General features: G+C 38.8%; 12 protein-coding genes across 12 annotated transcripts in view; 4 read left to right on the top strand and 8 right to left on the bottom strand.

The window, feature by feature from the left end:
- Positions 1–6,271: 6,271 nt before the first annotated feature.
- LOC136283185 (uridylate-specific endoribonuclease B-like) lies at positions 6,272–10,173 on the top strand. Its single transcript, XM_066171608.1, has 6 exons — positions 6,272–6,330; positions 6,483–6,658; positions 7,273–7,421; positions 8,093–8,171; positions 9,095–9,237; positions 9,843–10,173. The coding sequence occupies exons 1-6, from the start codon at positions 6,272–6,274 to the stop codon at positions 10,146–10,148; spliced, it is 912 nt and encodes a 303-aa protein (XP_066027705.1). The 3' UTR covers positions 10,149–10,173.
- A 5,937-nt stretch (positions 10,174–16,110) lies between these two features.
- Positions 16,111–20,565, top strand: LOC136283186 (uridylate-specific endoribonuclease C-like). Its single transcript, XM_066171609.1, has 6 exons — positions 16,111–16,212; positions 16,366–16,541; positions 17,153–17,301; positions 18,492–18,570; positions 19,507–19,652; positions 20,260–20,565. The coding sequence occupies exons 1-6, from the start codon at positions 16,154–16,156 to the stop codon at positions 20,563–20,565; spliced, it is 915 nt and encodes a 304-aa protein (XP_066027706.1). The 5' UTR covers positions 16,111–16,153.
- A 5,964-nt stretch (positions 20,566–26,529) lies between these two features.
- LOC131799713 (uridylate-specific endoribonuclease B-like) lies at positions 26,530–30,471 on the top strand. The gene is made up of 6 exons (XM_059117416.2): positions 26,530–26,632; positions 26,786–26,961; positions 27,577–27,725; positions 28,401–28,479; positions 29,413–29,558; positions 30,166–30,471. Exons 1-6 carry the CDS (start codon positions 26,574–26,576, stop codon positions 30,469–30,471), a joined length of 915 nt encoding a protein of 304 aa, XP_058973399.2. The 5' UTR covers positions 26,530–26,573.
- Positions 30,472–34,062: 3,591 nt separating this feature from the next.
- Positions 34,063–38,482, bottom strand: LOC131799689 (endoribonuclease endu-1-like). Its single transcript, XM_066171612.1, has 6 exons — positions 38,341–38,482; positions 38,015–38,187; positions 36,863–37,008; positions 36,165–36,243; positions 35,821–35,960; positions 34,063–34,795 (listed from the first exon to the last, which is right to left on the bottom strand). Exons 1-6 carry the CDS (start codon positions 38,397–38,399, stop codon positions 34,520–34,522), a joined length of 873 nt encoding a protein of 290 aa, XP_066027709.1. The 5' UTR covers positions 38,400–38,482; the 3' UTR covers positions 34,063–34,519.
- A 3,502-nt stretch (positions 38,483–41,984) lies between these two features.
- On the bottom strand, positions 41,985–50,496 carry LOC131799716 (poly(U)-specific endoribonuclease-A-like). The gene is made up of 7 exons (XM_066171607.1): positions 50,387–50,496; positions 48,103–48,278; positions 44,648–44,796; positions 43,868–43,946; positions 43,508–43,650; positions 42,525–42,820; positions 41,985–42,268 (listed from the first exon to the last, which is right to left on the bottom strand). Exons 1-6 carry the CDS (start codon positions 50,437–50,439, stop codon positions 42,527–42,529), a joined length of 894 nt encoding a protein of 297 aa, XP_066027704.1. The 5' UTR covers positions 50,440–50,496; the 3' UTR covers positions 41,985–42,268; positions 42,525–42,526.
- Positions 50,497–52,274: 1,778 nt separating this feature from the next.
- On the bottom strand, positions 52,275–55,589 carry LOC131799688 (uridylate-specific endoribonuclease C-like). The gene is made up of 6 exons (XM_066171613.1): positions 55,497–55,589; positions 54,911–55,086; positions 54,460–54,608; positions 53,750–53,828; positions 53,361–53,491; positions 52,275–52,881 (listed from the first exon to the last, which is right to left on the bottom strand). The coding sequence occupies exons 2-6, from the start codon at positions 55,053–55,055 to the stop codon at positions 52,585–52,587; spliced, it is 801 nt and encodes a 266-aa protein (XP_066027710.1). The 5' UTR covers positions 55,056–55,086; positions 55,497–55,589; the 3' UTR covers positions 52,275–52,584.
- A 3,794-nt stretch (positions 55,590–59,383) lies between these two features.
- Positions 59,384–62,867, bottom strand: LOC131799687 (endoribonuclease endu-1-like). The gene is made up of 6 exons (XM_066171610.1): positions 62,763–62,867; positions 62,429–62,598; positions 61,329–61,474; positions 60,618–60,696; positions 60,265–60,401; positions 59,384–59,656 (listed from the first exon to the last, which is right to left on the bottom strand). Exons 1-6 carry the CDS (start codon positions 62,819–62,821, stop codon positions 59,384–59,386), a joined length of 864 nt encoding a protein of 287 aa, XP_066027707.1. The 5' UTR covers positions 62,822–62,867.
- Positions 62,868–65,459: 2,592 nt separating this feature from the next.
- On the bottom strand, positions 65,460–92,271 carry LOC131799706 (3'-5' exoribonuclease HELZ2). The gene is made up of 36 exons (XM_066171603.1): positions 92,261–92,271; positions 92,040–92,173; positions 90,725–90,781; positions 90,275–90,314; positions 88,979–89,173; positions 88,653–88,689; positions 88,310–88,434; positions 87,651–87,713; positions 86,939–87,115; positions 86,539–86,575; positions 86,293–86,420; positions 85,754–85,846; positions 85,534–85,617; positions 85,201–85,251; positions 84,978–85,049; positions 84,819–84,876; positions 84,334–84,408; positions 83,220–83,651; positions 82,683–82,830; positions 82,335–82,557; positions 82,119–82,253; positions 80,951–81,540; positions 80,182–80,623; positions 79,006–79,581; positions 78,359–78,778; positions 78,049–78,124; positions 73,242–77,763; positions 72,777–72,868; positions 71,827–71,979; positions 71,242–71,370; positions 70,370–70,656; positions 69,678–70,004; positions 69,070–69,321; positions 68,311–68,494; positions 67,726–67,893; positions 65,460–67,259 (listed from the first exon to the last, which is right to left on the bottom strand). Exons 3-36 carry the CDS (start codon positions 90,736–90,738, stop codon positions 67,162–67,164), a joined length of 10,503 nt encoding a protein of 3,500 aa, XP_066027700.1. The 5' UTR covers positions 90,739–90,781; positions 92,040–92,173; positions 92,261–92,271; the 3' UTR covers positions 65,460–67,161.
- Positions 92,272–93,907: 1,636 nt separating this feature from the next.
- Positions 93,908–113,453, bottom strand: LOC131778344 (regulatory-associated protein of mTOR). The gene is made up of 33 exons (XM_066171615.1): positions 113,172–113,453; positions 112,974–113,076; positions 111,741–111,823; positions 111,306–111,383; positions 110,578–110,658; positions 110,307–110,453; positions 109,810–109,973; positions 109,641–109,700; positions 109,229–109,329; positions 108,835–108,979; positions 108,612–108,687; positions 108,218–108,403; positions 107,832–107,942; positions 106,900–106,974; positions 106,751–106,807; positions 105,266–105,457; positions 104,537–104,677; positions 103,892–104,174; positions 102,928–103,085; positions 102,245–102,325; positions 101,946–102,052; positions 101,167–101,332; positions 100,282–100,419; positions 99,862–99,970; positions 99,618–99,732; positions 98,923–99,047; positions 98,659–98,772; positions 97,947–98,059; positions 97,541–97,671; positions 97,206–97,292; positions 96,863–96,979; positions 96,220–96,349; positions 93,908–95,919 (listed from the first exon to the last, which is right to left on the bottom strand). The coding sequence occupies exons 1-33, from the start codon at positions 113,328–113,330 to the stop codon at positions 95,845–95,847; spliced, it is 4,008 nt and encodes a 1,335-aa protein (XP_066027712.1). The 5' UTR covers positions 113,331–113,453; the 3' UTR covers positions 93,908–95,844.
- Positions 113,454–114,495: 1,042 nt separating this feature from the next.
- Positions 114,496–119,715, bottom strand: LOC131778345 (IQ domain-containing protein K-like). Its single transcript, XM_059094762.2, has 7 exons — positions 119,295–119,715; positions 117,468–117,565; positions 117,258–117,310; positions 116,547–116,624; positions 116,146–116,230; positions 115,516–115,572; positions 114,496–115,013 (listed from the first exon to the last, which is right to left on the bottom strand). The coding sequence occupies exons 1-7, from the start codon at positions 119,647–119,649 to the stop codon at positions 114,924–114,926; spliced, it is 816 nt and encodes a 271-aa protein (XP_058950745.1). The 5' UTR covers positions 119,650–119,715; the 3' UTR covers positions 114,496–114,923.
- Positions 119,716–121,159: 1,444 nt separating this feature from the next.
- Positions 121,160–130,847, top strand: LOC131778305 (polycomb protein suz12). Its single transcript, XM_059094714.2, has 14 exons — positions 121,160–121,339; positions 121,456–121,502; positions 121,709–121,779; positions 123,619–123,693; positions 124,694–124,752; positions 125,331–125,431; positions 125,862–126,126; positions 126,262–126,551; positions 126,776–127,138; positions 127,796–127,953; positions 128,706–128,798; positions 128,955–129,060; positions 129,623–129,702; positions 130,375–130,847. Exons 1-14 carry the CDS (start codon positions 121,240–121,242, stop codon positions 130,589–130,591), a joined length of 2,025 nt encoding a protein of 674 aa, XP_058950697.2. The 5' UTR covers positions 121,160–121,239; the 3' UTR covers positions 130,592–130,847.
- An 8,790-nt stretch (positions 130,848–139,637) lies between these two features.
- LOC131778302 (ubiquitin carboxyl-terminal hydrolase 22) overlaps positions 139,638–140,922 on the bottom strand; it is a 10,550-nt gene continuing 9,265 nt past the window's right edge. Inside the window, exons 15-16 of the mRNA XM_059094712.2 lie at positions 140,894–140,922; positions 139,638–140,468 (exon numbers count right to left, since the gene is read on the bottom strand). The exon at positions 140,894–140,922 is cut by the window's right edge and continues 36 nt beyond it. Of these exons, the coding sequence (XP_058950695.1) occupies positions 140,426–140,468; positions 140,894–140,922 (72 nt within the window). The 3' untranslated portion in view covers positions 139,638–140,425. The remainder of the gene's footprint in view (positions 140,469–140,893) is intronic.

Raw genomic sequence — 140,922 nt, 5'->3', positions numbered from 1 at the left:
AATACACGAAATGACAAGTTGTTGCTAGCATTTGTTTCCGAGAATTACAATGTACTCAATTTGCACTTATTCAACTTGATACAGCTGGAGGCTTGTGTGGAACAGAATGCAGGGAGACAATTTCCGACTCGCTCCTACGCAGACCTCCGCTATTCATTTCACAGCACGTCTACATCATCGGACACCGTGCGCTTTGGAATATTACATTGCGGATAAGACAGGCGATGCAATTAGGAACCAGTCTCTGTTTGCACACCGTAATCGATAGATAACAAGAACGATATCCTTCATCTCAAGGGATGCTGCAAGGGTAACTTCAACTCTCACAAATTGTTTCCAATTATATTAAAATATGAAAAATTCTTAATAAACCTCGAGTTATAGCACTGAACGATAATCTTACTTCTAATGGACATTTATAAGGACAGCTGTAAACGACCTTGCCATTCGCAATTCTGGTTCCCGACGGTATTAACTTCTACTGTGCTGCCCCCAACCCGGGCACATAATAACTTGATTGTTCTGCAGAAGTAACTTTTAACCTGGTCGCCAATGGAGACCCGTTGTTCCCTGTGTATAAGGAGAAAAAAATCACTTCTCCTGTGTTTACCCGATTCCAAGGTGATTAAATAATAAGGTGCCTCTCTGTGTTTTGCTTCAAAGTTACTTGCCATAGACAGAAAAAAGCACTACAATTCAAATCAGAGCTTTAAGACGCAGTCTCTCTAAGTGTTGTTAAAATGAACAGTTTCTAAATGAACAACATGAAATAATCTGAATAAATCTGAATCTTGTTGTAGCTATCCTGGCCTCTGAAGTTTTTTCCCCTTTCTCATTAATTCAGGCTGATAAACAAAACAATACGGGTCGCCTAGAACTTTCGGAGACTCTCTTTTTCTAGATGAAGATGAAGATTTTTTCTTCACTGAATGATGTTTTATCTTATTGCGAGTCATAAAAAAGCTTTTATGGACTCGAATTACGTATCAATCATAAGTTGGCCGTATAAATTTCGTTTATTTTTGAGACCGCTCCATTGTTAGTTCGAATTTTCTAAAATGCGTGCAATTTGTTGACCGGCTATTATAAATTTTCGCAGAACCACAACAAGTTTTTATATTTCCATGCTACTCTACCCTTTTTTTAGCTAGTCTAAAGAAATTTATCGTGGGGAAGTTGGAATTTTGCGCTTAGCTGAGATAAAAAGTTGCATTTTTCAGGTCATGGCGGTAGCATCAAAGTAGGTGTCAAACAAAAAAATTCCAGTGAAAAAAACCGTTAAAAAACAAAACTTATGTGCTTTGTTCTTATAAAGGGTTGATCTAAAGATGTGAAACGAAACAAAACCCTCACACTGAAATTTGTGAAAAAAAGAGCTCGGCAATTTGTGCTATTTTTCATAATTGGTGCTGTTAAACAGAGGACCGCTTTTAAGGAGACTGCGTCTTACTAAGCCTTTGATATCCTCGCAAGTCAACATAGTTAATCTACAATATCTTAACCAGATGATCATGAGTAGTATAGGTAAACATAGGTAAACATAACTTACGTTATCCAAGGGAACGATGGGGCTAAGGGGGGGCGGAGGGGGGAGAAAATCAGGTAAATTTTATCGTGAAACAACCAAATTTCCCCCCACCCCGAGGGCTAAATAATGACCGTTCCCTATTTAAGGTAACTAAACGTGAGGGCTCATGAGAAGTTGATGACGATGACTTGACATCATTTTGCATGGTCACTGTCCCTTGCATTCAAAAGCGTTAGGAGCAGTTGATCAAATAAATTTTTTTGTTGAGGGCTAGTCCCCTGTTCGCTCCTCTAACTTCATAGATTACATGCCATCAATTTTCGTATCACATATTTCTTGTTAAATTGCTGTTCGTTGATCCCCTTTATCGTTATGAACTTCACTTTTAAACAACCCTACAATAGTTTAAAGGTGTTTTGACCGATTCATGGTTCCAAAATAGCCATGAATTCAAACATGTGTTTGTTGATAGGCACGGAAAATAAAATAAATAAATAAACGGAAAGTCTCTCGAGGTTTATGTGTAGATTATCCGCCATGAAAGGCCTTGGTAATAGGGTCTTTTCAAACAGTCCCCTAGAGAACTAAGCTACCCGGCATTCTTCGATAAATGCAAAAAAATATTCCTGTGGTCATCCCTACCAAATTCTGTGTTTACGTTTCTGTTTAACACGCGATTTAAACGGCAACGCCAACACTTTCACTGGATTTCACAACTGGTACCAGTTCTTGCTTGAACAAGACAGAAACCCAACTCAAACGAAGAATATCGCCTTCAACCATCCGCAACATTTCGTGGACAAGAGACTGGTTAGTTATTTCATTCAGAGTGGAAATATCTACCAAAAAGGTTGTAAAGCCATAGCCTCCTGCAAACCTTAAATTTAATTTCGATTGGTACTCTATCTGTGTTCGTAAATGCAATATTGATTCATTCATACATTCATTCATTCCTACCGGCTTTAAAGGAAGGTGGTGTGGGGTACAAGCGTACAGTGTCAACCACACTATTCAGCTTGAATGTTTATGTCACGTTACTCCTATACTTCTCGATAAAAAAGATGTTTTTACAAGTGTGCGTGCTAAACGACAAGAAAAAGGCCCTAAGAGAAAAGTGCTTCGAAATAGTCCGGGCTGAGCAGGCTTTCAGCCAAGCCCTATAAATCCTAAGCTCAGCGCTGGCTAAACAAGATACCGTAATCTAATCTTAATGTAAAGCCCGAGATATCGTACGCGTTCTGCAATTAAAAGTCTGTTATTCATTATTATTTCACCGAAGAGTGGCGTTCGGCTGCATATCTCTGTTGGGTTTGAATTGTTGTAATCCTAATTGACACCATGAACATTTGTGTGCCCTTGACAGCCCATTGCTGAATTTCAAATACAAAGAGTTAAATACTAAGTTTCTCTCTTACGTTCTTATTTACAGCCATACTTTCTGCGTGGACTAACATTCACATGGAGAGGGATAACACAGGGCAGCAGCAGCAGCAGCATGCTCGTCGGAACCAGTTCAGCATTTGATTTGGTCATGTTTACTACTTGTGTAATGAGTCTACGTGCGGCAGGAAGAGGAACAACAGACTATGTGTGCAAAATTAATGGCCTAAGTTTAGGGGAGAGCACTGTAGAATTTAAGATCGTCGAGGACTCACGGAATAAAAAGGTCGTCACAGCCTATCCAAGAAATGTTAAATAGATGAAAGGTTACCGTCTTGTATTACTGCACAGGATTTATCTGGAACATTAAAGAGCCACTTTTACATTAAATCTTTCATCACGTGTAATTCCTGTGAAAAAAAACCGATCCTCCAAAAAGACTTTAGCATTTATAAGTTTGTATCTTTCGTTATGATGGATGTGATACCACATTTACAGAATACGAGAACAACTGAACTTTTTCTGTCCACTCTTGATTAGTTTTGAGTGTAAATCATATTTTACAGCGGAGAATATATCCTCCCACTTACTGTCCAGTCTGCCGACCAATCAGATTTCTTGAATCAACAAGATGGCTGCGTGTGTATACACGAATGCGTGATACATTTACTCATTAGTATCCTAATGCCATGTATTAGTTAAGTGAAAATATTTTCCTACTGCTCTAATCTTGCAGAGAAGTGGAACGCAAAGACAGCGCTGACTCTCTCGCAAAGCGGTCAAAGATAACCATTGAGGAAAAATTGCCTCGATTAATAGAGCTGAAAATTTCAAGCGTTGCACGGATATGTAATTAATAATCGTTCCGGACTATCCTAACAAAATTTTGATATTAAGCTCATTTGACAGGGTGCAATGCAAGTCGTTGTGATGTGCTTCTGAAAAGCTTCGTATTCGGAAACAGGGTTTCCTTCGATTTTAGTATAATCTGCCGGTAGCATCTCAGTATAATTTCTTAGGTGCTCTCGAATTCTATTTAAATTCGTTTTGTCGTTGAAACCATTCGGTTAAAATCGTTTTGATTACTCGTATCGATTTAAGCAGCCGGTCTTCCCTAACAGCTTTATTTAATTGAATTAACAAAAATTTAATATCTTCTTTTAAAAGTGTTACGCCAATAGTATCATCATCTTTAGTGCTTTTCGGAATTAAATTTCTTCCTCGATAACTTTGACGAAACACGAAAGCCATTTTGAAATTTAGCGCCTCTGATATAATCACCTCGAGTAAGATATGACGCAATCCTCCACCAATCAGAGCCTGCGCATCTCTATAATCACTGGAACAATTATGCTAAATGTGAATATTAACCGTCTGCCTATATGTAGACAAACATTAAATTGCCGAGAATAAACAAAATAGAAACATCGGAGGATGAAGAAGAAAGTTTGAATCAATCTTACGATGCGAAAATACTGTAGCAGCTCTTTGAAATATAAAATTTTTATAGCAATTTGTGAGGGTTTAAGTTTCCCCTTGCAGCATCCTTCGAGATGAAGGATATCGTCCTTATCGTCAATCGATTACGGTGCACAAACTGAGACTGGTTCCTAATTGCATCGCCGCTCTTATCACGCAATGTAATATTACAAAGCACATAGTGTCCGATGATGGAGATTTGCTGCGAAATGAACGGCGGAAGTCTGCGTATGAGCGAGTCGGAAGTTGTGTTCTTGCATTTTGTTCCACACAAGCCCTCCAGCTGTATCAAGCTGGATAAGTGCAAACTGAGCACATAGTAATTCTCAGAAACAAATACCAGCAACAACTTGTCATTTCGTGTATTTTGGTTAAAATAACTTATGACTTCTTTTTATTTTTCAGATAAACGGCACTGAAAGGTGACAGCCGAGACCATTGCCAAAGATTTCCGAATTATTATAAACACTGAATATCACAAAAAAAAAGTAACCAGTTCCGGGATCTTGTTCAGCAGACAAAAGTAGGCAAATGTTCCTTAGTGGTTGCATACCGCCATTTCTTTTTTGCCTGCTTTTTCTCTTACTGCTGCTGACCGTGAGCCCGGCACAGGCTCCACAAAACCAAGAACCCATCACATATGGGCTGCTGACAAAACTGTTAAAATAATGATTTATAACATGAAACCAGAGATAAAATAAATAAATATTTGGCTCCTAACCAGTTAAGAGATCTTTTTTTGTGTCTATTCAATGACCTGGATACGAAAAAAAAACCTCGATTTCCAATTTTCTCCATATGAAAAGTAAGTACATGGTGCATCAGTCTTTTAAATTTTAATTCAAAAGGAACCATTGATAAAAAAAAAATAATGGTGGCTCTAAAGTAGTGCTGACGACTTTGGGCCTTCATCTAATCACCTCATGCCCACTAAAGTAAGATTTTCAGCTTCAAAAACCAAATGTCAACTATCTAAGCTGGTGCGATGAAAACAACGAGAAAATCAGTTGCATCAACTTAATTACAAAGCAGTGCACACGGATCGGTTTTTGGCAGGAACCCGTCGCACCTTTTAGGAACAGAATACTCTCTGACATGTTGATTAACCTTAATTGACTGTAAAACACTTACGATATAAAATTGTAAAGATATGGCCGTGGTTTACACCTCTTCGCGACACTCGTTCATTGCCTTGTAAGTGGTTTCGTCAGCAACATAGCAATGTGACATTTTCTTAAGATCGAAACTTCACTTTTCGATCACAGTCAATGAGTGACTTCTTAAACCACCCTGTAACACTGTTAAAAAAATATGAAATACCTGCACAAGCTAAAGAGTGAAACTAAAATCCCTAGATGGTAAGTAGATCGTATTATCCGTACTTGCTTTCCGTTGAAAACGTGTCTGTATAGGGCAAATGTAACTTTGAATATATCGAAGTTGTCATATCCTTCCAGTTAATCAATATGTCGTAGCGCTCTTTTAGTTCATGGTTAACAAAAGAATGCGTATTCCCTCTCGATATCATAGCTGCTTTGGTAGTTACTTCAAGACAAACGAACGAACAAAGGGGTCATTATGGTCTGTGGGAGAAATGCATAGTTAATGAAAGGTCCTATGTTGAGAGCCAATCGATATCTATGGTTGGTTATTTTACAAGAGGTGTGAAAGCTAGTTGTATTTGAATTGTAGGGTAACTTATCAAAGGCTAATTATTTTCTGTCATTTCTCAATGACTTTCCATTTTACATCGCACCAAATCATTTAAATATTAATCAAATGACGAGACTAACATTGCAAACAGCAGAGTAGGAATTTCATTTTCAGAAAAGTCAGTGAAAGCAAGGACAGTTCTCACTCGCGTATATCTGGAGTGCCAAGGAAATGAGGGCCGACATCCAAGTCTTCATCTGTATCTTACTCACCTTCCCGTTTTTTGCGAGGTAACTTAGTCTACCATCTTTTTAGAAGAACTCATCAAATGTGTTGCCTAAGCGTTCAATATTCAATATAACTGATAGAAAAAATATCTAAAAAGTTAGTGAAAAATATTCTTTTCGGCACTTCAGCCAAAGAGTTTGCCTTTATACTTCAGATCAGTAAATCTTGGGGCCGCTTGCCAAAATATGTGGAATAACGCTGGAAATAACTTGATCTTTCCTGGAGAATTAACTGTTAATCCTGTGGCCAACGCAAACCCGTTGTTTACGGTTGTTCCAGGAGCAGGAGGAGTTGGAAAAGTCGCTTCTCCTGTATTTCAGCGATTCCGAGGTAGTTAAGGTGTCTTTGGTATCTTTTTTTTCAAAGCCACTTTCCATTGACAGGTTAAAATCTACGACACAGTACACATCACGGCCTTAATCAGTCTAGGTAATGACTTCCTGCGCGGAAGTGAAAGAATAATCACGGCAAACATCTATGCACCACTGAAGACGTAGTTGATCTACAATATCGCTCTGCTCAATAACCAACCTGTTGTATGTAATATATTTCTACAGAGGAAATGAAATTCAAGATTGGACTGTGTGGGCCAAAAATACATCAATTGTAAACGTTTTTCCCTTTTAATAAAATAACGATTTTAAAAAAAAACAGTTTGCAGAGAAATCTGATCTATAGGCTAAAATAACCGGGAAATTAATTGGCAGCGCAAAGTTGGCTCGGGGTTGTAAAAACTCAGAAAGGTAACTCAGATTTTGTTTAGTGTTCAAAAACTTACAGTAATCATTTTGTTTCCTGCTTTTCAGCTTAAAATCGAGATCACGTCGCTTTCAGAGAAAAAGTAGTCTCAATCTAAAAAAAACACTTCACTACATTTTGATGTTTTTAAAAAACGCCGTTGGGTCAGTTGATAAATTGGAAATGTTTTCTATAATTCCAAACAGACTTGATGGTTGATTACCAAGCTGCACAGCCTGCTCCCACTCAACAACATATAAATGACTTCTTAACTGCAGTAACCCAACCAGGTGGACCTATGCAGGCGGCACTCAATTATTTATTAACTCAGCCGGGATCATTGCCTGCAGGCGTGGTATGTGTAGACCAGTTCTTGTAATGAAGAAATATGTTATTTATGTGTCCTGAAAATGTTAGTCCTTCAAGAAGAGTCGAACTTTAGAATATCTGATCTTACAGCAGGACGCCCTTCCAACAGAGAATTCGTCTATGAACCAATGGGGTAGGGGACCAAGAGGGGTGGGGTGGGTGGAGACATTTAGGTGGAGATCATATGGTATTCAGGGAACAGACGGGATATCAGTTTTCGCCAACAGAGTATAAAAGAGGGACGTCAGAAAATTGATCGCCAATTAACCGCCAAGAAGAAGGGGGGGGGGGAATCATAAGAATAATAGAGAGCCTTGGGGTGGGGAGGGGAAGGGTAAGTGTTATCATGAAACAACCAAATCCCCCCTCCCCAACCCCCACCGGGGGCGAAATAAATACCGTTTCCTAAATAAGGTAACTAAACGTGAGGGCTCATGAGAAGTTGGTGACGATGACTTGACATCATTTTGCAGGGTCACCGTAACTTGCGTTCAAAAGCGTTAGGAGCAATTGATCAAATCAACTTTTTTGTTGAGAGTTAGTTCTCTGTTCGCTCCTCTAACTTCATAGATTACATTCCATCTATATTCGCTTAACATGTCCCCTGTTCAATTGCTGTTCGTTGACCCCCTTTATCGTTATGAACTTCACTTTTAGGCAAACTTACAACAGTTTAGACCTGTTTTGGAGGCACTATGGTTCCAACACAGCAATGGATTTAAACATGTTTTTGTTGGTAAGTACGGAAAATAAAAAAATTAATAATTTAAAAGAAAGTCTCTCAATCTTTATGTACTTTGTCTAAATCTAGTTCTCTCAAGCCCATCCTCTGCCGAGCACTTGGAGGATCGACTGTGCGCGACTTGCCGCTATTCTACTTATTGTAAATGTTCTTCATAATTCCAACCACAACGCCTATCGAGTATTTTGGGCAGATTTCACTCTCTTTCATCACTTTAGATATTACAATTTTACGTGAATATGAAAGAGATCTTCGCAGTAATGAACACTACTCGAGTGGTAGTGGAAATAAGGCCTGAAAAAAAATCAGGCCTGAACAGGATTTGAACCCATGACCTTTGCGATACCGGTGCAGTGCTCTACTAACTGAGCTAACAAATGAGCTCCCAGTTGGCTTGTTAGCTCAGTTGGTAAAGCACTGCACCGGTATCGCAAAGGTCATGGGTTCAAATCCCGTACGGGGCCTGAATTTTTTTCAGGCCTTATTTTCAGTACTGCTCAAGTAGTGTTCATTACTGCGAAGATCGCTTTCATATTCATGTCTTTATCTGCAGTTCAAATGTATTACTTTCATATAATCACATTCGTTTATTACAATTTTATTACGTGTTCATAGTTTATTCTACTTTAAACATCGCTTCTCTTGTATATATGTATTAAAATTTATTTTTGAGGGAAGTAAGTTAGGAAACTGTAAGAGGTTATTGCGTCTTCCTCTTTAAATAAAGTTATCTATTCATTCATTCATTCATGTACAGATTCTCCGCCATGAAATACCTTGGTAATAGGGTCTTTTCAAACAGTCCCTGAGAGAACTGAGTTACCCGGCATGCTAGTGCATTCTTCAGTAGGTGAATGTAAAAAAATATTCCTGCAGTCATCACCACCAAATTCTGTGTTCACGTTTCTGTTTAACAGGCAATCACATAAACGCCAACGATTTCAATGGATTTCACAATTGGTACCAGTTCTATCTTGAACAAGGGAGAAACCCAACTCAGACAACAAATATCGCTTTCAACCAACCCGCACATCTGCCGCCCTTCGTGGGGAATAGACTGGTTAGTTATTTCATTCAGAGTGGAAATATCTACTGCAAAAGCTGTGAAGCCATAACCTCCGTCAAACCTTAAATTTAATTTCGATTCGTACTCTATCTGTGTTCATTCATTCCTTCATTCATTCACACCAGCGTTAAAGGAAGGCGGTGTGGGATACAAGCGTACAGGGTAAAATTGTCAATCATACTATTCTGCTTGAATGTTCGTGTCATGTTACTCTAATCCTTCTCGATAAAAGAGATGTTTTTACAAGTGTGCGTGCTAAACGACGAGAAAAGGGCATTAAGAGAAATGTGCTTCGAAATAATCCGGGTCGAGCAGGCTTTCAGCTAAGCCCTATAAATCCTAAGCTCAGCGCTGGCTAAACAAGATGCTGTAATGTAATCTTAGCCTAAAGCACGTGATATCGTACGTGTTATGCAATTAAAAGTCCGTTATTCCATATTATTTATAGAACTGGCGTTGGGCTACAAACCTCCGTTGGGTTTGCACTGTTGTTATCCTAATTGAAACCATGAACATTTTTGTGCCCTTGACAGCCGATTACAGAATTTTAAATATAAAGAGGTGAACACCTAGTTTCTCATTTAGAATCTTATTTACAGCCATTTTTTCTGCGAGGACTAACGTTCACATGGAGAGGGGCGAACAAAATACCAGCGGGCACCAGCAGCTGCATGTTCGTTGGAACCAGCCCAGCATTTGATTTGGCCATGTTTACTGCTTGTGTATTGAGGGGACGTGCACCCGGAGGAGGAGTAATAGGAGGAAACGGCAATAGAGTAACAGAATGTGAATGCAACATCCACGTACCGGCCTCAGGGTTACCGCAGAGCCTGGTACGATTTAGGACCGTCGAGAACCCACATAATGCAAGGGTTGTCACAGCCTATCCAAGAAATGTTCAATAGACGAAAGGTTACCGTCTTGTATTACAGCACAGGATTTATCTGGAACATTAAAACTTTAATTCAGACGATAAATGTGTGAAAGAGATTTCTTACGAACAAATGGTACACAAATCAGCACGAAATGATTCTCATCATTGGTATACATCGGTAGATATCTGAAGCCATAAACAGCGACAGAAACATATTGTGTTATGGTCATCTAATGGCCGGTATCTGAAGGTGTCGCCCCATCGCAAGTTCGCCCCAGCCTTCTTTGCAAGTTCACCCCTTGAAGTAAACCAAGTCTTTCCCCCAAACCTTTACCAGTTCGTACCCAAATCTTCCTACTCGTTTTCTTAATTTCAAGAAACAGTTTTCCCTTTTCGGTCTAAATCAAAGGGCAAATCTGAATCTAACGCCGCAACACGAGGCATGATTTTCCATGTCGTTGATAGATTATGGTTTATGATAATAAATGTCAAAACAGATCGATCACAAACCTGCAAAATAAGTTGAGGGCAAACTTGCAACTGGGAGAAACCTTCCTCAAACCCCGTGTCCTTATAAACTGTTCTCTTTTAACCTTAAGAGCCACTTTTACATCAAATCTTTCATCACAGGTAATTCCTGTAAAAAAACCGATCCTCCAAAAATAATCTTGAACTTTTACTTTGGCTGTCTAAAGGCTACCGAAATCTACTGAGAGAGTAAACATGTATAAGTTTGTATCTTTCGTTACGAGGGATTTGAAACCCCATTTAGAGAAAACGGCAGTTATTGAACTTTTTTGTCCACTCTTGATTAGTTTGGAGTGTAAATCATATTTTATATCGGAGAAGATATCCTCCCTCTTACAATCCAGGCTGCCGACCAATCAGATTTCTTGAATCTACAAGATCGCTGCGTGTGCGTTCGCTTGAGTTTTCAGGTATCCGAATGCCTCTTCCACAGGTCCACATGGTTGGGTTATTGCAGTGATGAAGTCAGTTCTATGCTGCTGATTAAGATTGTAAGGTTGAGCTTGATAGTCAACCAATATAAAATTAAAAAAAACGCAATGATCAAATTTTAACGCCAACCTATCTCTAAGATATCTCAACTTGCTTAAATGAGCTATCATCTTCATTGCCTATTTCGACATGGTCATTTTAACTGTTTAGAACATAGAAAATTGTATCTGCTTTTAAAGCGACAGCTCTTTACGATTGTTTGTTTTGTTAGACTTCTATGTCTCTAAATCAAGAATCTTTCAATCTACGACCGCATCATTTTTGTGAAATATAGATCAACATTACATATTACAGAACACGAACATTGCAAAGTGAAAAGTTGAGAACTTTCTCATCAATCTTAAGAGATAAATTTCTAGCACTCATATCGAGTGATGATAGCATTGAAAAATGTCGTTGAAAAGTTGCCTATGAAAGAAAAAATTAACAGTGCAATCCAGTTATAAGTAGTAATAGTTTCAATACTTTTTTTATGAAATGTCAGCCATTAGAACATCATATAGTAAGGAATGTATGTACAATGAAACCTTTGCATAACTATTTATTGAAATAAACTTTAAATAAAACAAAATATAAACCCTGGTGATGCAGTGAGATATCGATTGACTAAGAACATGCACTCAAAGTTTCTTTCTCTTAGCAATCCGAGTGTGAAAAGACTTGTCATTTTAGTTCTAAATATCAACGATAATTATAGCCATTAAAATATCGATTACTTTCACAGTCATCGTGTTTCACATGTCCTTATCACATTTCCTTTTATCGATCCAATGGTATTTTGAAGTTTATCGACAAAGGGAAAATAGTTACCAACATTAATATCTCCATCACAAAACAACTATTACCAAGTTTCCTTGGTGATGCCTAAATACAATTGGGATTAATTTAAAAAAAACGTGGGGTGTTGTAAATATCGATCGGTTGACCCCATAATGTTTACCTGCGGCTTTTGTATGTTTTTTTCGTTAGTTTCTCTTTGCCTTTGATATCATTTCGTTTGCGATATTTTTGATAATTATTTGACCAGTTTGGCTTGTATCTACTACTTTTTTATCAAAAAATTAAGACTTTTCAGGAAAATGAAGGAACTAGTCAACAGACACTGAATGAAGGCGCGTGAACAAAAATATTTCGATGCCCTCTTTACTGTTCTACGGTTGTCACGTTGTCACCTTTTCAAGCGATTTACTTTCGTCAATCAACATAGGTGATAATGCAGGTTACACACTTGGTACTGTGTGAGTAGAGCAGTAGATCTTGTTTCCAGATGTTCCTAATGCCGTACATAGGTCACTCTCTCTAAGCTAGGCACCAGGTATGATAGGTCTAAGTAAGAAAAACGTGTTTCGCTTTACGAAAAAGTCGCTGCTGTGTTTGCACCAATCTGACTGCGATTTGAGCCAAGAAGCAAACCCTGTTTCCGAGTAATAAGCTTTTCATAAGCACGTCGCAACGACTTGCACCTTGTCGAATAAGCTGAACATCAAAATTTTGTCAGGGTACTCTCAATTAACGATTGTTAATTACATATTCTTGCAATGCTTAAAATTTTCAGCTCTATTAATTAGGCAATTTTTCCTCAATGGTTATCTTAGACCGCTTTGTGAGAGAGTCAGCGCTGTCTTTCCGTTCCACTTCTCTGCAAGGTTAAAGCAGTAGGAAAATATTTTGACTTAACTAATGCATGGCATAACATACAGATAGGATACTAATGAGTAAACGTATCACGCACTCGTGTATACACACGCAGCGATCTTGTTGATTCAAGAAATCTGATTGGTCGGCAGACTGGACAGTAAGTGGGAGGATATCTTCTCCGCTGTAAAATAAGATTTACACTCAAAACTAATCAAGAGTGGACAGAAAAAGTTCAATTCTTCCCCTTTTCTGTAAATGTGGTGTCAAATCCCTTATAACGAAAGATACAAACTTATAAATGTTTACTCTCTCAGTAGATTTCGGTGGCCTTTAGACAGCCAAAGTAAAATATCTGAAGTCTTTTTGGAGGATCGGGTTTTTTCACAGGATTTACTCGTGATGAAAGATTTAATGTAAAAGTGGCTCTTAAGGTTAAAAGAGAACAGTTTAGGAAGGTTTCTCCAAGTTGCAAGTTTGCCCTCAACTTATTTTACAGGTTCGTAATCGATCTGTTTTGACATTTATTATCATAAACCAGTATCTATCAACGACACGGAAAATCATGCCTCGCGGTGCGGTGTTAGATTCAGATTTGCGCTTTGATTTCGACCGAAAAGGGAAAGCTGTTTTCTTGAAATTCAGGAAACGAGTGGAAAGATTTGGGTGCGAACTGGTAAAGGTTTGGGGAGAGACTTGGTTTACTTTAAGGAGTGAACTTGCAAAGGAGGCTGGGGCGAACTTGTAATGGAGCGACACCTCTAAATAACGGCCATTAGATGACGAAAACACATTAAGTTTATGGCTTCAGATATCGACCGATGTCTACCAATGATGAGAGTCATCTCACGCTGATTTGTGTACCATTTGTTCGTAAGACATCTCTCTCGCACATTTATTGTCTAGATTTAAATTTTAATGTCCCAGATAAATCCCGTGCTGTAATACAAGACGGCAACCTTTCATCTATTTAACATTTCTTGGATAGGCTGTGACGACCTTTTTATTCCGTGGGTCCTCGACGGTCGTAAATTCTACAGCGCTCTCCCCTAACCCTAGGCCTTTAATTTTGCACACACAGTCTGTTGTTCCCCCTCCTGCCGCACGGCCACTCAATACACAAGTAGTAAACATGGCCAAATCAAATGCTGGGCTGGTTTCGACGAACATGCTGCTGCTGCTGCCCTGTGGTACTCTGGTCGCCCCTCTCCATGTGAATGTTAGTCCACGCAGAAAATATGGTTGTAAATAAGAATGTCAGAGAGAAACTTAGTATTACCTCTTTGTATTTGAAATTCAGCAATGGGCTGTCAAGGGTACACAAATTTTCACGTTGTCAACTAGGATTACAACAGTGCACACCCAACAGAGATTTGCAGCCGAACGCCATTCCTCGGTGAAATGATAATAAATAACAGACTTTCATTTGCAGAACGCGTACGATATCACAAGCTGTAGGCTAAGATTACAATACTGCATCTTACGATGCGAAAATACTGTAGCAGCTCTTTGAAATATAAAATTTTATAGCAATTTGTGAGGGTTGAAGTTTCCCCTTGCAGCATCCTTCGAGATGAAGGATATCGTCCTTATTGTCAATCGATTACGGTGCACAAACTGAGACTGGTTCCTAATTGCATCGCCGCTCTTATCACGCAATGTAATATTACAAAGCACATAGTGTCCGACGATGGAGATGTGCTGTGAAATGAACCGCGGAAGTCTGCGTATGAGCGAGTCGGAAGTTGTGTTCTTGCATTTTGTTCCACACAAGCCCTCCAGCTGTATCAAGCTGGATAAGTGCAAACGGAGCACATAGTAATTCTCAGAAACAAATACCAGCAACAACTTGTCATTTCGTGTATTTTGGTTAAAATAACTTATGACTTCTTTTTATTTTTCAGATAAACGGCACTGAAAGGTGACAGCCGAGACCATTGCCAAAGATTTCCGAATTATTATAAACACTGAATATCACAAAAAAAAAGTAACCAGTTCCGGGATCTCGTTCAGCAGACAAAAGTAGGCAAATGTTCCTTAGTGGTTGCATACCGCCATTTCTTATTTGCCTGCTTTTTCTCTTGCTGCTGCTGACCGTGAGTCCGGCACAGGCTCCACAAAACCAAGAACCCATCACATATGGGCTGCTGACAAAACTGTTAAAATAATGATTTATAACATGAAATCACAGATAAAATAAATAAATATTTGGCTCCTAACCAGTAAGAGACCTTTTTTTGTGTCTATTCAATGACCTGGATACGAAAAAAAAACCTCGATTTCCAATTTTCTCCATATGAAAAGTAAGTACATGGTGAATCAGTCTTTTAATTTTAATTCAAAAGGAACCACTGATAAAAAAAAATACTGGTGGCTCTAAAGTAGTGCTGACGACTTTGGGCCTTCATCTAATCACCTCATGCCCACTAAAGTAAGATTTTCAGCTTCAAAAACCAAATGTCAACTATCTAAGCTGGTGCGATGAAAACAACGAGAAAATCAGTTGCATCAACTTAATTACAAAGCAGTGCACACGGATCGGTTTTTGGCAGGAACCCGTCGCACCTTTCAGGAACAGAATACTCTCTGACATGTTGATTAACCTTAATTGACTGTAAAACACTTGCGATATAAAATTGTAAAGAGATGACCGTGGTTTACACCTCTTCGCGACACTCGTTCATAGCCTTGTAAGTGGTTTCGTCAGCAACATAGCAATGTGAAATTTTCTTAAGATCGAAACTTCACTTTTCGATCTCAGTCAATGAGTGACTTCTTAAACCACCCGGTAACACTGTTAAAAAAAATATGAAATACCTGCACAAGCTAAAGAGTGAAACTAAAATCCCTAGATGGTAAGTAGATCGTATTATCCGTACTTGCTTTCCGTTGAAAACGTGTCTGTATGGGGCAAATGTAACTTTGAATACATCGAAGTTGTCATATCCTTTCAGTTAATCAATATGTAGTAGCGCTCGTTTTAGTTCCTGGTTAACAAAAGACTGCGTATTCCCTCTCGATATCATAGCTGCTTTGGTAGTTACTTCAAGACAAACGAACGAACAAAGGGGTCATTATGGTCTGTGGGAGAAATACATAGTTAATGAAAGGTCCTATGTCTATAGTCAATCGTATCTATGGTTGGTTATTTTACAAGAGATGTGAAAGCTAGTTGTATTTGAATTGTAGGGTAACTTATCAAAGGCTAATTATTTTCTGTCATTTCTCAATGACTTTCCATTTTACATCGCACCAAATCATTTAAATATTAATAAAATGACGAGACTAACATTGCAAACAGCAGAGTAGGAATTTCATTTTCAGAAAAGTCAGTGAAAGCAAGGACAGTTCTCACTCGCGTATATCTGGAGTGCCAAGGAAATGAGGGCCGACATCGAAGTCTTCATCTGTATCTTACTCACCTTCCCGTTTTTTGCGAGGTAACTTAGTCTACCATCTTTTTAGAAGAACTCATCAAATGTGTTGCCTAAGCGTTCAATATTCAATATAACTGATAGAAAAAATATCTAAAAAGTTGGTGAAAAATATTCTTTTCGGCACTTCAGCCAAAGAGTTTGTCTTTTATACTTCAGATCAGTAAATCTTGGGGCCGCTTGCCAAAATATGTTGAATAACGCTGGAAATAACTTGATCTTTCCTGGAGAATTAACTGTTAATCCGGTGGCCAACGCAAACCCGTTGTTTACGGTTGTTCCAGGAGCAGGAGGAGTTGGAAAAATCGCTTCTCCTGTATTTCAGCGATTTCGAGGTAGTTAAGGTGTCTTTGGTTTCTTTTTTTTCAAAGCCACTTGCCATTGACAGGTTAAAATCTACGACACAGTACACATCACGGCCTTAATCAGTCGAGGTAATGACTTCCTGCGCGGAAGTGAAAGAATAATCACGGCGAACATCTATGTACCACTGAAGACGTAGTTGATCTACAATATCGCTTTGCTCAATAACCAACCTGTTGTATGTAATATATTTCTACAGAGGAAATGAAATTCAAGATTGGACTATGTGGGCCAAAAATGCATCAATTGTAAACGTTTTTCCCTTTTAATAAAATTACGACTTAGAAAAAAAACAGTTTGCAGAGAAATCTGATCTATAGGCTAAAATAACCGGGAAATTAATTGGCAGTGCAAAGTTGGGTCGGGGTTATAAAAAGGTAACTCAGATTTTGTTTAGTGTTATAACCAAGACTTACAGTAATCATTTTGTTTCCTGCTTTTCAGCTTAAAATCGAGATCACGTCGCTTTCAGAGAAAAAGTAGTCTCAATCTAAAAAAAACACTTCACTACATTTTGTTTTTTTTTAAAAAACGCCGTTGGGTCAGTTGATAAATTGGAAATGTTTTCTATAATTCCAAACAGACTTGATGGTTGATTACCAAGCTGCACAGCCTGCTCCCACTCAGCAACATATAAATGACTTCTTAACTGCAGTAACCCAACCAGGTGGACCTATGCAGGCGGCACTCAATTATTTATTAACTCAGCCGGGATCATTGCCTGCAGGCGTGGTATGTGTAGATCAGTTCTTGTAATGAAGAAATATGTTATTTATTTGTCCTGAAAATGTTAGTCCTTCAAGAAGAGTCGAACTTTAGAATATCTGATCTTACCGTAGGACGCCCTTCCAACAGAGAATTCGTTTATGAACCAATGGGGTAGGGGACCAAGAGGGGTAGGGTGGGTGGAGACATTAAGGTGGAGATCACATGGTATTCAGGGAACGGACGGGATATCAGTTTTCGCCAACAGAGTATAAAAGAGGGACGTCAGAAAGTTGATCGCCAATTAACCGCCAAGGGGAAGGGGGGGGGGAATCATAAGAATAATAGAGAGCCTTGGGGTGGAGTGGGGGGGGAGAAAGGGTAAGTGTTATAATGAAACAACTATAGTTGTAAACTTAACAACAAGCCCATTGTCCTCCACGACTTTGTGAATGCAGTTCACCAAAGGGACCTAATTGAAAATACCGTCAATAACTAGCTCCTGACAAATGCGGTTAAAATATCTCAACTCTCTTTAAAAAAAAAATACAAAATAAAATAAAAACAAAATTTAAATAATAAAAAAGTAAATAAATAAAAAACTTAGTGGTACACCTGCCAACAGTGAAACTCTCACCAAAACACTTCAAACAATACTCCTTACGTTCTTTTTCTTTTTTCACTTTTGTTATAGTTCCTCATTTAATGTATCAAAGTCTCAATGCACAAATGTAATTTAGCAGTAATAGCTTTTCAATCAACGTATTGTATTCGGATATGGTAAAGTTATCGTTTTATGTTATTCATATTGTATTATTGAACTTTATTGTAAGTAGACTAACATCTCCCTTTGGAGAGTACGGCGCAATAAAGAGATACTATTAAAAAAAAAAAATAATAATAATAATGAAACAACCAAATTCCCCCACCCCACCCCCACCCGGGGGCTAAATAATGACCGTTTCCTAAATAAGGTAACTAAACGTGAGGGCTCATGAGAAGTTGGTGACGATGACTTGACATCATTTTGCAGGGTCACCGTCACTTGCATTCAAAAGTGTCAGGAGCAATTGATCAAATCAACTTTTTTGTTGAGGGTTAGTCCTTTGTTCGCTCCTCTAACTTCATAGATTACATTACATCCATATTCGCTTAACATGTCCCCTGTTCAATTGCTGTTCGTTGACCCCCTTTATCGTTATGAACTTCACTTTTAGGCAAACTTACAACAGTTTAGACCTGTTTTGGAGGCATTATGGTTCCAAAACAGCAATGGATTTAAACATGTTTTTGTTGGTAAGTACGGAAAATAAAAAAATTAATAATTTAAAAGAAAGTCTCTCGCGGTTTATGTACTTTGTCTAAATCTGAATTACGAAATCTAGTTCTCTCAAGCCCATCCTCTGCCGAGCACTTGGAGGATCGACTGTGCGCGACTTGCCGCTATTCTACTTATTGTAAATGTTCTTCATAATATCAACCACAACGCCTATCGAGTATTTTGTGCAGATTTCACTCTCTTTCGTCACTTTAGATATTACAATTTTACGTGAATATGAAAGAGATCTTCGCAGTAATGAACACTACTCGAGTGGTAGTGAAAATAAGGCCTGAAAAAAAATCAGGCCTGAACAGGATTTGAACCCATGACCTTTGCAATACCGGTGCAGTACTCTACCAACTGAGCTAACAAATCAGCTCCACGTTGGCTTGTTAGCTCAGTTGGTAGAGCACTGCACCGGTATCGCAAAGGTCATGGGTTCGAATCCCGTACAGGCCTGAATTTTTTTCAGGCCTTATTTTCACTACTGCTCAAGCAGTGTTCATTACTGCGAAGATCGCTTTCATATTCATGTCTTTATCTGCAGTTCAAATGTATGACTTTCATATATTCACATTCGTTTATTACAATTTTATTACGTGTTCATAGTTTATTCTTATTTAAACATCGTTTCTCTTGTATATATGTATTAAAATTTATTTTTGAGGGCCGTAAGTTAGAAAACTGTAAGAGGTTATAGCGTCTTCCTCTTTAAATAAAGTTATCTATTCATTCATTCATTCATGTACAGATTCTCCGCCATGAAATACCTTGGTAATAGGGTCTTTTCAAACAGTCCCTGATCGAACTGAGTTACCCGGCATGCTAGTGCATTCTTCAGTAGGTGAATGCAAAAAAATATTCCTGCAGTCATCACCACCAAATTCTGTGTTCACGTTTCTGTTTGACAGACAATCACATAAACGCTAACGATTTCAATGGATTTCACAATTGGTACCAGTTCTATCTTGAACAACGGAGAAACCCAACTCAGACAACAAATATCGCTTTCAACCCGCAACCCGCACATCTGCCGCCCTTCGTGGGGAATAGACTGGTTAGTTATTTCATTCAGAGTGGAAATATCTACTGAAAAAGCTGTGAAGCCATAACCTCCATCAAACCTTAAATTTAATTTCGATTCGTACTCTATCTGTGTTCATTCATTCCTTCATTCATTCACATCAGCGTTAAAGGAAGGCGGTGTGGATACAAGCGTACAGGGTAAAATTGTCAATCACACTATTCTGCTTGAATGTTCGTGTCATGTTACTCTAATCCTTCTCGATGAAAGAGATGTTTTTACAAGTGTGCGTGCTAAACGACAAGAAAAAGGCATTAAGAGAAAAGTGCTTCGAAATAATCCGGGCCGAGCAGGCTTTCAGCTAAGCCCGGTTGTAAATCCTAAGCTCAGCGCTGGCTAAACAAGATACCGCAATGTAATCTTAGCCAAAAGCACGTGATATCGTACGTGTTATGCAATTGAAAGTCCGTTATTCCATATTATTTATAGAACTGGCGTTGGGCTGCAAACCTCCGTTGGGTTTGCACTGTTGTTATTCTAATTGAAACCATGAACATTTTTGTGCCCTTGACAGCCGATTGCGGAATTTTAAATATAAAGAGTTGAACACTTAGTTTCTCATTTAGAATCTTATTTACAGCCATTTTTTCTGCGAGGACTAACATTCACATGGAGAGGGGCGAACAAAACACCACTAGGCACCAGCACCTGCATGTTCGTTGGAACCAGCCCAGCATTTGATTTGGCCATGTTTACCGCTTGTGTATTGAGGGGACGTGCACCCGGAGGAGGAGTAATAGGAGGAAACGGCAATAGAGAAACACAATGTGAATGCAACATCCACGTACCGGCCGCAGGGTTACCGCAGAGCCTGGTACGATTTAAGACCGTCGAGAACCCACATAATGCAAGGGTTGTCACAGCCTTTCCAAGAAATGTTCAATAGATGAAAGGTTACCGTCTTGTATTACAGCACAGGATTTATCTGGAACATTAAAACTTTAATTCAGACGATAAATGTGTGAAAGAGATTTCTTACGAACAAACGGTACACAAATCAGCACAAAACGATTCTCATCATTGGTATACATCGGTCGATATCTGAAGCCATAAACAGCGACAGAAACATATTGTGTTTTGGTCATCTAATGGCCGGTATCTGAAGGTGTCGCCCCATCGCAAGTTCGCCCCAGCCTTCTTTGCAAGTTCACTCCTTGAAGTAAACCAAGTCTTTCCCCCAAACCTTTACCAGTTCGTACCCAAATCTTCCTACTCGTTTTCTTAATTTCAAGAAACAGTTTTCCCTTTTCGGTCTAAATCAAAGCGCAAATCTGAATCTAACGCCGCAACACGAGGCATGATTTTCCATGTCGTTGATAGATTATGGTTTATGATAATAAATGTCAAAACAGATCGATTACAAACCTGCAAAATAAGTTGAGGGCAAACTTGCAGCTGGAAGAAACCTTCCTCAAACCCCTTGTCCTTATAAACTGTTCTCTTTTAACCTTAAGAGCCACTTTTACATCAAATCTTTCATCACAGGTAATTCCTGTGAAAAAACCGATCCTCCAAAAATAATCTTGAACTTTTACTTTGGCTGTCTAAAGGCTACCGAAATCTACTGAGAGAGTAAACATGTATAAGTTTGTATCTTTCGTTACAAGGGATTTGAAACCCCATTTAGAGAAAACGGCAGTTATTGAACTTTTTTTGTCCACTCTTGATTAGTTTGGAGTGTAAATCATATTTTATATCGGAGAAGATATCCTCCCTCTTACAATCCAGGCTGCCGACCAATCAGATTTCTTGAATCTACAAGATCGCTGCGTGTGCGTTCGCTTGAGTTTTCAGGTATCCGAATGCCTCTTCCACAGGTCCACATGGTTGGGTTATTGCAGTGATGAAGTCAGTTCTATGCTGCTGATTAAGATTGTAAGGTTGAGCTTGATAGTCAACCAATATAAAATTAGAAAAAACGCAATGATCAAATTTTAACGCCAACCTATCTCTAAGATATCTCAACTTGCTTAAATGAGCTATCATCTTCATTGCCTATTTCGACATGGTCATTTTAACTGTTTAGAACATAGAAAATTGTATCTGCTTTTAAAGCGACAGCCATTTACGATTGTTTGTTTTGTTAGACTTCTATGTCTCTAAATCAAGAATCGTTCAATCTACGACCGCATCATTTTTGTGAAATATAGATCAACATTACATATTACAGAACACGAACATTGCAAAGTGAAAAGTTGAGAACTTTCTCATCAATCTTAAGAGATAAATTTCTAGCACTCATATCGAGTGATGATAGCATTGAAAAATGTCGTTGAAAAGTTGCCTATGAAAGAAAAAATTAACAGTGCAATCCAGTTATAAGTAGTAATAGTTTCAATACTTTTTTTATGAAATGTCAGCCATTAGAACATCATATAGTAAGGAATGTATGTACAATGAAACCTTTGCATAACTATTTATTGAAATAAACTTTAAATAAAACAAAATATAAACCCTGGTGATGCAGTGAGATATCGATTGACTAAGAACATGCACTCAAAGTTTCTTTCTCTTAGCAATCCGAGTGTGAAAAGACTTGTCATTTTAGTTCTAAATATCAACGATAATTATAGCCATTAAAATATCGATTACTTTCACAGTCATCGTGTTTCACATGTCCTTATCACATTTCCTTTTATCGATCCAATGGTATTTTGAAGTTTATCGACAAAGGGAAAATAGTTACCAACATTAATATCTCCATCACAAAACAACTATTACCAAGTTTCCTTGGTGATGCCTAAATACAATTGGGATTAATTTAAAAAAAACGTGGGGTGTTGTAAATATCGATCGGTTGACCCCATAATGTTTACCTGCGGCTTTTGTATGTTTTTTTCGTTAGTTTCTCTTTGCCTTTGATATCATTTCGTTTGCGATATTTTTGATAATTATTTGACCAGTTTGGCTTGTATCTACTACTTTTTTATCAAAAAATTAAGACTTTTCAGGAAGATGAAGGAACTGGTCAACAGACACTGAATGAAGGCGCGTGAACAAAAATATTTCGATGCCCTCTTTACTGTTCTACGGTTGTCACGTTGTCACCTTTTCAAGCGATTTACTTTCGTCAATCAACATAGGTGATAATGCAGGTTACACACTTGGTACTGTGTGAGTAGAGCAGTAGATCTTGTTTCCAGATGTTCCTAATGCCGTACATAGGTCAGTCTCTCTAAGCTAGGCACCAGGTATGATAGGTCTAAGTAAGAAAAACGTGTTTCACTTTACGAAAAAGTCGCTGCTGTGTTTGCACCAATCTGACTGCGATTTGAGCCAAGAAGCAAACCCTGTTTCCGAGTAATAAGCTTTTCACAAGCACGTCGCAACGACTTGCACCTTGTCGAATAAGCTGAACATCAAAATTTTGTCAGGGTACTCTCAATTAACGATTGTTAATTACATATTCTTGCAATGCTTAAAATTTTCAGCTCTATTAATTAGGCAATTTTTCCTCAATGGTTATCTTAGACCGCTTTGTGAGAGAGTCAGCGCTGTCTTTCCGTTCCACTTCTCTGCAAGGTTAAAGCAGTAGGAAAATATTTTGACTTAACTAATGCATGGCATAACATACAGATAGGATACTAATGAGTAAACTTATCACGCACTCGTGTATACACACGCAGCGATCTTGTTGATTCAAGAAATCTGATTGGTCGGCAGACTGGATAGTAAGTGGGAGGATATCTTCTCCTCTGTAAAATAAGATTTACACTCAAAACTAATCAAGAGTGGACAGAAAAAGTTCAATTCTTCCCCTTTTCTGTAAATGTGGTGTCAAATCCCCTATAACGAAAGATACAAACTTATAAATGTTTACTCTCTCAGTAGATTTCGGTGGCCTTTAGACAGCCAAAGTAAAATATCTGAAGTCTTTTTGGAGGATCGGGTTTTTTCACAGGATTTACTCGTGATGAAAGATTTAATGTAAAAGTGGCTCTTAAGGTTAAAAGAGAACAGTTTAGGAAGGTTTCTCCAAGTTGCAAGTTTTCCCTCAACTTATTTTACAGGTTCGTAATCGATCTGTTTTGACATTTATTATCATAAACCAGTATCTATCAACGACACGGAAAATCATGCCTCGCGGTGCGGTGTTAGATTCAGATTTGCGCTTTGATTTCGACCGAAAAGGGAAAGCTGTTTTCTTGAAATTCAGGAAACGAGTGGAAAGATATGGGTGCGAACTGGTAAAGGTTTGGGGAGAGACTTGGTTTACTTTAAGGAGTGAACTTGCAAAGGAGGCTGGGGCGAACTTGTAATGGAGCGACACCTCTAAATAACGGCCATTAGATGACGAAAACACATTAAGTTTATGGCTTCAGATATCGACCGATGTCTACCAATGATGAGAGTCATCTCACGCTGATTTGTGTACCATTTGTTCGTAAGACATCTCTCTCGCACATTTATTGTCTAAATTTAAATTTTAATGTCCCAGATAAATCCTATGCAGTAATACAAGATGGTAACCTTTCATCTATTTAACATTTCTTGGATAGGCTGTGACGACCTTTTTATTCCGTGCGTCCTCGACGGTCGTAAATTCTACAGCGCTCTCCCCTAACCCTAGGCCTTTAATTTTGCACACACAGTCTGTTGTTCCCCCTCCTGCCGCACGGCCACTCAATACACAAGTAGTAAACATGGCCAAATCAAATGCTGGGCTGGTTTCGACTAACATGCTGCTGCTGCTGCCCTGTGGTACTCTGGTCGCCCCTCTCCATGTGAATGTTAGTCCACGCAGAAAATATGGTTGTAAATAAGAATGTAAGAGAGAAACTTAGTATTACCTCTTTGTATTTGAAATTCAGCAATGGGCTGTCAAGGGTACACAAATTTTCACGTTGTCAACTAGGATTACAACAGTGCACACCCAACAGAGATTTGCAGCCGAACGCCATTCCTCGGTGAAATGATAATAAATAACAGACTTTCATTTGCAGAACGCGTACGATATCACAAGCTGTAGGCTAAGATTACAATACTGCATCTTACGATGCGAAAATACTGTAGCAGCTCTTTGAAATATAAAATTTTATAGCAATTTGTGAGGGTTGAAGTTTCCCCTTGCAGCATCCTTCGAGATGAAGGATATCGTCCTTATTGTCAATCGATTACGGTGCACAAACTGAGACTGGTTCCTAATTGCATCGCCGCTCTTATCACGCAATGTAATATTACAAAGCACATAGTGTCCGACGATGGAGATGTGCTGTGAAATGAACCGCGGAAGTCTGCGTATGAGCGAGTCGGAAGTTGTGTTCTTGCATTTTGTTCCACACAAGCCCTCCAGCTGTATCAAGCTGGATAAGTGCAAACGGAGCACATAGTAATTCTCAGAAACAAATACCAGCAACAACTTGTCATTTCGTGTATTTTGGTTAAAATAACTTATGACTTCTTTTTATTTTTCAGAAAAACGGCACTGAAAGGTGACAGCCGAGACCATTGCCGAAGATTTCCGAATTATTATAAACACTGAATATCACAAAAAAAAGGAAACCAGTTCTGGGATCTCGTTCAGCAGACAAAAGTCGGCAAATGTTCCTTGGTGGTTGCATACCGCCATTTCTTATTTGCCTTCTTTTTCTCTTGCTGCTGCTGACCGTGAGCCCGGCACAGGCTTCACAAAACCAAGAACCCATCACATATGGGCTGCTGACAAAACTGTTAAAATAATGATTTATAACATGAAATCAGAGATAAAATAAATAAATATTTGGCTCCTAACCAGTTAAGAGATCTTTTTTAGTGTCTATTCAATGACCTGGATACGAAAAAAAAACCTCGATTTCCAATTTTCTCCATATGAAAAGTAAGTACATGGTGCATCAGTCTTTTAAATTTTAATTCAAAAGGAACCACTGATAAAAAAAAAATGCTGGTGGCTCTAAAGTAGTGCTGACGACTTTGGGCCTTCATCTAATCACCTCATGCCCACTAAAGTAAGATTTTCAGCTTCAAAAACCAAATGTCAACTATCTAAGCTGGTGCGATGAAAACAACGAGAAAATCAGTTGCATCAACTTAATTACAAAGCAGTGCACACGGATCGGTTTTTGGCAGGAACCCGTCGCACCTTTTAGGAACAGAATACTCTCTGACATGTTGATTAACCTTAATTGACTGTAAAACACTTACGATATAAAATTGTAAAGATATGGCCGTGGTTTACACCTCTTCGCGACACTCGTTCATTGCCTTGTAAGTGGTTTCGTCAGCAACATAGCAATGTGACATTTTCTTAAGATCGAAACTTCACTTTTCGATCACAGTCAATGAGTGACTTCTTAAACCACCCTGTAACACTGTTAAAAAAAATATGAAATACCTGCACAAGCTAAAGAGTGAAACTAAAATCCCTAGATGGTAAGCAGATCGTATTATCCGTACTTGCTTTCCGTTGAAAACGTGTCTGTATAGGGCAAATGTAACTTTGAATATATCGAAGTTGTCATATCCTTCCAGTTAATCAATATGTCGTAGCGCTCTTTTAGTTCATGGTTAACAAAAGACTGCGTATTCCCTCTCGATATCATAGCTGCTTTGGTAGTTACTTCAAGACAAACGAACGAACAAAGGGGTCATTATGGTCTGTGGGAGAAATGCATAGTTAATGAAAGGTCCTATGTCTATAGTCAATCGTATCTATGGTTGGTTATTTTACAAGAGGTGTGAAAGCTAGTTGTATTTGAATTGTAGGGTAACTTATCAAAGGCTAATTATTTTATGTCATTTCTCAATGACTTTCCATTTTACATCGCACCAAATCATTTAAATATTAATCAAATGACGAGACTAACATTGCAAACAGCAGAGTAGGAATTTCATTTTCAGAAAAGTCAGTGAAAGCGAGGACAGTTCTCACTCGCGTATATCTGGAGTGCCAAGGAAATGAGGGCCGACATCGAAGTCTTCATCTGTATCTTACTCACCTTCCCGTTTTTTGCGAGGTAACTTAGTCTACCATCTTTTTAGAAGAACTCATCAAATGTGTTGCCTAAGCGTTCAATATTCAATATAACTGATAGAAAAAATATCTAAAAAGTTGGTGAAAAATATTCTTTTCGGCACTTCAGCCAAAGAGTTTGTCTTTTATACTTCAGATCAGTAAATCTTGGGGCCGCTTGCCAAAATATGTGGAATAACGCTGGAAATAACTTGATCTTTCCTGGAGAATTAACTGTTAATCCGGTGGCCAACGCAAACCCGTTGTTTACGGTTGTTCCAGGAGCAGGAGGAGTTGGAAAAATCGCTTCTCCTGTATTTCAGCGATTCCGAGGTAGTTAAGGTGTCTTTGGTATCTTTTTTTTCAAAGCCACTTGCCATTGACAGGTTAAAATCTACGACACAGTACACATCACGGCCTTAATCAGTCGAGGTAATCTACTTCCTGCGCGGAAGTAAAAGAATAATCGCGGCGAACATCTATGCACCACTGAAGACGTAGTTGATCTACAATACCGCTCTGCTCAATAACCAACCTGTTGTATGTAATATATTTTTACAGAGGAAATGAAATTCAAGATTGGACTATGTGGGCCAAAAATGCATCAATTGTAAACGTTTTTCCCTTTTAATAAAATTACGACTTAGAAAAAAAACAGTTTGCAGACAAATCTGATCTATAGGCTAAAATAACCGGGAAATTACTGAATTGGCAGCGCAAAGTTGGGTCGGGGTTGTAAAAAGGTAACTCAGATTTTGTTTAGTGTTATAACCAAGACTTACTGTAATCATTTTGTTTCCTGCTTTTCAGCTTAAAATCGAGATCACGTCGCTTTCAGAGAAAAAGTAGTCTCAATCTAAAAAAAACACTTCACTACATTTTGATGTTTTTAAAAAACGCCGTTGGGTCAGTTAATAAATTGGAAATGTTTTCTATAATTCCAAACAGACTTGATGGTTGATTACCAAGCTGCACAGCCTGCTCCCACTCAACAACATATAAATGACTTCTTAACTGCAGTAACCCAACCAGGTGGACCTATGCAGGCGGCACTCAATTATTTATTAACTCAGCCGGGATCATTGCCTGCAGGCGTGGTATGTGTAGACCAGTTCTTGTAATGAAGAAATATGTTATTTATGTGTCCTGAAAATGTTAGTCCTTCAAGAAGAGTCGAACTTTAGAATATCTGATCTTACAGCAGGACGCCCTTCCAACAGAGAATTCGTCTATGAACCAATGGGGTAGGGGACCAAGAGGGGTGGGGTGGGTGGAGACATTTAGGTGGAGATCACATGGTATTCAGGGAACAGACGGGATATCAGTTTTCGCCAACAGAGTATAAAAGAGGGACTCCAGAAAATTGATCGCCAATTAACCGCCAAGAAGAAGGGGGAGGGGGGGGGAATCATAAGAATAATAGAGAGCCTTGGGGTGGGGGGGGAAGGGTAAGTGTTATCATGAAACAACCAAATTCCCCCTCCCCACCCCCACCCGGGGGCTAAATAATGACCGTTTCCTAAATAAGGTAACTCCGGCGTGAGGGCTCATGAGAAGTTGGTGACGATGACTTGACATCATTTTGCAGGGTCACCGTCACTTGCATTCAAAAGTGTTAGGAGCAATTGATCAAATCAACTTTTTTGTTGAGAGTTAGTCCTTTGTTCGCTCCTCTAACTTCATAGATTACATTACATCCATATTCGCTTAACATGTCCCCTGTTCAATTGCTGTTCGTTGACCCCCTTTATCGTTATGAACTTCACTTTTAGGCAAACTTACAACAGTTTAGACCTGTTTTGGAGGCATTATGGTTCCAAAACAGCAATGGATTTAAACATGTTTTTGTTGGTAAGTACGGAAAATAAAAAATTAATAATTTAAAAGAAAGTCTCTCACGGTTTATTACTTTGTCTGAATCTGAATTACGAAATCTAATTCTTTCAAGCCCATCCTCTGCCGAGCACTTAGAGGATCGACTGTGCGCGACTTGCCGCTATTCTACTTATTGTAAATGTTCTTCATAATATCAACCACAACGCCTATCGAGTATTTTGTGCAGATTTCACTTTCTTTCATCACTTTAGATATTACAATTTAACGTGAATATGAAAGAGATCTTCGCAGTAATGAACACTACTCGAGTGGTAGTGAAAATAAGGCCTGAAAAAAAATCAGGCTGAACAGGATTTGAACCCATGACCTTTGCAATACCGGTGCAGTACTCTACCAACTGAGCTAAAAAATCAGCTCCCCGTTGGCTTGTTAGCTCAGTTGGTAGAGCACTGCACCGGTATCGCAAAGGTCATGGGTTCGAATCCCGTACAGGCCTGAATTTTTTTCAGGCGTTATTTTCACTACTGCTCAAGCAGTGTTCATTACTGCGAAGATCGCTTTCATATTCATGTCTTTATCTGCAGTTCAAATGTATGACTTTCATATATTCACATTCGTTTATTACAATTTTATTACGTGTTCATAGTTTATTCTTATTTAAACATCGTTTCTCTTGTATATATGTATTAAAATTTATTTTTGAGGGCCGTAAGTTAGAAAACTATAAGAGGTTATTGCGTCTTCCTCTTTAAATAAAGTTATCTATTCATTCATTCATTCATGTACAGATTCTCCGCCATGAAAGACCTTGGTAGTAGGGTCTTTTAAAACAGTCCCTGATCGAACTGAGTTACCCGGCATGCTAGTGCATTCCTCAGTAGGTGAATGCAAAAAAATATTCCGGCAGTCATCACCACCAAATTCTGTGTTCACGTTTCTGTTTAACAGGCAATCACATAAACGCCAACAATTTCAATGGATTTCACAATTGGTACCAGTTCTATCTTGAACAACGGAGAAACCCAACTCAGACAACAAATATCGCTTTCAACCCGCAACCCGCACATCTGCCGCCCTTCGTGGGGAATAGACTGGTTAGTTATTTCATTCAGAGTGGAAATATCTACTGAAAAAGCTGTGAAGCCATAACCTCCATCAAACCTTAAATTTAATTTCGATTCGTACTCTATCTGTGTTCATTCATTCCTTCATTCATTCACATCAGCGTTAAAGGAAGGCGGTGTGGATACAAGCGTACAGGGTAAAATTGTCAATCACACTATTCTGCTTGAATGTTCGTGTCATGTTACTCTAATCCTTCTCGATGAAAGAGATGTTTTTACAAGTGTGCGTGCTAAACGACAAGAAAAAGGCATTAAGAGAAAAGTGCTTCGAAATAATCCGGGCCGAGCAGGCTTTCAGCTAAGCCCGGTTATAAATCCTAAGCTCAGCGCTGGCTAAACAAGATGCCGCAATGTAATCTTAGCCTAAAGCACGTGATATCGTACGTGTTAAACAATTGAAAGTCCGTTATTCCATATTATTTATAGAACTGGCGTTGGGCTGCAAACCTCCGTTGGGTTTGCACTGTTGTTATTCTAATTGAAACCATGAACATTTTTGTGCCCTTGACAGCCGATTGCGGAATTTTAAATATAAAGAGGTGAACACTTAGTTTCTCATTTAGAATCTTATTTACAGCCATTTTTTCTGCGAGGACTAACATTCACATGGAGAGGGGCGAACAAAATACCACTAGGCACCAGCAGCTGCATGTTCGTTGGAACCAGCCCAGCATTTGATTTGGCCATGTTTACCGCTTGTGTATTGAGGGGACGTGCACCCGGAGGAGGAGTAATAGGAGGAAACGGCAATAGAGAAACACAATGTGAATGCAACATCCACGTACCGGCCGCAGGGTTACCGCAGAGCCTGGTACGATTTAAGACCGTCGAGAACCCACATAATGCAAGGGTTGTCACAGCCTTTCCAAGAAATGTTCAATAGATGAAGGCTACCGTCTTGTATAAGGTGTTGCTCCATCGCAAGTTCGCCCTAGCCTTCTTTGCAAGTTCACTCCTTGAAGTAAACCAAGTCTTTCCCCCAAACCTTTACCAGTTCGTACCCAAATCTTCCTACTCGTTTTCTTAATTTCAAGAAACAGTTTTCCCTTTTCGGTCGAAATCAAAGCGCAAATCTGAATCTAACGCCGCAACACGAGGCATGATTTTCCATGTCGTTGATAGATTATGGTTTATGATAATAAATGTCAAAACAGATCGATTACAAACCTGCAAAATAAGTTGAGGGCAAACTTGCAACTGGGAGAAACCTTCCTCAAACCCCGTGTCCTTATAAACTGTTCTCTTTTAACCTTAAGAGCCACTTTAACATCAAATCTTTCATCACAGGTAATTCCTGTGAAAAAAACCGATCCTCCAAAAATAATCTTGAACTTTTACTTTGGCTGTCTAAAGGCTACCGAAATCTACTGAGAGAGTAAACATGTATAAGTTTGTATCTTTCGTTACAAGGGATTTGAAACCCCATTTAGAGAAAACGGCAGTTATTGAACTTTTTTTGTCCACTCTTGATTAGTTTGGAGTGTAAATCATATTTTATATCGGAGAAGATATCCTCCCTCTTACAATCCAGGCTGCCGACCAATCAGATTTCTTGAATCTACAAGATCGCTGCGTGTGCGTTCGCTTGAGTTTTCAGGTATCCGAATGCCTCTTCTGCAGGTCCACATGGTTGGGTTATTGCAGTGATGAAGTCAGTTCTATGCTGCTGATTAAGATTGTAAGGTTGAGCGTGATAGTCAACCAATATAAAATAAAAAAAAACGCAATAATCAAATTTTAACGCCAACCTATCTCTAACATATCTCAACTTGCTTAAATGAGCTATCATCTTCATTGCCTATTTCGACATGGTCATTTTAACTGTTTAGAACATAGAAAATTGTATCTGCTTTTAAAGCGACAGCCATTTACGATTGTTTGTTTTGTTAGACTTCTATGTCTCTAAATCAAGAATCTTTCAATCTACGACCGCATCATTTTTGTGAAATATAGATCAACATTACATATTACAGAACATGAACATTGCAAAGTGAAAAGTTGAGAACTTTCTCATCAATCTTAAGAGGTAAATTTCTAGCACTCATATCGAGCGATGATAGCGTTGAAAAATGTCGTTGAAAAGTTGCCTATAAAGTTCTATACAAAAATGGCACTTAAGAATTATTTATTATACCATAAAATCGGGTGAACTATTCCCTTTAGAGTTTTTGGGTTTTTTTTTTGAGCCCCAGCTCCGTGCACCAATGTGAACACTGATTATTTTCAGCGTCGTTCCACATTTTTTTGACAAACGTGACCTCCAAGGTTGAGAGACCTTGAACACGGAAGGAAAATACGTTATTTGAAGTTATTTGAAGAATGTCGTCCTTCTACATGTAAAGGGCAAACTTCTCAAATTTAACATTACTGATATACCAAGTCCAACTGTTCGAGAGTAGGCAGTTCTTTAAAACTCAAATATATATAATCTCTTAAATAATTTGCACTGAACAGAGGAGGAAGGAAAGAGACGATAGTTTCAGTCTATAGAATATTTTACACTACCTGTTGATGAAAAACGTCTAAAAACTGGAGTAGTAAATGATAGTTTGAGCCATTTAATGGGCCTCTCCTATGTACAAAATGAAAGGAAAGAAATGTACCTCGCGTCATAAGGTAAATTCAGCAAAATAAAGATCAAAATTTTCATGTAAAAGATCACTCCCTTCGTAAACCAAATATTCAATTTTCAGAATTGGTCGTTCTTCCTCTCAGGTTATGGGTGTTGAAAATTCTTACGCTTCTAGTAAGAATTTTTACTTGATCATATCATGAATATTTAAAAGTTCTGGTATAGAGCGGGAAGTCCTCAGGAAGTGAAAGAAAATAATTAACAGTGCAATCCAGTTATAAGTAGTAATAGTTTCGATACTTTTTTTATGAAATGTCAGCCATTAGAACATCGTATAGTGAGGAATGTTTGTACAATGAAACCTTTGCATAACCATTTATTGAAATAAACTTTAAATAGAACAAAATATAAACCCTGGTGACACTGAGACATCGATTGACTAAGAACATGCACTCAAAGTTTCTTTCTCTTAACAATCCAAGGGTGAAAAGACTTGTCCTTTTAGTTTCAAATATCAACGATAATTATAGCCATTAAAATATCGATTACTTTCACAGTCATCGTGTTTCACATGTCCTTATCAAATGTCATTTCATCGATCCAATGGTATTTTGAAGTTTATCGACAAAGGGAAAATAGTTATTAACATTAATATCTCCATCACAAAAGAACTATTGCCAAGTTTCCTTGGTGATACCTAAATACAATTGGGATTAATTAAAAAAAACGTGGGGTGTTGTAAATATCGATCGTTTGACCCCATAAGTTAGTTTAGTTTCTCTTTGCCTTTGATATCATTTCGTTTTGCGATATTTTTGATAATTATTTGACCAGTTTGGCTTGTATCTACCACTTTTTTATTAAAAAATTAAGACTTTTCAGGAAAATGAAGGAACTAGTCAACAGACACTGAATGAAGGCGCGTGAACAAAAATATTTCGATGCCCTCTTTACTTTTCTACGGTTGTCACGTTGTCACCTTTTTCAAGCGATTTACTTTCGTCAATCAACATAGGTGATAATGCAGGTTACACACTTGGTACTGTGTGAGTAGAGCAGTAGATCTTGTTTCCAGATGTTCCTAATGCCGTTCATAGGTCAGTCTCTCTAAGCTAGGCACCAGATATGATAGGTCTGAGTAAGAAAAACGTGTTTCGCTTTACGAAAAAGTCGCTGCTGTGTTTGCACCAATCTGACTGCGATTTGAGCCAAGAAGCAAACCCTGTTTCCGAGTAATAAGCTTTTCACAAGCACGTCGCAACGACTTGCATCTTGTCAAATAAGCTGAACATCAAAATTTTGCCAGGGTACTCTCAATTAACGATTGTTAATTACATATTCTTGCAATGCTTGAAATTTTCAGCTCTATTAATTGAGGCAATTTTTCCTCAATGGTTATCTTAGACCGCTTTGCGAGAGAGTCAGCGCTGTCTTTCCGTTCCACTCCTTTGCAAGGTTAGAGCAGTAGGAAAATATTTCTACTTAACTAATGCATGGCATAACATACAGATAGGATACTAATGAGTAAACGTATCACGCACTCGTGTATACACACGCAGCCATCTTGTTGATTCAAGAAATCTGATTGGTCGGCAGACTGGATAGTAAGTGGGAGGATGTCTTCTCCGCTGTAAAATATGATTTACACTCAAAACTAATCAAGAGTGGACAGAAAAAGTTCAGTTGTTCCCGTATTCTGTAAATGTGGTATCACATCCATCATAACGAAAGATACAAACTTATAAATGCTAAAGTCTTTTTGGAGGATCGGGTTTTTTCACAGGATTTACTCGTGATGAAAGATTTAATGTAAAAGTGGCTCTTAAGGTTAAAAGATAACAGTTTAGGAAGGTTTCTCCCAGTTGCAAGTTTGCCCTCAACTTATTTTACAGGTTCGTAATTGATCTGTTTTGACATTTATTATCATAAACCAGTATCTATCAACGACACGGAAAATCATACCTCGCGGTGCGGTGTTAGATTCAGATTTGCGCTTTGATTTCGACCGAAAAGGGAAAGCTGTTTTCTTGAAATTCAGGAAACGAGTGGAAAGATTTGGGTGCGAACTGGTAAAGGTTTGGGGTGAGACTTGGTTTACTTCAAGGAGTGAACTTGCAAAGGAGGCTGGGGCGAACTTGTAATGGAGCGACACCTCTCAACAACGGCCATTAGATGACGAAAACACATTAAGTTTATGGCTTCAGATATCGACCGATGTCTACCAATGATGAGAGTCATTTCACGCTGATTTGTGTACCATTTGTTCGTAAGACATCTCTCTCGCACATTTATTGTCTAGATTTAAATTTTAATGTTCCAGATAAATCCTGTGCAGTAATTCAAGACGGCAACCTTTCATCTATTTAACATTTGTTGGATAGGCTGTGACGACCTTTTTATTCTGTGGGTCCTCGACGGTCGTAAATTCTACAGTGCTCTCCGCTAGCCCTAGGCCTTTAACTTTGCACACACAGTCTGTTGTTCCCCCTCCTGCCACACGTCCACTCAATACGCAAGTAGTAAACATGGCCAAATCAAATGCTGGGCTGGTTCCGACGAACATGCTGCTGCTGCTGCCCTGTGGTGTTTTGTTCGCCCCTCTCCATCTAAATGTTAGTCCACGAAGAAAATATGGCTGTAAATAAGAATGTAAGAGAGAAACTTAGTATTTACCTCTTTGTATTTGAAATTCAGCAATGGGCTGTCAAGGGCACACAAATGCTCATAGTGTCAATTAGGATCACAACAATGCACACCCAACAGAGATTTGCAGCCAAACGCCACTCCTCGGTGAAATAATAATGAATAGCAGATTTTTAATTGCAAAACGCGCACGATATCACGGGCTAAGATTACATTACGGCATCTTGTTTAGCCAGCGTGGAGCTTAGGATTTATAGGGCTTGGCTGAAAGCCTGCTCAGCCCTGACTATTTCGAAGCATTTTTCTCTTGGGGTTTTTTTTCTTGTCATTTAGCACGCACACTTGTAAAATCATTTTTTTATCGAGAAGTATCAGAGTAGCGTGACATGAACATTCAAGCAGAATAGTGTGGTTGACACTGTACGCTTGTCCCCACACCGCCTTCCTTTAACGCCGGTAGGAATGAATCAATCAATCAATCAATCAATATTGCATTTACGAACACAGATAGAGTACGAATCGAAATTAGATTTAAGGTTCGCAGGAAGGTTATAGCTTTACAACCTTTTTGGTAGATATTTCCACTCTGAATGAAATAACTAACCAGTCTCTTGTCTACGAAAGGTTGCAGATGGTTGAAGTCACTTAACTAATGCATGGCATAACATACAGATAGGATACTAATGAGTAAACGTATCACGCACTCGTGTATACACACGCAGCGATCTTGTTGATTCAAGAAATCTGATTGGTCGGCAGACTGGATAGTAAGTGGGAGGATATCTTCTCCGCTGTAAAATATGATTTACACTCAAAACTAATCAAGAGTGGACAGAAAAAAACTTGTACCCCACACCACCTTCCTTTAAAGCCGGTAGAAATGAATCAATCAATCAATCAATATTGCAGTTACGAACACAGATAGAGTACCAATCGAAACTAAATATAAGATTTGCAGGAGGTTATGGCTTCACAGCTTTTTCAGTAGATATTTCCACTCTGAATGAAATAACTAACCAGTCTATTCCCCACGAAGGGCGGCAGATGTGCGGGTTGTCTGAAAGCGATATCTGTCGTCTGTTTTCTCTCTTGTTCAAGCAAGAACTGGTACCAGTTGTGAAATCCACTGAAAGTGTTGGAGTTGGCTTTTAAATCGCCTGTTAAACAGAAACGTGAACACAGAATTTGGTTATAATGACTGCGGGAATATTTTTTTGCATTCCCGAAGAATGCCGGGTAGCTTAGTTCTCTCGGGGACTGTTTGAAAAGACCCTATTACCAAGGCCTTTCATGGCGGATAATCTAGACATAAACCTTGAGAGACTTTCCGTTTGTTTATTTATTTTATTTTCCTTACTTACCAACAAATACATGTTTGAATCCATTGCTGTTTCGGAACCATAAATCGTTCAAAACACCTTTAAACTGTTGTAAGGTTGTCTAAAAGTGAAGTTCATAACGATAGAGGGGGTCAAAGAACAGCAATTTCACAGGGGATATGTGACACGAAAATAGATGGAGTGTAATCTATGAAGTTAGAGGAGCGAACAGAGGACTAACCCTCAACAAAAAAACTTATTTGATCAATTGCTCCTTACGCTTTTGAATGCAAGGGACGGTGACCATGCAAAATGATATCAAGTTATCTTCATCAACTTCTCACGAGCCCTCACGTTTAGTTACCTTAAATAGGGAACGGTAGCCCCCGGGTGGTGGTGGGGGGAAATTTGGTTGTTTCACGATAAAATTTACCTGTCCCCCCCCCCCCGGCTATGACTCCCCTTCCCCTTGGTGGCTAATTGATAGTCAATTTTCTAAAGTCCCTCTTTATGGCGACAACTGATCTCCCCATAGTTCCCTTGGATACCATGTGATCTCCACCCACCCCACCCCACCCCTTGTGGTCCTTTACCTCATTGGTTCATAAACGAATTCCCTGTTGTTCATTGGAAGGGCGTCAAGATCAAAAGTTCTAAAGTTCGACTCTTCTTGAAGGACTAACATGTTGAGGACACATGAATAACATATTTCTCTATTACAAAAAGTGGTCTACACATACCACGCTTTGGGGCAATAATCCGTTCTTCTTTAAATAATCGAATGCCGCCTGCATAGGTCCGCCTGGTTGGGTTACCGCAGTTATGAAGGCATCTATATGTTGCTGAGTGGGAGCAGGATATGGAGCTTGGTAATCAACCATCAAGTCTGTTTGGAATTATAGAAAACATTTACAATTTTCCATCTGACTCAACGGCGTTTTTTCAAAACATCAAAATCTAGGGGATTTTTCCTTTTTTTTAGACTGAGACTTCTTTTTCTCTGAAAGCGCACGTGATCTCGATTTTAAGCTAAGAAGCAGGAAACGTAATAATTGCTGTAAATCTTTCTCATAATACTACAGAAACCTGAGTTACCTTGATAAATTATAACATTCCCGGCGCAACTTTGCACTGCCAATTAATTTCTCGGTTATTTTGGCCTATAGATAAGATTTTTCTGTAAAATGTTTCTTTTAAAGTCGTAATTTCATAAAAATGGAAAAACGTTTACAACTGATGCATTTTTGGCCCACACAGTCCATCCTTGAATTTTATTTCCGCTGTAGAAATAAATTACTTACAATAGGTTGGTTATTGAGCAGAGCGATATTGTAGACCAACTATGTCTTCAGTAGATGCATAGATTTTGCGATCATTCTTTCACTTCCTCACAGGAAGTAGATTACCACGACTGATAAAAGGCCCTGATGTGTACTGTATCTTTGATTTTTATGGGGAGCCATTTGTGCCAAAAATATCGATCGCCAGCAATAAAACTCAATCGTTAGTGCTAAAATATCAATCGCTAGTGATAAAACTTAATCGTTATTGCTAATATCGATTTCTCATCGATTCTAACTTGAACCAGTCTCCCGCTTGTTAAGCAGAGATGTATCGATCATATCTTACTGACTTTCTTGATTAGGAACATTGAAATGACAATAAAGGCAAAGACCGACCGGCACGGACTTCCCATGTGGCGTTTGTGGTCGTGTCGCATTATCGCCTTTAAATTATATTTTTGCTCTCACAAGCGTGTCTTTATGAGATTTTCCCTTTTTGTAAGAGACAAACAGCGATCGATATTTTTGGCACAAATGGCTCCCCATAGATTTTCACCTGTCAATGGCAAGTCGCTTTGAAACAAAAGATACCAAAGACACCTTAAATACCTCGGAATCGCTGAAATGCAGCAGATCTGACTTTTACAGCTCCTTTTCCTGGAAGCACCTTAAACAACTGCTTTGTGTTGGCCACCGCATCAACATTTAATTCTGTAGGAACGATCAAGTTATTTCTGGCGTTTTTCCACATATTTTGGCAAGCGGGTCCGAGATCTACTGATCTGAAGTTTAAAAGACAAACTCTTTGACTGAAGTGCCGAAAAGAATATTTTTCACCAACTTTCTAGAAATTGTTTCTATCAGTTATATTGAATATTGAACGCTTAAGCAACACATTTGATGAGTTCTTCTAAAAAGACGGTAGACCAAGTTACCTCGCGAAAAATGGGAAGGTGAGTAAGAAATAGACGAAGACTTCGATGTCGGCTCTCATTTCCTTGGCACTCCAGATATACGCGAGTGAGAACTGTCCTTGCCTTTCCTGACTCCTATGAAAATTAAATTCCTACTCAGCTGCTTGCAATGTTATAGTCTCGTCATTTTATTAATATTTAAATGGTTTGGTGCGTTGTAAAATGAAAAGTCACTGAGAAATGACATCAAATAACAAGCCATTACTTGTACCTTTTACTCTACAATTCCAATACAGGTAGCTTTCACCCTTGGTAAAATAACCATATATATCGATTGACTTTTATCAACTATGCATTTCTCCCATAAACCGTAATGACCCTTTTTTTTCCCTCGTTTGTCTTGAAGTAACTACCAAAGCAGCTATGATATCGAGAGGGAATGCGCAGCCTTTCGTTGATCATGAACTAAAAACGCGCTATTACATATTGATTAACTGGATGGATATGAAAACTTCGATAAATTCAGTCACATTTCTCCCCATACAGACACGGTTTAAACGGAAAACAAAGTACGGATAATATGATCTACTTACCATCCAGGGATTTTATTTCAGTTACACTATCTAGCTTGTGCAGGTATTCCATATATTTTTAACAGTGTTACATGGTGGTTTAGTAGTCACCCACTGACTGAGATCAAAAAAGTGAAGTTTCGATGTCAAAAAATGTCACATTGTTTCACCCATACAATAGTGCTAGGACTGGTTAATATTTAAATGGTTTGGCGCGTTGTAAAATGAAAAGTCACTTAGAAATGAAATGAAATAATAAGCCTTTCATAAGTTACCCTACGATTCAAATATAGGTAACTTTCACCCTTGGTAAAATAACCAACCATAGATATCGATTGACTATAAACCTAGGACCTCTCATCAAAACTAGTATCTTAAATCGGACTTTAGAGTCTTAAATAAGATACCAGCGTTTAAAATCAGACGCTATAACTAAAATCAGATACAACCTCTAAAAACGGACATTAGCGTTTGATTCCGGACAATACCGTCCGATTTTTGACTCTATTGTCAGATTTTTTACACCAATTACTGATTTTTCACGCTGGCGGTGTCCTAGCCATGATTTTGAACCTAGGGTCTTTTTGTATACACAGGGTGGATGTTAAACTTTAGAGTTTAATGTAGGACACTAGGTACCCTTATAGTGACAGAGTGACACTAAACTTTTTATTTAGGAAAGAATGACACATAACATTGTAGTTTTCAGTAAACTTTACTTATTTTTACAACGGACAGGTAGTTCATTGGGAAATTGGTGGTAAAAATATCGTACTTGGTATGGTTCATTTTTTACGAATATCACATATCAATATTCAGAAAGATGGGTCATGTTTTCGTCACTGCTCACTCAAAGGATTGTTGAATTTCTCTTTATAAAATAGAGGAACTCACACAAATTTATCGGTCCGGACTATTCTATGATTTCATTCTCCAGAAATTGGTTGCACATTTCCCTGGTGCTAGATCTAAAATCTTACCTGTTAAATTTTGTATTTACAAGTAAGAAAATAGGACACTTCGTGATAACTAACGTAGCTAAAAGTATTGTAATATAAATATTAGATAATAACTAAAAGTATTGTCAAATGATCATGAATATGAGTAAATATTTTTGCTAAATCTTTTAAATTTCTTTGAAGTATTTCAAATACCAGCTCAAATTTAATTTATTCATACATATAACTCTATAAAATTTTATAGTTGGCATTTATTCGGGTGATGTAAACCAATCTTTAACAACAGCCATCCCAAGCTTGATGTATAAAGAAAATCACATTTCACATGTGTTCAGCTCAGGGCCAATCGTTGCGTCCACAAAGCATTATTTGCTTTGGTAATGCTCAATAAGAGAGCTCCACAAATCACAGACCTCTAGTAAGTTTCTGTTATCTGAGAAATAAGAAAAAAATGAGAGAAGTGTAAAAAATCTCTGTGACCAGAGAAATGCTTAGGCCTCTATGTTATAGACAACTGTCACTGGGGGCAAATCCTCAAGTTGAAATGATACTCACTTTTTACTAAAGCCTTAAGATCAGTTCAATCACGATGTTTAGATTCTTTCAAACGACTCGCGAAAAAAAAACAAGAACAGGGAAGGGAGGATAAAAGACAGGAAGTTCTAGCAGTCACATTACTTTTCAAAGGTCTATGGTACGACAATTTAATCGTAATTAATAATCAGCTGAACGAGAAAGCCTTCTGTGGTCATCCTTCTTCCTTTGAGCTTCCCTTTTGTCTGTTTGTCGTTCCTGATGGCCAAGTGTCCCTATAAACTTTTTCAGCGGACATTCTAGTCCGGAAATGAAAACTATTCTGAGAAAGGTTTAAAACGAACAAGTTGCTGAAGAAACCACTTACAAGGCAATGAACGAGTGTCGCGAAGAGGTGTATACTACAGTCATCTCTTTACAATTTTATATTGAAGTGTTTTACAATCAATTAAGGTTAATCAACGTGTCAGAGAGTATTCTGTTCGTAGAAGGTGCGACGGTTTCCTGTAAATAATCGATTCGTGTGCACTACTTTGTTTTTAAGTTGATACAACTAATTTTCTCGTTGTTTTCATCGCATCCGTTTAGATAGTCAACAGGGGGTTTTAGAAAATGAGCTTAATATCTTACTTTTTCACCAGGCCCCGGTTGTTCGAAGGTGGATAAAGCTATCCGCTGAATAAAACTCTATCCGGTGGAAAACGCCATACGTTTTGTTATTACTTATCCGCTGGATAGCGATTTATCCGTTGCATAGCATGATCCGCCCTTTATACAACTTGGCCCAGGTGATTAGATGAAGACCCAAATTTGTCAGTTAACAATTGGTTCATGCTTTAGCGTGCACTATTGAGTTATGGAGCACGTGGGAAGTTTGGAGAGCACGAAAGAAGCGTAAGAGTTGCCCGAGGCAATAGCTGTGGGCAACTCTAACTTCTTGAGTGCTCTCCAAACTTTCCACGTGCTCCGGAAGTCGATAGTGCACAGCTAAAAGCACGAACCAATTGTTTAATAACATAGCCGGCGGAATTGTGCATCAAATCTGACGCGAAAAGCGGACAACACTATCTGAAGTGATTGTTCGCGGTAAGCGAAATATTAAGAGAAGTGAAGCGAATCGTGACGACGCTGATGCTGAGTCTCCTTTTCCGTTGTTTTTTCTCTTTTTCTGCCTCATTTAAGAACTTTAGCCCAAGGGAAAAGGTTGGAAAATTGTCTTCGTCTTGGGACTGGTGGGCCAAGTCTCTGTTTGCACCATAATTGTCGCGAAATATATTATTTTTTCCCCGCGCTAACAATGGCCGCTCGCGCGAAAAAAAAAACTTCTGGCGAAGCGATTTGCTCACGCTATCAGCGTGTACTATCGGGATTTTGAGCACGGTTACGTATACTGAATTTGATTGCGCGGCTCTGCTAGCTATGTTATAATAATACTTTACGGCTACAAGTATTTTTTAATTTAATAGACGGATTTACCATGTAATCACTTTTCATGCAGGGAAAATTGGAAATCGAGGTTTTTTTCGTACCCAGGGGATTAAATAGACACACAAAAAGACTTCTTAACTGGTTAGGGGCCAAATATTTAATTATTTTATCACTGGTTTGAGGTCATAAATTATTTATTAGTTTTGTTAGCAGCCCATGTGTAGTGGGTTCTTGGTTTTGTGCAGCTGATGCCAGGCTCACGGTCAGCAGCAGCAAGAGAAGCAGGCGGGTAAGGAATGGCGGTGTGCAACCACCAAGGGATATTTTCCTACTATTTCGCTCGTATCTGCTGAACGAGATTCCGGAACAGACTACCTGTTTTCTGATATTTTGTGTTCATAATAAATCGGAAATCTTTGCCAAGGGTCTCGGCTGTCATCTTTGTGTGCCGTTTATCTGAAAAATAAGAAGTCGTAAGTTATTTTAACCAACATGACTTCCAACTCATCTTCATTATCGGACACTATACGCTTTGGAATATTACATTGCGTGATAAGAGAGGCGATGCACACCGTAATCGATTGACAACGAAAACGATATCCTTCATCCTAAGGGATACTGCAAGGGGAAACTTCAACCCTCACAAATTGCTCCTGATTATAGAAAGAGTTCTTACTAAACCTCTAGTTATAGCACTGAACGGTAATCTTACTTCTAATGGACATTTGTAGGGGCAGCTGCAACGACCTCGCCATTCTGGTTCTCGACGGTCCCGACTTCTACTGTGCTGACCCCATTATCGTTAATGTTGCATTCACAGTTGGTTATCCTGTTCTGTCCCGGAAGTGGATTTGCTCCTCCAGCATTTCCGCGTCCCTTAAGGAAGCAAGTGGTGAATAAGGCCAATTCGAACGATGGGCTGGTTCCAACGAACATGCTGCTGCTACTGCCCGCTGGTGCTTTGGTCGCCCCTCTCCATGTGAATGAGAGGTCACGTAAAAATTGTGGCTGTAGTTGAAAAGGTAAAAGAGAAACTAAGTGTTATTACCTTTACAATGTGGAAATTAAGGCTATTAGCGGCAATGAGGATCACGTCAGTGTAATGCAAAACCATGTGAGGTAAACAGCCGTACGCTTTTGAATTCCCCTCCTCCGTGAAATAGTTTGAACAACTGACTTCAAATTGTACTTCCTGAACAATTACTGTACCCTTCTTTATATAAATTGTAAAGGCAACGAACTGTAAACTAAGCTAGGAAGCTATTATATTACGACTGATTACTCTCTAAATTTAGTAGTCCAGCCCAGAGCACAGGATCGGTATGTTCGTGCTAAAGGCCAGCTGGAAAACCAATTTCTCCTTAGTGCTTTTCTCTCTCTCTCTCTCTCTCTCTCTCTCTCTCTCTCTCTCTCTCTACCCTTTGTTTGCCTGTTTAGGAGACAAGTACAGAAGTATTTTTTAATCGAGAGGAATTGACGTAACGATCTCAACATTTAATCAGATTAGTGTGACTGGCCATTTAGCTATTCCACCAGCTCTCAACCCTCACTACATTGCTTCAACGCCCTATGAGTGGATAAAAATTGAATTTTCCGAGAACGAATTGAACTCGATTGTAGAGTTACTGAGCACATTATCAGCTGAACCTATGGGTTCCACAGGTAGAGTTTTTTGCTCTAAATGAAATAACTGACGCGTTTGTTTCCAACGAAAGCCGGCAGTTCCGGAGACTGTTTGAAACAGATGTTCGTCGTCTGAGTTGGGTTTCTCCCTTGTTCAAGGAAAAACTGGTACCAGTTGTGAAATCCATTGTAATCGTTGGCATTTACTTTATGACCTAATAAACAAAATTGTGAACACAGAATTTGGTGAATATGGATGCAAGTAACTCTGTATCATGTTAATTAAATTCGTCGAGGAATAAACGATAAATAATTGTCAGGTAGCTAAGTGCTTTCGGAGACTGCTTAAGACCCACTGCCCTTCTATGGCGGATAATGTGCCGATAAACCACTTAAGACTATTTATTTATCTGTATTATTTTCCGCACTTACCAACAAAGACATCTCTAAAGCCATTAGTGTTTCTAAACCATAAATCTTCCAAGACGCATCTGAACTGAGGTAAGGTTGTCTGAAAGGGTATGAACTATTAGGGGTATCATTCAGTGAACGATCAAGGCAACTGAGTTAACAACAAGTGATACGAAAAGAGGTAGAAATGATCCTGAAATGTGTCTTCCAATTTCTCATGGGCCCTCAGTTTTTAATTTTTTCCTTTTTGTCGTGACAAGACTAATGACATCTTCCTTTATGCTGAGTCAATTCGAAATTTTAATACACCGTCAAGAAGAGAGGTACACTTAGTAAGGAGTAAGATCATCCTTTCGGTTTGGGGTTGTTTATTACTCTGGTATATTTAAGGGCCAACAATGGAACATATGGTCATAAGGTGCCTGCTCTTGCTACTGAAACGGTTGAGGAAGTATTTAAGATCATTGCAAGAACATTTGCATGTGGTAGATATTGGATGAGTGAACAACCTGGGTTTTATTATCGACTCTTTCTCTCCTCAGAATAGTTTCGTGATTTTCTTTGCGAAATTCAGTGGCGAGTGAATAATTTGAGCTTCGAAAGAAGCACTTCAGAAAAATCTGAGATCTCGTGTGGAATGGAACACCAATTATCTCGTTAGCTCACAATTGAGTTCTTTGTTGCTCAGTGGAAGAGCATCATACGGTAAGATCCATAGGTCTGAAGTACGAATCGTCTTGAAGGACTCATATTGCTCCTTACTCCTTCAAAAAAGAATAGTTCTACAAGTTAAAGACATACCACGCCTGCAGGCAATGATCCATGCTGAGTTAATAAATAATTGAGTGCAGCCTCCATAGGTCCGTTTGGTTGGGTTACCGCAGTTATGAAGTCATTTATATGTTGCTGATTGAGAACAAACGGCACAGCTTGGTAATCACCCAATATCTCTGTTTGCAATCATAATATACGTGATCAGTTAGGAATTGACCACCATTCAAACGTTTACTAACGGCAACCAAAAGAAATACTGGTATGAACTGAACCCGTTTTAAACGTTCACAAAGATGAGAGAATACTTTCATTAAATAACACTGCACTGCTGCTTGCAGTTTAAAGACTGATTTACAATCTTACGGCGTTTAATACTTCGAGATGCATCCTGATCTAAAAATGGAGTTTTTTTTAAAGGTGAAGGTTTTCTCTTCTCCGAAAACGTATGTAATCTCAATCTAAGGCTAAAACAGGACACAAAATGGTTACCTTGTTCGTTTTTGGCACTCTGGCCTTACAGTGCAAAGCCAATTAAGGTTTTAATACAAATCTTTTATTTCCAGGTTATTTTAGCCTTATTTTTCTTACTTCTCTACGAGCTATTTTTTTTTTCTCCAAACCTTAGCAAGTGATAACACAAAATTAGATATAAGGTGAAAAAGTAAGTAAAAAAGTATAAAATTTTTCAAGGAAAGAAGACTTACAATACAAAACTACTCCACTTAGATTAAGTCACATTGTATATAGGAAGGAGAGGAGAGGGGCACGTCCAGATAAACTAATATCGTGCCCCATAAGTTACGTTAATATAAAAAAAAGACTTTTATTTTTTTTGTAAAAGAAGTTAAGGAAAGCATATAAAAATAGCTCAGTAAATTTCCAAAGAGATGATATTTCATTAGTATTGAGCGAGGTACTAGCGTAAAAGTGCTTTTCTAAACATCTTATTAGATGGTTTGTCTCTGGTTAATTGCGGAATACTGTTCCAAAATAATCTTTTAATAACGCTCGGGCAGAATCTTTTGAGATTAGTTTGAAATGAAAGTATGACTACTTGATTAGAAACAAACTACAAACTACAACAAATCTACAAACTAACACTGATTCTTATTGTGGTAACTTGTATTGAAAGAGAAAATTAACAATAAAAGCAAGTCGATCAGTTTCTTTTCCCCTTCCGAAACCGAGTACTTATGTCAGGTAACTACTCGTGATCATCTGGTTAAACATATTGTAGATTAATTATGTAAACGGTGAATGAATAGATATCCATCGCTATTTCCTCTCACGTAGATTTCAAAGGCTTGTTAAGACGCAGTCTCCTTAAAGGCGGTCCTGTGTTTAACAACATCGATTATCAAAAGTAGCACAAATTGCCGAGCTCGTCTTTTCACAAAATTCCAGTTTGAGGGTTTTGTTTCGTTTCGCATACTTAGATCAACTCTTTATAAGAACAAAGCACATAAGTTTTGTTTTTTTAACGGTTTTTTTCACTGAAACTTTTTTTGTTTGACACTTACTTTGAAGCCACCGCCATGACCAGAAATATGCAACTTTTTATCTCGGCTCAGCGCAAAATTCCGACTTCTCCCCCGCGATATTTTCATTCAGACTGGCGAAAAAAATGGCTAGAGTAGCATGGAAATATAATAACTTGTTGTGGTTTCTGCAAACTTTTTGAATAGCCGGTCAACAAATTGCGCGAATTTTTCGAAAATTTGAACTAACAATGCACACGGAGCGGTCTCAAAAGTAAACGAAATTTATACGGCCAACTTATGATTGACACGTTATTCGAGTCCATAAAAGCTTTTTTTATGACTTGCAATAAGGTAAAACATCATTTAGTAAAGAAAAATCTTCACCTTGATCTAGAAAAAGAGAATAAAGGGGTAAGTTTCTAAAGAAACTGTGGTGCTGCGTCGGTGGGAGAGTATAGCAGGTAATTTAGTGTTAACAACTGGGTTGAAAACGTAAATTAGCCACCGTAAAGGGTAAAAAAGCTGACGTTTCGAGCGTTAGCCCTTCGTCGGAGCGATTAGAGGAATTGTGGGTTGTGTGTGGATTTATATGTAGAAAGTGGAGCTACACCATTGGTGGGAATATGGTGACGAGAAAAGAGGAATAAATTAGTTGAATGAAAAGCGCTCGTAAACTTTAAAAATCGCTGCCGCTTAGTAAGGCTTGTGTGCGATCATAACATTTAAGTTAGGTAGCAGCGTTCATGATAACTTTGTGAAAAAGGCGGGGTTCTAATTATGATAATCGAACCTCAATACACTTACCATTACCAAAATGTAAGACATCTTTCGAGGTTTCATGCGGGGAAATACAACCCCTGATAACTACAATAATCTCCCATATATTGTCTGCAAATTGCCATTCAGTGTCACTACAAATCCTTCGATCTCTGCTTTAGTAACGAACGACTCAAAAAAGTGGTCCTCGCATTCTTTCCTTCGGAGGTTGTCATCTCGTAATAGCCTGTTTTTGGATCAATTTCTCTTAGTTTGAAGCGGGGAATTTTTCTCCAAAAGCTGATTAGTTTTCCTCTTTTAAGTATGAGCAGGGGAGCCAAACATTAAGTTCTAAAGACGGCGAAAACCTCGCGCAAATCCAAGCAAAAAAAACTCCCAAAAAAAGGAAATCTGTTCGCCACTTGAAGAAAGCAATCAGGTGGGCAATCAGTGCAAGATTGATAGGGAAAAAACGGAAAAATTATTTGTAACTTTTATATAATTTTTTGGAAAGTAAAACGTATTTGTAACGACATTTCGTTCCAAACATGAAAAGTAAGTACGCTGAATGCCGCATATGGAAAATAAAAAACGAAGAAATGTCTATATTCAATGTCGGCTGAAGAAAATTTATTTAATTGGACATTACCGATTACGTCCCGTGAATGCTTGATACTACGGCCTGTCATTTTGGATACATCTGAACATGCGCCTGCGAGTTTGTTGGCCGGCTATTCTGAAAGTCCGCCGAAACCACAACATGTTTTTTACATTTCCATGCTCTCCTACCCTATTGTAGCCAGTCAAAATAAAAATATCGTGAGGAAGAAGTTGAAATTTTGGGCTGAGCCGAGATAAAAAAACTACATATTTAGTGAAAAAAAGTTAAAGAAACAAAACTTATGTGCTTTGTCCTTACAAAGGGTTGATCTAAATATGCGAAACGAAACAAAACCCTCAAACTGGAATTTTGATAATTGGCGTTGTTAAAAACGGGCGTTCGAGCGCTGAAGCGATTTTCGCTCAGGGAAAAATAATTTTGCTATATTTGAAATCGATTACTTGTGGACTAAGATAGATTCCTTGGCAAAGTTTGAAAGAAATCGATTTTTCGACCCGAAACGCACCAGACAGCTTTTGGATAGACTACATCTTAAAGCTCTGACTTGAATCGTAGTGCTTTTTTCTGGAAATGGTAAGTATCTTTGAAGCAAAACACAGAGAGACACCTTATTCTTTAATTACCTCGGAATCGGGCAAACTCATTAGAAGCGAGTTTTGCAGCTCCTCCTCCTCCGTTTACCACGGTGAACAACGGGTTTCCGTTGGCGACCCGGTTAACAGTTAATTCTCCAGGAACAATCAAGTTATTTACAGCATTGTCCCACATATTTTGGCAAGCGGCTCCAAGATTTACTGATCTAGAATGTAAAGGCAAATTCCTTGATAGAGGTGTCTTATAAGAAAGTCTTTACGTACAGTTAAGTTAAACCCGGCAAATAGTCAATTCAAGAGAATACGTTTCATGAACCTCTCTCTCTTCTTACACATTTGTAGAATGTTACCTTCCGACAAATGGGAAAGTGAGTAGGAAAAAGATGAAGATTTTGATATTGGCGCTCATTTCTTGATACACCAGATATAAGTTTGTGACTGGCCTTGCCTTTACTGACTTCGTTTAACTAATATCCTTTCTCTCCTGGTTGCATCATCTTATCAATATTTTAATGTTTTAGATTTTGATTTTTGAGAGAGCCACCTGAACACTCTACGAGCGGTCCTCTTGACTTCTCGTCGGAAAAAAAAAGTTTTTTTTTTTTTTTTTGCCCACGAAAAAGGGTTTAGAGCACATGTTTGACAAATTGTTTATTTTTTCCATTTCGAAGCCAAAACGACTGGACCAAAACAAGTTTAACCGCACTCAAGGATTTTGCTGGATAGCTGGTAGTACTTCAAAGGATTCGATACGTCGACCCGGCATTCCATGACAGAAATCAGGGCTGAAATACCCCCAGCCACAACAATCTTTGCTTTCCATAAAACAAATAACCAATTTCAAAGAGGAAAATTCTCATTAAATTGAAAAGTCTTCATTCCATTCTAATAATTTTCGATTCTAATATGTCACAATAACTAGTGGTGGTTATACCCGCGAAACAAAGTCGTATAACGTGGGAACAAATTAGCAAAATCTCGTCACGCAATACATCAAGCTAGGTTTGTCCAGCTGATGGTGCCAGGGAAATGTTGAGTTTGTCGCTCAAAACCATTGTGGTCCATAACAGCGTAATATAATTAATGATGGAAACAAATTTGCCGAAAGAATGGCTAGTTCATTGCGTTCTGTGTGCTAAATCTCGGAGAAACTGCAAGAATTCTTTTTGAGCGTAGGCGCGTTGTTTTGTAAATAACATTGTAACGTATTTCAACTTTTTTATGTGTCCTTTTAAGTTACGCAATGTCTGCAATGACCAGAGTGTCAAATTTTATTCTTTCATTTTGATCTTCTCCACGCTCTGCGTAGTTCATGACCTGATATTTCCACGAAAATTATTGAGAAGGCACCTTCCCATCACCTTTGTTTACTCTGTAAATCACGCAAGCGCACAAGCGTTACGACCGATCACGTTTACGCAACATTTTAAGACAACTCGGCATCTATTTTCCATTCAGTTGTTATGAAAACCGAAAATCCTCAAAAACAGTTTTCAGAGTTATGCAAATGATTTTTGACACAGCGCAATTGAGCAAATACATGGATTTGCGTTGTTTTTGAGATGTTGGTGAATGAAATTTAAAGATATATTCGCGGGTTGGAGGTAATCGATGACCTCATTGATATATAAACTATGTACTTACATGCATGCTTTTTTAGCCCGATGAACGCCTGCATTGTGATAATTCTATCCTACAAGTTGGTGAATTTTCTATATGCAAATTTAAGTCGAAGAGAAGGGTCTCCTCTGATCACGCTGGTATGAAAAATATTTCAAGTGAAGTTTCCATATTTTGTCTATAAACTAACTGATGAATACGTCTTATAACTTGTAACAAGATATAATTCCGTGAGCCATATTATTGGAGTTTCGGCGCACTGGACAAAATCTGTGAAATTTGCACTTTCAATCGCTGTCCAAACGGGTGGTCTAGCCAAAAATCATTTTTGGCTTGTGGCGACGCAAAAAAAGAGAATTGGAGAACCACTATACTATTTTTGAGACATGTGTCCTAAACCCTTTTCGTGGGCAAAAATTGAAAGGAAACCTGTTTTCGAGAGGACTGCTCATAGTGAGAGTGGTACTTAAAATCATTTTTTTTTTCAACTTAAGTGAGTTCAGTATGTGGCTTAATTTGCATTGCACAAAAGAAAAAAGTCAGTTGTAAAGGGACGGTGGTATCACCGTAAACAACATTATTCACTAACATGTAAGTGTTTGTGTAAAAGTTCCTAAATGGGACGTAATGAATTCCAGGCTAACCATTTTGTAGCTAATCCGTCCAAATACAAAATGAAAGAAAAAAAATGTACCTCGCGACGTAAGGTAAAGTCAGCAAAATGAAAACGAAGATTTTCAAGTCCATGAAAACTCTCTTCGTACACCAGATACAGAGCTCTATGAATTGCTCGTTGATCCACCGACTATTTGGAGGTTAAATTCCTTCGCTCGGCTTAGTAACATTTTTTATGTCATCATTTCATGAATATTTAATTGCTTTGGTCCATAGCGGGAAGGCTTTAGGGACTGACAAGAAACAATATTAATGCAATTCATGCAGTCACAAGGAGTAAGGTGGTCTCCGTCCTTTTTTAGTTTTTTTTTTCCTTTTTTTTTCTGATACCAACACAAGTACGAGAGTATTACAAAGTTAAGATTTTCTTTCTTTATGTTATCCAAGCGTGAAAAGACTTGTCCTTTTTTCTTTAAAATATCAACCATGAAGCCATTAAGATATCGATTACTCTTACAGTTATAGGGTTTCGCAGGTCAGTATCGCGTGTCACATTTTGGTATTTTAAAATTCCTCGACAAGGGGCAAATGCATGGTTGTCAACTGAAATATCTGCATGAAAAGGAATTTTTATGGCTTTAAAAAAATTACTTGAAAGCAAATTGGATCAACCTGAAAAAAATTGGCTTGTGTAAATTTTGATCATTTGATCTCGTCCTGCTTAGGAGGGGCTCAAGTTTTTATATGTTCCGTTAGTTTCTCTTCGGGTTTTAAGTCTTTTTTTTTTTTTTGCGATATTATTAATAACGATTACACTAGTTCGCCAGTCTAATCTATAATCTTCTGGCCGGTGCCCAATTCACACTCGTTCATTTCTTCAAAATGTAGCATGTCCATGCATGGCAGCTTTTGTGGAATTTTGCTTAATTAATTTAAGATCTTGCAATTATCCTTTAGCTCTGTCCGCCTTCCGCCTTCCTTTTGCTTAACTACAATTTTTATTTCTGGCATCGAAAAGATGTCAGAACAAAATGGAGAAACTTTTACCTTTCCTTAATGAGATTTGTGAAGTCAACGTATTTTAATTTATCGTGTAGTTTTGTTTATAGACGGGTACCAATACCTGACTGGAAGAAGAATTTGTCATTTGAGGTTTGATCGACAGCTAAGCGTGGTCGTCAGAAGGGGTAGGTGGTGGTATCCTTAAAGAAAATGTCAAGTCTCAAGCCCACGGGAAATGCGATTTTTGACGCCCGTAAGCCAAGTAAACTGGTGAAATGCCCCCACTCCATTACTGGTTTATCATTTTGCATGAAAATATTTCCCAGATACATTGAAACAATTGCTAGTTACAGTTTCGTGCTCAATGCTTGAGGTTTTCAGCTCTACTGATTACTTGAAGCAATTCCTAGTTTATAATTATCCTAATGAATAAAAGGGGAAAAGTTCTGAGGAAACTATGGTGCTGCGTCGGTGGGAGAGTATAACAGGGTAATTAATTATTACCAACTGTGTTGATTACGTACATTGGCCCCCTTTAAGATCTAGAGTTTCAAAGATGAAGTTTCGAGCGTTAGCCTTACGTCAGGAAAGAGTTCGTAATCGATCTATTTCGACGTTTATTATCTACCCACAACATGGAGAATCATGCTTCGCGGTGCGGAAAAAGAAAAAGAGTTGCATGTTGATCGAATTGTGTCATGATTTCCACTGAAACAAGGAAAACGTTCCAACTTAAATTAAGGAAACGAGTTAAATGATTTTGGTGCGAACTGGTAGAGGTTTGAGAGGTGGGACTTATTCTACTTCAAGGAGTGAACTCGCAAAGGAAGTTGGGGAACTTGCAAGGGAGCGAGACCTTCAGATACGGGCCAATAGATGAAGAAAACACATCGCGGTTCTGTGGCCGTTAATGACTTCAGGTCACGACTAGTTTATACCAGGATGAGTATCATTTAATACTGGATTGTGTACCATTTATAACTAAGGCATCTCTCTAACACAGATATCGTGTAGATTAAAATTTTTCAAGTGGTGCAAAACGCTAATTTCATCTATAGGACATTCACTGGATAGGCGGTGACAACCCACTCATTATGCGGGTCTTCAACGGTCTTAAATTATACCAGGCTCTGCGGTAACCCTCCGTCGGAGTGAAAGTTTCATTCACAGTCTATTACTCTATTGCCATTTCCTCCTATTGCTCCTCCTCTGGGTGCACGTCCCCTCACTGAACAAGCAGTAAACATGGCCAGATCAAATGCTGGGCTGGTTCATCTATTGAACGTTTCTTGGATAGGCGGTGACGACCCATTCATTCTGTGGGTTCTCGACGGTCCTAAATTGTACCAGGCTCTGCGGTAGCCCTCCGGCCGGTACGTGGATGTTGCATTCACAGTCTGTTACTCTATTGCCGTTTCCTCCTATTGCTCCTCCTCCTGGCGCACGTCCCCTCAATACACAAGCAGTAAACATGGCCAAATCAAATGCTGGGCTGGTTCCAACGAACATGCTGCTGCTGGCGCCCTTGTTCGCCCCTCTCCATCTGAATGATAGCTGACGCAAAAACTTTGGCTGAGATAAAAAGATCAAAGAGACTCTAAGTGTTTCTCGCTTTATAATTTAAAAATAAGTTACTTAGGCCAACGACAATGACAAGAGTGTCATGGAGCACCGTCGGTAGAAAAAAGCCATATGCTTGTGAATTCCACTCGTCCGTGAATTAAAAGAAAACTAACTTCATGTATACTTCTTTAAGTTTCTTACTCTCTAAATTTCACAGGTGACACCGCGGTGTCTTTTTTAAACAATCCTGAGCACAGGATTGGTAGGCTCGTGCTCGTATTATCTCAGGGAGATTTTCCACTATTGCCTCTTTTCGCTACCTTTTGTTAGCTCCGCTTAAGGAGACACATACAGAAGCATTTTTGCAGGAACATTTTCCTCTGAAATATTCGAGAGGAATTTGTTCGAAACTGATTTGAAGATTTGCTCGTAAAGTCACCGAGTACATTGTATAGCTGAGCCGATGGGTTTCGCTTGAAATTACTGACCAGTCTGTTTCCCTCGAAAGCCGGCTGAATGAAAGCGATGTGCGTCGTCTGGGTAGGGTTTCTTCGTTGCTCAAGGAGGAACTGGTACCAGTTGTGAAATCCATTGTAATTGTTGCCGGGCATTTGATTTCCTGATAAATAAAAACGGAAGCACAGAATTTGATGCGTATGGATACGCGTGTCCAACTTTGTACCATATTAATAAAAACGGAAGCACAGAATTTGATGAGTATGGATACGCGTGTCCAACTTTGTACTATATTAATTGTAGCGAGGAATGCAAGAGCGTGTAAAGTAGCTTAGTTCTTTCGTGGATTATCTAAGACCTCCAATCAGCTTCTCTGGCTTATGTATACGATCCATTTATCTATTTTATTTGCCGCACTTACCAACAAAAACATGTTTAAAGCCATTGCTGTTTCGAAACCATAATTTCTCTATGACGCATCTGAACTGTTCTAGGGTTGTCTGAAAGTGAAGTTAATAAACATAAAAGATATGAACGATCCAGGCAACTGATTTTAGAACAAGTGATGAAAAAGAGGTGGAGGTGATCCAACAAATTTGTCAAGTCTTCAACTTTATGGGCCTTCTCGGATTTTCTTTTTTCGTCGACTCACGCTCGTGAAAAGGTGAATAACATCTTCCTTTGCGCAAATTCAACTTGACATTTTTAATACAGAGTCAAGAAGAGAGGTAGTAAGAAGTAAGATTAGGCGTTGTTTATTGCTTCGATATATTTAAAGGCCAACAAAGGTCATCAGGTGCCTGCTCTTGCTACTGAAACGGTACCGTTGAGAAAATACACACGAATGATTTTGGATCATTGCAAGATCATTTGTATTTGGTAGATCTGAGCAATGAAAGATGTGGTCCCTTTTTTGCAGGGACAAAGAGGAAAATCTGAGATCTCGTGTGGAATGGAACACCAATTATCTTGCTAGCTCACAATTGAGTTCTCTGTTACTCAGTGGAAGAGCATCATACGGTAAGATCCATAGGGCTGAAGTTTGAATCGTCTTGAATGACTCACATGTTCAGGACATATGGATAGCTTACTCCTTCAAAAAAGGAATAGTTCTATAAGTTATAGACATACCACGCCTTGAGGCAATGATCCTGGCTGAGCTGATAAATAATTGAGTGCAGCCTCCATAGGTCCGTTTGGTTGGGTTACCGCAGTTATGAAGTCATTTATATGTTGCTGATTGAGAACAAACGGCACTGCTTGGTAATCGACCAATATGTCTGTTTGGAATCATAATATACATGATCAGTTATGAATCAAAAATTGGCAATTTTAAAAGTCTTTTTTTGCTGATATCAATCTTATTTCTCGGCTGTTTTTGCCTGGTTCTTCCTACTCTACAAACTAGTCACTACTCATGAACATCTTTTTAAAGAGCAGGGCGATATCGTAGATGAACTATGTCGACAGTGGATGAATATATATCCATCGTTATTTCCCCTCTGGACGTAGATTTCCAAGGCTTACTAAAGCTCTGAATTGAATCAAAACACAGCTGACAGACACCTTATTCTTTAATTACATTTGAATCGGGTAAACACGTCAGAAGCGAGTTTTGCAACTCCTCCTGCTCCTGGAACCACGGTGAACAACGGGTTTGCATTGTTGACCGCATTAACCGATAATTCTGCAGGAATATCCAAGTTATTTCCAGCATTGTTCCACATATTTTGGCAAGCGGCTCCAAGATTTACTGATCTGCAATGTGAAAAAGCAAATTCTTACATAGACGTGTTCCAGAGGAAATTCTTTACGAACATTTAAAGTAACACTTATAAATAGTAAATTTACGGTATACTAAATGCTAAGAGAGAATGTTTTATGAACCTCTCTCTTCTACAAAATTTGTAGAATAAGCGATCTTGCGATGAATAGGAAAGTGAGTAGGAAAAAGAAGAAGACTTGGATATTGGCGCTTATTTCTGGGTACAATACGCCCTTAAGAACTAGCCGTGACTTTACTGACTTTCCTAAAATTGAAATTCTTACTCTCTTTGTTGCAATGAATTTTTTAGAGAGGCCACATATTAGCTGAAAACCTTTTTTCAAAACCAAACTGTGTTCAGAATGTGTTTTACTTCGTACTGCATTAAGAAGAAAGATATCACCTTAAACAACATGAGGAAGTTTAAGAAAACCCCGACAGCAATGGCAACGGGAACGTCAGTAAGCAAAAGGTTTAATGGGTAGAAAGATGGCTGTGCACGTGCGTTATAAATATTTGTAAATTTCTTTGCGTACTCTGCAAAACAACAAGGTGAAAGGATCAATTTTGCGTTTTCCAGAGAACGTGAACGAAAATAGCAACTAATTGAAATATCTATTTCTAATTAAACGCTGTATTCCACATTCAGTTTCGAGATAGTTTTGACAGTGAAAAACAAACGAATTGACTTTAGAGTATCGCGAGATTCGAAGGTAAAAAATCATTCAATCTTTTAACCGACGTTGTTCACGGCGTCGCTGTCGTCGTTTCTTAAACTCCCTATTATTATTTACCTTGAAAAAAAGAGGAAAAGTCAGCAAAAAGATGACAAAGATTTTCATGTTCATGAAAAATCTCTTCATACACCAAGTATACATCTTTGGGATATGTTCGTCGACCCAGTGGTTTTTAATTGGAGGTTAAATTCCTACGCTCTTAACACTTTTTATGTGATCATTTCATGATTATTTAAACGCTTCGGTCCATAGCAGGAGGTCTTCGGGAAATGACATGAAAGTATTTAAATTAATCCAATGTCAGCCACTAAAGTATCATTTACTTAGAAATATATTGACACACCCGTTTTCAAAATCGTTTCAATTTGAAAATATATTTTAAACAAATGTATAGTAATTTTTTGTTTTCTTGTTAAAAAGTGTGTCTTATTGTATATGTATGTGATACATACATTTGCATAAACATTTATTGAAATAAGCTCTCGTCCAAAAACATCAACCCAGAGGCGATAAAGATATCGATTGACTTGAAGCGCTTAAATTTGGATTCTCTCAGCAATCCAAGGGTGAAAAGATTTGTCCTTTTAGTTTCGAATATCAACGATAATTATAGCCATTAAGATATCGATTACTTTCACAGTCATTGGGTTTCACATGTCCTTATCGCGTGTCATTTCGTCGATCCAAGGGTATATCGAAGTTTATCGACAAAGGAAAAATAGTTACTAACATGAACATGTCCAAAGAAAAAAAAAATCATTCCCAGGCGTCTTAGGTGATACCTAAATCCACTTGGGATCAACTTAAAAAAAAACATGGAATGCTGTAAATATCGATCTTTTGACCCCATGACGTTTACCTGCGGCTTTTGTATTTTTCTCGTTAGTTTCTATTCGGCCTTGAAGTCATTTCATTTGCGATATTCTTGATAGTTATTTTGTTTGGCTAGTAACTACCACCATTTTATTGAAAAATTAAGACTCTTCAAGAAAATAAAGTGAGTCAATGAAGGAACAAGTCAACAGACACTGAATGAAGGCGCGAGAACAAAAATAGTTCAATGCCCTCTTTGCTGTTCTACAGTTGTCGCGTTGTCACCTTTCTGGTGCGATTTACTTTCGTCAAGCAACATGGATGAAAATGCAGGTTACACGCTTGGTACTGTGTGAGTAAAGCAGTAGACCCTACTTTGAGATGTTCCTTATGCCGTCCTTAAGGTCACTCTCTCTACGCTAAGCAACAGGTATGGCAGGTCTTAGCGAAAAATCAGTTTGGTGTGTTGCTTCACGAAAAAAAAATCGCTGCTGTATTTGCACTAATTTTACTACGATTGGTGCTGAGAACCAAACCCTGTTTCCGGGCAATAAGCTTTTCACAAGCACGTCGCAACGACTTGCACCCTGTGACTCGAGGGATAGTTTCATACAGTTATAAGTTGTAGTAGTTTCAACATTTTTTTAATGAAATGTCAGAGCCACTAGAATATCATATAGTGAGGAATGTACGTACAGTGTAACCTTTGCATAGCCATTTATTGAAATAAACTTTAAACAGAATTTACTCAGGAACAAAATATAAACCCTTGTGATACATTGAGGTTGACTAAGAACAAGCACTTAAAGTTTCTTTCTCTTAGCAATCCAAGCGTGAAAAGACTTGTCCTTTTAGTTTCAAATATCAACGATAATTATCGCCATTAAAATATCGATTACTTTCGCAGTCATTGGTTTTCACATGTCCTTATCGCATGTCCTTTTATCGATCCAAGGGTATATCGAAGTTTATCGACAAAGGGAAAATAGTTTCCAACATTAATATCTCCATCACAAAACAATTATTTCCAAGTTTCCTTGGTGATACCCAAATACAATTGGGATCGATTAAAAAAAAAAGATGGGTGTTGCAAATATCGATCGTTTGACCCCATAATGTTTACCTGCGGCTTTTGTATTTTTTGCGTTAGTTTCTATTCGCCTTTGAAATTATTTCGTTTTGCAATATTCTTGATAGTTATTTGACCAGTTTGGCTAGTAATTACTACCATTTTATTTAAAAAATTAAGACTTTTCAAGAAAATAAAGGAACTAGTCAATGGACGATGAATGAAGGCGCGAGAACATACATATTTCAATGTCCTCTTTACTGTTCTACAGTTGTCACGTTGTCACCTCTTTCTTGCGATTTACTTTTGTAAATCAGCATGGATGATAATGCAGGTTACACACTTGGTACTGCGTGAGTAGAGCAGTATACCGTATTTTGAGATGTTATTTATGTCGTCCTGAAGGTCACTCTCTCTACACTAGGCAACAGGTATGAGCAAAAAACACGTGTTTTGCTTTACGAAAAAATCGCTGCTGTATTTGCACCAATCTGACAACAAAGCCGCGAAGCAAACCCTCTTTCCGAATACAAAGCTTTTCACAAGCACGTCGCAACGACTTGCACCGTGTCAAATAAGCTGAACATCAAAATTTTGTCAGGATACTCTCAATTAACGATTTTTAATTACATATTCTTGCAATGCTTGAAATTTTCAGCTCTATTAATTGAGGCAATTTTTCCTCAATGGTTATCTTAGACCACTTTGTGAGAGAGTCAGCGCTGTCTTTCCGTTCCACTTCTCTGCAAGGTTAGAGCAATAGAAAAATATTTTGACTTAACTAATGCATGGCATAACATACAGATAGGATACTAATGAGTAAACGTATCACGCACTCGTGTATACACACGCAGCGATCTTGTTGATTCAAGAAATCTGATTGGTCGGCAGACTGGATAGTAAGTGGGAAGATATCTTCTCCGCTGTAAAATATGATTTACACTCAAAACTAATCAAGAGTGGACAGAAAAAGTTCAATTCTTCCCCTTTTCTGTAAATGTGGTATTACATCCCTCATAACGAAAGATAAAAACTTATAAATGCTAGGGTCTTTTTGGAGGATCAGTTTTTTCACAGGAATTACTCGTGATGAAAGATTTGATGTAAAAGTGGCTCTTAAGGTTAAAAGAGAACACTTTATAAGGACAAGGGGGTTAGAGGAAGGTTTCTCCCAGTTGCAAGTTTGTCCTCGACTTATTTTGCAGGTTCGTAATCGATCTGTTTTGACATTTATTATCATAAATCAGTATCTATCAACGGCACGGAAAATCATGCCTCGCGGTGCGGTGTTAGATTCAGATTTGCGCTTTGATTTCGACCGAAAAGGGAAAGCTGTTTTCTTTAAATTCAGGAAACGGGTAGAAAGATTTGGGTGCGAACTGGTAAAGGTTTGGGGAGAGACTTGGTTTACTTAAAAGAGTGAACTTGCAAAGGAGGCTGGGGTGAGCTTGCAATGGGGCGACACCTCCAGATACCGTCCGTTAGATGACGAAAACACATTATGTTTATGGCTTCAGATCTCGATCGATGTACACCAATGATGAGGGTCATTTCAAGCTGATTTGTGTAACGTTTGTTCATAAGACATCTCTTTCACACATTTATCGTCTAAATTAAAATTTTAATGTTCCAGATAAATCCTGTGCAGTAATACAAGACGGTACATGTACCTCAGCGTACATTTTTTGGATAGGCTGTGACGACCTTTCCATGTGAGTCCTCGACGGTCCTAAATTCTACAGTGCTCCTCCCTAACCCTGGGACTTGAATTTCACACACACAGTCTGTTGGTCCCCCTCCTGGCACACGTCCCTTCAATACACAAGTAGTAAACATGGCCAAATCAAATGCTGGGCTGGTTCCGACGAACATGCTGCTGGTGCTGCGCGGTGGTACTTTGTCCGCCCCTCTCCATGTAAATGTTAGTCCACGCAGAAAATATGGCTGTAAATAAGAACGTCGGAGAGAAACTTAGTATTTACCTCATTGTATTTGAAATTCAGCAATGGGCTATCAAGGGCACACAAATGTTTATGGTGTCAATTAGGATCACAACAGTGCACACCCAACAGAGGTATGCAGCCGAACGCCACTCCTCGGTGAAATAATAATGAATAACAGACTTTTAATTGCAGAACGCGAACGGTATCTCGGGCTATAGGCTAAGATTACGTTACGGTATCTTGTTTAGCCAGCGCTCAGCTTAGGATTTATAAGGCTTGGCTGAGAGCCTGCTTAGCCTTGACTATTTCGAAGCACTTTTCTATCAGAGCCTTGTCGTTTAGCACGCACACTTGTAAAAACTTCTTTTTATCGAGAAATATCAAAGTAACGTGACATAAACATTCAAGCAGAATAGTGTGGTTGACACTGCACGCTTGTACCCCACACCACCTTCCTTTAAAGCCGGTAGGAATGACTGAATCAATCAATCAATATTGCAGTTACGAACACAGATAGAGTACCAATCGAAACTAAATATAAGGTTTGCAGGTGGCTATGGCTTCACAGCATTTTTGGTAGATATTTCCACTCTGAATGAAATGACTAACCAGTTTATTGCCCACGAAAGGTCGCGGATGGTTGAAGGCGATATTGGTCGTCTGAGTTGGGTTTCTGTCTTGTTCAAGCAAGAACTGGTACCAGTTGTGAAATCCAGTGAAAGTGTTGGCTCTGACGTTTAAATCGCCTGTTAAACAGAAACGTGAACACAGAATTTTGTGGTGATGACTGCGGGAATATTTTTTTTGCATTCATCGAAGAATGCACGAGCATGCCGGGTAGCTTAGTTCTCTCGGGGACTGTTTGAAAAGATCCTATTACCTAGGCCTTTCGTGGCGGATAATCTAGACATAAACTTTGAGAGACTTTCCGTTTGTTTATTTATTTTATTTTCCTTACTTACCAACAAATACATGTTTGAATCCATTGCTGTTTCGGAACCATAAATTTTTCAAAACATCTTTAAACTGTTGTAGGGTTGTCTAAAAGTGAAGTTCATAACGATAGAGGGGGTCAAAGAACGGCAATTTTACAGGGGATATGTGACAAGAAAATAGATGGAATGTAATCTATGAAGTTAGAGGAGCGAACAGGGGACTAACCCTCAACAAAAAAACTTATTTGATCAATTGCTCCTTACGCTTTTGAATGCAAGGGACAGTGACTATGCAAAATGATGTCAAGTCATCGTCATCAACTTCTCATGAGCCCTCACGTTTAGTTACCTTAAATAGGGAACGGTCATTATTTAACCCCCGGGTGGTGGTGGGGGGGGGGGGGAAATTTGGTTGTTTCACGATAAAATTTACCTGTTACCCCTCCCCCCTCCGGCTCTCTATGACTCCCCATCCCCTTGGTGGCTAATGGCTAGTCAATTTTCTAAAGTCCCTCTTAATGGCGACAACTGATCTACCCATAGTTCCCTTGGATACCATATGATCTCCACCCACCCCTCGTGGTCCCTTACCTCATTGGTCCATAAACGAATTCTCTGTTATTCATTGGAAGGGCGTCAAGATCAAAAGTTCTAAAGTTCGACTCTTCTTGAAGGACTCACATGTTCAGGACACATGAATAACATATTTCTCTATTACAAGAAGTGGTCTACACATACCACGCCTGGGGGCAATAATCCCTTCGGCCTTAAATAATCGAATGCCGCCTGCATAGGTCCGCCTGGTTGGGTTACCGCAGTTATGAAGGCATCTATATGTTGCTGAGTGGGAGCAGGCCGCACACCTCGGTAATCGCCCATCAAGTCTGTTTAGAATTATAGAAAACATTTACAATTTTCCATCTGACTCAACGGCGTTTTTTCAAAACATCAAAATCTAGGGGATTTTTCATTTTTTTTAGATTGAGACTTCTTTTTCTCTGAAAGCGTACGTGATCTCGATTTTAAGCTACGAAGCAGGAAACGTAATAATTGCTGTAAATCTTTGTCATAATACTACACAAACCTGAGTTACCTTGATGAATTATAACATTCCCAGCGCAACTTTGCACTGCCAATCAATTTCCCGGTTATTTTAGCCTATAGACAAGATTTCTCTGTAAAGTGTTTTTTTTAAGTCGTAATTTTATAAAAAAAAAAAAAGGGAAAAACGTTTACAATTGATGCATTTTTGGCCCACACAGTCCATCCTTGAGTTTTATTTCCGCTGTAGAAATAAATTACTTACAATAGGTTGGTTATTGAGCAGAGCGATATTGTAGACCAACTATGTCTTCAGTAGATGCATAGATTTTGCGATCATTCTTTTACTTCCTCACAGGAAGTAGATTACCACGACTGATTAAAGGCCCTGATGTGTACTGTATCGTAGATTTTTATGGAGAGCCATTTGTGCCAAAAATATCAATCGTTAGTGATAAAACATAATCGTTAGTGCTAGTGGCGATTTTTTATCGATTGTAACTTGAACCAGTCTCCCGCTTGTTTAGCAGAGATAAACCGATCAAATCTTACTTACTTTCTTGAACTCTAATAAGGAACATTGAAATGACAATCAAGGCAAAGACAGACCGGCACGGACTACCCATGTGGCTTTTGTGGTCGCGTCGAATAATCGCCTCTAAATTATATCTTTGCTCTCCCTTTTTATAAGAGACAAATAGCGATTGATATTTTTGGCACAAATGGCTCCCCATAGATTTTCACCTGTCAGTGGTAAGTGGCTTTGCAACAAAAGATACCAAAGACACCTTAAATACCTTTGAATCGTTGAAATTCAGGAGATCTGACTTTTCCAGCTCCCGCTGAACGCACCTCAAACAACGGATTTGCGTTGTTCACCGCATCAACTTTTAATTCGCTAGGAACCACCAAGTTATTTCCTGCGTTGTTCCACATATTTTGGCAGGCGGGATTAATATTTTCTAATCTGAAGTATAAAAGACAAATTCTTTGGATGAAGTGCCGAAAAAAATTTTTCACCAACTTTCAGGAATAGAACTTCTAGAAATTGTTAAATCAGTTAAATTGAATATTGAACTCTAAGGCAACGCATATGATGAGTTCTTCTTGAGAGATGTTAGATTAAGTTACCCGTTGGCAAATGAGAAGGTGAGTAAGATACAGATGAAGACTTCGATGTCGGCTCTCATTTCTTTGGCACTCCAGATACACGCGAGAAAGAACTGTCTTGCCTTCACTGACTCTTATGAAAATGAAATTCCTACTCTGCTGTTTGCAATGTTATAGTCTCGTCATTTTATTAATATTTAAATGGTTTAGTGCCCTGTAAAATGGAAGGTCACTGAGAAATGACATAAAATAAACAGCCTTTAATAAGTTACCCTACAATTCAAATACATGTAGCTTTCACCCTTGGTAAAATAACCAACCATAGATATCGATTGTCTATAGACATAGGACCCTTCATCAACTATGCATTTCTCCCACAGACCGCAATGACCCCTTTGTTCGTTTGTTCGTCTTGAAGTAACTGCCAAAGCAGCTATAATATCGAGATGGAATACGCAGCCTTTCGTTAGCCATGAACTAAAACAAGCACCACTGCATATTGATTAAATGGAAGGATATAACAACTTTGGCATGTTCAAAGTCACATTTTTCTCATATAAACACGTTTTAACGGAAAACAAAGTACGGATAATACGATCTACTTACCATCTAGGTATTTTATTTTAGTGTCATACTCTAGCTTGGGCAGGTATTCCTTATTTTTTTTGACAGTGTTACAGGGTAGTTGGTAGTCACCCACTAACTGTGATCGAAAAGTGAAGTTTCCATGTTAAAAAAATGTCACATTTCTATGACCCATACAACAATGCTAGGACTGGTTACACGATGTAAATTCAAGTTCGTTGTTCATTACTTTTCGTTTATCTTACTCTTGTTAAGTCGAATGAAAACGAAAGACGGCGATCAGTGCGGCACAAATGTACATCCTTATGATTACTGCAAGGCTCAGCAGTCTCTGAATATTTTTGAACAGATTGTTTATCCCCCTTCATAACCTTTCAACTTTATTCATTAATATTCAAGTAAGTAGCTTTTGGCAAATTTTGATCTGATTTTCAAGATTTCGCTAGTGGGCAAAATTACGAAATTGATTCAAACTCTTTGGTTTAAGTAGCATAATCCATGTAAAAGTTGACCGTGAAGCCACGCTACAGGCTCGCTCTTTCTAGTGTGAAAATGTACACACTAGTGTCCGAATTATAGACACTAGTGTCTTAGTTTAAACATAGGAAGCCTATTTTTACGACAATAATTTCCGAATTTAGAACCCTACTCTCTAAAATCCAATACAGGTGTCAAATTCAGATACTAGTGTTTCAAATCGGTCGCTAAGGTCTAAAATCGTACACTCTGTGAAAAGTCGGGTATTAGTTTCTAAAATCGGACTCAAGTGAAAACGGACACACTTCGTAACAAATGGAAAGGTGATTAAGAAACAGAAGTAGACTTCGATATCGGCTCTTATTTCCTTGGCACACGAGATATACGCGAGTGAGAACTGTCCTTGCCTTCCCCGACTCTTATGAAAATGAAATTCCTTCTCTGCTGTTTGCGATGTTAGTCTCGTCATTTTATTAATATTTAAATGGTTGGTGCGCTGTAAAATGAAAAGTCACTGAGAAATAACATAAAATAATAAGCCTTTAATAAGTTACCCTACGATTCAAATACATGTAGCTTTCACCCTTGGTAAAATAACCAACCATAGATATCGATTGACTATAAACATGGTCCTTTTATCAACTAGGCATTTCTCCCACAGACCGAAATGACCCCTTTGTTCGTTCGTTTGTCTTGAAGTAATTGCCAAAGCAGCTATGATATCGAGAGGGAATAAGCAGCCTTTCGTTAACCATAAACTAAAACGAGCACTACTACATATTGATTAAATGGAAGGATATGACAACTTTGGTATATTCAAAGTCACATTTTCCCACATAGACACGTTTTTAACGGGAAACAAAGTACGGATAATGTGATTTACTTATCATCTGGGGATTTTGTTTTAGTTTCACACTCTAGCACTCTAGCTTGTGCAGGTATTCTATAATTTTTTTAACAATGTTACAAGATAGTTGGTAGTCACCCACTGACTGTGACCGAAAAGCAAAGTTTCCATGCCAAAACAATGTCACATTACAGGACTGGTTGCATGGTGTAAATTCAAGTTCCTCGTTAATTACTTTTCGTTTATCTTACTCCTTTCAAGTCGAATGAAAACGAAAGAGGCGATCAGTGCGGCGCAAATGTACATCCTTATGATTATTGCAGGGCTCAGCAGTCTCTGAATATATTTCAATAGATTGTTTATCCCCCTTCATAACCTTTCAACTTTATTCATTAATATTCGAGTAAGTAGCTTTTGGCTGAATTTTGATCAGATTTTCAAGATTTCGCTGGTTGGAAAAATTATGAAATTGATTCAAACTCCTTGGTTTAGGTCATATCCGTGTAAAAGTTGACTGTGAAGTCACGCGACAGGATCGCTCTTTCTAGTGTCAGAATTTTAGACACTAGTGTCTTAGTTAAAAGATAGAAAGCCTTTTTTTGAGACAATAATTACCGAATTTGGACCCTAGTCTCTGAAATCAGACACTAGGGTCTAAAATCGAATACTTGTGTAAATTCGAGTACTAGTTTCTTAATTCGGACTCAAGTGAAACGGACAATAGTGTATAAAATCAGACACTACTGTCTTAAATCGGACTTTAGAGTCTAAAATCAGACACTAGCGTCTAAAATCAGATGCTATGACTAAAAACGGATACAACTGTCTAAAATCGGACGTCTTTATTTAATTTCGGACTGTACTACCCGATTTTTGACACTGTTGTCAGATTTTTTACACCAGTTACTGATTTTTCACGCTGCCGGTGTCCCAGTTTTGAATCTAAAGTCTTTTTGTAACCAAAAGGGGGATATTAAACACTAGAGTTTGATATATTAAAGTTGACACGGCAACCAGGTGGACAATCAGACAAACCGCCATCGTCACGATTTAAAGGAGCGTGGGCGGAGTTAATATGCCAAGCCTCCAAGCAAAGGCGCTGGTGCTCTTTTAAACGTGTACTAAACTGACGTTTGGTCTGTCCGATGTATTCGTGGTCACAGTCATTGCATGGAATTGAATAAATGGCGTCGGTTCGTTGTTCTTTCGTGACAGGATCCTTAGGTTTGGCGAAAATATGCCCCAAAGTCTGAAAGGTTTTTGAGCAACTTGAACGTTGTGGCTATTCAAAATTCTCTTGATGGGTTCGGTAACAAACAGCAAAACCAGTCGCTGGTAACGCTCTTGATGAAAGGGAACCAGTGACTGGAGAGAGCATCAAAAAGCAGTTTTCTTTTGCAAAAAGAAAAATTCTGCTTTATCGGAGCACACATGTCTAACCAACCATACAATTGGGTGGGATAATTCTAAAATTATCACCACTAATCGGCGTTACCACCAGCGCCTTTGTTTGGAGGCTTGGCATATTAACTCCGCCTACGCTCCTTTAAATCGTGACGATGGCGGTTTGCTTCCTGACTCCTATTTACACCTCATCAGAAAAAAGACCGCTAATTAGTGATCATATAAAAGGAACTCTTGTTGCAGCGTTTAGATCACCCCTGATGAAGGCTCTAGACAGGAGAGTCGAAACGTTGGGTCAATGAATTGTAACTTCTTCGGTTACATTCATTAAATCTGCAAACCAGAGTAGCATCAAACCATGTCTGACTAGAGTTTGATGTTGAACACTATGTATCCCTTATAGTGGCAGAGTTTAGCCAACCACACAAAACTGATAGACCCGACAATTTATTCAACTAGACAACACTAGACTTTTTATTTAAGAAAGGATGACACGTAACATTTTAGCTTTCATTGAACTTCACTTGGTGAAAATATCGAACTTGTTATGGTTCATTTTTTTCCGAATATCACATATAAGTATTCAGAAAGATCGGTAATGACATATTTTCATCGTAGCCAACTCAAAGGAATTTTTGAATTTCTCTTTGTAAAATAGAGGAACTCACACAAATTTATTGACAGGGCTATTCCGTGATTTAATTCTCCAGAAATTGGTTACACATTTTCCTAGTGCTAAATCTAAAATCTTAAGTGTTAAATTTTGTATCTACAGGTAAGAAAACACGACACTTCGTGATAACTATCTTAGCTAAAAGTATTGTAATATGAATATGAGATAAAAACTAAAAGTATTGTTAAATGATTATTAATATGAGATAAATCCTTTTGTTAAATCTTTTAAATTTCTTTGAGGTATTTCAAATACTAGCTCAAACTGGATTTATTTATGCACTACATAACATTAATTTACCTGAGACATTTTTAAAGCTACTAACTATATACGATTTTGTAGTTGACATTTTTCCGGGTGATGTAAACCAATCTTTGACAACAACCATCTCAAGCTTGATGTATAAAGGAAATTACACTTCACATACGTTCAGCTCAGGGCCAGTCACAGCCATCCACAAAGCATGATTTGCTTTGGTAATGCTCAATGAGAGAGCTCCACAAATCACAGACCTCTAGTAAGTTTTTGTTACCTGAGAAATACAAAAAAATGAGAGAAATGTAAAAAATCTTTGTGATCAGTGAAATACTTAAGTCCGTGTGTGACAGACAACTGTCACTGGGTTACAACTCGTCAAGTTGAAATGATACACAATCGCAAAATTTGTGGTATTATGTGTGTATTATTTTTCGTTTCCAGATATTTTTTTTTTTACTAGAGCCCAGTAAGGTCGGTTCAATCACGATGTTTAGATGCTTTTACATGAATCGCAAAAGGAACAAGAACAGGGAAGGGAGGATAAAAGACAGGAAGTTCTAACAATCACACTACTTCTCCAAGGTCTATGGTTCGAAAATTTCACAAAGACTACAATCAGCTGAACGTGTTCGTTAGTTTTAATCAGCAATGCAAATCCGTTCCTTGCCACATCATATTGTCCACACATATTACGTAACCCAAACTCCTTAAAAAGAAGATGTTTTTCTTATCCCACTCACCAATAATACACAGTCCTTGTTTCGCTCTAGTCAACGCAACATTCATCTGATGTTCGTCAGTGACAAAGCCCAAGTTCTCCCGTAGCCATCTCCCGGTGGGTTCGTAATCAATCTGGGAGTCTGGTAATGACCGGACAAGTGATATGATCACGAACTCATTTTCACTACCTGAAAATAGAGCAAAGTAGTAGTAAACTTTCACTTATAATCATTATCCTCTTCGTTGTTGTAGCTTTCATCGTCATCATCATTATTATTGTTATTATCACCATCACTATCATCAATAATCCACACTAGCGATATATTAGGAAATCCTTTCTGATTGGTTGACCAGCTACTTAGTGGCTTGTGTGGATTCCACGACAAACGTCCTGACTGATGGTTTCCTAATTTTCATGTGCACTGTTTTTCCTGGGCTCTGTTTGATTGTTTTCAATGCGCCTTGCACTCTGTTAATTGTGTGCTCTATTTGATTGCTTTGTCACTCTTTTCGGTGAACTGATGGCAGATTTCTCGTTGTAGTTAATTTAATTCCCTCAGCAGCCATTCATGCACTCTTCCCCATTACTTCTTACCCAGGTTTACCTTGGCTTTTAACAATTGAAGTTACGTTCACGTTAGTTAAATCCTCGTGTATGAGATCTTGTCGAATAACATGGCACTGCGCGCGGTATGGGCTGAGAACAAGAACTTGATCTCCTTTGTCTCTTGACTCATCATTTTCTCTTCCTTTCACGCTAAGTTTAAGGAATTTTTTGACCACAGCGACCTAAAATGAAAACGTACTCTCGTGTTCTATACGTAAAATTCGACTCTTTAGCGATTTCCTTTTTAAAAATTGCTCATTCTTTTTTGACTAAGCCGAGGTAATTTGTATCTCTTTAGTTATCACTGTATTTGTTTTCAAGTCATTTCTGACTTTTCAGATAATTGTCTTTATGAGGGAGCTTGTTAGGGACACACGATTTTGAGATGCGTAAGGCAGCTGGAGTTTAAAATTTCTTTTCCCTGGCGCGTATCTTGGATTATTATTCAAAAGCTTTAGGTTACAATGGTAAAAGAACGGCTATATACAGTTAATTGGTTGGAGTGAAAGATTGACAGAAGCAGTTACATTCTCTTTGAGGTATTCTGCGTCTCAAAAACGTCTGTGCTTACGTAAGAAACCATGAAATAATAGTTGGCTAATGTAATAAAAATTGACAGAGGTAAGAAAAAACTCAAAAAGGAAAGAAAATGGTTGAGAAGATTAATACGGATTACAACTATACGACTGTAACTATTTATGACGCGCAAGCCATGAAGAAGTTCCTTTCATCATAGTCATCATCGTTATTAACATACCACTTTGTCTTTCTCCTTCATGTTACTCTTTGATCGTTCATTGCCTTCTTCAGTTGTCACTACAAGCTCCTCCTCCTCGCCGACCACGTGACAAAACACAAGGGGTGTGTAATTGTCACCTTTATGCGACGGCCAGAAATTTAAAAAACTCCTGTCGTATTCGGTTTGACTTAGTCTGTCTATGACGCACTTTGACGTGACTAATTTTCCATCATAAAACTGCCTGGAAGGGAATTCACAAATATCTGGATGCTGAAAGACAAAATTTGTTTGCAAGTAGCTTCATTAAAATTGTGTATTATGATGAGTTTAAGACAAAATATTGATCGATGTCAAGATTAGAGCCCGTTTGTGGTTAAGCCAATTTTCAACCAAAGAAGTGCATACCGTAAACGTTATTCCTTAAGGCTGACTAAAAGTTAAGATGCATGGTGATGACTCACATCTAAGATCTCTAAAAGTTTTCAGCAAAGCCCTCCGTCTGAAAAACCCCCCACACCCCTCTTCCCACTGAGGGGTTTCTCTACGAGGATATGCGGGTCTCTATGAAGCGTCTTCCAACAAAGTTTCGTCAAATATTCGTGACACTTACGCTTTCAACGTCTTACCATTCTGTACTGCTCCTTAAGCATAACAGCCCGACTGGCATATCGCTCAAACATGGATGTACTCAGTCCAAGTGACTTCGCCACTCTGTTCTTTACAATTGGCTGAAGTTGCTTATGGTCTCCGATAAGAACGACTTGTCTTGCCGATTCTGAACTCACAATTGGAATGAGAGTTTCTGGCTCCAGACACATTCCGCATTCGTCCACAATGCACTGAATGACGTTCCCACAGACTTGCTCCATCCTTTTGCTTCCAGCCGCAGAACAAGTACAAAGGACAATGCGTCCAAATTTCTTAATTGCCCATTGCTCAGCTTCCTTTATCAACTACAATTGACATAATAAAAAGTTTATTTATCGAGTACGCTTAACTTATTCCTCCCTTGCATGTTTCATAAGTTCAGAAAGATTTTTTGCCTATCAAAAACACTAATTTGTCGAATTCAGACGTCAGTTTCTGTACTGACTATTCTACTTGGTTCAATTGACGAAATGTCCAATCGAAAAAAGATCTATCTTCTGGTCTGTATATAAAATCATAAAATGCAGGGAAAAGTTTTAAAAACCAACAATGACTCAATAAAACCAATGATATCTCTTAAACTTGCTGGATGAAAAACCCCAGAGTTGTGGGAGCTAAAATTGTAACCTTTGGTACCGTTATTGATTTCTTAAAATTGATTTCTTCAAACCTGACGATATTTCGAGACTGCGTCATCCACGATTTGCTCCTCTTCCTTCTTTTTGTCAAACATTCTTTTAAACTTTTTTAGGTCTTTGGCAAACGGCGATTTTCCCTGTCTGATAACGTGATGTAATGCGATGCCTCTCAGTTTCTTAGGTACTCTCATCTCTTCTTTGCTGCCAATCGTTCGAGATGATTTCACTTCATTCGGTATTGGAAATCTTTTTTGCTCGATGACTTTGCCGTATACTCGAAGGATCTTTGATTTTAGACCTTCGATCTTTATCAGGTACTCTTCAAGAGAAAGCAGTATTTATTCTATAAAGCGCTCAACAAAAAAACATGTATTTTTAAGTGAAAATTACTCATTAAAATTACATTCCTTACATCACACATTTTCACACTGGACCTCTCGAAGAAGCTCAAATCCCATACGAATCGAAAACGACTCTGGTTCCCTACCCTTTTTTTTACTTCGCAATAACACATCTTCGATGCTATGAACATAGAGAAGGAGTAACCAGGAGTTCCATTTCAGAATTATCAAATCATTCATAACTTCCCTTCAGATTTAAGACTTAATTGATTTGGCGTATGCAGTACCCAAGTAGTACGGTTTGAATTATTTCTATGCCTCTCCTCTTAAAGTGGAAAATATTTGCCAAAAAATACTTAATGTCTAGCATCACATAAATTCACAATGGTGGTCTACTGGAATCGGAAGATGACACTGTCACTGTCCGTCGTTCGATCTTCATCGGTCAAAAGGGTACAAGACTGGGCTTCCCCATTTTTTGTGGGCGGTCAGGGAAAGGGGGCATTGTTCCCTCCCCTATTTTGCCGCACGTGCGCTACTTTCACATACTTTGTTCCTCTCACCTGCCACAACATCTACGGATCTGTTGGAGGGCCCACAGTAGAGGACAGTAGCATTCTCCTTTTCATCTCTTTCATTCATTGCATTGAACCAATAGGCGATATGAACTCCTGTTATGGTCTTTCCAGTTCCTAGCGAAAATTATAATCGTAGTACACCGCGGTTAAATTACCGTTTATTAACGTCCGTTACACTCTTACTCTTAACCGAAAAGAACACTCAGAATAAATTAAATACACACTTTATATATACATGCAAATCTGTAGGTCTCGAGTGTATTACACCACTTGCACTCATTTCCACAAGTGGGTATCTTTATACACTACAACAATGTAGAAGGAAGGGAAAATAAGAAAATAAGAATGCTCTAGGACAAGAAACTACATAAAAGGCATAGGCTCTGTTATCATTCCTCGACATAGACCTTGATTTGTTGTCTTTCACAATGTAGATTTTATCCCAAGTTTTAGTCTCCGAATTTTTCTTCTTTTGGACATTTGATGGTTCCCCTGCTGTAATTAATACTTTTGACAAACTATAGCTAAGCTTTTGCTAAACATTGAATAGATACCATGAGGCATATTTACCGGGAGGTCCTTGAATTAAAGTAAAGCGGCTTCGTAGAGCTCTTTTAACTGCCTGAAGTTGGTCCCTGTTTAGATCTGAAGCTTTTTCAGGTTGGTCTTTACTCATGCCAACAATAGATAGGTTTTCGCTTGGTGGTTGTTTTCTGGAAGTTTCTGCGTTCAAACGATGTGAAAAAATGATCAGGTAATGATCTCTTAATAATTTGCAGTTGTAAGTTAGAGAATTCTCTAATTTGAATGGCTATTAACACACTTCGGCTGAGGTTTACATTGCAATAAAATCTAATAATGTGTAATCATTCAATTATTCCTCTGAAATGTTTCAGTATAAGGCTAATCCAATTAACGCAGGGAATCCGGATGTTTTTTACGCAATGCGAAAGGCTCAGACAAATATTCTCGTCGAAGAATCTTAATAGGCACGCAGTACGTATGTGTTGAGGATGCTTTGGTGTCCCAACGCGTCCGAGAGCTTTGCCGCACGGACCTCCTATGGTCATGTTAGGATCGCACCCATGTCAGGGGCGAGAGATAAGGGTAAAGCAAAGGGCAATCCACTGGTCCTCCAGGCTGAATGTTTTTTCAAAGGGATAACTCCCTTATTACTGAAACGACGACGTGCAACTTGGCAACTGAGCAAGGCGAACTTTCTTACACTCCCGACCGGAGGATTTGCATGAATGACAGTAATCAGGTTAAAGCTAAATAAAAGCAACCGTTATGACTGATGGAGAGAAAAACGGAGCCGTCGTGGATCACTTGTCGCAGGGACGGGGGAGAAGGAAACGAAGCAGTTGGCCAAGACCTGAAGAAGAATTCGAGTCATCGCGAGGAACCAGCTAATGTTTAGTTATTACGTTCAAATCCCCCACCCCTTAGTAAAGTAACTAACTGTGTAAGCTGTAGGTTCCTTTTGGATTTAGGACACTAAATTGGTAAATAAAACGTACCACCCAGCTGTTCTTTTTTTCCAAGGCAGAGGTCGTGAACTAGGTCTTCCTTTCCCTTTTTTTCCAGTTTTTTCAAAGCGTTCATCATTCGCCTGAAATACAGCATAAGTGTTTTGATAAGTGACTAGTAGTTGTAATTTTCTAACCGTAAAGAAACCTGCAAGATCCCAAGTACTAGGGTACCGTAGCATTCAAACTAAGAGATCTTCGACACTTTAACTTATCAGGAGAAAAATTTTAGACTGGGAAACAAGAGTATCAGGGCACTTATCCAAAAACTTGTACTGGAGTAAAGCTTCCCTTAAGCTCGTGATAAATTTCATACCAATAGTAAAAAAAAATTCGCTTTCGACAAGTTTTCCAATACATTCTCCTTCTTAAAAGCTGTCTCGTCCAATGTTTGACAGGAGGACTAGTCAAGACAATAAATGTGATATATTTTAATCTACCTTGACAAACAGTCACCTGTGATTGATGGCCAGCTTTATTATTTCCAAGGTACAGATACACCCATCTCCATCCAGAAGCCCTGAGGGAATGTGTATGGACTGTTGTTTCAGGTGAAGCGTCACACGATCCTTCTTTTTCGTGATCGAACAGTGGCCAACCCAAACAAAGTGTTCCCCTTTTCCACCTTTAAACTTGGAACTTCCCAGTTCATCTTCTCCTTCGCTTGCTGTATAGAAGCTTGAGTCATCATCACTATCAGAGAATTCTTCCTCTTCGACCTCTTTGTCAGTTTTCCAAAGGGTATTGGCAGCAATAGATTTTGAGGTATCAGATCCCTCAGCTTGCACTGACACTGGGCACCAAACTTTTGCACAGGCGTAATCACCATCTGAAATGTTGATGCATCTTGTTGTACAAAACGACTTCTCAAGCAGAAACTCGCCGATAATTTCTTTGTCATTTTCTCTCCATTTCACCGTGAGATTTTGCAGAATGATAACATCGTCATTCGTTATCGCCTGAGTGGCGGCCTCCATTGCCAGTACGGGTTCCCAGGCTTTGATATACCTTCTAATATCCTTGTACTTTGGCTGTGATGAGTGATCTGAGGCAAGTTCTACAAAGCATCTATCTGGACGTTTCCTATGCTCGAGGCAAACGTCCATTCCTGGGGCCAACTTGAAAAGCTGAATTTCTGGTGACATCAGACCTCTAACTTCGTTTACAGCCAGTTGTATGTTGACAGTGTCAGAAACCTTTAAAATCAAGGACACTTTTTGAAAATGCATATAGTCACCATCATCTTCGTCTTCGTCTTTATCTTGGTCATCGTCATCGTCGTCGTCGTCATTATCTTCGTCATCGTCGTCGTCATTATCTTCGTCATCGTCGTCGTCATTATCTTCGTCATCGTCGTCGTCATTATCTTCGTCATCGTCGTCGTCATTATCTTCGTCATCGTCGTCGTCATTATCTTCGTCATCGTCGTCGTCATTATCTTCGTCATCGTCGTCTTTATCTTCGTTATCGTCATTGTCATCGTTGTCATCGTCATCATTTTTTACCACGTCATAGTTTTCGTAATTAAAGTTTAGAGCTCTGGCCTGAGTTTCTATCTCTCCGATTGTTGCATCAACCTTTGCTAAACACTTCTCCAACTTTTCTTTGTTGTTGTTTTCGACGGCGTTTGAGACGTCCAACCAAAGTTGGCTCGGAATGCTGTAATTCTGAAGACTTGAACCATCTGAGCTTACTTCTAACGTAACCTTGACTCTATCTTTGCAAAAATGTTCCTCACGTTCCTCCTGAGTCTTACACTCCAGCGCTTGCTGGATAGTTTCAGACGAAGCATCATAAATTCTGAGTTTCCACTCAAGTTCAAGGCATTGCAATGATTCATCCATCTCTGGTTGTTTAATTGGTCCCAGGTGACTGATCTGGATTCTCCTCTGTCCTGAAGGCAGATAGCAATTCGCTCCAGATAGAAGCTGTAGCTGAAAAAAATCTCTCGAGAGGACTTCAATGACAGCAGGCGTCTCGCAGCTCTCTTTCCTGAGACTCGCAGCAAATTGAACACGACTACATTCTTTCTCAAACCTACTTGCTCTCTCAGATAGAAACGAGCAACGGCGAAAAAGCACAGAGATGTCTTCAGCCTCAGCGTTTTGGTCTGCTTCCCCTAGTAACAGCCGATGAACTTCGATATCAAGGTAACGACGAATTGGGGAGGTGAATCGAGTGTATTCCTTTAGTTTTAAAGACCAGTGAACTCTGTTATCTGGTGGAACCTCAGCCGCTTTTAAATCCTCTGCTTTTCGTTGGAGACCTCTTAAAAATGAACGTGCGATTGCGAGTTGCGGATAGATATGATCATTGCAAATTAAATGGGTGAGCTTTCTGTCATCGTCTTTTTGGCGTGCAGAACTAATTTCATTCCAAGTACACTTTGGTAGAATGAAGTTTTCCACACAAAGCTGATCTCGACTTGAGTATTCACTCAGAGAGAGTGAAAGCTGGGCACAACCTCCAAACCGCTCTTTCCATTCATTCAGTTTGTGAGTCTTGGGGGGGAGTTGAATCCTCAAAGGTAATGACTCTCCACCTCTTTGATCGATAATGAGATATCTGGCTACAGACTCATTAGCCAGGATCATCATTTCCTCAACCAGCTCATGAGCCTCGAAGTCTTCAGCTCGGTTTGCATCGTCAAAACGATAGAAAGATCCGCCACGAAGACGCAGTTTTCTTCTCTTTTGGGCCAACATGCTGAGCATGCATATGCTTTCTTTGATCTTTGTTGCTACTTTCCCATCACTGTCAGGGTTGTTTGGAACTTTGTCTGAGCTCATAATGATTGCTTGTGCCTCGGTGTAAGTCAAACGACATTGTGATTTTACAATTGTACGCGCAAAATTAAGCTCTCTCCTCTGCATGCGACCACCATGATCGAGGTCCTCGATCCCATGAACATTACCATCCTGGTTCAAATCTAGGTAAAGAGACACGGCAAGTCGTTCTTCGTTTGGCAGCAGACTGCAGAGATGGTGGCTTAGCTCTTTCGGGAGCATCAAAACATCTCCATGGCTATGACCAGGGAAGTAGGAGGTACCCCTCTTCTTTGCTTCAAGGTCGATACCACTTCCTCTCCTCACAAAATAGGACACGTCAGCAATGTGTACTCCTACTCTGCACAAACCATTTTCAAGCTTTTCAATAGTCAAGGCATCATCGAGAGCTTCACTTCCGGGAGGGTCAATTGTGAATGCGTTTAACACCAGTTGGCGATGCTGTTTTTCACGCTCAAGGACTGCCTGCCACTCATCTTGGAATCTTGCCGCCTCCCTGGAGACCTCCTTTTTAAATGATCCCTTTAACTGGTATTCGGCATCAAGTACACCGTAAGCACTTCGAAGATCACTTCCTTTTCTAATAGTCTTAGTGGCAATACCGAGTGGGTATGGGAAATCTTTCCTCCACTGCAAATATTGAACCACAAAAAGAAATTTTCCGCTGAGTGCGTCTTTTTTTGAAATCTCTTTTATCTGTACTGCTCTTTCTCCTTCTCCTGGCTGTTCTTTCTTGTAAATAGGAATTACTTCGCAAGAGCTTCCTTTTAAGTTTGCAATGGGTGTCATTGATTTATTAATGGGGAACATCAACCAAGGGTTTGTCCTGGAGATCGTGCACACAAATTGGCGTTCACGAGGGTTCATCGGGCAATATAGTCTACCTTTTATTTTTCCCTTGATTCTCCCCAGCTGGAAAGGCGATTCGTCCGAGGACTCCTTCTTAAGTTCTACCGCCACGATATCTCCATCAAATCTCTGACGAGTGCTCCTTCCCTCAATCAAGATATCTTCACTCTTGACATCTTGAATCTCTCCATAGGATACTCTGGATTTCTCGAAGCTTATGCGAAGTCTACATCGGCAGTACTTCTCGGGCTCCTCTTTCAGTAAACGTTCAAGACACTCAGCCTGGAGACTCTCATGATCGTTAAATTTGGCCTGACTGATAAGCCTTTTTGTACGTTCACTATATTCAATCCTAGGATTTCTCCAAACAATTTGCGTTTTGCCTTTCCTTTTTATGACCGTGAAGTCTTCATGACGTATATCGGTTCTTGCGTTGTTAGATACAAAAGCGCGGTGAACACTTTCATCGTCAATATCTTCGGCGACTTTGTGGTTGGTTGAAGCGAAGAGCCTCATCTGTTCCCTTTCCAACTGTTGCATCTTTTCTTCTTTCAATTTTCGTTTCTTCTCATTTTCCACACATTTAGCCTCGATGGCAAGAGTGATGTCATCCATGTACTTTGGGGGAACAGTTTCATCCGGCACATTTCCATATTCTACAAAATCACCATTTTCATTATCGTCACTCCCAATCAGTCTGTCGCACACATCTCCAGAGTCTGAAGTACTTTCAACTTCGCTGTCGTCTTCTTCGTTTGGAGATGACGTTTTCAGTAGTTCATGCTTAGAATCCTCGGCGCAATAGTCTAGAATCCTATCAGTACTAGTGGTGTGTACATTCTCATGCATCATTTCCTTGGGAGAAGAAGTTTCATTATCAATGGTATGCTCTGGTGCGTTTATCTGTGGAGGTGAATGAGATGCATTGAATTTCATATCGTCTAAGGCTGCCATCTGGTGGTTAGGAGATTCGTTATCAGGTTGGGGACTTGTGTGGCTGGCGAGTCGTGGGACAAATTCACTGGCGTTGACATTGAGTCCCGTTTGAGAAATACTTTCTTCAAGTTCACTGCACTCTATTCCAAAGAGGTTTCCACTGGCACTGCATCTCTTAATAAACTCTTCCCAAAGTCCCTGGCAATCTCCAATAGTCCTCAGTGAAAAAGGATCGCCAACCACGGCGATGAGAGACTGGGCACGGGTAAGTGCAGTGTTTAAAAGCTTAGGATCCGTGAGAAATGAAAGGTAAGGCCTGTCACTTTCATTATCCACCCACGCATTGGACTCGTTACAAGAGTGATTGGTTCGCACTGTACTGACAAAGAGAGCGCGGAACTGTTTTCCTGGAGGAACAATTCACGATATTTTAAGACTGAAGAATGATTGTCGACAGCATGAATTTAAAACGTTTGAAATGTTCATCTCTCTTAAATCACCTATAAGAATTTGATGTTTTTCCAGGGCAGATTTTCTGTTTGACAGTTTCCCCTTACCTGTCTGCCAGACAATTTCGAATTATTGCAAGAAAAAGCTCCGTACCAGTATTTCCCTGGAGTAAAATCTTAAAGTAAAAATATTTTCAATTTAAAGACCTAAATCAATGGAATTCCTTCAAGTAATTTACAAACCTTGCACATTTTCAATGGTTTCCACGTCAACTTCACCAAGATCAATTTTTCTAAGGCCATCGCGAATCGTTTTTACCTACAGAAGAAAAAATTATGTATTACTGCATAACATTGGAGAAATAAATATTCACAGAACTTAACAAGTTATTGTTGATCGGGGAAAGCGAGAGGTGAATGTTTGTAAGAAATCAAAGATCTTGTGTGTTTATGTGTCAAGGACTATTACCAACAAGAGAACTCAGAGTCTGATAGAGGAGGGTTGACAATACAGTGTAGTTCCAAGAATAGGTTTTGATTTTTTTCTTTGTACCTGATAACGCTCTGATGAAACTACAGCAACTTGTTTAGGATCCGGTATTGAACCCCATTGTTGAGGCCAGCAGTCCATGAGCTCTTTGACTCGCTTCACCACCTCGTTCACCTCAGCCAAATTGCGGTGGGATGAATGGTTCTCCGCCATCTCCTCTTCGCCAAAAGCGGAATAAAACACCAATGGACCCAACCAAGGGTGAAGGGGCTGATTACTACCACAGGAAAGTTGACCGTAAAACATGTCGGAGGAGAATTGAAGAATTTGCTCGTTTGAGCGGTAGTTCGTTGTCAAATAGATGACATTGGGATCTTGCTTTGCTTCCTTTTTTCGTCTGTCGTAGTCGTAGAAAAGCCTCTCTTGTAAAGACATCTGGAATCCCCACTTCTTTGCTTGAGGAGAGAGTACGTCAGGGCTCATCTAACGAGGAAGGTAAAAGAGAACAGTTTTACGTCTCCAGATTTCAACTCAAATGGCTTACAACATTTCCTTTGATAAATGGGTGCCCTATCTCTACATAAATTGTGAAATACTATATCACAGTCGACATGTTTCTTTTCCCTTGGTACTCGGTGCTACACCATACCAGCTCTTTCATTACCTATTACGTCCATAGAGAGTCCAGAAATGAGGAAAGCTTCACGAACCTGCATGTGATCCCCAGTGAAAACCACTTTCGTATTGTAACCCGCTAGTGTAATTGGGGCTAACGTTTCCGTCTCCAGCGCCTGCGCCGCTTCATCGATTAAGATGTGAGAAAAAATTCCCCGATGTAGGTCCATATCAAACAGAGCTCGTGACATTCCCAAAGTTGTTATTATGACTCGGTGACGTAACACGTCATTACGAGTTGGGAGTCGAAAGATTCTGTCTGTTATGAGGCAGTACTCCTTCACCATGGCAGAGACAGTTGATAACTTCCGCAACGGTGTGTAAATCCTCAGGGGTCTGCAAGCCAGTATTCCATTATTACGGAGGTATTCGTCCAATAACTCTACGTGTATGTCTGCCGCACTGTTTGAATGGGTGCAGATAAGTACGCGGTTGTTGCAGTCTAAGGCAATTTGTCGAACAGCTTGATTCAGAGTGAAAGTTTTCCCTGTTCCAAATGGACCAAACACCACCAAAGGAGGTGAATTGCTCGATGGCGAAGCTATTTTCTTGATAACCTCTTTTTGATCATCGTTTAAGCTGGGATCGAGAATCCATGGCAAGATAGTAACCTGGAAAAAATCACACGAAACAAAAGTTTGGTCAGTGCACTTTTAAGTTTCCTAAACTTGGTAATTTTCAAAATATCAGTCGACCCCGAGTCACAATTTCACGAGCACTCAAATGACAAAGAGGCCTTCGCCGCGGGAAATTTTTTTTTTTTTTTCAAAGCACGATATAATTAGAAAAGTTTTGCTTCGGAGTGTTAATGCGTTGATAAAAATATTAACTTTCTGTTGACCCAGCGTGAGGGCCGCACAGGGGGAGAATGGCCTAGGTCGTGGCAGGACGGACCGAGCGCAGCAAGATAAGTACAGAAACGACCCGGGCCAATACTCCCCACGTCGAGCAAGTGAGATTAGTCAGTAGTTTATTATGTGGCAGTCGAACCAATCATGGTTATTTTAAATTTGGCGGCTTTCGCAAACGAAAATGCACAGCTTATGACAGTTTCCGTGGAAACGGTCAGTACAGCGCAAGTAAGAACTAATCAGAACGTTCTTATTTCCATAAAGACTACCTTGCCGTTTAATAAGGATAAAGGTTTTCTCACTGATATTGAAAAGTGAAGCTACATTTGTATGGTAAATCAAACAGCGAATTAACCTTACGTTATTTTCCAAGGCGACCTCGCCAAAGGCGGGAAACACTATTCTGATGTGCTCTAGTCCCAGTCTGTCGATGTTGTCGTGCATCTCACAAAGTCGAAGTCGATTGATCCGGAACTGAACGTCCACAATGGTTTCACTGTTGTTTGTCAGCCCTAGATCTTCGCAACACCGTACAGATAGCTTTACTATGACACGACTTTCCTCCACCGAGTCCACTAAAGCTTCATAAACCATCGATTGAGAGCACTGGCTTTTTGCTATTAACACTGACCCAGCGCTCCCGAACAGATTCCTGAGTAGGAGTCGCCCATCCGCGTCATCGGGTGTTATAGGGTGCAACACGTGGAACGAACCGTACAGCCAACCTTCGTTGGCGCACAGGACTTCATCTTTCTTAACAATCAGTGATGCAGCGTGTAAATGGGCTCCTTCCATATTGAATCTGAAACAGTTTAATTGAAACAGCTCATTCTCATCGGTTGTGTCAGTGATCATTGAGCCGGTGGAGAAAAATTGAAAACATAAGAGAATGAAAATATCCAATATTGATGTAAAAGGGAAACATAGCATTCCCAGAACACTGCATTATTTCTTACAAATAACAGGGAAATTTGATCGGGACTTCATTTAAATTCATTCAGCCCGCATTTACGTAGGAATTCTAAAGTACAGCAATTGATAGTAATTGATTTATATCCAATTACATATAGAGCAGATGATAATTTCATGTCACGAAAAAACTGTTAAAGCAGAATTTTTGAAATCTAACCTGGCAACTTGTTTGCGAATATAAAACTCCTCTACAAATAACAACTGATGCATGATGTCTTTGTAATTTTTCTCGCTCAGACCTTGTGATTCGTCAAGAAGAGGACAGGGCACAACATCATCCACTCTATCTACTGGCAACTTGTACAAGTCTGTCAAATTATCATTCTTGAACACTGAAGAGGTTTTGCACTCAAAAGGGACAATTTTCCGGTAACTTTCATCCCACAGAGGCCCACCCAAAGCAAGCTTTGTCTTCTCCTCGCTCAGTTCTCTCAGGAATTCTTGACTGCCGATTTCGACACAAAATTCTAAGGCAAGGGGACGCTCTTGGCCAAAATCGAACACCAAATATTGTCTGAAGTTTCCGAAGACAAATGTAGAGAATGAGAGCGCTACTTCCACTTCACAGTTGCTGTCCAACGCACGTAGATATGGTGGTACTTGATAATGACAGTCGTCAACCCTCTCTACAGCGTCCTCCACTGTAAGTGGGCCTTTCGAGTATTTAATTTTAACACTGGTGAAACTGTAACAACTGGGGAATTTCCATAATAGTGCAATATCCTGCAGATGCCCGGTCTCAGTGGACTAAATAAGAATTGAGAAAACATATGTGCTAAGAGACTAATTAAAAGCTGACGAAAGCCCATGAGTAATCCTTTAAATCCAAAAAAAGATAATTTTTCCAAATGTTGATTATGCATTTTTTTAGCTCGCTATTCGTGAAAGTTTGGTGACTTATTACGACGATGTCATTTAGATTCTAAACTGATTTTATTGCCATAACCAATTTGGATAGACATGAATCAAACTGTAAGAATAATTGAGCAAATGGTTTCGGAGGCAATCATCCTCCTCCATCATTTCCAACAGCGACTACAATTTTTAGTCTCATTTATAGTTTTGGTTTTATTTTTTATTTTTGTCCTTGTTGTTCGCCATGATTGTAATGATGGCGATGATGTCACCACCTTTAGTCCTACGTCATAACTCATAAAGCTGCTCTTTTTTGTGTTATTTTTGCACCTGTGATACATTCCTGTGTTACGTTCCTTTGGTTCTCGAAATTTTATCTCAAATTCTAATACTTTCTCCAGGTTATTCAAAACAAATAAGCGATGAGTCCCTTAGAATATACCTCACGACCAAACTTCCCTCTCTCTTACCTCATAAGATAGTCGGACAGTCCAGCTAAAAGTTTTTTCTCCTTCACTGTCCAGTGGAACTTGTAATGACACATTTTGAACACTTGGGTCACACGCAACTGACACTCCTGAAAGACTGGTGACGAGATCCTTCAACTGAGAGATGAAGATGGATTATTTAGCTAAATCTGAACTGTCGTGAGGCTAACACGAAATATGACACAATACAGAGCTAACCTTGTAAGTGGGAACTGGTCGATCATCTTTTATCGGTGAACGGGTGATGGTTTTTATTGCATTTTCATTTTCGTCTTTTTTCTGTTCAGTTTCCTTTTCCTCCTCGTTCTTAGTTTCCATCTCCTTTTCCATCATTTTTACGTGTTTATTCCAAGCTTCGAGTTCCTGTGGGCCGTGTGCAAAAGTACATCCTTTTTTCAATTTGCAAACTCCTTTCGTCCACCTATGAATTAAAAGTAAACCTAGTTTAAGAGCTTCTTTCCTTTTTTTGATTTATTAATATACGATCTGAAACGCATACACTATGACGACCGATAGCCTGTACCTTGAACAAACTGCATGACTCACCCAGCACATATTCTAAACCGTCCCCCTTTTGGTGGCATTCGTAGTGGTGCTCGAACCTGTCCCTTGAAAGCTTGGCGCCACTCATCGAGTGACATGTAAGGTTTTTTGGTCATCAATTCTTTGTGTTTCGTCGGGACTGCACAAATATCTGAAATACGATAAACTTAATGGAAATAAGTTTATTTCACCTACAAATTTACCAAGAATGGCCAATTGTACATCCTACACTCCTTAAAAGATCCTGATGAAAAATAATGCATCGCACACAATGACGTGATGATCCAGTATTCGCACCATCATAATATTTTCTTACCAGCGGTTCCCAATCTTCTTGAATCGTTGCAAGTGAATGTTCAATTTTCGTCCTTACCGTTACATTACTAGCACTCCATAAATGATTGGCAAGGGCTCTGCGCCGATTATCATAAGATCACATTCATAGTATCCCGTAAGTAAGCAAAAAATGGGACGTGGCTGATTGGAATCCTTTAAATCGAGGAAGCAAAAGCCCTTTGTTTGCCATAATTAGTAGCCTACCTCTCTTCCTTTCTACTTCCCATGCTTTTCGTTCTTCTTCACTGTGTGCATAGGAACAGCGTTCCCCTTGAAAACAAGGCTGCTGAAGGCGGTAGTACTTGCAGAGGCGGTAGGCGCCAAAGACAAGACGTGGTCTTTTACGAATTCCGTAGCCTCTTACACTTGCACTTGCTCCAGCTTTCTCTCTAACGCCCTCAGTAAAGGGTTTAACTTTAGCAACTGGTTTTTTCGTTTGTGGAGACGTTGAACCAACAGGGGGCTGCTGTACCCCAGGTGGTGGTTTCTGTTTCTGGTGTTTGCCTTTGGAAGTTGACTGGCCGATACTTGGCACCTTTGATGTAGATTTTACGGTACTCATCGTGTAGTCCAGTTTGTCAGGGCAAGTGCGGGTGCTACAGACACTGTCTGTGTCGGATTCATCATCACCATCAGCTAGTCACGACATGGACGCAAAAGTTAAATGAATGCATATCTGCGTATACGCATGCGCTCATGATTTTCCATGAAAATTTCATTTAAAGCATGAAGAATATAATAACACTTCGTACTTGCGTATGCAGTCTTAAAGCTAAGACGGTGATTTATAACTTAACACAAACACACCCGCATTTTACAGCTTTTAAGGGACCAGAACTTATCGCCCGGGGGGGAATTGGAGTATAAAAGAGAAAACATAAAAAGTGACTGCTAATTGACTGCCAGTTTGGGGATCACCAGAATATTACAGAGCCTTATGGGGGAATCAGGTAAATTCTTTTCGTGATACAACCAAAAACTTCTCTCCCCTCCCCCTCCCCCTTCCCCCCCCTCGGCAATATATCTTTAAGCCTCCTTCTTAGCGTCTGCGTAATAACAAATTAATCAATTAGTTGCATGGGCATAAGAGGGGAATTCCTAATTTGATTGATCTTAGTTTCTAATTGTGATTATGAGATCTCTGCATGTGAATACTGAATAATTACTAAAGCGTAGATTAGTCGTAACCCGAGAGACGAGGAACTCCTTTATAATCCAAGTCCCTCAAGACTTTACTGATAAGGAAGCCATCGATAACTTGGATTTTTTTTATCTATCACACAAGTAAGGGGAAAATCATGTAGCCGCACCCAATTACCTTCCCGTTTGGCTCTCAAGGTCTTGGTCTTTCTTCTTCCCTGTTTTTTCTTCGGTCTTACTGTAGGAGAAAAATCTGTATATATAGTCAGTTTCATGATTGATCCTCATCCAAAGAACTGTAGGTGTTATTTTAGATACAAATTCAATGGTATTGATTGTGTTCAAAGTTTGCCATGCCCCGTGATAAACATCTTACTTTTAAAACACAACGTTCCTATCTGTTACTATGATGAAAAATTGTTGTGGCTCGGAGGAGCTTCTTAAGCTTCACCAGAATGAAGTGCACGTCTAATGCAAGTTTAAAAGGTGCCTCACTTTAAAAGCTCGCCATAAACCGTTCATGCTCCTCGAGGAAACCGAGTCGACTCTGTGAGAACAACATGTCTCACACAGAAATAATAAAATCTCAGGCTTTCTAATAACAGTAATCGTGCCTAAACGCGCGAGGGATGATGGATAACAAAAAAACAAATTTTTACGTACCGAGAAATTCCTCTTTAGTTGCACCTCGCTTTACTTGTGGATTAAAATCAGCTCTTGCCTGATTAAAAACAGGAAAACCAAATTGTTTAGTTTTTTTCCACAGACTGCTATAATGCTGAAAGATTTAGTGCTTCTGATTTTCGTCTCCACGTGACATACCGCTCTGTGTCTATTTTCATCTCCTTTCTTGGGCATTTCCTTCGTACAGGGCTGAGCTATTTCTTGCCGCTCCTGGATTAAAAAAGACAATTATTGACAAATTTACAAATTTTCGCCTAATAATCTATTTATTTCAAAACTTATTTATTTGAGTGCCCATGATTATAGTATAGAAATTATTAAGGGCTGCAGTCGTTTTGTATCAATGAATAACAGAATTTACCTTCTCTCGGATCCATTCTTCTCGTTGCAGCTCTTTTTTGCCCTTTGTTGTCTGAGCGCGGAAAAACAATAGATAATTTAAATAACAAACATTACCATGCCATGTCAACAGCTTAATTTTCCGGATCTCGCTTGTTTGTCAGAGGGTTGATGTTACTTTCGTCAAGTGCTTACATCCTTATAAAAACCACAGATCTGATCCATATTGGCACACACAACATTCAAGCGTGTGTTTGGGATCCCTTTGGTCAAAAATTGGGTTTGAATTCAGCCATTAAATGAAGTATTAATTCAACGAAGCACACACTTTACCGAAGCAGAACTTTTAGCTTACCTTGGCATGCTTGGAAGCTCGGAATTGGGGGCGTTTGTTTCCTTTGTAAGGCAGTAATCCTTGACTAGACGATATATCAAAGGACTTAGAGAAAAAAATCAGAAGAGTACTCTCAGCATCAATTTACATGTTTTGCAGAAATGCCAGAGAATGTAACACGAGGCAATCTCTTAGGGCCCAAAATTTTCATTAGGCAGTCGAGAAAAACTATTGAATTTACCGATTGTGTTCGGCTTATCCCCGCAGTGTTTTCAGGCTCAGCCATCTGGTCCCGTATCTTTCTTTCTATCTCGTCTAGATAAGTATTCTGAAACTAAAAGATTCATCGATTTATGTAAAATATAGCGTAAATTGAGAGACAGGTTTTTAAAAAATTCCAACGTAACCTTAGGAAGCGAATCCGAGTTTCAAGGTCAAAACCAGCGAATTTCTTGAGAAACGGGCAAGCACTTGATTAAACAACAGAATACCAACAATTTTATAAACTTTGTGTTCGACAAGCCAGTTTCGCTTTCACGGTTTTTTTTTCTCACTGATTTCACTGAAAGTTTCAATTTTTTCCCTGTAAAACTTTGCGTGACGCCAGTAGTTTCGTATGTTTTCATGTATGGTTTTGCGCGGGAAAATAGCGTACGGCTGCCCAAAATTGATTCATTTGCACATGCTCTACTTTGACCGGCTTGCTCTGCATGTGTTCCAGGTCACAGCGCTGATCATTTTCTTTAGCTAGTTATTGGAGAGGATTAACTTCAGTCTCACCTCAGGATCAATAAGCATCCGCCATTCATTGAGTATTTCAAGAGCTTCGGAAAACTCTCCAAGCTGCATTTGGATTTTGATCTTTGTATCAAGAGCTGAGATACTTTCACGGTCAGACAGATTAAGGGCTGATAGAAAAAAAGATTTGCTACAAGGTTATTCATTTGTAAGAACAGTTAGTTAGAACTTTCCCTCACCCTTCCGGGAAAGCCTCACATATTTCTCACATATTCAAGAATGGCTCACCTCGATTGCAGTCTTGATCAGCTTGTAAAAATTTCCCCTATAGACAGAAAAGGGTTTCAAAATCGGCGGTTATGTAAACCTCTGGTTAAAACTCTTGTTTCTAGTATCAGCAGTTACCTAGACTAATGGTGTAAACAGCTATAAAAATTTTAAATAATTTCACAAGTTACAAATTTATATTACCGGGTAGGAGTGGGGGACGTTTGTCGTCTCGTTTAAGGTACACTTGGAATAGAATTCCTATATTTTTAACTGTTGGTGTATCATTTGTGGTTTCAACCAAAGAAATTGAAAAAATGCCATCTTTTTTTATAATTCACCTGCCATATAACATATATCAACAGTACATTTAAACTAGCTGGAAAATAATAACTTTCGTCTGTACCAAATCTACTCTTACCTGAATGAAATAACATTGCGCTCGGTATTCATGGGCCATCTGTATTCCTTCTGCTCTAGGCGCAAGATTAACCATCTCTGTGAAGATACTCAAAGCTAAATCAGATTTGTTTTTTTCAAACAATATCGTCCCTTGCTTCATCAGGATGTCGATGGTTCTGTAGATTTGGTGTTCACCCTTAAAGGCAAGGCACACAATACACTGTTCGTCATGGCAAATCCAAACTAAACTTTATAATCTGAACAAATACTTTCACACTTATGCAATAGGTTTAAAGGCGTTACTTCACTTTATTTTCCCTGGTAAGCAATGGCGAATATCAGATGATTTCAAATCTTGCGAGAAATGCAACGAAAATATTCCTAATTGTTTATCAAAGATTGGAGGATGTTACTCTGTTGTTAGCAAAAGAAACGGAAACCGTGTTTGTTCATAAATTCGCTCTGAAAAGTTAAGCGTAAAGTTTAACGGTGCTGAGTTTTGAATGTTTTGTTCTGTGTTGCAAAAACATTGGAGCGATGATAAATACAATAGCCTCCATTCTACTCCCTCGAAGCTCAATCATTTCCTCGAGCTTCGCTCTTGGAAACATAATATGTCCGCAGACTAATATTCTAGAATATTTTCACGTCACATGGAGGCTACTGTTGACATATCAAACTGATTTTGTTCAAAATTTGACGTTGAGCATACGAAAATAACAAAACGATACCTGTCTGAAGAGCGATTTGACCTTTGTTCTTAGTCTGCGCACAGCATCTTTGTCTCTTGACTTCTGCAAAGTAAAAACGGTTCGATTGGCATAAGAAAACGTAAATTGCTGCTTCTTCTTCTTCACCTGTGCCACACTTTCATTCCAGGTGGGAGCTGGTTATGATGACTTTAGTCCAGAGAGATCTGAGGGATTTCTTTTGATTGTCAGGTTTGTGTAGGAACAGTTCCGGGGGCCACACGAATTCATGAATGTCAAAGTAGACGACACACGAATTATCCCTAATTTTGACATATTTTGAAGTATGCCACGACTCAACTGATAACTGATTCACCCATCATTGGCAGTTAACTGGCCGTCTATGGTCCCCTCTTTATGCTCTATAGTCTCCTCTGTTCCCTCCTGAAAACCATATGATCCCCAAAATCCCCGCCCCGCCCCGTCGGCGATCTATAATGACCAGTCTCTAAAGGGTTCGCTATAGCACCGCACTACGAGCGTTTTTAGAATTCTATACGAAAAAAAAAGAGAATTTAAATATCACTAGAATAAATCCACACATTCTGGATAGCACTTGAACACCAGTGTCACTTGAGCATCAATATCACTTGAAGGAGCCTGATTTGATACTACGTGAAATTAATGAACAAAAAATTTACCTCGGGATTGAGAGCTTCAAAGACAATGGCATGAATGAAGGCTTCTTGCACCTCTCCCTGCAATTCTAGAGCTCGTAATCTCAGGAAGGCTACATGTTCGTTTCCGCAACCAGTCAAGGTTTCACCTTGAAAAGAAAACGATAAACGAATATGATATGATTTATCATGTGAAAACATTTGTTATCTGCCTTTTCCATTTCTCGCTCAAATTAAAATAGTCAGTGAAGAGGCGACACAGGAATGGACAATTCAGTCTTTGAGTCAATTGAGCTTGTTAGTGTCATCATTAGAAGAGCGATTGGGAACATCTGTCCCACCCTACTACGCAACTTGATGTACTTACAAACATCGCAGTCATGTAAAACATGTTGCACATAATTCTGAAAGAAGAACAAAAGTATTGTCATTATTATATAATGAGATTAAATGATCCTTGACCAATCAGAAAGCGTGCGTGTCTTTAAGCATACTTTAGCATTATTGCTCAGGTGATTATAGAAATGTGCGCACTCTGATTGGTAGAGAATTACTTTCTGATCACATCGTACGAGTTGTTTGTTACTAAAGTAATTTTGTATGACTAGTTATTTGAATGACTTAGCGGTCTTTAAAAATACTAATAGCTGATAGCCAGTCACGTAAAGCAACTGAGGAATCATTCAAAATTACCAAACGAAGTAAACATTCAGCTCGCTTGCACAGAATATAGGCCACCCGTTCAGCAGATGTGGGAACTTGAAGATATTCAACAGCCGCAGTGTAAAGCGCAGCTGCAGTACGATAGTCTTTGGTCTCCAAAAACCGATCAGCATTTTTCAGAGTTTCCTCATGGTTGGTTGATACAAGGGCTGAAAGGAGCAAATCCTACCATGAAAAAAAATGGATACTGTTCATATACTGCCCAGTTAAGACAGATGTAAAACGAAAAAGGGTTTTTCCTAAAGCTAACTTTGGACTGACTAGTTGTGTCAGAAAAATTGTCAGGTTTTTAAAAAAAAACTTGTCGATGATATTTTATCAGGAAAAATATATCGAGCTATACCTTGCAACGTTAGTCAAAGGCGTGGGGTGCACTCCTCAAATTTCCGAAGATCTACCCAACATACTACATACTCAAAGGCGTGGGGTGCACTCCTCAAATTTCCGAAGACCTACCCGACATATGCAACCTCCTCATCGGCTTTCTCGCTGGGTTTGAGATACCTGTCAGCCTACTAAACAAGGGTTTGTGTGCGAAGCTTTGATCCGGTGACGCGAGAATCGCAAGTAGGCAGGTATTTCTAAACAATTTCGGCAAAAAATCTTCCTGAAAAATCATTTGCGGTAACACTTTCGACCCCTACAAGATTTTCTTTGACATGTTCCGCTTGCAAAATCTACTGAACAATAATATACCTGATAATAATATACCTTGCAACGTTAGTCAAAGGCGTGGGGTGCACTAGCTACTCAAATTTCCGAAGACCCACCCAATATATACAACCTCCTCATAGACTTTTTCGCCGGGTTTGAGAAACCTATCAGCCTACTAAACAAAGGTTTGAGTGCAAAGTTTTGATCCGATGACGTGAAAATCGCAAGTAGGCAGGCATGTCATATCAGCAACAAATCTCTCTGTCAAATCATTTGCGGTAAAACTATCGACCCTCTACAAGTTTTTCTTTGATATGTTTCAATTTCAAAATCTACTGAGCAATAATATTCAAAATGTCAAGGAAAAATTTTCATTTACGTACACTCCCCAGGAAAACTTTTCTAAGAAATGTTGCTATGGGAAACTTGCTAATCCAAATCGATCTTAACCAGATAACCGGAATTATTTTCGGAAGTTCTACGAGACTTGAATCGCTTACATGCTCTTTAGTTATCCTAGTTAACTCCATTTTTGATGATATAATCCATCATAAGAAGCTGGGTTAAAGGTCAAAGTATGATAAGCAATAAAATTACAACAATTTCACTGACCTGTGGTACTGGAAATGGCAAGGCGTTAAAAGACACGGAACTGAAAATGATATCAAAATGGTTCATGTCAATGATACAAATTCACTACATAATGGACGAAAATATAAAACTTTGGGAATCGATCCTCGTTCCCATGGCTCCTCCTCCTTCTTTCCTTCGCTTTGCAGGCGGGAATTTTCCGGAATCTAATTTTCTTTTCCACCCAAAAATGCCAAAACTAAATTGTAAGCTAATAATCAAAGTAATTCCACACGCCCATTTACAGTCAGAACAATGAACCAATGAGAACTTAAAGTAAAAGACATGCAAACTGTCTTGGTTTTTACACTTTAACTGTTGACAGGATGACGAATATTTTGTAAACCAATCTCAAAGCAAAGTTTAACAAACCAATGAAATCCCAGATTTCGCTCCAGGGCTCAAACATCATTTGTGGATAATATTCTATACCTTTGGTAGGCCATGTAGGATTCCAAGTGACCTAAAAAGCTGGAATCTTTTCAATACCTAAAAAGGAGGAAAAACGAAAAAGGCCGACTCAGAGAAAGACTAAATAAATAGAACAGTTATGAAGAGAGACTCTGTCCAAAACCTCTCGCGGCTTCGCGTGCTTCTTTTTATTAACGGCTCTGCCGCTGGACGCTTGAACGCATGAAAAAACCGCCAGCTACTCAAACTATACAGTCCTCGATTCACGGAAATTATACCCCACTGAAAACAATGCCACGAAACGGAAACCAAAACATTTACTGACTTCGGCTGAACAAGAAGTGAATTCTTTTGATCGTGCAATCTGATTGTGCGGTGAGAGTATTCCTGAGAACGACTGTTGTCGGCAATAGTAAACTGCAGCACTGGGAACCTTAAGTGAAACCAAGATGGCGACAACAACGAGAACATGCCAAAAGAGGAGATCTTATGGACAAGAAAAATAGCTCGACTGGTGCGTTTTGAAACTTTGTACAATTCTAAGCCGTCCTCAGGAAATCGTCAAACTTTGCGTGGTCTTGTGACGGTAATTAAGACGATGAATTATTTACGTTTTTATTTGGAACTCTACGCTTCGCTAGCTCCCATGTAACGCTTAAGTTAAGGTAAGGCGCCGTAAGAAACGACAGATATCTCGATCTTTTCGCAAAATTCTAAATAAGTTAGTTAAGAATTTAATTTTTAATCGACGTTTTCCCATACCGTAGCCGTTCTGACGGTCCTTAGACGGACGTTTCGAGAATCTAGGTGGAAGTCATCTTCAGAGGAGTAAAAAGTTGTTTTAAGTCCGATCCCGGTAATAGGTTCGTTCGTCACCACTATCGAAGCTTATCGCAATAAATCAATTCCGCGTGTGAGTCACCTACGAATCCTCTACAATGGAGCTCCCCTCAGAATCGATAACCCAAATATAGAATTCTGCCTCGCTTCTTGAAGAAGTTCACCGATTAAGTTACCGACAAAAATTTCTCTGCCTTGCAAAAAGAAGAGGTGTTTAAGTCTGTGAAATCACTATATACGCGGTGTTTAATAATTAAAAAATTAATCAGAATGTGTGAATACTCACAAAACTATAGTTTGGCATCGTGACAGTAATTCAAAGCCGCTTGGAGCAAGTCGCGACAGAACTCACGCGACAGCTCGAACCTGTTAGGTAGAATTTCTACCGACTGTGAAATTCCAAGTGAACATTTTCTCATTCTGTTCGAAAAACCTTTCTTGATCAGCAATGGATGACATGAGATAAAGAAATTTCCTTCCTGTACAAAACACTTACCTCGAGCTCTAAACCAATGTTTAATTTTATCCTTCTCCTGTATGAATGTAGTTTGACTCGGAATGTCTCGGCAAGCGAGCAGCAACACTTGCTTTCTAAACTTCAAGCGATTTATCAAAATTTCTCGGCTACACCTATTAAAGAGACCGAGAGTTTAGTGAATATGATTACGAACATGGCATTACAGCGCGTATACTACACAAGAGGCAGCAGCTACAAACCTTGTTTTGTCTTCTGAAACAAAATATGCAAATGTTGAACATGTGCGACCTTATGGTCCTGGCGCGGTGCATTCGTCACGGTTGATGATTCCCAGAGGAAATTGAGGAAATCATTAAATTTCTAGAATATACGTATCGGCGGACAAATTTTTGAAAAACGCAAAAATTTTCTTTAATGACGTTAAATAGCACAGCATTGATAAATATCAGAGGGAAAATTATGATCAACTAATGCCTACTGATTCATTATGACGTTTATGCTGAATTCAAATCAAAGGAAATAGGTTCGCCTAAATAAGTCGAGAGGATGTAACTCGCTTTTTAAGAGTCTGCTCAGTACTTGAACGAGCTCTTTTACACAAAATGGATCGCAGTATTCCCAAGATTGGAACTCATTTGCCATTAGAGAAACATCATCAACGATAAAGGAGTTAAGGACGAGCATAGTTTAGAGTGGGGACTGGGTCTGGGTACTGGCAATTGAAGAAGTGAACAGCTGTGGCCATATTTCCCAGTTACTGACGTACACGAATGGCAGCGAAATTGGTGCTGTTGGATCTTGGCCTGAACGTTATGAAGAAGTGTATCTCCAGAAGATGACAGCTGAAGCAAGCGTATTAGGGTATTCTGCTTCTTTCCTGACAGCTTAAAACTGAACTCCCAAGAAATTTAAAATATCAGTAGACCACGGGGCCCCAGCCGCGCCCGCGCGAAAAATTAAAAGCACTAAAATGTGAAAGTACACATAAAGTCAAACTACTGAATATCGAAATAAGCACCTTTCATATGATAATTTGCAGTAGTTTAATTTAACCACTATCTGTTTCAGTTTAGCACATGTAATTTAAAAGTTGATTGAAAAAAGCTGAGAAATTTGTGTCTGTTTGATTAGCGGTTGATAGCGTAACACCTAGTAGACTAAAGTTTGAAACTTTCTTTCCCCCTTTTTATTGGACATTTAAACTTTTTTTTCTGATAATGCTTTTCTTAACTTCGGTCACAAATTAACTAAACCAAACTAACCCCTAACCCCTAACCCTAAGCATTTTGTTTCCTATTATATCACAATGAAGGTAAACTTACGTCAACAAAGACAATAATGAGATCGACGATGCTGTTAACGCCAACGGCAAACCAGGCAAAAAGTAAAGGAACTGCTATAGATCTATCTATTTATCTAAGTTTCGTATGTATCGGAAATGAAATTGAGGAAAAATAGCCAAAAGTTACTTGCAAACGGCTGATGCAAACATTTTCGCTTTGACGCACAAACAGCTGTAAGCCGATGGCGAGAAGTTTAAAACATCATGTCGTACCCTCTTATAACAGGATAATTTTTACTAAATATGTAAATGATGATAATTTTCATTGCCCGCGGAAGCAGACAAATCAAGTGATCGACGAGTAACGAGATACATAAAAAGAACACAGAAAATCAAACAAAAGGAAATAAGCTGTGGAAAATTCTCTTCGAGATATTTTTCTTTGTAAAATATTTTCATCTATTGAGACCGGTTTTGGATAGTGTTTTACCATATAAACTGCGGTGTTAAACAAAAACACTAAACGCCCTCTAACTTGAATCACTTTACATTTACAAGAAGACATCACAAGAAGCAACAATACATCATTGAATGATACATCACAAAAAGAGGCTATTTATTTAGTGAAAAAAAGACATTACAATTCGTATTATGGATAATAAATAATTATCAGTACTTCATTTTATTTTAAAAATAGCCCTATGTACAAAAATACAATTATGAAAGATGAACCTGATGTCTACATGCGCACATCCCGCGACTACGTTATTAGAATTGTCGATGCTTTTTCCTTCTATGAATAGTAAAACATTTCTCAACTGAACAACAGTTTTCTGAAAATGTACACTAAACTGCCTTAACAGTAGCGCATAGAACGCCAACTCTCGCCAGCAAAGTTGCACTCAATCTCGTTCACAAAGCCACGATTTTTACCCACCAATAACATGCAAGTTAAATATTCGGTTTTGAACAGAGCTCTGCGGAAACAGCTCCGCTGAATGGAGAAAAGGCCCTGGAAACGAAATTGCATTTCCCGCACCACTTTTCACCAAACACATACGACGCTGCCACTCTAAACTGTCGGCAACAAACTACAATAAAAGTTCTCATTGCCACAATAGCTAGGAAAAGCTTTGCAGTGTAACCCTAGACTCCCCCACTGTCATTTCCTTTACATTTTTCCAAGGTTTCATTTTAAATCTCAATACGTAGGTGTACCGTACAGGTAGTGTACATTCATTAAGGTCATTTTTCCAAGATCTTGACCTTTAACCCTTTCACTCCCATGATCTCATCAGTAATTCTCTTTACTGTCTGCTATATAATTATTATGATGTTGCTTTAGAGAATTTGGTATTGGATCAAGATTATAGTCCTTAAATTGATATTTTTCCTCATTCTCATCACTTGCCTGATTGATATTGTCTTGATATTGTAATGAGAAATTCTGTATTGATCACTCATGGGAGTTAAAGGGTTAATGCCCAGCATCTCTTTGCCTTCTTCGAGTAAAATACCAAAAATAATTAACCCTTTCATTCCAGGGAACTGCTCAGCTATTCTCCATGTATTGTGGTAAGAAGGATTAAGTGTCACATAAAGATAAGTGGATAAGTTTTGCAACTCTTAGTAGCTCCTACTGGGTAATGTATCGATATTGTGAGGAGGAAATATATATTATCACTTCGGGACCGTTTAAGGATTGAAAAATAACAACAACAACAAAAACAATACCGAATTTGTCAAATCCTCTACAATCGTCCTTCTATTTCCTGTTAAGGTAAAAAGCTGATAATCAATGAATAAAAATTTTCTTCTCCCAGCAACATAACGCGTGAAATGCAGGCAAACAGAATGATGATACTGGTTGCTACCTTAAGGCTAAGAGACATAAACACAATTTTTCTTAAAAACGAGTAAAACATGAACTCATTACTCGATTCCAACAATACTCAAGTTGTAGAAATTGAGGAAATATATGTGGTTTCTCCAAGTGATATGTTTTGTATAAAATATATGACGAGAATAGGATTTTTTTTCAACGTCAAGTCATTTTGCATTTTGGTATATACTACCATATGTCCTGGAAATACCGTAAATTTCGTGAAATAATTTCATATTTATATCTTTCAATACCTAAAGAAATGTTTATATATTTTGAACACAAATTCAAATTTCATTAACCTGATGTTTTCAGCATCATTTTGATTCCTGTAAATTTACTGTACAAGTTATTTCTTTTGGTTGCAACACTACAATTTTAAAACAAAACTAACCCTTCGGAGATTTCCACGTAAACCACACGATCAGACGGAGCGGACAAACGGGAGACTAGGGCGAACCACGTCTTTTGTTTCCCAGTTTGCCTTTCAACCTTTCTTGCAGCCGCGATAAAAATTTAAATTAGCTTTCATCCTGTCCTCTCCTTAGTTAATGATAATTCAGCACTCTATTAACAAATATCTGAGTCCTTTCTTAAGAGGTCATCACTCGTCTATCTACACCATTTTTTAAAACAATGTACAAATATTTAATTTTCTTCTACCGCTTCTTTTCAGTCTTCTCAGTTGAGTAGATCGAGATAAAAGAATCCGTGCTGCCAGCGGCCAGATGGACCTGAAATCATCAACAGAATCAATCTTAACCCTTTAATCTCTATGAGTGATTAGCATAAAACTTTTCCTTACAAAATCACCCCTATGTCAAACACTACGACCATGAGAAGAAAAGAAATGTTCACCAAAAATAAAGAGGCTTTTGATTGTTAAACAAATTCTCCTTGTCAGCACCAGAGGAAATATTTAAGAAACACTATGGAGGATATGCATACCTTTGTTGTTGAATAAAGGGTTACGCACAATCGTCGCTAAGGTCTGTCACGCAACCTTCTACACTAAACATTCAGTTTTCACTTACCCTGTGCGGATGGAATTCAAGACAGCTGATAGGACCAATCCGCTGACCCATAAAACCGTCGTGATATCTTATGGTACTCAGGTTCCCTCCGTCCAGGTTGTATACCTTGATCATTTGACTTGCAGAACCACTGGAAAAAATAATAACATATCTTTTACCCATTATAAAACAATGGGCCAGTGTTTTCATGGCGTGTTCTCGCAAGAGTTTAACATTTAAGTCTGACATTTTGACTCAGAGATGCGCTTGTGTCGTTGAGGAACAAGAATAGTTTTTATAGCAGGAGGTAAATTGAAACAGAGAAGCCAGTCTGTCATAGGCTACGCAGTCTGAGGCAATTACCCACTCTATCCCCCTCATCCTCCCTAACCCCCCCAAAAAAAGTCGAGCTTTCCATACTGATTCTCTTAGCGCAATCCTGCCTTAGTTTTAATATGAAGCCATTAACGGATGTTAAAAGTCATTGCTAATCTCTCCAAAGTCAAGAAAAGGCAGTTAGTGCAATACCAAGGAATATTTTAGTTGCCTTCTTACATTTTCCCCTTGCTATAAAAAAACAAGATGCAGTACCCTTTGTCGACACTTTCACACAAATGTTGGACCAATGTTGGACCAATGTTGGACCAATGCTGCTAATACTCACGTGGCGAACACTTTAGCTTGCTGGTGAACCTCGAACGCCGCCGCATTACCGATAGTTCTCAGGGTTCGCACTGATTCTGTGAAACGCGGATCCCAAAATTTGACGTCTCCAGCGACACTGTAAACAAGAAAAGAAAACGATATTCCTTCCTAAGTTTTGAATTAGAATCAAAGGTACGCTCATGCAATACTCACTTCCCGTTCTCATAGCATGGCCTCCAGCCTCGCTCGCAATCTTTGTTGAGCTTCGTCCGAGAAGGGGGGGAGGGGAGGGGAGGGAGGGTGCTGAGAGAAGAAAAGAAATGACGACTGAGGAGGAACTACATTTTAAATGTACTGTTTACCTTGCACTTATGATGTTCCCATCGCCACCTTTCTGTAAGAAAACACCAGTAACCCAGCCTAAATGCTCACGAAGCGCCATTACTCGGCTGCAAGACAAAGAATGATACTGTTATGACTAAGCGACCAAAGCACTCAAAAATAACATTTTAAAATTGACAACAACCACAACAACAACAACAAAAATGTGGAACAAGGTGAAATAAAAAATCTGTTTGCTTCTTTACTTAGCTAACAGCTGATACGGTTTCTCGACCTGCACTACCTGTCTGTCTGGTAACGTATTTATAATGAAAGAAGAAACTTCATGTTAATATTGTAGGGAGAAATGTTCTACCTGTCGCTAGGCGGCAATCTTCTATCAAATAGTCTGACGGACCCATCACCACAACCAGCTACTAGCAGCGATCTACCCACAGAATCACAAGCTAAACTCGTCACACAGCTGTCTGCACCGGTGGGAATGTCCTGAAATAAAGAAAACTTTTCTTAATTTCCCATTCAAGCTCTGCTGTTGACGGTTGTCAAACTATACTAATTGGTTGTTTACCTGAAAGGAAACTTAAGTCAGTTCTCTAGAAGCTTTTGTAACTTTACCTCTTTTTCTCTATTCTTTGTACTCAAGAGGTAACTTTCTAAACGAGAACCACGGCAATTTTTAAATGAAGAAGTAACACAAGGCATACGCAGGCATGCACACACATGAAACTGCTTTCTCGTATTCGCGTCATTGAAACACTCACCTGCATCCTCATCTCTCGATGAGTGTCCCAAACTCGAATGAACCTAACATCACCTGATGCTAACAGGGTGCCGGTCTGCTGTTCCCAGCCGACGACAAGACCAGAACCACTTCCTGCAACAGGAGCAGCATTCAAATCAACCAAAGAATTCCTTCGATTTTCACTTTTAAGAAAAATCTACAATTTGGGTAGACGAAATGTTGCCCTCCCTCGGCCCAGTGAAAGAATCACAGCGGTCAAACGCAAGGCATGCGCAACGGGATCAATTTTGGCCGGCCGCGCGCAAATTTCCCGCGCAACCTCTATCACGGAAAAACAACATAACGTTTATGTAAATCTGTTAAATGATACGATAGCAAGGAAAACGAAAACGAAAACTCGAGACTTCTCGTACCCAAAGATTATTTAATTACAGATTACCCGCTAATTTACCATTTCGTTTTGTATTTTATCAACAATTTTATATGGTTTTCAAACTCCGCGACTTACTCGCTTGTGTGGTTGTTTCTAAGACAACTTGCTATTCCTCTAACTGTAGTTGGTCTACAGAAAAATTGCGAGTCAGAGCCAAAAAAGACTCTTCTCAGAGGCTCACTTTTTATATCTTAACCAACTTCAGCAGTCACAAGGCGAAAACAACCCAATTCAACTTATTAACAAGCATAATCTCAATACTTTCACCATGATATCACACCAACTTTTTTTTACAAACCTCGAGTGGACGGAAGCATCCCGGACAAAGCTTGCCATGCTGTCACCATTTCCAGACTTTTGTCGCCGTAATTTTCTCCCTCGATATTTCCCCATACTCGTACGGAGCCATCGTCTACAAAGTTGTTAACACAAAGAAACAAACAGTTAATTCAACTCCGTTTCAGTTAAGGGCAAGTGACCTTGGATCATTTTTCAGCAAAGTGACAACTCAGAACTCAGTCGGAATCGGTTCTGAGGAGGGGAGGATAAATTTAATCCTTACCGGTTCCTGTTAACAACAGCGTCAAGTCATGCGCGTTGAGGAATTGCATGCTCGTGATGCGCGACACTTTATGGTTGTTGTTGGGAATGTAGTTTATTTTCACTCCCTCCGCCCAATTCCAGATACTGCAAAATAACAAGAAAGGGAAACATTTTCAATTTTGGTCCCATGCAAATTATGGTTTTTCTCCTACATCTTTCCCAAACCACACTGAGCCACAGATGACCCCTTGGAATGGCTAAAAATGGTTTCGTGTTTTTTGTAAACAACAATCCGTCAATGGATCGAAGCCCCCACACTTTTTTCGTTTGTCCCGCTACAAATAGAATGAAAACAAATTCCTAACAATTTCGAATAATGTTGAACATTCTTGACGTAAGGCTTCCATGGCAATACTACGGCCTCTTAGAAACTCCCTAAATTATAATTTTATGTGCCTGCAACTCAAAAACGAGTTAGGCGACCCCCTCATTCTATTAGTGAATTCTACTCAATATTTTCATTCATCTTTCTGCAAAGTTACAAATACTCTATTGATACAGTGCAGAGTCACCTCAACTTCACGTAAATATTACTGAAAACATCTTGAGAAGAACTGACTTTTACTTCTACCTCTGAGGGGAATTTAGTTTCTTAGCCTGTACCTCTCCTGCCTAGGAGAAAACATCGTGCCGATAGTAAACTGACATACGTACCTCACCCCACCCCTATCAGCAACAGCTAGGTGTGGTTCATACGGGTGAAATCTCAACACCCCTGGCGCACTCACATTCTTATTAACAAATATCTGATCATCAATTTTTCCTGAAGCTGAAAGAACGAAGGACGGTTAACAACAAAATTCTCCACATTATGTTAACACACAAAGTATGGCAAAACCAAAGAGGTCTCGAATCACTTTTGACGCTCAATTTGAAGTTGCGCTGGTATGCATATTACCTGTTTTAGCTTGTTGTTTAGCCGCCTCCCACCGTACTTTTGAGTTTCTTTCAAATCTCCACTCTCTTTCGAAGTGCAGGTGACTTTGAGGATCATGTTCCTCTGGTACCTACAACAAAAACATACTCATCAACTGCATTTTTAAGACGATTCGTTAATTTATTTGCGGCGTCGAATCCTTGCCCTCATGACAGCCTTACAGTACAACTGGGCAAGCCTTGAAATGGAATCCCCAAGGCAGAACGAAAAGAGGACGCCCAAAAAACACCTAGCGGCAACATGTTTAGGCTGAGATGAAGAATTGGGGCTGGCCACACCTGGACCACACTCGAAAGTTCAGGAAAGGAAGAAGTGGAGAAGGGAGACCCTTAATGGCCTTTTCTCTACAAGGCAGCTTCACATTTGTCTGAGCTGGATTACCTTGGTAACAGATTGAGCAAAGTAGCTGGCACACCAGTCAGCAAAGTTAGTGGTGACCATTGGAGGTTTGGAGGAGCCTGCTTCTTCGTCGGATTCTTGGTCGTTATCTTCACTTGCGCTACTTGGCTGTTTCGAATGCTGTAAAAAAAAATCAAAAGATGATAAAAATTAGATCAAAATATTGCCGGTTGAAAGGCTACCCGGAGGAGCAACATGGAAGGTTAAGCACCTTGAAAACATGAAGCCGACATTTTCAAGTTCATCATTTCCCATTCTGATTAATCTTCTCCACCTCTCCAATGACATTTACATAAAGCAAGAAGGAAGGACGACATTTATCAGCCCAAACCAAATCTACGCATGGGAAACAGAACTTTTAGATACCAAGGATCGACTTTTTAAAATACTTTGCCTTATGCCTCTAAGCAAGCTGAGTCCTTGCAGACTTTAAAGCATCGATTTAAAATCTATAAGTTTTAAAACTTCCATTTTAAATTTTATCACCTATAGGACTGCATGCGAATTTTTTAAATCTTTTATTGTACCTTATATAATTTTAGGAATATATTAGTTAGATGGATTTAGTAATTTTTATTGTAAGACAGTATTATTAGTTTCAACTTCAAGGCCCCTCTGGATACCAGCCTTGTCGCTGAACGAGCTTCCCTAAATAAATAAAGTTTATCACATCACATCACTTTAAGTAGAGTAGTTATGACCTCTTGAGTTTTTTTTTCAAGGATTCAGTTGCACATGAACAGAAGATCGAAATTAACTATCGTCGCATAAGCTGATAATCTTTCTGAACGTCAAATCGATGCCGGGACCAAGTCATACAAGCAACAAGGTAATCGTAATTAAATACTTAAGACACACATAACCCACCTCAGGACCTTTGTCGAACATTTTCCGTTTTGTATGGAACTCGTAAGAGTGAGGAAATGCTGCCCCAAGGGGACCGGGGTTAGAGCCTTTGGACTGGTTAGGATCCATTTTCATTATACGAGGCGTTTCATTGGAGTTGCTATGAGGGGGAGGAGACATACACGGGCTAGATTAACAAAAAGGAACAAACAAGTTAAAAACTGAACGCTATAAAACTTTAAGATCTACAGTAGCCGATCTCAATAAATATGAATACTTTTGATTGATTGTTTCAAAGAATACGCTGGTTTAGAGCAATTTTCAACTGTGTCAAAAGTTATCTGGGATTGCTTTGCTTTTGCATCACTTCGCTCTGTGATTGGTCCAGTAAATTCGTGTCTCTCACTCTACCAATTAGATGCAAAACTAAAACCACTCACGACTTGGTAGTCGCGTTTTTCCCGCTCTTTTGGCAGTTTGGTTGTTTTTACTTTGACTTTTCATTGGCACTAAAAGGTATCTTCCTTTTTTTCTGATTACTTTGGTTTCAGTTTTACAACACAGTCGACATGCGCGACCTTTCTAACCAATCAAAAGTAAGACTACAGCCAATCGTCACGTGCTCACTCTCAATTTCCTGCGCTACCACAGTCTAGTTAGTGCAAATGTTCATCGGCTCCTTGTGGTACTTTCCTTGTTATCTTATTGGCCGTTGTAAAAATACTGCTTTGGGTTTATGCCATATAATCGAAAAACGTAAAAAGTTTAACGCCCAGTAAAGATTGTTCAATTTCACTCACTCTGACCCCGCGTGGTACGGAAATCTCCCGGGTGATGACGGGGCAGAAGTAGAAAGGCTGGATGACGGCGTCTGTGCGATCCTTTTGGGGCAAGCAGCAATGGTGGCCTTCGTAACAGAAAAAGCTTTCATTTACCTCAAGAAGGTTGATAGGAAAATATGAATGACAAAAATAAAGAATCAGCAGAGAGAGCAGTTCCAGTGAGCAGGAAGTTTAACACCCGGAGATACTTTTTCAATGCAATATTAACACTGACATTGACACACATTTCGAAATTAATGCTTGTAATACAAACTAACCTTCAAAGTTATGCTATTTACGATCTTTTTGGCGAGATCTGCAACACCCACAAATGGATCAACCGACAGATTGAGCAGAGCCTGCAGAATCAAACAATTTCATCAGTTTTTCTCTGAACCCAAAGAGTCATCAGTGATTCTGGAAAAGAAACTAATCGAGTAACAAAACCGAAGTCATGCAAACGTCATGTTGAGCATTAAAAAACTGCCCAAATTTTATTGATCACTTTATGTGAGAGCTTCCAGCCTGCATCAGAAACTTTAAAAATTTGGTCACATCTTGAATTAACCCTTAAACTCCCAGAAGTGATTAACATTTAACTTCTCCCTATAATATCTATACATTATCCAGCAAACAGGTAATGAGAATATTCCAACTTATCAGGTAGAAGTTGTCATCATGATCTAACACCAAATTCTTGTCACCAGTTTACAAGGAAATGTGTCACAGCAGGAAGGGAGAATTTATCTTAAGAGTAAAAGGGTTAACTTAAGCAAGCATTCACCATCCAATGACACATCAAAGATCGAGATACTTTTGAGCTTATTGAAACCTTCAAAAGTTACACTTGCTTTCAATTCGTTGGCCTGCCGCGATATGGTTAAAAGCAAATTAAACATAATTTGCTTTCGTTAGGCATAATTATCTAGTAACAGATAATTACAATTAACCAAATACTTACCTTCCATACGTTAGCATAAACATTAGACTGAAAGCTTGAAGACAGTGAATTTTGTGAGCCTGTCCGCCGCAGATCTTTCATGCCAGGAAGAAAATCATTGCTACCAGAACTGCCACTACTACTACTGTAAGTCATTAGTGACGATGACATATGCTGGCCTGTAAAACACAAAATTGTAACCACGTTTTAGAGTTAAGACATACTGGGCCGATAATTTAAACGAGGTCTAACCCAAACCTACGACTCGGTTTTGTTACACAACGGCTAAACTTTGTTCAAGTAACAGGTTACTCCAAACTTTGTTCAAGTAACAGGTTACCATTATGTTTTCTATTCTATAGATGAAACAAATAAATGAGACACCTACCCTCTCCTTCTCTCATTGAATAAAGTTACAAGTCAGCAATAATTAAGCAACATTAACGTTTTTCGTGGGGGTGGGGTGGGGGGGGGGAGGTTACCAATTAGATAGCAGAAGATGAATATTGCAGCAGTGATCCAAGCCGTCTTTACAATTTAGTGTGACATTTTTCTATTCCTCAACAGGTTACTCCTTCCTGAAACATTTTTCGTCACCTCTGACGTAACAAACCACTTTCTAGAATGCGAAATGGCCGTCATTATTAGCGTTACACCAACGTTTCTTTGCCCGCGGAATTGGCGACCATACCACTAACAAGGAGCCAAAATGATCCTGGACTCGTGATTGGCGGAAAGCAAGAGGCCTCGAGTAAAACGAGCCTGCGAGAGGTCCGCAAGGTGTCCAGCGCCTTATTATTAGTGCCACACCCCCGCCAAACCTCTCCCCGACTCGTCTCAAATCTTCCCGTGGCAGAAAAAAAGAGCGCCTTGCGGTGCTAATTATGAGGGCCTTCTCGCAAGCAAACCGCTATACTCCTTTAACAACACAGCCCTCTGTAAGAAACAAAAGTCCTAGTGAGATACAAGTTTGAAAATTCCTCACCACTAACAACAGGAGGATTAGCAGCGAAAGTATTGAGATTCGACGTTGAAAAGCTGGAGCGTATTCCTTTGGTGTTCTTGACTCCACTGCTGGGGCTCATGTGCGTAATGGGCTCCAATCCTGAAGAAGGGCCAGAGCCGACCACAATCCAGCCACTGGGTGTAATTGCCGCTGCTGGGGGTGCATTCTCTCTTTGACGGTCTTCTTCTAAGAATTGCAGAGCCACTACGCCAAAGTTGGTTTCAAACTGCAGCACCAGTCCGTGGAGAGCGACAACCAGTTCCTGAAATAACCAAAGCAACCCTTAGATTAGAAAATTTTCGATTGACTGTTGCGAGTAATGAGATTGCATTGGTTTTGCTGTATTTCACCCTGTGATTGGATAAGAACATTCAACTCAACCAATCAGAAGCAAAACTAACACCAATCACAACTTGGTCACCCGCGTTTTCCCGCGCTTTAGGCAGTTTGGTCGTTTCACTTTGAGTTCTCATTGCTCTAGAAGGTATTTTCCTTTCTTCCGATCGGCTGTCGTGATTAATTTGGTTTTGGTTTTACTACATAAAATCGAGAGATGATTCCATTCAAGAGAGATCCACAGGGTTTTCGTAAACAGGTTTACTAGCGAGAAAATTGACGAGATACCTTTCTAACGAGCGGACTTCCATCCAAGGACTGTTGGGTCAGAGTCATGGCCACTCCAAAGTCAATCTGATTAGCTTGGTCAGATCTGTCCCCACTGTTGGCTACAAATCGTCCCAAGGCAAACACCGCCGCAGCGCGTACCTTGATGAAAATAATCCACTAATTAAGTAAAGGAGCGCTTACAAGATGTTTTGAGTCTGTTTTTACTACATGCAAGATAAACTTCAATTTGAAAAAGCAGAGATATCGGCTCAGTAACTAATAAATGAAAGTAAAATAATGACGTAGAAGGAACTCAGAAGACTCTGGAAGGAGAAGATGATAATAGTTTGCCAAAGTTGTGCTCGAAAACTTTACGCCTTAATTTGGAGGGTTAAAAATCGTGACCTTCATGTAGGGTCTCAAAGATCGTATCGTGTCAAGTACTCGTGGTATTTTGACACCTTTACCAATGTTGTGAAAATTTAGGTATAATTATTATAATTATTGACAGCAATTTTTTTTCAGTTCTGGTTGAAAAGAAATAGCATGAAAAACTGCATCATAAACAAACAAAAAAAAAACTGTTGAACTCGTTCTTTTGGTTGGAGTGGTTTGAGATGCCCTAATAGCTTACGTTCAATTTGCAGGTCATCGAGATGTATCTTGATTCTATTCAATCATTGTAAAAGTATCGAGTTACTACGTTGGTCAAAATGAGTATCTTCTAGACTTCACCAGGCCTCTTACCTCTGGAAGAGGATCAGAAAGAAGGCAGTACAGTTTGTCTGGGGCACTATCCCTTACTGCACACCATCTGGCAGCTTCATAATGGTACCACACCCGACCAAGACAGATAGCAAGCCACTGTCGCAGTAGAGGGTGGGGATCATTCAGCTGCTCCAGACAGATGGCAATTAAATTGCCTTGAACACAGGCTTCCTAGGGACAGAAAACAAAAACATAACCTTTAACAATGATGCTGATATGGGACCAATGCTTGAAACCTGAGCTTTGGTAACTCTACACTGTGGACAGTTTACATTATCAACCCCAGTTGATAAAACCGCATTATCTTGTAATAATAATTAATAATAATAATGATAATAATCTTTATTGTTTGTAACGTGCATTTTACATGCGCATATGATCAAATGCACAATAAAAAAAAAGAGTATAATAAAATAAAATATAAATGTAAGATAAAAATTTAAATACTCGGCCTTGAATAAAAACTATATAACTAAATATCACTTATGACATGCCACATTGAAATAGTATGTCTTCAATAGAGAATTAAATTTAATTAATGATTAAATTAGTAATAATTCCTATGATGCTAGCACTGCAGTTTATTTAGAAACTTACCCACCCCCTCCTCCCTTTTTACATAAACACAAACTCTGTCCTTAAAAACAGTCCCAATGAATACCAGTGCTACAGTTTTTGTTCTAGGGGGGGGGGGGGGGGGGAGGAGGAGGAGGGGGGAGGGGGGAGAGGAGGAGGAGGAGGGGAGGAGAGGAGGGAGGGGGAGGAGGAGGAGGGGGGGGGGAGGAGGGGGAGGGGAGGAAGGGGGAGGAGGAGGGGAGGAGGAGGAGGAGGGGGAGAGGGGGGGAGGGGGGGGAGGGAGGGGAGGAGGAGGGGGGGAAGGAGGAGGAGGGGGGGAGGGGGAAAGGGGGAGGGAGGAAGGGAAGAGGGGAGGAGAGGAGAGGGGGAAGGGGAGGAGGAGGAGGAGGAGGAAGGAGGGGGGAGGAGGGGGAAGAAGGGGAAAGGAAAAGGAGGAGGAGGAAAGGAGGGAGGAGGGGGGGGAGGAGGAGGGAGGGGGAAGGAGAGGAGGGGGGGGAGGGAGGGGGGAGGGGGGGGGGGGGAGGGGGAGGGGGGGGGGGGAGGAGGGGGGAAGGGGAGGAGGGGGGGGGGGGGGAGGAGGAGGGGGGAGGGGGGGAGGGGGGGGGGAGGGGGGGGAGGGGAGGAGGGGAGGAGGAGGGGAGGAGGGAGGAGGGAGGAGGAGGAGGAGGAAGGGAGGGGAAGGAGGAGGGGGAGGGGAAGGGGGAAAAGGGGGAGGAGGGGAGGGGAAGGAGAGGGAAGGGGGAAAAGAGGGGGGGAAAGGAAAAGGGGGAGGGGGGGAAAAAGGGAGAGAGGGGGGGAGGAGGGGGGGGAGGAGGGGGGGAGGAGGAGGAGGAGGAGAGGAGGGGGGAGGAGGAGGGAGGAGGGAGGAGGGAGGGGAGGAAAGGGGGCTGGATATTCATTCACAATCACTGACAGAACAAATGCTGCCATTGTTCGATCCTCTGCCTGAAACAGGAAAAAAAAAACCACAATTTTTACAATGTATGCTAACTAAGAGACTTTTAAATAACCTGATGTAACAAAAGAATTTGGCTTACCCGCATGTACCCATCAGCTAGCACAGATAAAAAGTATTTGTGTCCATTGTCTTTGACTAGATCAGCTTGACAAGACTGTAAAATAAGTTCCAAAAATTATGCAAAGCAGGCTATTCATTTACAATCTTCTTTTACATGGTGCATTATTGTACTTTCAATTTGTATGATATAAAAAGATTTCTCACAAGTCATGAACAATGCACTGCAATAGGGGATTTCTTAATTGTGACATTTGGTATGTAAACTCCTTTATCAGAGCAAAGTGCTCTCCATGTCTCTATTAAGTCCAGTCATTTCCTAAAGTGTTGACAAAAAGTAACACAAGCAAATTTGACAAATTTACTAGTTTTTCAGGGCATCTTCAGGACTATGCTTAATGTCTATTGTTTATGAGTGATGAAGTTTTAAAGAGTTGTTTGCTTTCAGAAGTATTTATACTCTTGTAAATAAAACATGAAAGATGGTAAGTTTTGAGCTTGGTAAAGATGAAGAGAAATATGTTTTTTTGTCTTGTCACAAGCACAGGACAAAAAACTCCTCAGACCTTCAGATTTTGCACTCCACTGCTTTACCACAGAGACTATGGTAGGCAAGGCCCATTAGGAAGATTATATACATGACATGCATCCTGCATACCGCTAGGATCAGAAATGTCATTAGTGTCATGTTTTGTAAGAAGATAGGTGTTATCACAAAATGTCAAAAATAAAACAGTGCAATCATGTCCATACACCCATACATCTAATCTAAAAATCTATTTTAAATTTTTGTTCAGCCAACCCACATTATATTTACATGTAGAAACAGATTCTTGTGGCCCTATGGCAGCTACTGTACAACTGTATAGCCTGTCCAATCAGAATTGAGAATCAAGTCCATTGAAGTCACATGGAAAAGGAAAAAATTTAATGATAATCTCAAGGTGGACATACACTATCAACTGCTAAAATCTTTGCCCAGATGAACACTAACAAAGGCCTCAACTCTCTTGCTGAACTCTGGAGAAGCTTAAGCACATAAGGAAAGATGCCAACTGAAAGTGCCTGAAAAAGAAAAACAAAAAGAAATATATTTGGGACCTTTAGGCTGACAAAAGTCAAACAAAATTGTGGGTAAAGCATATGTAGGAGGCAGGTGCTGAAATAGTTTGGCAATCACTCTGTTGGACTCTGCTGACTACTGCACTCTTAAGTACTTTAGCTAAGAAGCTAATCCACGTAATAAGAAGCTCGAGATTGACTGCACAGCCTTATAACAAATACTATCTACTTTTCAACAGCAGGTGTCCACTTATTCAATGAAAACCCTTAAAACTCACAAGATTTACAGCCCAAGGCCCCAAATCCAAGAATCTCCCCAGTAGATCAAGAGCTCGCAATCTATGCACTTGACTCAGTAGCACTTGTAGAACAATTGGCAGCTGTTCAGGGGGGTCCCTGTCTTCTGCACCCATAGCTAGCCACACCTGGAATGCAGTCAATTGCTCTGTGAAGAATGTACTATGCTGGAAGAGGAAATAGGGAAGATGTCCATTAGTAGATAGCAAGTGGGCTTAAAGACACCACACTTGACTACAGATCAAAGGGGTGTTGGTTCAACCCCTGGCCAGGCCACTGCATTGGGTCACTGTATTGTGTTGGGGTCACTGTGCTACATTCTTGGAGCTCTGCCTTAGAACATAACATTCATCTGGTAAAAAGAAAAGCACATACCTTAAAATTCCCTAGGTTTTCAATCACATCTGGTAATTGGGACAAACAAATGTCAACTGCTAAATCCCAAGCTTGCCTAATAAATACAATCAATCATTAAATTCACCAACAGATTTCCACCATAAATCAGACATCATATTAAAATTGCCAAAATCATCAAAAGAAATGCATTAAACTCAGTGATGCTACCCACCAAAACATCTCATAAAATATGTTTACTTACCACATTCGATGCATGTACGTTGGGGGAAGTCTGGGACTAGACACAGGTGTACAGTTGTATGACCTCATCACTCTCTCTGCTAAAAGGAAGTTCCTGAACAGGCTTGCTACCAACAGATCCTGCCTGAATAGCTTGTGAAAGAGCTCTAAAGGATTTAAGTGCCAGTACATTACTAACAGTTGTTTTCTTTTCAAGAGAAATCTTAGACAATAGGATATTCTAAGGTCAATGAGCAAAATCCGGAAAGGTATAAAGCTATATAATACCAACTCCCAAGGAGTCAACAGAACCCCACCCAAGTTATGTTTATACCACAATCCATTTTAATTTCTTGGTAACTAAATGAAGGAAAACTGTTGGCTTTTGCAACAATATTGATGCCTCTGTTACTTACCTCTTGGTAAGGTATTCCATGCAATGGTATCAGTAACTGCGGTGAAAATCCAATTCAGTTCTCCTAGGGGTGTTCTTCTGTCATTTAGGCGACCTGGAATCCTGTGCATAATGTACAAAAGTAGTAAGCAACACTATAGTTGCACAAGTATATATTCAGTTTAAATCAAAGTTTTTGCTGCGAAGTAAAGTTGGTTTCTGTAAACTAGCCACAAAGACTTTTTTCTCTCACTCTCTCTCTCTCCACAGGACCAAAGCCAGCATTTCTAAGGGTGAGGGGGCTAGGACAAATCCCACCCACTCAGGCTGCTGATAGCATCCCACGATTTGCTCATCTTGCTCACCCTACAGAGGGAAACAGCCATCATGGTAAATTTACAACACTGAAATATAAATTGGGATAACCATCTTACTTTTCAATCAAGTCAAGGGTGATACCAGGAACCAGCTTGCTGCTTTTTTGACTACAAAACCTAAAAAAAAAAAACAATCCCATTAGAACTGCTTCATAATATGACGCAGCCAAAAAATAAGTAAGCATGGTGGGCATGGTTTGCCCGAGACTCAGAGTTATCAACTCACCATCGCAGTGCCACTTTAATGGGTGTACTCAGACAAGAAGTGAACAGATCAGCAGGAAGCTCTGGGTTCATTGGCAGTAGCTGGTTTGCATCACATGCTGCCAGTTGGATGCAGTTTTTAACCACATGTGGGACAGGGATAGGGGTACCCTGAGCCAAGCAGCGCTAAAAACATTTCATTAAATTCAACATTATTATAAGCACAAAATTAAATTTACAAGTCAAAAATTATTTGGTTACAAATCCCTCAAAATTCATTGGAAAACTGTCAATACCCTCAATTTGCTACATGGCTGATTTCATGAGATAAAACATGGCTTTGATCCACTTAATTCCTGTACATATAGCAGTGTGCACAATTCAAATCTCAAGAACTCTTTACTGTCATTCAAATATTTTTGCTTTTTCCATGAATTTCACCAAATCAACTGCAAGGATTTCTTAATGAATTACAACACAAGAGCCTTCACTTTCCCACAACACACAATTGTCAATAACCTCCTGTTCCTGCTCACGCTGGGCAGCAAACTGAATAAATGACTGCACTATAAGTCCAGCATTGTTACAATCATAGACAAAGATTGAAGGACTTCCCATCCACGTCTGTAGGTCATACACTGATAATGGAATATATTGAGTGTAGCTCTGAAGGGAAAAAAAAAAGAAAAAAGATTATCACAAAAAGGATTACAAGGGCATGAGTAGATAATGAAATTTACCAGCCACCAATAATTAAAGCATTTTTAAGCTCAAAAATGGACCAACTTACTTTGTTAAAGACCCAAATCTCCCCATTTGCTGTTGCTCTTGGAACACCATGTCCATTGTAATGGAAAAGCACTCTCTCCTCCTGTTATTTCAAAAGAAATTTGAATCATTCTCAGACAATTCAGAAACTATCGAAACCCATCCCAAAGAGTTCTTCTGACCCTTTTAGATCACAACAACAACCTCTACCTGATTAGTTTGAGTATTCTCATTACCTGTTTGCTGGATAATGTACAGATATTATATGGAGAATTAACATGTTTGTAGCTGCTGGGAGTTAGAGAGTTAATGTAAGATGTGACCAAATTTTTAATGTTTCAGATACAGGCCGAAAGCTCTCAACTTCTTCTTGACTTTCACATTAAGCAATAAATAAAAGATTGAAGTTACATGATTACAATTTTTGAGAGTTAAAAGGTGATCCTATCTTGTTGCCTTATTAGAAAGAGATTGGAAAAAAACTAACTGATGATTAGCTGAGGACAAAATAAGGCAGCAGATCAGAATAGATTTAGGCTGAGGTATTAACAAGGGAATCACTTAACTGGCCACAAAAAGAGAGTAGCAGGTACTTCCAGTAAGTGAGCTAAATCATTAATTAACTAACTAATATCAAATTCACTTGTCCAAAACAAAACTGCGTTAAAACTACTAGATTACTCTGAATTTCAAAAGGATAGGCAACACCAGGTAATTAATAACAATATCTTACGACTTAAAAAAGAGTACCTTTGCATTTCGTCGTAATGAGGAACACAATTTCTTTACTTCTTCTACAGTGGGATCAAGACTCTGCTTGTAACGAGCCTGAAAGGAAAATGTTATTTCTTAGTCAGCCTCTTCTGTTTCAAACTGACTTGATATCACTAATAGTCTATTTTAAACCAAATTTTTAATGGACCAGTCAAAAAGGGCTCTAAGCATATATCAGACATTAGCCCTTACACTCTCAAGATCTCATAAATAATTCTTCTTATTGTCTGCCATATAATACTCCTGATGAATAGTTTGGAGAATTTAGTATTGGATCACTAATAATCTCCTTATTGATATTTTTCATCATTCTAATTACTGTCTTCTTGATTTTCTACTGATAATGTAAAGAGAAATTCTCTCTTGGTCACTCTTCAGAGTTAAATAGTTATGTCAAAAACTTCATCTTACTCTTGGCTGCCAACGTTCATATTGTTCCTGCAATTTGTTTCCAACAATTTCCAAAGCCTTCTGCGGACTCATAGATGAAGGATCTGTAAAATACAGAGATATCTCTCCATGACAATTACATACCATTAAAACATCCTCTATCTACCAGATTGGTAGTTCTCTATTTTAATGTCATAAATTAGGTACATTATGTTTATTATTTTTTGCAATTGACTTACCAATGTTGCATGCCACAACAAGTAGTAGCCTGCTAAAAATCTGAGCTATTCTATTACTAGCAGAAGGAAAAAGTGTCTAAATCCACTAGGAACAATACCCAATACTATAAGAACATTACAATAAAATCAGCACTGAGTTCTTACAGTTAAGGACATTAGTTCATTAAGATTTAGAAGCAGTTTTGTGTCAGTACTGAGAGGAAAGAGACTGATGATACAGCCATCATAAACAGTTTGCACGTTCAAACAAATTTACCAGGCACTGCATCTGATACAATTAAAACATGTGTGGGCATGTTTCATGACATCCTAAACTTGCATAGGATTTCATCAGAATTGTAGTTTATTGGATACTGTGCACATTCAGCTTCCTGTCACTTATAACTAACAAGGGGACAGTAATCTTCTTTTAAAAATAACCTGGAGGTATGTTTTGTAATTCAACAACATCAATAGTGTGCTGAGAAAGTCGGGTTGTATATAAATATTTGGGGTGTAGGCGATTGCAGAGCTACCTGACTCTTGATAATTGCTTCTACTACAAGAACGAAGATCATACATTCAGAATACTTATTGTAAAAACATAAAAATCGGCTGATTGGGGGCACTATACTTCACTCGAACTGTATCAAGTATGATTCGCGAACCCGCCATATTTACAGATGCTCAAAGACGAATTGATGGGGACGGTTGCCAACAAGGCAATCATCACCGAGTTATTTAATTGGATGAATCTTGCGCAATTACTCAATGTGCGCAAAGTTCAATTTTTTTTTTTAAGTAACGCAGTTGTTTTTCTGATTTCCTTAGTATTAATTTGTGCAAAATTTCATTTTCTAGGCAACCAATTGTGATGAATGAGCATGGAAATGTACAAAGTTATGTACACATACTGAACAAGTTTGACCGGTAAAGGTGGGTTTTGATAAATAACAAGCCGGAAATTAATGGCGCCCTCATAACAAGTAAAACAAAAATGAAAGGAATGTTTTAAAGAATTAAAAATTTTCCCAACCGATCCAGCACTCCATTCTTGCACAAGGTGAGGTTTTCACGACATCTGGTGGATCGACCCCAATGTTTAGGCATAACACTAGTGCTACACTGACGGTCTTCATCTGAAACAAAGCGAAATCGATAACTCAGCGTTAGGAAAAGGCATCACGAAACACGACAAACAAGAGAAGGAGTACTCCGTGACTGGATCACTTACTCGCTCCTTCATACGCCACGTTTGAGCTAAAGATCTGGAACCTTCGATCTGTTCTCTGTGGCGCTTCTTCATAAAACATAGTGGTAGCTGCCAATCTACTATTTCGTCTTCGTCCTCCTCACTAAAGGAATCGTAGTGCACAAAGTCATCAGCTGACATCCTGGAAGCCTTCAGTCACTCATAGACACAATTCAAGGCTCCAAAAACACAATCACATCCATCTTGAACGGCTTCTCCTCTTGCCAATTCCCAGAAATTACTAAAAGGAACCACAACGTGTTCACCGGTCCTATCACAAACTGCGCATGCTTGTGTTTATGTTTACATCGCGATATAAAAACTGCGGGCCCCCTTGTACTTTGATCCAGCGTGACTTTCACACGTCACGAGGTAACACGTAGAAATTGCTCATTTTAGGCGACGCCTCCACATCACAAAACATTTTGCTTCGTCAATTTGACACGCCATGAAAGATCACGAGATCTTCCACTTTTAAGAGACAAAAACAGGTGTTTTGTCACGGGAAAAGTACTTTCATGCCTCAGGTAACGCGTGCGCTCAAATGTTTAATAAACAGCTTTCACAACCTGCCTAGGTTGCACGAGATGAAACTGCTTGGTTTGGAAAAAAGACAATGCAATATTACCGCACCTTGCATAAGATGGAAGATTATTTTTTGTACCTAAATCGCAGCAACAAGATTACAATAACTGCTTCCGGACAACATGTACCTGGTTTCTGTGCGCTTCTATGCTAATTTTTCAAGTTCACTATGTTCAATCAAGAATTAGTGGCCTTGAAATCTAGTCGAGATAATAGAATCTGTGAAAAGTCCATTGACACTCGTTGGTAAATATGGACGTCATGAACGAATGATTGTGATCTTACAACAGGCAATTTCCAAAATAAGTATTGCAAGAGCTTCAGGAGATGATCAGACACACGGGTTATACTACGGGGACACAAGAAACTTTTTTCATTATCACTAGTAACATGAATGATAATAGAGTTGTGTAGTTTCGTACCAGGTTGGCCGACGGCTCTCAAAACAATGTTTCGCAACCTTCACAGTTTCGCAACTTTCGCGTGACTAGCGTGAACCAAGAGTTTCTTCATCCTGTCAATCACAACTCAATCGGCCAATCAAGAACTGGAAGCAAAAGCATGGCTTTTAGTTGCCTTTCCTGCAGTAGACCGTGCGTGGTTCTAGTTTCTTTTACCATTTTGTCCAAAATTTGGGGTGCCAGCCCGAAAAATTCCCCATGCCGACTTCGCCATTTGACAGCATTACGTAATCAGTTTTTGACAAGGATACCCACATGGCTCATATTTTAGACCGGCTTTAATTTCAACAAACTATCGAATTAAATTGGCAAGAAACAAACTATATTATGAACTCTGACTAAAAGAGCGGCCCTCGAATCTGGTTTAACTCCTTACACCCTAACATCAATATCCATAATCTTTGTCCTACATTCTCTCTTCCACTAACAAGAAGAGTACGTTTCAAGATCAAAGCTTCTTAGGGTCGATTTATATTTAAAGATCACTTATTCACAACAACAAACTGACTTTTTCTTTCAAGTTACTACTATGGGTGGTAACCGTATAAAATTACAGTATCAGGTAGTTCATATTTTCATCGTTTTGGCACTTGCAACGAACAAGTTCGATGGCGAAATAAATATTTCCCTTCATAAGAACTGCTCTTTGTAAAGGTATCTTGTTCTGTACAAAATATCGAAGAAATAATTAATCAGCTTTCTTTTCTTCTTCGTCTCCATCCTCCACTGGATGCTTCTTCCAGAAGTCTTCCACTTTTAAGAAAATGTCGACAGCTTCCTAGAGCGAAAGTTAACAAAAAAACCAAATTCAGAGTCGACAGAGAAATTGAAACAAGAGGGAGGCCCACGTAATAACAATAATAACATCACTTCGATGGCGCTTATACATTGCTGTTCTAAGCGCTTTACAATAATTTTCAAAAGTTAGAGCTAATACTAAAATCTAATTACTAATAACTGCTCCTACTTAATCTGGCACTCAGCATGCGGTCGAAGGGAAGGATGTGTTTCCACGCACGGGCAGAACTTTCTGAAAGCGTTGGCAGCACCAAGCAAGCGGAAATCGGATAAACAGGAATTATAACTCAAGAGGGGGAGTGGACGTAGTAGCAGATGGGAGATTAATAAAGCCTAGGAGCTCGATGGGGAGGAGAAATTACGACCACAAAAAATTCCCCTACTATCGCATCGTTTGGTATCGCGCTTCGTTTTACTAACTGAACGCCTGGAACAGGCTAAATATGTTTTAGTTAAGAGTGCTCTCTCTCAAAATCTCTTACATTTCTCATTTCTTTCTGGTACTCTCTTAACTCTTGAACCTCTGGATGTTTGCGCACCTGTGGATTAAAAAGAGACTGTATTAAGACCTTTACTGCAACCTTTGCTACAAGGGCACGTTATAACTTCTCCGCACTAGGTTATAGCGTTAACAGATCAGTGGGTGTAGAAGCCATCGGTACTGAGAAAATTCAACAAAACCAGCTGGCAAGAAAAATAGTTTCCTAGGCTAATTAACCCTTTACACTCTAAGATCAACGTGCCTATTCTCCATGTTGTTGTCTAAACATTCCTAAGGTGCCAACGAAGAGAATTTGTTGAACGATCCAAACCTTCGTTAGTTGGTGATCATTTGCCTTACTCTTGTGACCTTAATAAGTGATTCAGGGGTGATATTGTGAGGAGAAATTAGATGCTGGTCACTTTGAAGGGTCAAACGGTTAAGGATAAAAGAAAAGCATCAGTACATGTTTGTTTTCCAAACCGTAGTACGAGTTCTTATCATATTCTTAGGTTGAAAAAAGGTCAGCCTCTATCGAGACATTTCAGTTTTTGGCATTCAAAACGAGATGATTTATTGCATTTCTGATATTTCTAGGTAAAGGAAAATTATAGAAATTGCAAAGTTTCACCAGATATCCTCTGAAGAATGACTGAATGATGATCGCGGCCTCCTCATCGCTGAGAAGCAAAGACAATGGTAAAGGAGGGCGAGGACTACAAGAATAAAACAAAGAGAGAAAAAAATAGTTTACTTCTTAAAAAAGACAAGGGCTGTCCATAGTCACAAGCTAAAATTAGATTAAGTTTTACAATCATCATAGCTTATTACTGCAGGAGCTTATCCTGGTTTCCACGCCATGAAACAGCGAGAGCCATTTCTACTTCTCTTGGACTGGACACCAGTCTGATGCAGGTGAAATCCACCCCCTGTTCCTAGTATCTAGTCACTTCTAGGCACTGCAACTATTGCAATTAGCTCTGAGTTAATCATTGATTACATTAAGTCATTTGAGATACTAAGATAACTTACTTCTCTGCCAGTATTGTTTGCACAAAAGGAATGTCTTCCAGTACTACATTAGATCTATCCTTGTATCTGGGATTGTTCCTGCGCACAAGAGAGAAGGTACATTATCCTTCTCTTCAGTGATCTGTGTTGCAGCTCAGAAGATAGAATGACCTGAAACTTCCCTAGCTATAGGATGTACTTATTGTGTCTCACATATACTACAGCTTGTATGAGACATGTATGGGTTAAAAGGTACCACTTATATGGCTGAATCACTTCCTATCTCAGCTGCAACTTGTTTTCGCATTAGTTGGCTTGGCTGAGTGAATAGCACTTATGTTGATCAGAGATCTAACAGCTGCATCCTAATGGAATAATTAAGGAAAATTCAGTCTAGAAAGGACAGAAATAAAGGGATTTGACCACAACATTTTGTGCAACTTTAAACTCCCTTTCACTTCAATTGTTTCTTGCTGTCCAACTTACACCACCTGGGTTTTTGAAGATGTCAATTATTGCTCTGTCAATTCTCTGCATAGTAAAACTTCATATTTGCTTTCCTGTTGACATGATGCTTGAGAGAAATGGTTTCTCTGTAATTTATTTCTCTGCAAAGCCAGGTAACCTATCATGAATCTTCAGTCCTCATCTCTGAGTCTAAATTGCCTTTATTCCAAAATCAGAACTGTAATTAATATATAATATTATATTATAATTATGCAATCTGCTAACCTGAACAAGAACTCCGTCAAAAAATCACATGCATTAAACTTTGTTCTTCTCCTCTATGGAAAAAGTATAGAATAAAGAATAAATCAGACCAGAGAGACAGCTTAACATTTCCTAAACATTCCTCATGCTCTGTCCTTCTAGAGTAAAATATACAGAGGACACGCACATCAACATACATAACCCTAAAAGTAATTTAAATGAAAAACAAACCTCAAACACTTTGTTCTCTTTGGCAGCTATCAGCATTTGCTCAATTGCTGGTAAAAGAACTGGAAACATATAAGCATCTAGGTATTCTCTGGGACTGCCTGTAATGGTGAAAATCACAAATGAGAAACATAATTACCTTTTTTCTAAGATGGGTTGCAGTATGAGGAAAGGCAACCTCTGCAAACTGGTATGAAAATTTTCTTACAAAATACTCATGCACTGTCATTTTCAACTGTAAAAATTTGCCTCATTCTCCTCAGTTGATTTGACCTTGAGAAATGACAATGACACGCAAATCTCTAATACAAACTCCAGCCTAACTGTTCACTCCAGTGACAAGCACTGCAGTTGGCGGTTTAATTTATCATGTAATATCACCCAAGGTGTCTCTTTTTTTTGGCAGCCTCAAATTTGATTTCTGATGACCATTTTATAACTTCAGCTCCCCAGATGGCGACTTGCAGAAAAGTCAAGAATGGAACTAGGCACTACCCTTCGTGCAGCTGCTCCTTACCTTCCAGAAGAAAATTGGAAAAGGCACTTCTCAATTTTATTTTGGAGGGTAGGAGGCAGCTGTACACAGGCTACCTTGCAATGTAAGTATTTCCATTCCAAAATCCTTACATTGTAAAGCATTTTCATTTATGCTCCTCAATAAGATATACACCTTCATTGCAAATGAGTATAAACACACATGCTAGAGAGAGCCCCCTCCTCTAGGAAAAAAAGTTCTATTTTGAAAATCTCATTTTCTTCTCCTTTTCTCTCTTTTCCTTTGATATTCCTCCTTTCCCTTCTCATTGATCTTTTTAAATGTGTACCAGGTGAGCTGTCTCTATTCTCTTCCGCTGTATACCCAGTAATGCCAATGAAAACACAAAGTTCTATGAAAGGTTTGAAGATTGGAGTCTTGAAAGTGATTACCTTAGAAAACACCTGATTTATAATGAGGAAATGTGATAAAAGAGGCTTTTGAAACTATAACTTAAAATGCATCACCTACTGTAACTTTCATTGGCTTTCCAGGTGTTGTAGTTTAAAAGATATAAGGAAACACATCAAACAGTAGTTGTGTGAGGCAGTGGAAAGAAACCAAAAACACTGGTGTGGAGGAAATTATAGCTTGATTTCCACACAATTGAGGACTTCATTAAACATACAGTTCTTGGATAATGAAAACAATGGTGAAAGCAGTAGATTACCTTTGGGACTACAGTGTTGATTTAGAATAGTTTAGGGCTTTATAGAAATCTTTAAGAAATTATTCAAAATCCATTAGTGTGGCTTCCAGCATCTGTGGCATCCTTTGATGCATGATAGAAAGTTCATCTCCTGATTTCTAAATAACCCCATACTTCATTGAAAGACAGTACACCATGGCCTAATGTTTGCTTCACTGGACTCAGCCAAGAAGTGAAGGTTTGAGACCTGGCCAGGTCAAAGTGTTCTGTTCTTGGGCAAAATAGGTACTGGCCAATAGTGTTAGGAAGCCTGATAAAATGCTTTCCTGCAGTAGACTGGCATCCTATCCAGTGGGGAGTACTAATTAGTTGCTTCATGCTACTTAGAAACTGGTATAAGCTCTGGCTGGGTGGGCCAGAGGGCTCGAGAACAGACATAACTTTTAGAATACATCATTAACACATGCAGTTCAATGACAAAAGAAAATAATGAAAAAAAGGAAATTTAGCTTTGAGACATGAGCATTGCTTTAGAATAGCATGGGGTTACACAGATATCTTTCCCTTTTTCTTCAAAATTAATTGGGATGAACCTCTAGTACCGTACTTATTCTTATGAATGTCCCCTGCCTTATCTACTACTCACATTCTTTGGGATGAGGTAAAGGTACAGATTCTTGTTTTGGAGGCGCAACTGGTTTTCTATCCAACAAAACATAACCAAAAGTTGCGGGATGATTGATGGAGGCATCAAATTCGGGAAACATTGAGGATCTTGTCGACGTGCCATCTTCTCCTTCGCGAATTTCAGCAACAGAATCGGAAAGTTTTTGTCCGTAGCGACCAAAAAATACTGGTGAACTTTTAGCAGCATCGTAACTACTTCCAACAGATAATTGTTCCTCCTCTGAATAGTCCCGTTTGCTGCTATTTCTTGCTGCATTGAGTTCCAGCATTTCACTGAATATAGAAGAAGACGGGCTACATGGTGCCGCGTACATTTTGAGGAAGAATAATCGACGATTTTCCAAACAAATTTTAGTTTATGCTTCGTCCGCCATTTTTCTTCAAGGTTGTCAATGGTAACTGCCGCTGCTCATGGTTCTTCCCCTGCTCACGGGCACAGTTCTGCTTTACACGCGCTGAGTAAGGTCTTCCATTATTCCATTTCTCCACCACAACAAAAATACATAAGAAAGTCAAATAGTTGGATAAATAAATGAATAAATAGATAAATAAATCATTAATCAGGTGGGGAATAAAAATAGCGCCGAAGCACTAGTCTACCTAGGTACACCACCCAGTAAATTAACATCTGAGGGAGTGTTGATGGTGACACTAAATTCTTGAGGTTTCAAAAGGGAAACTATCTAAACTTATTGGCTGCCGACTCGTTATTAGTGAACTTAGCTCCGCAAGCTGTCGCTGATACTTAAGTTCACTGGAATATGAAATAAGAAAAAGAATATAACATTGATTTCATGATTGTTGACAGAGGTCCTTTAAAGTTAGGGCTGCAGAGGAGCACATGCATCTAGCACTTCCCCCTTCTCCCTCACCCCCTCCCCCCGGGCCCTCAGCTACGCCTTTGTCTTAACGTGAAATATCTCCCTTTTCCTGACTAAATTTGATAAACTTTCAATAAAACTTACCCTCAAAGCAGAACCTATGCACCACTGGACGCCACTCTTCCCCTCATAATGATTAGTTCGGTGTATAATTCATACATCAAGACAATATCGGGCTTATATGTGGTTATGAGCAAGAAGAAGCTTGACGAAAGAAGCGTAGAGCATCACAGTGCCTTAAATCTTAATGCGAGAGATTACGAGGCAACAAGCAGGGTAACAAGCCAGGGTGATAGTAGGCTAAATTGGTAAGTAACCTTCGAAAGATCAAATTGAACCACGTGTATGCTGCTAATTGATAACTGTAAGGTGTTCTTTTATTTCTTCTGCACTGATTACCGTAGTAATACAACTATCTGGATATCTAGTACGACAGGTATACTGTAAAAACAATTTTTTTTTACGACTGTACAACAAAGGAATATTATCTCATCACTATTTTTATCCTCGCATGAGCAAAGTTCGGAAAAAGGAAGACGGCGTATTAATTATTAAGACAAGGTGTTGCTGACATTCTGTAATTTATATTTTTATCAAGCCTGTCCTCTCTTTCAAGAGCTCCCTGGAAGACAAACCGAGGCAAACCGCTTTGGATCGAAGAAAAAGGTTGTTTCAGTTCAGCAGAAGAAATATTTGAGAATAGCGTGGTTCCATGACTCGGAAGCGATTGAGCATTTTCGGCTGTCACTGATTTTACATGCTTTTGCTATGAAAATTTCTTAGCTACGCTCTTGCTCGGCACCTAAGTTGTTACCAGAGCACAGGGTTCATTTCCACTTTCTATGCTACTAGCAGCTTCTTCTTTGCCGAAAAACTCCACGAGCTTCTTTCGCGCAAAATACCCATTCTACATTGCGGTCGTCGCTCGCGTGCATTTCGCGCGGTTCTCAAACGCCAGGAAGTGAAAGGGCGAAAGGATTCTGCCGTTTCTTGTCCACAACACGGCAAAAAAACCTCGCTAAAATGACCAGCGAGAAGGCTGATGTGATCTATCCGAGTCCCAAGAAGACAAAATTTGAACAACTTCGAGCAGATCACGAGTTATTTCTTCAAGCTTTCGAAAGTAAGTGAGTTTGTTTTGAGTCGAAGAAAGATACACAATACTTCGATCAATTTCGCTTCATCCCGTTGAATGGAATTGTTCTTCACTTTCTAATTGATTAACTTTTCCGCATTTAGAACCCACACAAATTTATCGCTTTCTTCGAACGAGAAATGCAGTCGCGGTAGGTACACATTTATTTAACTAATTTTATGCAAGCGGACCTCTGTTATGCTTTTGCTATCCGTTTTGTACCAAAATTTGTCTTTATTTGCAGTATTTGAAATCCTAAGGAAAGAAAATAAAGTGCACTCACATATTTAGGGCCTATGTCGATACGAGATCATAAAACAAGCTGGTTTCCTGATCACATTTAAATATCTGTTGCAGCCCGTATTTCTTCATCGTACTTTGTCTTATATGAAGCATCGTCGAACCAGACCGGCATCCACGAAAAAGCGGTGAGTATATTTCAAAGCCTTATTGAAGGGATTTTGGTTGACCACCAGGGAAGAATTAGTTCATTTTAGGACAGGGATGCAATAATTTTTTCATGTAAATCTATTAGTTATTGTACCGAATATCAGGAAATTTTTATGACTTTAAAACAAAAGGACCCGACACGTGTGGCGATCAAACACGTGTCTTTGTTAATTCTGGTTAATATATATGTATATATAGTTTTTTTTTTAAAGATAACCCTTCTTCCTTTCACGAGCTTCTCATCTAGATATTTTTGTTTAGTGAATGATTTTGGCCCCATGCAATCCGCCATCTTCTAGCTTTCGAACAAAGCTGCCAGGTCCCTAAATTGTACAGAAGAGGTCCTGTGTTTAGAGAGTTCTGTACAGATAGAGAAATTGGATATCACTCGTATAACTAGCTGATTGTCCAAGAAAAGATCATTTTGTTAATAAAATGCAGTGAATGGTAGACACATTAAATGAATGGATGAAACATAGACAAACAGATGCCCCAATTAGAACAACGACGTTATTAAGGCTGATAGATACCTAAAAACTTTGACCTATTTTTCGAGAAATTCCAATTTTTTGTAATTCTGGAGTATTTTTCCACAATTAAAAATCATGTGCTTAAAGATAGTTGTGTCCAATCTGAATAATGATCACCTCGCATTTCAATTAATTACACTAATTTTTCATCGCTGTGTAGCCAAAGTCACTACACAGTAGAACCCCCTCTAACTCAAACTCCCTAGGGGAACCAGTGAGTTCGTGAATATAAACCAATGTTTTAACTTTATGTGTAAGTTACCAGGTTAAATGTAAGCTTAGGGAAAGTCAAATTAGTATGAATTAACCAAGTTCAAGATAGCTGGTTAGAAATGAACAAAAAAATAGGGTGAAATCTTTGGGAAATCACATTTTATTTGAGTTAGCACGGAGTTTGAGTTGGCGAGGTTCTACTGTACATTTGTGATGAAGAGCAATTATGAACTGTTGATTTGTACTTGTAAATATAGCTTATGATTTTTTTTTTAAATCTTTTAATTATCCTTCAATCCAGAAGGTATTAGAGGAAGAATAACCAGCCACTTAAATTATTACTTCATAGTATTTGTCTAATTGTATTCAAATATAAATCAAACTTCTCCTGCAAAAGCATTCATTGGTATCTTAGGGAATTTTATAAAAAACAGAAAAATTACATTGTCTATTGAAAAATTGTTTGGAATTCCAATCATTACAACAAAAAAATTCAGAAAATGTTTCTCAAAAGCACCACTTAGACTGCATCTCTACTCTTCATTTTAGCCTTCCTATCTAGAAGTTTAATGTAAGTCAAATACAAAGCACTTAAAAGATTACTGTTTTAAATAAAATTGAAACAAAAAAAGTTATCCCTCTAAAAACCCTTGGCTGTTGTCTTCTTTGTCATTTTAAGTAAATAGTTATCAACTTAGTATACTTATATTATCCCTTAACTGCGCAAAATCTTGATGAAATATATATAAGCTTGACTATTGTTTTGTCATACCAACACATTTTAATTTTTTCTTCTTAATTTTTTTGCCCAACTTTTCCATTTTGTGGATGACAAACAGAACAATCCAAGACTCACTGAAACATCTGTCACAAATGTAGTTTGTTCGAAATTCTAATAGCAAGAAGATGGAAAGTATTTGAGAGTTTTAAGTACCAAGACATGCGCAAAAACCATTTCCATGTTGTTTAGTCCAAATGATCTCTAAGCTCCATTCCCTCATCTCTCCCAAGTTTAAGATCTATTCCTTTGTCTCAATAACTTAAAGGCAGTCTTAATTTTCTTCTTCTCGGCAGGAAAAGTTTCAAGATTGATGACATGCTTGAGAAAGTTGAAAATGAAAACAACAGATCAGATACAGGAGATCCTCTGTGAGTTCCATGTTTGAACTGAGGGAAGATTTATTAATCAGCGAACTTTTGCTTCACAAAAATGTTAAACTTTGTTTTCATACTTTATTGTTTGGATAAACTTCAAACAACATCCATCACTCTTTGGTAATGCACAAAGCATTGCTAAATAGCATCCCTACTGTGGTTTCATCCTAGGGTCTTTTTAGAAATCATATACCACATATGCTTTTCAACAATAAAAATATTCTGATAATTTGTAGAGCTAAGAACCCATTTGGAAGAGTTGAAATTTTGTATAAATTTGCAATTTCTGTTCAAATTGATACCTGTAAATTCATGCTCTCGTTGTGGCCTCTAACTTTGCCACAAAAAAGTATCTTAATGGCATACTGGCTCCTGCAAAGAAAGTTATTTTTATTTTACAGACTCTAATTTAGTGTAAAACTAGTTTTTGATAAGAATCTTAGATGTCTTTTATACCCTTTTAAAGTTTTACTTTTTCCTTTAAAACTGAAGTTGCATATTTGTTCCTTTTCTGCATTTCTTCTCCACCAACACTGTTTCAGTACAACGTCAATCATGAAACCTCTATGAAATCCTTTTACCTCATATACTGTCCGATTTAGCTTTGATATGTCTGCAATTTTAGAAATGACTCCTAGAAAAGAGACAACATTTTCGTTAGCAATTGCGTGAGATATTAACAAAGGGCAAATATTATCAGAAATAAGTTTAGAAATTACATTTGGAGAGTGTATTGTTGAAGAATATTGGTCGTTGAAAAATTACTTGAATTATTTAACGTTAATCAAAGATATTGCAATGTCATGATTAGTGTGGTTTGTGATATGTTGAGCAGGGTTTTACTCCATTCAATACGTTCATTGTGAAGGAGACGATTGAAATTATTGTTGATGAATACAGAAGAAATTTATAAACTGAAGTTGTTTTGAGATAACAAATAACAAAACAAAATTCTAACATCTTAGATATACATGTCTCTTTACTTCATTTGCAGTGAAAATAGTGGCTACATGAATCTCACATTTACGGGATTTTTCCACGGATCAGGCCCAGGTATTTCATAATGTAATTTGAAATAAAGAAAACTCCAAGTGAAGGGGAAGATGAAAAAACTAATTTGTGGCTTTCTCGGAAATCATGATTTTTGTGCTTTTAAATTATAGTGGAATACGTTCTATAATTGGATGGAGGGTATACATTTGAGGAATATACCACATCTCCCTCTGAAATTGTGCGTTTCCTTCTTTCTTAAAATTCCATTTTCTATGGAGTTTTTTTTAAAACAACTCCCAAGCAAATATTTCTGAATTAGTCTCATATTCATCTGTTTTTAAACTTCTCCATCATTAATTTCCCCCGTTTCTTTAAAGTATCTTTATCAGCATGAACTCTGTCATAAACACACACTTTTATAGCGAAGGTTTCCTGTTTTAAATCAACGCCATCTTTTCCTCGCTTAAATGACCTGAAAAGTGTGCATTGCACCAAACGAACCCGTAGGAAAGATTTTCAAAGTTCCACAACAATGTTCACGATATATTAATTACTCTGATTATTTCTTTTTTAATTCTTGATTTTCTAAATGCTTTTTTGTTTTCATTTTTTGTGTGTTTTATTTTCTCCTCTTGCAGTGAATGGTGATTTGTCAAATAATAAAAAGAGCTCGTTACTCGTGGAAGATTTTATTAAAGTGGATGTACTTCTCGTCAAAATCTGTCACAAGCGAAGAAAGGTATGTTCATGGTTAGCTCAAGTTTTGGTAATTGTGAAAAACTACTCCTCTCTATCGACTGTCGGCCGACAGATAACCGACAAGTTATCGTTAGCCATCATTTCTGCTGCATGCGATATCTCGAACGATGAAGCATGAAGCATGTCGGATCGCCCTGCAATGCTTTGCGAACCTCTTTGGTACGAAAACTTATGGACAGATTACCGACTGCCAATCGTCTGACAATCGGCGGTTAGTCGGCCAACAGGTTTTTTCAGGAATTTTTTTCTCCACGGTTCCTCAAGTTTCCGTGACAAGTGAAAATCTAACTAATTTTGGGTTTAGAGTTAAATTAAGTGTAAAGGAACACGCTGTACACGTGCGGCTCAGTCCTGCCAAGAGCGATTTACAAAACCTCCTCTCTGCTCGTCTGTTCTTTCTTTTTCTATAGGAAAGTGATCCACAAGTAGTCACAGTTCCTCTCGGCCAAGGCTCTGCGCCATTCAACCCTCGCTCTCAGTTGTTACCAGCTTCCCCGTCATCAAGTGTGTCCGTCCCTAACGGTACTTTTAAGAGTGGTAAGACAAGTCGAACATGCATTCTCAGTTTGCAAGTCAGTGTCCCGTACCGCGTCAATAACAAAGGCACCAAGAAGAGAGGAAAAAAGAAGAAGAATGCCGGGGAATCCCTCTCTGATACGGCAGAGGACGAAAACGGTATGTTTTTTCGTAAACGCATTAGAAGGTCTGAGTTGCTGGTAACCTATTTGCAGCAGGTTACTTAGACGTAAGACTCGATACGCATGTACGCAGTCTCATTCTAGTAATGTTATGTCAATCTCTATACCTTAGGCCTCGATGACACTCTCACCCCAGACGAGCCCCCCACAAAACGACGTCGTATGGGGCGAAGCTTTCCCGAGGGGGAGTGGGATGATGGTGATGCATCTGATAATTCAAGTTCTTGTGAGACTGCGCACACTGTGTACACCGCTGAACTTATCGTGTTTGACAATAATAAACACTGTTTACTAACGGATGGCGATTATGAGCTGGCGCTGCACGAGAAGCACAAAAGACCAGGAAGGAAGAAGGGGATACTGTCCAATAGGACCTCCTGGGAGAACGTGTTTGAGGGACAGGTGAGTTCTAGAGAGGGAAACTTCACGTATAATGCTTGAGGCCAAAAAAAGGCAAGGGCATGGCTTGGGGGACAGAAAACTTGGTCTATCACTGGCTATTCTCCTCCTCGCGAGCAGAGGTCAGATTGTAAAAGATGTTTTAGACGTAAGATATGTGTCCCATTGTCCCTAACCAGTTTGACTCGAAATCTCTGTACATCAAAGCCATGTTCCTGTTTTCGCAGATGGGTCCTTTTGAGGTGTTCGCCTACGGTCCCACTTTAAAGTTCAAACTCTCTTGGTCGGGTGCTCCATTGGCGCGGCCACCAAAGCGTCCTACGTCACTTCCGTTGCGAGCGCCACTGACCAGTCAGAACTCGGCTTCGACGAACGATGTGCGTACGCCAAGCGAAGAGGCCAATGGAAGCACTGAGAGCAGAAAGAAACAGCGAGTGTTTTACCAGTTCATTTACAACAACAACACGCGCCAACAAACAGAGGCAAGAGATGATTTTTTCTGTCCGTGGTGTTCTATTGACTGTCGAGGACTGTACAGTTTGTTGAAACATCTGAAACTCTGTCACAGACGCTTCATCTTTACCTATGCTGTGAGTATTTTAATTGAGGGCTGTTTTTTGGTTTAAGAGGTACATTTTCATAGGGTATGAATTCAAGACCGCGGTAGGCTTATGCACTGAATTTAACCCACAAGACTTTTTTTGTTTGTTTGTTTTCCTGAAGTTTGCAGTAATGCATTGCGTCTATATAACTGGTTTTGGAAGATCCGTCAAATCACAAGTAAAAACTTGTTTCAAAACAGTTACAAAATCACATTTATCGCAATTTTCCTTTCAAACTTAGCCTGCGAGCAGAACCTCGTTATTATTTCTTCGGCAGCAGCCTTTCTTCGTCATGCGGGAAAGTAAAAAGCATTTAGGAGCGCGACTCAGCCAACGGTGTGCGAGGGACCTGGTACAGACCCCCGGCAAACCTCTCCTTGCTACGTCTCAAATCTTCCCGCGGGCAAAGAAACGTATTTTCCGTAGCGCTATTAACCCTCTAACTCCCATGAATGACCAACACAGAATTTCTCCTCGCAATGTTAATTAAATATCAAGCAGACAAGTGATAAGAGTAGAGAAAAATAAAGTTGCATCGTTTGCCAAAGGCTGTAAAATGGATGCTAAACGTAGTTAGACATATCGCAGGAGAACGCAAGAAACACTTATCCATGTAATCTTCCATGGCCACATGTTCGTTTTCAGCCACACAGTAAAGGAGAGAGAATCGATGTCAGTGTCAACGAAAACTACGATGGATCCTACGACGGTAAACCCGAAGACATGAATGATATTCTTGGTTATGCACTCAGTCGAGAGGGACCTTCCAGGAGAGTGCCTTCTACCCATGTCGTGGTCTGGAGGTAACGCAACTGTCACGCATTTTTTTCACTTAAGCTTCTTTCTCACCACCCCCCACACACACCCACCTTTTGATAATGTGACTGAGAATATTATTTTAATAATAATAATAATAATAATAATAATAATAATAATAAATAGCTCGATGGCATGTCTTAACTTGCGATTCTCAACACTATCCATCGTATGTTCTGTGGTGTGCCTGTTGGGATAATTTTGTTTTATATTAAAGTATTTTATCTGATTCCGTGGTGATTTTTTGTAATTTTCATGTTCTGAGTGCTTATAAAATATATTGATTCCGGCTAAAAGGAATGCTTACATCTTATCCGATTTGAGGGCCAATCCCCCTCTAGTGGTTTATGTGTGCCCCACCCTCCTCAAACGGAGAAGGGGGTGCACTTAAATCCCTTAGTTTTAGATTCCTGTGTAGTTACGGGGTTGTTTGTGCCTTAAGTTAAAATTTGGCCAGTGGGCTCTTAAGTTTCGAAAACCTAGGAGAGAAGGTTCCAAAATGTTATCTCTTTCGTATCCATTGTTTGAGCTTGTACCATGGCGCACTCAGGCTTAGAGTAGGGCGTGATTAAACTAAACGAGCTACGCAAGCGAGGATTGTCGCGCAGGATCGTTAACCGCTTTGTCAAGGCGGTAAACCGAAGAATAGTATGTCCGATGTATGATTTAATAACCAAGACGTATTTGAGCAAGAACTATGGTGTTGTACCTTGTAACTCATAACTGAATTCTGCTTCAGACCCCAACGTCGAAGAGAAAGTCTGTCGGAATTCTTGGAGCCTGATGACGGAGAGTTGGACGGCAATAGACCATTTTACAATGGACATCACAGGTACATACTAATGGCTGTATTCATAAATCTATCAACCACACTCTATATTTTAATCGCCTCTCTCTCGTGCACCTGACTTGAAGTAGGTTCACCACGTGCCATCGTTCATATTTTCACGTGGCAAGTGCGTGATTGACAGGCTGTCGTTCCTTTCAGGATGTACTTCCATTCGGAGACAACGCTTCCAATCGTAACCACTGAGAAGGACCAAGACAGTGAAGATGAGACTATTCCTGAATGGATGAGAGTCAAAACCATTCAGGTGAATTTTTTTTTAATGATCTGAAATGAGATGTGCAGCAATTTTCGCGATGTTTAAGGTGGGTAGTACAAACTAAGGCTTGGGTGGAGCTCTGTGCTAAACCTGCATGGTTCCTGCTCGGAATGACTAGCCTCAAGGCATACATCATTGTGCTGTGTTCTTGTTCAAGACACTTCACTTTCACAGTACCCCTCAACACCCATGACCATGACTGGGCACTCGCCAGTTTTTAGGGAACCTCGTCAAAATGTTTGGGTGTAACCTGCGATGGACTGTGGTTTCCATCCCATCCACGAGGTTCAACAATACGTCTAGTCGCTCTGTGTTACATACACGGGTGTAAGCTGGTTTAAGTCATTCTCGTTTGCTGACTTCATTCCTGCTTTAATCTTTTGCTTGATATGAGAACGTGACAGCAGGAAAATTGTCGTTGTACCTTGCATATTCGACCATCTGAGTGTCATTCGCTTTATCCACAATTGCCGGGAAGTCACACGGGATATACTTGTTGCGAGAGGTTTTTTTCTTTTTTTTTTTCATATATTTACATTTTTATTTTCAGTTAATCGATGAGTTTACTGATGTGAATGACGGAGAAAAAGAATTGATGAAACTTTGGAATCTTCATTTGATGAAAAACAGGTTGGTTTTCGTGTTGAGTGTTTGGAGACTCACAATGACAATAAGAAATCAGTAGAAAATGGAATCAAAAGTGTTTTTAACAAATTGGCATCAGTGTTAGTCAAATCTTATCTGTACTGCATAGTCAACAATGGAAAATGTTAAACTGCGGTTTACCGTTCATAACAATTTTCAATCGAATGTCGAAAGTAGTCGTGGACTGAAGTATTACCAACCCGTGCTATCTTTTAAATCAGTTTGATGCTAAACTAAAGGCAACCACGGCTTGGCGATTCGCATTTTCTCGCGTTTGTAGCTCTTTACATATTTTACGTAGCTGCCATTTGAGTGCCGAAAGTAATCCTTTGATAAATTTCACTTACCTCACCTCGCCTTCCGATTGGTTCAGAAAACTTGTGCTACCCTCTCAACCAATCAGTTACAAAACTAGAACCAAGCGCGACTTGGTCATCCGCGTTTTCCCGCGCTTGACTAAGGTCGTATACAAGTATCAACTTTGAGCTGTCATTAGCTTCTTTTTCCGGTTTTCATCTATGTTCTTATTGGCTGTTGCGATTGCTTTGGTTCTTGGCTTTTATGTAATTTAAGCGATGCTTAGGGATTTCAAGGAATGACTTAATGAAACAACGAGAAAGTTATCAATATTTTTTCATTTTCGTTGTACTTTTTCAGCTACATTGCCGACTTCCAAGTAATCGACGCTTGCCGTTCATTTATCGATAAGAACAGCCAACAGCTAAGAGAGAGAAACTTGGAAAGGAATTTTCTGCTTCACTTGGTGAATCTGCACGACTTTAATTTGATCACGTCCAGTCAGATTGAGGAAATTAGTGGAAAACTAAGGGACTACTGGAAAGAACCGGCCACAAGCACATGCTTGTCTCTTTAAGACCTCCCTTTAGACTTGGCAATGGAGCCATATTTGCCACAAGGGGACCCTCGCCCTGCAGTAACTTCAGATTTTATACATGTTGACATTTTTTTCTGCGTAATGAGCCACCGAAAATTAAGATAACCCCCAAAATGTAGGTCAAATTTTCCCTTACGATAAGCTTCGCAACGTCGAGGAACTTCCGTTATTCCAGACGAAGACGTTTCAAGTTGATCCTTGCTCAGGGACTAGTCATTATTTATCGCCGGGGGGGAGGGGGAGGGGGAGGGGGAGGGGAGATGGGTGGTCGGAGGATTCTGGGTGTGTCACAATGGAGTTTAGCTGATTCCCCCCATCCCCCCATGAGGCTCTGTAATATTCTTATGACCGCCCCCCCCCCCTCCCGGATTCATTGGCAGTTCCCCCCTCCGTTCCCCTGAAAACTGTGTGATCCCCAAAATCCTCCTAACCTCGGCCCCTTTCAGGCGATAAATAATGACTGGACCCTTGCAGTTTCCCCCTTTTTTTCCTCCTTTCGTTTTGTTTTCTTTTTTCTTTTTTTAAATTGCATAACGTCCTTGATTTGAATCCTTAAATTCGCGGGAAATGTTTCGTTAACTGAACTTTCTTTTTTAAGGGTGGATCCGATGGATGATTTTCTTCTTTTTGGTAGCTGTGAGTGACATGTGTTTTTTTTTTCGCGGTGGGGAAGGGGGGAAAGGAACGAGGTCCCTTCTGGCGACGTATTTCATTGCGTAGGAGAAGAGACTGGGCTAGAAGTACTAGTTTTGTCGTATGTAGATACCTCTTTATGTATGAAATTTTTGAGACAGTGAAACTAGTAGAGATTTGCTCGTTGGAGACATATACTTTCCAATTTAACTTACGATTAAATAGTCATTGGCAATCAACTTGTACAGATACTAACAAATTCACTACTTATTTTTCTATTTATTGAATATCAAATGATATACGTACTTTTGGCTGAGGGAAATTACCGCATAACAGTCAAATCTCGAATGCTAAAAAGAAAATCAGAGAAAAATCGCTGGATTGCCTATTTGGATAGCTTTTTCCTATGAAGTTACGCCTTTTACTTTTCGCGAGTGTAAAGGATGTCGTGAAATGTTGATGAAGTCTGATATTGTAAAGAAATTTTTTTGAGATGTTCTTAATCCTGTGATCACTTGAAATTTCAAGATCCTGTTAAAAAAGTGTTGTCGAGAGTAGTAGAGAAACCTTTTACGTTTACACCAAATCAGCGTTAGAAGCATTCCTTCAATACCTGACTAAGAGGTTTTTTTTTTCCGGAATCGATTTTCTGCTTATGCGTTTTCTTTAGTACGCCATTCTTGGTTTACTCGCGAAATTTAGAGGCGTCTTTTCAATGCTTGAACGAGTCTGCTACATAGAAAAATCTTGTGCGTTCGTCTGCCTCGATTTTAGAAGAACCTTTGCACGAACATGGAAGGAACTGATTCTGTTTTTTAAGTTGACACCCCAACTTGTGTGACTTGGCGACAATTATAATTTTGAATTCCTTCATGTACTTGATACAATTTTGTTTCTCATAAAGAGCTTGTAAATAAAGATCGCTGTCATTCTCTCTTATGCATTGTTTCTAGAGTAGTCTTCTCAAAGTGTATGACAACTTTGATTTCCAATAACTCGAGCCTCATAACTGCGGAGCCCACTGAAAAATTTTAGATCAATGTCAGTATCTGAGCAACTTCACACCTACCCCTCCCTCAACCGAACAACAGTTACCTGCTAACATGTTAGGGTTAATGTTAGGTTAGGGGAGGGGTATGAAGGCATTAGTTCAGATTCTGACATTGATTCAAGAATTTCACGAGTGAAGCAACTTCTTGATTTCCACGAATTTGCTAAAAAAAAAAAAAGGCGACGACCACTACTATCGATATCAAAAGTAATTTAAGTCTCCTAAATGAAAGAACATGTATGAACACACGAGTGCAGTTGATGTAAGGTTGATCTCCACAAACATGAAATGCTGAGAGAAACGAAAAACATCGCGATAACTGGCAGTTTGTATAAGATGATAGCAAGTGATTCTAAAAATGTTCTGCGAGGCGGATATTTTTGTTTGAAAATTTTTAACTAGATCTTATTTTGATTAAGTCTTCTTCCAATTACGGCGATTTGTATGCATCTCCCTACTGAACTATGCCAAACTGATCGGAAATTGCCGAAGAGCTTTTCGCTGTCTTTTCGGGTCCGCTTACATTGTCGGGAAAAAAACTAATTCGAATTTCAATTAGTTTTTGATGTTGAATATTCACATCTACGAGCAGTCCTGCACGTGGAAGAGTTTGCGAACTACAAGAAATTTCAGCATTTTATCAGCCATTTAGGAGCAAGGAAACATGTCACATCCACGTCCCCGCTACTTTGGTTAACCTGTGTTCTGTCAAGGCAGCTGGCGTGTGTTTCTGTGAGGTTATTGACGGCGAGTGGTTTGAGTTCGACGTCAAGGGTTGATCGATGTCATTTCATCATGAACTTTAGAAGGTAAATTGCTACCGTGTAAACAACTTTTTCATAGAAACACAGTGTTTTGATTCGGTACCCTTGAAAATCAAATTAAAGGGTTAAACGTTTTAAGGAAAGCATGTTACTAACTATCACTTCATTGTAAGACACATCCTTTTCGACAGCCGCCATGTACCTCGTTGAACCACGCGACAATCACAGCAGCAGCGGGAAATACGTAGTTTACTATCTGTCCATTTATCGCTTATTAACTCATTTACACCTTAAATTTGTAGACTTACTTGATAACATGTACTGTTATTCATTGCTAGCCGTATAATGTTGTACCATCGCTAAAGCTTGTTTTGAATGGTCCTCTTATAATCCCAACCACCTACCCTGGTAAAAAAAAAAAAAGGTTGTAGTATCGTTACTTAAAACTTTTGAATTAGATTCCTTTTAATGATACCCGTGGTTTTGCTCCAATCTTTCACACTGAGGCTGCAGCAGGGATAATTTATTGTTATTTCGGGTTTTGAGTGGTATTGGTCAACCCTTTATACCCTAACATCAATATGGATATTCTCCATACTGTTCTCCGTACATTTCTTAAGGCGCTGACAAGGAGAATTTGTTAAACAATCAAGAGCTCCTTAAGTTGGTGATCATTTCCTTCATTCTCGTGACCTTGGTTTGTGATTCAGGGCAGACTTTGTAAAGAGAATTTAGATGCTAGTCGCTCCTAAGGGAGTCGGGGTTAACATATGTTGGATTTCGCTTGACAAGAGATCTGGGTCCAAGTCCAGGCCGGGTCGTCATGTTGTGTTCGTAGGAATGGCATTTAACTCCCACAATCCACTTTACATAGGAGTGTAAGTCGGTAGATGAGATACTTTGTGGTAACCTGCTATGAAGTAACATCCTACTCAAGAAGTAGTGACATCCTTAGTCACACCGGAATTAACTCCAGCACCTAAGGACTGAAGCTGATAAGGGAAGATTCCAATAATTTTTTTTTAAATTAAAAAGAAAAAATGTAGATCACATTTTTTTTAAAGTCATTTTTCGAAAATCTAGACAACTGGCGCAAGTGGTACTTGGCAAAATACTTTCGCGACTGCAACATCTTGGAACACAAATAAGTTTTGGGTTTTTAAAAAATGTGATTTGTGGATTCAATTATTTAATCAAGAATTTTAATCATTTCTTAGATTAAAAAGAAAATTCTAAAGGATTTGTTTAAAACACTACGATTTAATACATTTTTTTTTTAATTAATTTCATATGTCTTGGCCTCCATACCCTACGTGAATCAATCTACATCTTCTCCCCTTGATCCATCGAAACCTTTTCTAGTTTTCTTTCACATGTTGAGTGTTACAGTAACTCACTGTATAGATCAGCTGGCTTTTATGTTAAACATTTGTCAGAAAAGTCTCCTTCTGCCTTCAAACGTCAGACAATATCGTTGTCAAAAATGTGGACTACAATAACTTTTTCTTCCTATTGGTGGAGCATCAAACGCGCAAAAAAGTCTTGACATCAAGAAAGGACAGTGTTGAAGGAAATATGTTTTAAGGTTGGCGATTCAGCTTTGTTGTAAATCAACTCATTTAAGCTGGAGTATTTAATAGAAAAACTCAGGCCTTTTATGGCTAAAACCGATCTCGGTGGGCTTCCAAAAATCGCGGTCTTTGTTCTAATATTTTTTAGCAACCTTTTTCATCCGTTTACATCCCAAGAGCATTCAGTTTTTCTTTGTTGAAAAATGGAGCTAAAACATTTTTATTTCTTTTCTTTTTTTTTAAATATTCACAACTTTTCCACGTACTAGTATACATATATTATGTGGTTATTTAGTGTTACCAGAAGCTTGCAAAAATAATGTTATTCTTTAACTTTTTCAGTATTTCAATCGAGAAAATGAACAAGAACGCAATATCTATCGCCTAGAAGATTAATATGGACTTTAAAAAAACTAAAAACGGTTGAAAACTATAATTTTAAGAAAAACTTTATTTATGTAAAATTAAATTTTGCTTCATGATTTGAGGTATTGTTGACTGGCACAAGGAGTGATCGCTCGTTGAGGCCTGAATTAGTTGTTTATAACCTGTGAGCTCTGCATGCATCAAATACCTCAGTCCCTGAATACAAGAAGAAAAAGCTAAAATTTAACTAAGTCTTTTTCGACGATAAAAGCATTAAAATTTCACGAATATTCATCTGCGATCGTGCTGAGTTTATCGGTATATCCCGGTTAGTACGTGTACGTTACACTAATTGGGGGAAGTTAGATGAATATTGAACATAATACTAATTATATGCGTGTAAAATAATCAGATTAGAGTGACGTCCGTATTCTTGGAGCAACCCACACGTGATCATTATGGATCGATGTAAGCAAGGCGTATGGTCAATTGTATTTCTTTATTCATCGTTTTTTTTTGTCTGTTTCTTACAGACTGCAGGTCTTTGATGCTTCACGCACGACTTAAAAAAGAAAAACAGTGATCAAAGGGAAAGACAATATTTATTGAGAGGTACTAAAGATGCAGTCCGCTTTTCTCAAGAATACACAAGAGTCAGAGCTAAGATTAATTTGCTAAAAACAAAGATGGGAAACCGAACATAAGCGAATCTTATTTCCCGACCTGTTATTTCAACTTAAAAGAAAACATTTTCTTTTCTTTTTTCATTTTAAGGGCTGTTCAAAAGTTTTAAATTTCCTGCCAATATACGTGAATTCTTTAAGTAACATCTGTTCAACTGTGGCGAATTTTCCTGCCAAAAGATTTGGAAAAAATTTGGTGCTCAACACGTGTGCGCCGATTTTCTTTCTTTTTTTTTCCTTTTTTTTAATGTTGTAGATGAATTTACTAATAAACTTAACATTTAACAACTTACTGTATTATTGTTAATGAATCAGTGGTCCGTGTAATATTTAATTGTCGTTCAATATATACTCAGTAAACCACACTTGTTTCATGACGCAAATTCATTTATTTGGTTCAAAATCTTGACGGTTATAAGTATTTAACTGAATAAATTAAAAAGGTGTTTTGAAAAATGTTTCGTATGTATATATATATATATATATCTGAAAGTTGACAAATCAATAAGACATAACTTTTCTGTGACTCTGAGTTTCACGCCTAAGCGATCATCAAACAGATTTTAATCTGTTTAAAATGTGAAATTAATTTTAAGATATTACCGCAAGGATAGACTATAATTAAGATTTATCTATATATATATACGAAAATTTCTTTCAAAAAGACTGGGAACAATTTGCACAGCGTTTCCCCTGGCAACTATGTCGGCAAAAATTTAAACAGGTCAACTTTTAAAGTTTTCCTCCAAAACTTATTTAAACAGTGTCTTGGGCGAGAAAGTTAAAAAAAGGAATAATGATTAAAGAAAAAACTAAGACCCATTTTCCCCGAGTGTGCCTATCTTTTTATTAAATAATTTAAACAGACGTTTTTCGCACGAGACGCTGTCTAACAACAGTCTTAACGAAAAAGCCGTGACCTTGGCAATGATATAGATGATCCAGTAATTTCTCATTAAAATTGAATTTTTTTATTTTTTTGCCATGATAATACTTTACTTTTATACCCAAACAGTTTTTCTTTTTATAATCCTATGATTTGCCATGATGTCTTTTTTTCAGGATGAAAGATCTTTAAAGCAGTTATCTAATGCAACACAGAACAGAAGATGAAGAGCGTCAAAAAAGTTATCACATATTTGGAAATGAATTTAGAGGCAATTTTTTTGGAACATTTGGAACTGTATATTGGAGGCAATTTTTTCTATCAAAAAAATTTTTCACAATTTTTTCAATTATAATAATAAATAGTTTTTGTGCTGTTTTAGCTACAAGAGCTTTGTTTCGTGTACTAAAACAAAGAAATAATATTTTTAAATTCAAAGCTTATTGGTAATCTGAAAACTTTGGTTATGGCTACAAAGGCTAAGAAATTCAATTTAATCTCGCGCTCTTGATTGAAAATTATCTTATTTTGTATCAAGTGCTGTGTCGCTTTTTAAACCTACAAATTCAGTCGTTAGACGTCAAAACCACCAAGTTTGGACGAATTTTTTTAACTGTTTTCCTGTGTTACACCGAATGACAGCGAGCATAATAGGACTTCCTTCCACCTCAAGAGCAAATTAACTACGTTACATTATAAAACCAAATGCCTGGTACGTAAATTAACTTTAACGATTGTTTTGTCGAATCGAAGTTCACTAAAAAGTTTTGCCAACATTAACGTTCATGTTCTAACTAAGGAAACATCGTTGCACAAACCATTGAAATGAACACGCGAAAAATAGGTAACGTATTTCTAAAAAAAAGCCCATTTTGGAAGAAGAATCTTTTCGATACACTCATTAAAATCACGACGCTTACATATGCTGCTTTCGTTTTCACTGGAGAAAAAAGTTTGATGATTCTGTTTCAACAAACTATCAGAAACCCCACCCATACTCTTTGATGACAAGTTTATAACCAACTCAGGGTAATGATAATTGCTCAAAAATTATTTCCACACAAGCGTTCATCTTTGATTAATTTCTTTTCAGGAATAAAATCTAGATTTCTTCGAAGTAAAACAAAAGCAATAAACGGTTTGTACGTTATGATTTGACAAATGAGCATATTTAAATACCTATTCGTCCAATCTGATGCCTATTTTCCTACGTGTTTGGGAAAAATTGGGAAATGTAGCCATCTCGAATGATCAAAAATCTGTATTTTCTCGTTACTACCACAAAGATCCATTCAATTTGGTTTGTGTAACGGTACATTTTTAGTAGAGAGGGACTGTATTTTTTTATATGTTCTCGTAACCAGCCATTAAGGGTTTAAAACAGATGGTTTCCAAGACGACAGGAGGACATTGGTTTAACAAGGTCTCAATTAAAAAGGAAAAAGAAGTTAAACAACAAAGCTTATAGATCTTGACACAGTGTATAATTTCTTGAAGAAACCTTAGAGTCGGTCACGACTTTAAAGGCAATGTCCTCCTGCAGTCTGCAATCTGCAATCTTAACCCTTTCTCAGTTGATGTGACAAAATAGTAATTACAATTTTTAAAATGGCACCGTGTTGGTTTCTGTTTCGGTTTTGATGAAGAAATTATTTTTTGTTTAGCAAAGTTAACTCGTTCATTCGACTTGTTTGGGTCTGCTGAACAGTTTGTACCATCACAAATTAATCCAAAAATGGTGGCCATATGAACCGAACAATTCTAACCATTTCAAGGCACAAGTCAAATTGGGAAGATTTAAGTCTTCTTACGGAAATAAGAAATCTTGATAGCCACCATTTTTGCTACTCTTACTCAATAATTTAAGGTTCCTATCTTTGTAGTATCCTCTTGAAATTTGTGATTCCTCTTGATTCCCCCAATTCTTTATTTTTCCATCAGCTAACAACCTTCCCCCTCCTGAAATATGAATTGTAAAATTGGATGAGGGACTGATAACTGTTTGAAAGATGAGTTTATGTGAGATAACAGTGCTTACGAGGATTATTGATGTAGAGAACAGTTCTATTTGTTTGTTCTAGGAAATACTAAAGGGATTTGAAAAAGCAGTTTAAAACATCCCCGTAGCGTATTCAATCTAGCTTCAATAACATTTTATTGCAGTGATATTCGATAAAAAGACGGCGTTGAATCCTATCAAAATTTGTCTCGTGCTCCGTCAGGAACGCAAGACAGTATTATTTAACTGCTGTACCGACGCAAGAGTCACTAAGACGAACCAACGAACACGTGTTATTCATTCGTTAAACGAATAATTTGCAACTCGTTCGTATTTCTAAGAGTTCACGGCGATACTTTTCAAAGGAAACCCCACCTTCTGTTGAGGAACGCTTTCACTGCTTTTCAGTACAGTTCAAGGTGTCTTATTCCATCCAAAGTTCTACTTCATCTTCATCACAAGAGATGCCATGTCCTCACTCTTTGGCAAAAGGCGTAGTTTGCTGAAAATTTTAAATTTTTGATGAATATGGATTAACCAAATCAGCCAATGATCAGCTGATACATCATAAATTTGGCACAGAGGTAAGTTTGCACGCTCAACCATCTCATAAAGACTAAAGGGGGTAAGTTTTCTAAAGAAACTGTGGCGCTGTGTCGGTGTGAGAGTGTAACAGGGCAATTAAATATTATCAACTGAGTTTATAACGTAAATTGGTCACTGTAAAGAGTTTCAAAGCTGACGCTCTGAGCTTTTGCCCTTCGTCAGAGCGATAAAGAATCGAGAAGAAAGAAAATTATGTTTCTAACAGATCCGCATGTAAAAACAAGAAACAGTTAATATGAGATACTGCTTTTCTTTTGGTAAGGGTAAGAAACGAAAAGAAGACAACATTGTCATTTTCTTCTAAAGAGAAAGTATGATGGAATGAATGAGTTCTCATTCTCCCCCGAGAGAGAGAGACTTTGCTATCTAAGGGATAATATTCCCTAAGGAGAAACGAAAATGGATGAAAGGCCCCGTGCCATTTTAGTCAGGATCATCAAATAACAAGTGTTCTCAAAGTTGTTTTTTATTTGATAATCGGAGAGTACCGGGAAAAAAAACATTGTTTCACAGCGAAAGCACCTCAAATAAATACATTCCTACATATTTATACCAAATAATTTTTATAAATCTATTATTCATTAACAACTTTGTATTATGTACGAAATTAAGTTATCAAACTAATTAAAGAAAATGAGAAAATGATAGAGTTGGGGGCTTGAAAGCAATTACATGGAATAAAAGGTTTGCTTATTCTCCCACAACTGAAGAGGTTTTATGTGACAAGTAAGGGAAATGACACTTAGTGTCACTAGTTCTTGTGTAAAATCATATTTTCACTTTCAAAAAGGGTGATAATTTCTTCAACAAAAAGCATGGGATTTTCCAATTATATTATCATTTGAAACGCTGTAAAGCTTGCATAGTAAGTGTATTCAAAATTTATAAAACGAGTTTTGCACAATGTCTCCTTCCGATGACGAAAATTATTGGTCAAATTTAAAAGTCCTTTCGATAACAAGATCCAAGTTTTATTGTCCCTTGAAGATTAGAGACCGAACGTTTTAAGAGACTTTTGACAGCTGAGCAAAAAAGAGTAGATTTGCACAACCACTTTTGCCAAGAAAGTAATTTGTGTGGAGCCTTCATGGGTTCTTCGACCAAAACGGCAGGGAGGCTTGTTTTACTTGAAGCATTGACATGAAAACAGTATTGATCAAAATGTACAATTTTTTGGGTAATTTATCAAAGAACATGGTGATAATCTTATTTGATCTGACTCTTTGATCTGACTTTTTTTAGACTTCTACGCAGTCATTCGTATTCAAGGACTTTCTTGTGGTAGAAAAGTAGATATCTGAAATAAAAAACAACAAAATGGTTAAACGTATATCACATTTTATCATTATTTTAAAAGTAACGAAAAATGTTGACACCAAATCGAAAATTTTCCATTTGATATGCGTGGCGGTGTCTGAATGTTGCACCATTCACCGTTCCGAAAACTAAAACCAAAGTAATTACAACTACCCATCAGAAAAAAAAGTTGATGTCATCTTAAGAGAACTCAAAGTAGACACAGACAACCTGCTTGAAGCGCGGGAAAACACGAGTGAACAAGTTGGGGCTGGCTTAAGTCTTGCATTCAATTGGCTGAGATAGTGGCGCGAGTTTGGTAGACCAATTACAGAGCGAAGTAAAACTAAAGCAATCCAGATCACTTTCGCAACTAAACTGAAAACTTCGCATGCTCTAGAGAAAGCGAAGAGCCTCATATCTTACCCTTCGCTCTGAAGTACGTCATCCAACGT

The sequence above is a fragment of the Pocillopora verrucosa genome, chromosome 8 (genome assembly GCF_036669915.1).
Source record: "Pocillopora verrucosa isolate sample1 chromosome 8, ASM3666991v2, whole genome shotgun sequence".
Lineage (NCBI taxonomy): Eukaryota > Metazoa > Cnidaria > Anthozoa > Scleractinia > Pocilloporidae > Pocillopora > Pocillopora verrucosa.
Note: the sequence above shows the minus strand (reverse complement) of the source record. Positions and strands in the feature narration are given on the sequence as shown.

Bases quoted from the DNA above. Each gene is read 5' to 3' on its own strand.
- LOC131799713 (XM_059117416.2), top strand. From the start codon at position 26,574: ATGAGGGCCGACATCGAAGTCTTCATCTGTATCTTACTCACCTTCCCG. The intron at 27,726-28,400 runs GTATGTGTAGAC...CTTCACTTTTAG, and splicing joins GATCATTGCCTGCAGGCGTG to GCAAACTTACAACAGTTTAG. The intron at 28,480-29,412 runs GTAAGTACGGAA...TCTGTTTAACAG, and splicing joins ATTTAAACATGTTTTTGTTG to GCAATCACATAAACGCCAAC.
- LOC131799706 (XM_066171603.1), bottom strand. The intron at 89,174-90,274 runs GTCAGTGAAATT...TTTTCATGGTAG, and splicing joins TGCCATTTCCAGTACCACAG to GATTTGCTCCTTTCAGCCCT. The intron at 82,558-82,682 runs GTGAGTCATGCA...TTTAATTCATAG, and splicing joins CGGTTTAGAATATGTGCTGG to GTGGACGAAAGGAGTTTGCA.
- LOC131799687 (XM_066171610.1), bottom strand. From the start codon at position 62,821: ATGAGAGCCGACATCGAAGTCTTCATCTGTATCTTACTCACCTTCTCA. The intron at 62,599-62,762 runs GTAACTTAATCT...TTTATACTTCAG, and splicing joins ACCTTCTCATTTGCCAACGG to ATTAGAAAATATTAATCCCG. The intron at 60,402-60,617 runs GTAAGTAAGGAA...TCTGTTTAACAG, and splicing joins ATTCAAACATGTATTTGTTG to GCGATTTAAACGTCAGAGCC.
- LOC131778305 (XM_059094714.2), top strand. From the start codon at position 121,240: ATGACCAGCGAGAAGGCTGATGTGATCTATCCGAGTCCCAAGAAGACA. The intron at 125,432-125,861 runs GTATGTTCATGG...CTTTTTCTATAG, and splicing joins TCTGTCACAAGCGAAGAAAG to GAAAGTGATCCACAAGTAGT. The intron at 127,954-128,705 runs GTAACGCAACTG...ATTCTGCTTCAG, and splicing joins ACCCATGTCGTGGTCTGGAG to ACCCCAACGTCGAAGAGAAA.
- LOC131778344 (XM_066171615.1), bottom strand. From the start codon at position 113,330: ATGTCAGCTGATGACTTTGTGCACTACGATTCCTTTAGTGAGGAGGAC. The intron at 99,733-99,861 runs GTAATATGCATA...TCGTTCTTTCAG, and splicing joins TAAACAACAAGCTAAAACAG to CTTCAGGAAAAATTGATGAT. The intron at 96,350-96,862 runs GTGAGTATTAGC...TATTTTTTCCAG, and splicing joins CAAGCTAAAGTGTTCGCCAC to TGGTTCTGCAAGTCAAATGA.
- LOC131799689 (XM_066171612.1), bottom strand. From the start codon at position 38,399: ATGAGAGCCGACATCGAAGTCTTCGTCTATTTCTTACTCACCTTCCCA. The intron at 38,188-38,340 runs GTAACTTGGTCT...TTTAAACTTCAG, and splicing joins ACCTTCCCATTTTTCGCGAG to ATCAGTAGATCTCGGACCCG. The intron at 35,961-36,164 runs GTAAGTAAGGAA...TCTGTTTAACAG, and splicing joins ATTCAAACATGTATTTGTTG to GCGATTTAAAAGCCAACTCC.
- LOC131799688 (XM_066171613.1), bottom strand. From the start codon at position 55,055: ATGTGGAACAATGCTGGAAATAACTTGGATATTCCTGCAGAATTATCG. The intron at 54,609-54,910 runs GTAATTAAAGAA...GATTCCAAACAG, and splicing joins CGTGTTTACCCGATTCAAAT to ACATATTGGTCGATTACCAA. The intron at 53,492-53,749 runs GTAAGTGCGGCA...TTTATTTATCAG, and splicing joins CTTTAAACATGTTTTTGTTG to GAAATCAAATGCCCGGCAAC.
- LOC136283186 (XM_066171609.1), top strand. From the start codon at position 16,154: ATGAGGGCCGACATCGAAGTCTTCATCTGTATCTTACTCACCTTCCCG. The intron at 16,213-16,365 runs GTAACTTAGTCT...TTTATACTTCAG, and splicing joins ACCTTCCCGTTTTTTGCGAG to ATCAGTAAATCTTGGGGCCG. The intron at 17,302-18,491 runs GTATGTGTAGAT...CTTCACTTTTAG, and splicing joins GATCATTGCCTGCAGGCGTG to GCAAACTTACAACAGTTTAG.
- LOC131778345 (XM_059094762.2), bottom strand. From the start codon at position 119,649: ATGTACGCGGCACCATGTAGCCCGTCTTCTTCTATATTCAGTGAAATG. The intron at 116,231-116,546 runs GTAAGTTATCTT...TTATTCTTGTAG, and splicing joins CAAACAATACTGGCAGAGAA to TCCTCGCCCTCCTTTACCAT. The intron at 115,573-116,145 runs GTGAAACTTTGC...TTTAATCCACAG, and splicing joins CATTCTTCAGAGGATATCTG to GTGCGCAAACATCCAGAGGT.
- LOC136283185 (XM_066171608.1), top strand. From the start codon at position 6,272: ATGAGGGCCGACATCCAAGTCTTCATCTGTATCTTACTCACCTTCCCG. The intron at 6,331-6,482 runs GTAACTTAGTCT...TTTATACTTCAG, and splicing joins ACCTTCCCGTTTTTTGCGAG to ATCAGTAAATCTTGGGGCCG. The intron at 9,238-9,842 runs GTTAGTTATTTC...TCTTATTTACAG, and splicing joins CCTTCGTGGGGAATAGACTG to CCATTTTTTCTGCGAGGACT.
- LOC131799716 (XM_066171607.1), bottom strand. From the start codon at position 50,439: ATGGACTTGAAAATCTTCGTTTTCATTTTGCTGACTTTACCTTACGTC. The intron at 44,797-48,102 runs GTAATTAAAGAA...GATTGCAAACAG, and splicing joins TGAGTTTGCCCGATTCCGAG to AGATATTGGGTGATTACCAA. The intron at 43,651-43,867 runs GTAAGTGCGGAA...TTTGTTTATTAG, and splicing joins CTTTAGAGATGTCTTTGTTG to GTCATAAAGTAAATGCCAAC.